The sequence below is a fragment of the Leuresthes tenuis genome, unplaced genomic scaffold (assembly GCF_036924035.1).
Source record: "Leuresthes tenuis unplaced genomic scaffold, fLeuTen1.0.hap1 SCAF_13, whole genome shotgun sequence".
Lineage (NCBI taxonomy): Eukaryota > Metazoa > Chordata > Actinopteri > Atheriniformes > Atherinopsidae > Leuresthes > Leuresthes tenuis.
Genome location: NW_027325367.1, coordinates 30,648,938 through 30,752,956, shown reverse-complemented (window position 1 = coordinate 30,752,956; position 104,019 = coordinate 30,648,938). Strand labels below are relative to the sequence as shown.

Genomic DNA, 104,019 nt, shown 5'->3' with positions numbered 1-104,019 from the left:
CAGCAAACTAGCTGAACACCACAGATTGAAGGAATATAATCAAAATAAAATGGCATTTTGTTCTAAGATACTTTTTTTCATTGAAGACATTTTTACATGCCATGGAGAGATAAACACAAGAGGAATGGATTTTATTATACTCATGTCTTAGTTCCATTAAGTACCACATTAAACTATAACAGTGAGCCAATATGAATAAATGGAAATAAACTGAAATATTATGAATAACCAATTTATTCCAAACAAAAATGTTTGCTATAAAGATAGCTATAATTAAGAGTTCAGACATTAAGTTTTAAGCACATCTTATTCACCATGACTTTAACACGTTATGTAAACTCAATAACTGAGCTGAACTGCTCCAAGCTTGTCATCCCATTGCAATCTGTAACTCTGGAGGATGTGACTCACTGATTTGGTAGTACTTTAGAATTTAATACAAAAACACAACATGATGCAAAAAACAAGTGGTCAGCCACAAAAAGCTTTCGAACCCCTTGATATCTGATAGGCAATCAACTCTGGTGATAGTAGAATTTCAAAATTAATACCACCGTTAACATAGGGTGTGATAGAAAGCTCTTTAATTAATATTAGTCTGTTTGTATTTCTGTACAGCTGACATTAATGAATGAGTGTGAAACAAGCCCAAAGAGGATGTGGAAGTATGACAGCAATATGAGTGATAAATTTAGAGGTACGATTGTTTGTTTTTTTCCATACTGGGAGAAGAACACTCTCTAAAGCCTAATCCACCCAACAGTGACATGTGAGAAGCCTTCTGTATTCATCAACCATCTTGTGAAACTGCAACGCAGCATGCAGACTGGACACCACTCTTTAAAACTCAAAGAAATAAGGCAAAAATGCACACACTCAGCAGTACACACACCAGTAGATTAGGTTAAAAAGGATGTAAGCGCCTGGGAATATCATGCGAGAATAAGTGTCAATTGCGTGTGTATTTTGGATGATCCGGAAGCCACGAATGCCCTTCTTCTTGGTCCCTGTGGACTCGTTGTCCAGTGCAAGATGTACCACCATCCGCTCTTGTTTGTCTGATGCATCCTCAGCTGCCATGGAGGCCCTAGTATACCCTGCCAGGCTGTTTGCATCTGCCTCACTGTACGTTCCATCCATCATCATGGTCTTAGTGTGAGACATGCCACAAGTACAGGAAAGTGTTTGAGACTGGTTGAAAGAGAGGAAAGAAGTTAAGACTGAGTAAAGAGCTTCTATAACCATTTGTAGTTGAAAGTGATTTCTGAATCCTAACATACCTGTTCTCTCACTTTTTCCCTGAGCTTGCGGTCTTTACCATCTCTTACTGTTGTCAGGTAATTGACAGCTGCATATTCAAGCACAGAGAGGAAGACGAAGACAAAACTGACCCAGAGGTAAATGTCCACAGCTTTGATATATGAGACCCTGGGCATAGAGGCGTTGACTCCAGTGATGATGGTGGACATAGTGAGCACTGTGGTTATGCCTGAAGCAAAGGGAACACACAGTACAATCTTGGGTTTGCACAGCAAAAATGTAGCAAGGTGTAAACTAACATAACATCATTTCTAAAATACTGTAACAATTTCATGCATAGGAAGCTTTTAAAAAGCACATTTTAAATGGCCACACTTATGTAGCGCTGTTTAACCTTAGCTAGGCTCTATAAAGCACTTTACAAAGTGTTCCTCATTCAGCATTTCACCCACATACTCATGCAGTGCTTCTTATGCTTTATGTGCAGTGTACCTTACTATCACACTTCTGATTGTATTGGTGGAACACAGAGTTCAGTGTATTGCCCAAAATAACTCAGACATGTGGAAGGGCTGGGGATCAAACAACAAACCTTCTGTTGCTGGATGATCACTCTGATCTACAGCCAGAAATGATTAGATAATCATGTAGATAATTTCATTTATCAGTAGGTTTGGTTGAACCATACTTAATTTAATTCACAACTTAATTCACAGTTTCCATGTCCACTCGTGCATAAGGTCCATGCGACATAAACTGTGTCACCAGCAGCCCACGAAGGTCTACCATTTACATCTGTCATGGACCTTTTGCAGCCCATATATTTGTAACCATGAAGACTAAGGGTCTAAGTGTGTATGCTATAATCAGTTGCAGAGAAAAAAAATAACGAAATAAAAAATAAATAAAAATAAATAAATGACTCAGATTTGGAGGCAAAAATACACTAAAGGAATTGTTATGCTCCTGATATCTCTTTAAGATCACCTATCAAATGGGACCTAATTATCTCATCTGTGATAATCTCTCAGGGTCAGCAACAATATTCACATAGTCTTCATGAAGCACTTGGCTACCCACACCTTGACTCAACCTATTTATCTCATCTCATACCGAAAAAGATCATAAACAAGCCAATTTCCCAAATTTTGAACTTTCTCTTTGACAGGTTGACTCCTTTGATGTTCTCTTGTGTTTTCTGACTTACACTTTATGTCCACTGTGATGTACTTAAGAAATTGTACATCTAATTTGAACAGAAAGAATAATCATGATAATCCTCCTACCTAATGAGACTCTGGCAGGGACAGCCCTGCGGTCAATCCAGAAGGATACCCAGGACAGCATGACCATTAAAGTGGCAGGGAAGTATGTCTGCAGCAGGAAAAAGAAGATGTGACGTCGCAGAGTGAAGTTGATGTACAGACGGTTGTACCAGCCTGGAGACAGGAAAAGTAAAATACAGTGGATGTTTGCTGATTGTTACATGAGTCTATGTAAAACAGAGGAATAATGTGTTAAAATACCAGGATGAATACAGAGGTGAGACAAACAACTAATGGATGGTAGCATTTTTCTTTTCCAAATGCATTCAATAACAGAATTTATAACAGCATAGCAAAGCAATATAGAACACAGGCAAATGTTAGCGCAGGGAGAAAATATGAATTATACTGAAACTGTCCTGTGGTGTGTTCCAGTTCTTAAGCTACAACATCTCTCTGAAGTAGAGCTTTACTCTGCATACAGAGCTGACCCAACTAGCTAAATCAAACTTTACTGATATAATTCAATTAAAACTACCTTTATTTGTTACAATTTCACTTCGTCTATTGTGTTTCTACGAGGAAAGGTCTGCTGAACAGATAATCGTGACACCCACCATTGTACAAGCATTCCATGGGAGTATTTTGGACGTAACATCCTAGATTAATAAACTGTGAACCATGACTGATTTGAGTGAGTTTTAAACTTTAGCTACTGTAAAAGTAATGCAAGGTAACAGTTCTGTTTGTTTTGTTTTTCATAGCAAATACATCCTAAACATCAGTAAATGGAAGTGTTTATCATAAATGGTTCCCAAAGTCTCATTTACAAAAAAATTATTTAATTTATTTGTTATTATACAAACAAAAGAATAATGCCACTTCTCAGAACTCGGCACAAATGTGTTTTCCAAGACCACTTTACTCTAAAACAGGTTCAGTTTCAAGCTGTTTGGAGATTAAATAAAGACAGAGTCCAAACAAAACATTAAAATGCATCTGCAATCTGCTACTGAAGAAGCCTGCTAGGAAAAGCTAACTAGTGATTTTCAAAACCTGTTTAAGAAATGTTGAGCATTCAGTGGGGTTCTTCGACTTGGCTTATTGAGAAGTCAATACGACTACTTCTGACTCTGTAATATCTGGACAGCGGACATTGCCACTAGATCGCAGAGCAGTGTTTTCCAACGATAGAAGGGAATCACACTCCTCAGCCTCCCTTGGAAAGTCTGTCAGGGTGCCAGAAAGAAGACAGTTAAACCTCTGACTCAAGTGGAGAAAAGGGGTTTTCATCAAGATCATGAAACACTGGACCCGCTCTTTACCATTCTAAGTATACTGGTAGATGCTTGTGAAGTTCCCAAATTTCATCTTCATGTGTGGCCACAGTCCTCAGTCTGAAAAGGTTGGATTACACCTTAAGTGGGAATAGGAAGGCGCCAACAGGCAGATTGTGGCAGCATCTGCAGTGATGGGGATGCTGTAATAGTCTGTCATGATGAAGAGTGAGCTGAGCAAAAAGGCAAAACTGTTATTCTACATTCCAACCACTGGTCACAAGCTGGGGGTAGTGACTGACTGAATGAATAGAAGTGCCTGAATTTAGCTTTCTTTAAAGGGTATCTGAGATCACCCTTAGGGATAGGAAAAGGATCTTGATCAGGGAGAGGCTCTGAGTAGAGCTCTGAGTAGTGAAGTATGCAGCTTTTCTGGGTTTCATAGGAACACATATGAGGTAGGTCTTTGGTGGTTGGTAGTTACGCCCCTTGTCAGATTTCCGCTTCTTCATTTCCACTTCTTGTGGCTCCGCCATTTTTAAAAATGCTGTTGCAGCTATGAAGATGACAATGGACAGAGCCACTGATAAATGGATCGTCGAAGAAGTAAAAGCTCTTCTGGCCATCTATGCCTCAGAGGAAATTCAGAGAGGTTTTGAAAGCTCGAAGCGGAATATTAAATTTTTTGCTACGATAAGTTGCCAATTCTCTCCTTACTTTTTCCGGGTTTTGTTTTGTTTTGTTGTTGAATGTGGCGCTAAAGTAACATGTCACTGTCGCAGATGGTTGCGTCACATCAGTCCCTATCAAGGTCCCTGAGTCATGTGCGAAAGCAAAATGATTTGTTCCCCTAGGGAAGGGCAGTTTATAGAACGAAATTCGAGGTGGACAGTTCTTACAACGTCTCTGTCCGGATGTGGCTATTATAACACTTATATTATAACTGGTTTGGGGATGTCTATGCGTCCCTCTGGAAGAGTGGGGGAGGGGGGTAAGTAATGTAATTACCCTGGTTAATTTATGAGCTATCCAGTCATACATAAATCAATTTATAAGTGCACTGTGATTTTGTTTTATTTATCAACCTGTACTGCTGTAGAATGCCAGTCTGGAGGTAGTGTGAAACTTCTGAATGAGGAACTGAGACAAAGAAATCCTGTCATCTGTGCTTAGGGACTCATCACCACTTTTCCAATACAGCATCAAGTCCTCATCTGTGTAAGCATCTGGGGGACAGAAAGCAGAATGAGTACAGAGTGAACTGGTTTGTAGCTGCAACTGGGTCTCCAATTGAACAATTCAACAAATTCTGAGATAAAAGTCAGCAGTATTCAACCAATCGCAAATGAAAGCAAACTAAAGTAAGGCCAGCTACAATAAAATGCTTTTTAAATATTGAGCATGTTATCTTACACCATCTTATACCAGGGACATCAGATACTGCATGTGTTATCGTAGACACCACTCTGTACTAGCATCTCATTTTAACATAAATATGCTTCTATCAATACAGTGAGCAATCACGATCATTCATTAAGTGCATTTCAAAAGTTAGCATCAATAAAGGGGCTGTACGGTGGTGTGGTGGTTAGCACTGTTGCCTCTGATTATTTTGTCATTCTAAATTAACCCTAAGAGTGAGTGTGAACACATGATTGATGGTCTCGTTTGTCTCCAGGTTGGCCCTGTCATGGAGTGGCGACTTGTACAGGATGTACTCTGCCTGTTGCCCAATGGCAGCTGAAATAGGCTCCAGCCCTCCCAGTCTGGGTTAAGTGGATATATAGAAAGATATCAATAATGCTTAGAGCTTGAAGAATAGTTTAAGTTCCAATATCCTTAAAACATATGAATCTCTACAGAAGTGAACACAGGTATTGGGCAAGTAAGAGTGGTTCTACTTGTTATTCAAATTTAAAGCCTACCAGAAATAGAAGAAATAATGTATCTATAGATGCTCGAGGGCAGTTAGAATTATCTTTGTAGTTTGATTTATTGAAGGTAGATTAACAGTCAAAGATACTTGGTTTAATGGGAATGATAAGCAAATAAAACCTGTTTCCATTTGATGGAAGATACTCATGGTGAATATGACATGTAAAGACAGAAATGTTGTATACTAGAATACAGTGAATAAAAGAAAGAGCACTTAATTATCATGAAGTGTACTTATCAGTTATGTAAAATTGTAAAACATGTTAGAACTACATTCATCAGCTTAATCCCTATAAATAAGAAAATTATGTCCTGTGTGTCAGTGTGGTGTAGGTTCAAGCAATAATTAGAAGCACACTTTTTCAAATGTTTCCCCAGAATGTTAGGGTATAGGAATACTTACAGCTCTCCAACTCCAGGGTGCATGTCTGTGAGTCCAGAGGGAAACGACTGAAATCCATGTTGCAAGCAGCAGTAACTGTAACCCTATGAAGATGAAAAGAGAGTAAACTTCACCAGCTCTACTTGGGCCTGCCAAGTTTCAATACTTGTCTGCCCTCACCTCAGGCTGTACAGAACATGACCATCTGGGAAGACTCTCAGCATAATGTTGTCAGTAGTGGTATCGTGGATGAAGGACCTCTTGGAGTGGACAAAAAACACATCAGGCACCCATATTTTTTTCACCAGGCGCCCATCAAAGGTCATGCTCTTGTTGGTGGCGCTTGGGAAGGCCAACCTCTCATCTTTCCAGTAGTGCCTCAAATACAGAGTCATGGTGAAGTCCTAAGGGAGCAGGGGGAGGGGGAACAGAAACAGCCACTGGATTAAGTGTCACTATGGGACACTACTTGCTTGCCTCCTCTGGTTTATTGAATTCCTCTAGGATTACAGCCTTGTGACACGTGGCAGCTGGATTATTTGGTTTGTTTACGAATAAATGTACAAAGTCAACAGAAGTGTTGAACATATGTTAACCAAATGAAACCACAGTTTCCACTGGTCCTAGAATACCCCTGCTTTGTTACCTCATTTCTCCCTGTTGCTACACATGCAGGAGTAGTCCAGCGTCAGCCCTGCTCCCATGCACGATGGATCATCCTCCATCCTATTCTCATCATGACATTACATAAGACTAGATAACTTTGGAATAATGGCTGCAGCAACACATTGTACTCTTGAAACAAAACATAAAAGTACATTTACTGTTGCACAAGAGGAATCCATGTGTATTTCTAAATCCCTCAGATGAGTAATAACTATAACAATTAATACAACTAGTATGCTTACTAATTAAACTTAATTTCAAATGTGGATTTAACGTGTGTTTCTTCAAGTGTTATATTTCATGCTATTTAATACCATCTTATCAGTAAATTCATTATAACTGAATTCTACACAGTTTAAACCTTTGAAAGAATAAATAGCACTGTCAGGATGTTACTAATTCAATTTTAAAATCACTGTGCTCTATTCTCAGACATGTAGTTAGTTCAGTGCTGGTTCAATATGTCCTGTGAGCCTAACCCTATTCCTGTAAGTTAAATGTTTATAGTGTTAGCTCCACCTAAAAAGCTGTGGTAGAGCACCAGCTGTTGTCCATAAGCTATAGCATGCTAGTAGCTTGAATAGCGGTAACTGGACTTCTCTTTTTGGTTTTTGAAAGTATTTAACTTTTCATTTGAAAGTCTTTTTCAGTTCTAATGAATTGGTGGGGAGTTTCAGGCTTTTAAGCTGTGGCTGGGACATCAGGGGAGTTGTTAAAGTCATGCTATAGCAGCTGAGGTCATATAATTTTGAGCCATTTGGCTTTAGTGGTGCAATCCAATAAACCTCTTTAAATCTACAATGGATGTTCAACAGCAAAAAGTAAATCTTCCTGCTTTCATAATGGTAACACTTTACATCTCACTTATGCAAATCAAAAGTTAATGTTGTCAGTTGTGATTTTTTTGCTTTGAAATGGAGAAAAATGTCAAATAATGAAGATTGTCCAGTGCAGCTGGAGTCTGTTCTTTTAATCACTGCTTCTTTGCTATTCTTCTTTTTTTGACACCTCATTTTTGTGTTATTAAACTGGTTGTTGTTGTCACCACATGATCTTGAGCTAATTTGAAGTCAATCTGCATTTGATCAACACAGAGCTTTATCTCTGAAGGCGACATGTTATGTTTTTTTGCATCTGCATTAAAAAATATATACACATATGTGGGGGCTGAAAGTGATGCAGACATATGACAATTATAGGGCCAAACTATTTCTATTTCTCAACATGTTTACGGACTTTGGCAGGCTCAAACATAGTTTTATGAAAATTAAGTTATGTTTCAATAGCTGATTAAGCCATCCGGGGGGAATATGATACAGTCAACCTATTCAAACAGCAGACTGCAGTCATCTGACTTGATTTTGATTTGTATTCATTATCATAGCAAAAATCAAACAAACAGACCTGTGGGATACACATGAGAAATTCTAAGTATGCAACTGTGTTGTTCAAATAAAATGTCTAATTTCATATCTACATTCTGTCTTATCAATATTGGTACCTATGTAAATGATTCATTATCACTATAAGCTTCTGAGTATCACATTGAAGACACTATCTAAATCTAAAGAGATTTTTTACACTGTTCAGGCTCATATTGTATACTGTGTGCCCTGTCACAGCCCCCTGCTTCTCCACAGGCTTTTGAGATGCACTGGCAGTACAGTTAATGCTTGAACTTGATTGTCCTAGCAGTTTAAATGGCTACATATGAGAAGTTGTGATAAAAAGTTAGCTTCGCAGTGTTAGTCAAAAGCCCAGTGCTCTTAATAAAGTATATCCTTGCACTGGCTCATTAGCTATGCTGTTTGAGGAAACACTTCTCCACCATGTATGTAAGCAGTGTTCATTGTAAACTACTTCCAACATGGCTACTCATATCATTGTATTTATAAAGATAACATTACACTACTTCTTACATAAATGTGTCTTTCAGTTAGTGTTGGTTGATATTAAGTTAGACTGACTGAACAATCCATGTTATTCTTGAAGATTTGTGTTTTTAAAAGACCTTTTTTTTTTAAGTTTACTTAATCACTTTATGTTGTTTGTATTTTGTGGCACTTATCACATACAAGCCACTTACCATGTCTACCTCTGATATGCTGTCCAAACTCTCCACCTGAACATCCACACCAACAGGGACAGCAGGACCTGCAGATAAACAGCATTCAAAATGACTGAATGACTGAATGTCTGAACATACATATTCCAACACTGGGTATACAAACTCTAAATTGCAGTAGTACTTCTTGCTTTTACAATATATGCAAAATGAGGTAGTATTTGGTTGTGTTCACGTCTCAGTTTAATCACTTGTTGCAGGGCTTTTCTGTCTTGCATTGCACACATCTAATGTCAGTTTGAGCTTCTTTTTTTTTAGATTCAGATTGTAAGCATTCTAAATTCTGTGGTTTCTTCACCAGTGTGAAGTTGTGAGATCATATCATAACACATTTTCCACATTCTCTTTTACATTGATTCTTGAGAACCTTGAAACATTCACTAGTCCATTTTCCTCCAATCTAAAATAAAATCAATCCTCAATTCCTAAATTTTTTTCTTTTAGCAGCAGGTCTTTTGTGTGACATACTCTGAGATGGATGATGTTTTATTAATGTTTGTAAAGCAGCTGATGATGTTGGTGTCATCAACAAACTTCAAAGTGGAGTTCTTATCATGTTTTGGTATGCATTCAACAGCACCAGCTCCTAATCTCAACCGTCACGAGAGGTTGCTGAGTGAGGTTGCATCTGGTCATCAAAGCCTCATTTTCAGTTTCCACTCATAAGCACATGCAGAACAGAATCACTGTAACATCTTCTATAGTACAAAATGTGAGCTAGAGCGAGAAATACTTTTGAGGTAATGGAATATGTTCATCAGATGAATGTTTGTCTAATATTCACTCTGTTTTAGCTTCATTTTTGGACCTTACAAACTATTTCTTCGCTGATGAATTTTCCACTTTCACATTTGTTTTTTGTCAGTATTGTTTGCTGTAGACAAATAACTGTTGAGAAGTTTTGTGGGAGATTTTTCTCTGAAAACAGCTGCCAATCGTAATCAAAAGGACACTTTGAGAGCTTCAACAGTGAACCAAAACAGTATAGCTCAATTATAAGCTAAGGTCAGTATTGATCGTTGTCATTTCTTCCAAACACTTATTTAACTTTATAACATCTTATTCTTAATGTCATATAGTTCTCATATTAAAATTATTATTGCAACTTTTTTTCACAAAAGAAGTGCTGTTCTATACTGGAAGTGTGCATACCCAAACATGAAGAGAACTCCACAATGAAGAAGTAGTTATCTGTCAATAGGAAGGTTGGTGGTTCAATTCACAAATTCCATAGAACACATATCAAAGTGTCCTTGAGCTAGACACTCTGATGTGTCCATTGTTGTGCTAATATGTGTAATAGAGAAAAAGCAATGGATAGCCTATAACACTATAGACTAAGAAGTGCTGTAAAAGTGTCTGTGTGGGAATGGGGCTTGTAGTGTAAAAAACGCTTTTAGTTGTCAACTGGACTAAGTATAGTCCATCTACCATCTTAAAGATTTGTGACATCAGTTGCAATCAGTGGTATGACCTCCATCCCTGATTGTGAGGATTATATTTAAGAGCTGTTTGGGATTTTCTGAGATATTCCAGTTGCCCGATCAACAGAAAACAAATTGACACACCCTTCTGTCACTTGCTTGTAAAAGTCACATTGGTTGCTATTGAATTGTTAATCTGCAGAGCAGTAAGGGTGCCAGCCTTACATAACTGGTAGCGAAACAAAGCTGGTACCTGGGAGAGGATATATTAACTCCCGCCCAGTTCAAGCTCTTAGCAGTGTCCTTCCTACTCTTACTCTCGCCATATGCCACATTTATCATGCTAGACTCATTAAACCCTGAGATTCTGCTGACATGCCCTGTCACTGGACAAAACATCAGGCACCTGCTAAGAAAATAACAGAAGTGCCTCTGCAGCAGGGTCAGATGTGTTTTTCCTCATGCTTCAATTCTTTAAACAACTGATCTGCACAACTGATCGTCAATTTACGCAACACGGCAAGAACCTTAAAGATTCAAATAATTTGTTATTGTGAAGAAAATAGCAATAATGAAAAAGTAGGAGTCATCCTTTCCTTCAATCACTGTTTCAAGTCTCTTATGGTATGTCTGTATGATCTTGACACATCTACTCACTGGGATGTTTGCACATTCTTCAAAGCAAAACTGCTACTTCGAGTTGGGGTACAGCAATCTTTAAGTTATACCACAGATTCTCAGTTGGATTAAGTTCTAGGCTCTGACTAGGCCATTACAACCAGACTGAAACAGGTTTTTCTCAAGATCCCCACAGCATAATCCTTCCTACACCATGTTTCACTGTGTGGACCTTCTTCCAAATATTTGGAGAATCTTTCGCACACCTTTGGACTCCAACTGTGCTTTCTTCTTTTTCTGTATGTAATGTCTATTTTCTGGCCATTCTTATATAAAGCCCAGCTCTGTAGTTTATGGTGGTTCTATGGAGAAACACCAGTCTCCGCAGTGGAGCATTCCAGCTAGGTAGCCCTCCTATGGTCTCTTTGTTGCCTCTCCAATCAATGCCCGCCTTGCCAGGTCTGTGAGTTTTGATGGACAGCCCTTTTAAGGCAGGTTTATTATAGTGCCGTATTTTTTAAATTTCTATGATGATGTACTGAATGGGGCTTCATTCAATTCAACTTCAAAATTCAATAGTACTGTATTAATCCCAAAAACATGCATGTTAGGTTAATTGGTGTCTCTAAAATTGTTCTTAGGAGTGAGTGTGAGCATGTGTGTGGTTGTTTGTCTCTGTGTGGCCCTTTGATGGACTGGCAACCTGTCCAGGGTGTACCCCACCCGCCTCTTTCTCCATTTTGTTCCTTCTTTGCATTCTAGTTAGCTGCCTCAACTAGTTAAGAACTTTCCTTTCCTGCTTAGTAGAAAATCTGAAGAGGATGCAAAGGAAGACACAGTATGTCGAGAGCACCTGCAGCAGGCTGCCAGCTTCTGGGGCATTGCCATTCTGGAATCATAGCATTCAAAGTTTGGATTCAAAGTGTCAGGTCATTTTTTTACCCTGGATTCAAAGTTTCAGGTGTTCTTCATAATTCAACCTTGATTTTTATTTGTCCACTGCTTTGTCTCTGATCTTCTTGGAGAGCTCTTTGGTCTTCATGGTGTTGCTTGCTTAGTGGTGTCTCTTGATTAGTGGTTGCAGACTCTTGAGTTCTTTATGATAATATAAAAGTCTACCCCATGACATCAGGAAACAGAGAAGAGGAATATCTCACATCAAAGGTCAGTTTCCTAGGTTTTTGCAAGCACTTTTTGTATGCTGCTTCGTTTGAGTCTTCTTTCCTGTTTTCATTGTTGATGATGATGATAATATAATTAAACTTCTAATTCAACTGCAGGTATATAGTCAAATATTCAAATAAAAATCACTAATTATCCCACTGCCACCACTTAAATAGGTCTCAATATTTGCTGAAATTTGATTTAGTAAGGTTTTTGGAACACCATATTACTTAATAGGTATAATTAATAAAGGTATTTGGATCAAAAGATTACATAAGATCCATTACTTTAAGTGTATCATTTTCAGACTGTGATGTTATGGAAAATATATTCAGACAATTTCCATCAAGATAAGTCAGCACAAACCAATTTGCTCATTGGGGACCTGGGTTTTATTTCTTGTTTTGTCTTAACTTAAAGTTTCAGATATGCGATATCTACCTTACCTGGCTGGGGCCTTTCTATGTGCAGTTTGCATGTTCTCCCTATAAATATGTGGGTTCTCTCCGGGCAGTCCAGTCCAATTATTCATCAAAAGCTTTGGAGACAGTCAAATATCTCTGAATACAGCTACCTATTGTAAGGACCCATATTTGCCTATTCCTTCTATTAGACTCAGTTTTCACAGATGAATTATCCTCATATAAATTCTGCAAAAAGTGGAGAAAACACTCACCCATTCCATGCTCCACTGTTCATGTATTAGCAACTGTAAATCCCCTGTTAGAATAGACAGCTAGGACTATGCATTACAGCCACTAAGTGAAGAGGGAAATCCCAATGATTATAGATTTAGTGGATGTTTCTTTTGAATTTCACTCTTCTGTCTCTTCAACATAAATATGACTAATCCATGACAGGTCTGTTAGATATTTTAGATATTTTTTAAACCCAAGACAAACATGGTGGAGGCATTCAATAAAAAGATGTTCCTCGGAAATGTCAAGTTAATATGATGAGAAATATTACATCCAAATAACTATCTTTTCGGTTGTTTGAATTGCCCAGTCACAATGGGGTATCACCTACGAAAGCTGTGCAGGTACTTCAATAAGATGAAACATTATTAATATTCACAGCTCTGCCAGTATACTACTGAGCAATCCAAAGTTTCTCTCTGAGGCATTTTGTAGAGGTAGAGCAATTTGAATAAAAAATGGGCACTTTTTCTATCCAACATATTTGTTCTTTGAGATATTATTTCATAACAAAGCTGTTTTTCTATGCTTTTGGGAAACAAGAACCTTTACAGTCAGGCTTTGATGACTTGGGAATCTCGTCCACTCTTACAAAAGGGTTCCTCTGAATATTGTTAAGTCCACCCACAGAAAGTGGTCATGTATGTGGCTTTCATTAGTAAAACCCCAGTTGCTGCTTTTGAAGCTAGGAGGAGCCAACAGCTGCTGCACACTCACCCTTCTTCCTCAGCCAAATGATCACAAGAAGTCTTATTAGCTGCAGCAGGGTGTTTACACAAGTCAGCTTTTGATGATGTTCCTATAAAAAGATAACATTTTTCCTCTTCTTCTTTTTCCACATGATCCAGCAAACAAGAGCCAAGACAAAAAGGCATCCTTTGTAGGATTTATGCATCCATCTGTGGCTGCAATACCCACAATACCTTTAAGTTGACTTTTTCTTCTATCAACAGATAGCTGAATTGTCCATTTAGGAAAACTACAGCTTCAGACAGGCCAGGCAGCAAAGTAATCTGATTTACAGCCCTGACTCTGAAGCGATTACAGGAGTCACAGAGTTTTACTCCAGGTAATATAGTTTGACATCTGCTCAGCTATATCAACAGTGTGATCAAACTTGGTGGAAAAATTTATAGCTACTTCAAATTTTCTTCTTTACCTTTGACTTATTAGTTCTGCATATCATCAGTTTCTCTCCTCATTAAGATTTTGCAGTCAAGCAGAAACAACTAACTTGCTTTAGCTTTTTTAGTTTGCACAAAAGGTGAATTGTGATGAAGTGCCAATGATAGCAGATTGTTAAACTGATACATCTCAAAGCTCCCAAACACTTCTTTTAACAATTAACATGTTCTTATATTATCCTCAAAATGACTGCTGATTATAGGCAGCTCATAGAACTTACCTCCAAATGCAGGCCTCATGGTGAAGTCCTGTTCATCAATGCGCAAGAGGTGGCTGGTCTTCAGCTTTCGGGATTTGGTACCATCCAGAACTTTCTTTGACAGAGGACTGACAATAGACAGCAGAGAAGGGAGAGTTCTAAAAGACTGAATCACTATCGTTTGAGTCTTTTTTTTAGAAGAAAATAGAAAAGCACCCATGTGAACACTGACACAGTTTTTGCTTAATCTAATTATTCCATACCCCCGAAGGTCTGTCAAAGTTTTTATTTTGACATTTACTGCTTTTTCACAATTTTCAAAATCTTTAAAAATATCAAAGAAACCATTATTGGGGTATGAGGGAGAACCTTGTGTTCTCAGGAATAGTAGAAATATCACTGCCAGTCTCGACAATACAAACTGTTGGTGATATTGTTTTATATTGTTTTCTTTTTCCCTAGGTAGCTGTATTTTCACTTAATTACACAATATTAATGTTCAAATGTATGGCACACAGAGATTTGTACAAAGACAGCACATCTACAACACGCTTACATCCAACACTCATTTCACTAGTCTGACAATGGCCAGACTAAGATTTATTACATGAAATGCGCATGGTGCTGGATCCAGGGAGAAGAGATTAAACATTTACAATCGATTGAAGGATCTGCAGGCAGACGTCGTACTACAGGAGATTTATTCATCACAGATGGCAGCAGATGTTCTCACCACAGCACAGTTACCTCATGTGTACTCAGCCTGTCACTTGTAACTCTAGACAAAGAGGTGTGGACATTTTGATAAGCAGATGTCAGGGCCTCAGGACAGGGTCGGTTCAGATGCAAAGATGTTTATTAAATAAACAAAGCAAGGCAGCACAAGGCAGGATGAGGATCTCCTCACAGAGCAAAAGAACAGGGTTGTGAAAAGCCTAAGCGCTCACCTCAGTAACTATGGCTGAGGACGAGTGCAGCTATGAAAGTTGAACAAAAAACCTCTCCACTCTAGGAGGAAAACAGAAAAGCTATGAAACGATAACCAAATAAACTCACGCTCTCCTATTGAGGCGGATTCAAACAAAAGACGCTCTCTCATAAACTGAGGCACTATGAAACTTTAACTGTAAACTTAAAACTCGCCTTAATCTTTCAAGAACAAAACATAAAACACTCCAAAACGGAGGAACAAAACTGGCTATGAAACTTAAGTAATGAACGCAACACTCCTGTAACGGAGGTATCTATGAAAGGTACAAATCAAAACCACTCCAAGTGGGAGGAACAAAGCAAGGCTATGAAACTTACCGTTGTTAAATACATAAACTATGGCTAGGAATAATTTACAAATAAATATGCTCTGCAGGAGAGTCGCTCGACTGCGGGCTCGAGGCAAGGCTATGGCTGTGAATCATGAGGCAAGTAATGCAGGTAGAAACAGAACGCAACATACTGGCCCAGGACAAAGGGAGACACAGACTATTTGAGAACATGAGGGACCAAGGGGAACAGGTGGAAACACTTGGGGATCAGGGAAGACAATCAGACGCTTGACACAGGAGGAAGGGCAAGATACCTGAAACGAGTGGCAAGTTAACATTTCAAAATAAAAAAGGAAATGACGAGACAAGACATGAACAGAATGTAAATCGTGACAGCAGAAAGGTTATTTTTTCAGTAAACAGCATAGTTATAGACGGCACATTTCCAATTGACTTATCCATTGAAAATGTTAATTTCTGCATTGCTAATATAAATGGCCCAAATGTAGATGACCCCTCATTTTTTCACTTCCCTCTCTGATCACTCATATAACACACTCATCATAGGAGGAACATGGTACTTAACTCAGGAGTAGAAAGGGTCAGTACCACAGGGAGTCAGAGAAGTAAAAACCACAGATTGATCCACCAGACGATAACATTGACCAGTTTCTTAACATCGACCTTCCAAAATCACAACATGAACAGGTCTTGGCTCTCTCTCAACAGGTAAACTCCATGAACCCCTTCAACATAAGCCAAGTAAAAAAGCCCCAGGATGATATGGTTTTCCAGTAGAATTCTACATAGGATTTTGGACAACACTGGTGATGTGATGAAACATTGAAGTTTACTCAGTAAAAGGCTTCTTCAGCTACATTTCACCTACATTTCACAAATGTGAAATGTAGGTGCCATTCTGTGTGGAGTTTGCATGTTCTCCCCGTGTATGCGTGGGTTCTCTCCGGGTTCGCCGGCTTCCTCCCACCATCCAAAAAAAACATGCATGTCAGGTTAATTGGTGACTCCAAATTGTCCGTAGGAGTGAGTGTGACCGTGCATGGTTGTTTGTCTCTATGTGGCCCTGTGATGGACTGGCGACCTGTCCAGGGTGTACCCCACCTTTCGCCCGATGACTGCTGGGATAGGCTCCAGCCCACCCTCCAGCCCACCCGCTACCCGAGTAATGGATTGACGGTATAGGAAATGGATGGATGGATATCACAAATCAAGAAGAATGGCATAATACTCCCAAACATGAACTCTGCTAACATTGCCCTACCTCTGAAACAGTATATCCAGCTACTGCCCAATATCAATAATAAATGAAGACCTCAAAATGATTTGCAAAGTCCTTGCCAGAACATTCTAAAACAATAACCCCTCTCATAATACATCCTGACCAGGTTTTATAAAGGGTAGACATTCTTTAATTAACGCATGCCGGCTAATTGATCTCTTACACTATTCTACCAGAGTTGCAACCATAAAAATGGTGGTCCTGCCCAAAGTAAGTTACTTGTTTTCAATTATTCCTATCAAACCATTCTCTACTGTGTTTAAGTCACTAGATTCATACATATCCAAATTTCTTTGGAAAAACCAACCACCACACTAATTTCAAAACTCTATAGAAGACCAAAGACAGCGGTGGATTAAATTCACCTCGTATCTAGCATATTAGATGAACCGTGGCTGGATGTAGAGCAAGCACTATGTGATAATCTGGAAATCTCTGACCTGTCATTTATTAGCTCAAGTATCAAACATCATAAAAAATGTTAAAGCATTAACATCAGCACCTCTCTGACAGCCTGGTTGGAATGTTTTATAATAACCAAGTCTTCTCTTATCCCATGTAAGCTTACACCTATCTGGAACAACCCTGACATCCTGCAATACAAAAAAAAAATGCTCAACTTGAATCTATGGAATAATAAAGAATTAAAACATTTTGGACATTTAATCCAAAGTAGAAACTTTATATCATTTAACATACTCTCATCACAATATGGGATCAGCAGCAACACATTTTTAGAATATCAACAACTCAAGTAACTATAATAAATAAGAAATATTTCCTCAACCAACTAGACCTACAACTTGCAATTTGGGTGCCGAATTTCTAAACATCTGAACCCCAAAAATTACAATGAAAAATATGTATATGACTATCCAAGACAGATGACTCAATTTAACTATAATGAGAGACAGACTTATTCATCATTTCATATAAAAATTTCTGATTGCAAATATGTTTAAACACTTTCAGAATGTCTAAAAGTCCAAATTTACAACTTACACAATATAAGATTATTCACAGAACGCATTATATCACACAAAGGATGTTAAGGATGGTTCGACAACACATCCTCATACCCTTCTCTCCTCCGGGTCCTTTACCCAACACACACCTGCATGCAGGATTTTGTGGGGTGTGCGTGTCCTGTGGGGTGTGGTGGATGAAGTCATCTAGGTGGCCCCCTTTGTTGCACTGCACAGACACCTGCTCTTCTGTTTTAATTATAACATATCACACACTGACACCACACACATGCACACTAGGCTTTGGGGGGTGGATATGACAAGTATTATCTGGTGGGTGAGACTGACCAGAAGGCCCCGTGATACACAGTTGCCTACCCTTCAATTCTAATGCTCACTTTTGTAGAAGAGCTCCAATGTTTACCAGCAGTGTGAGATTCTGACATTCTTTTTTCTTTGTGGTTGGGGGGGTTGGGTGGTTCTTGGATTTGCGGGGGCTTGGGTAGCACCCTTGACTCATGCTTGGGTAGTCAGAGCCTGGCAGGCAGTGGGCTGTCGCCACTAGTTTCCTGGGGCCTCCATGGCAGCTCTGTCTAGGGCCTTCTTTTGCTGTCTTCTGGGTGGCTGCTCCTGAGTTGGGCTGCTGGTTGCCTGGGTCTTAGGTCCTCTCCACCTGCTTCTGGTCCCTGGGGAGGAGGCATTGTGGCGGCTCTCTGCACCCATTGCTGAACAATGTTCATGTTCAATCTATCATTTTTATCGAAAGTTTTAGAAAAAGTTGTTTTCCTCCAGCTCCAATTGTTTGTGGAAGATAATAACATTCTTGAAAAGCTTCAATGCAGTTTCAGAACTCGCCACAGTACTGAATCAGCACTACTCAAAGTGCGTAATGACATTCTCACTTCCCTCTATGCCAAAAAACCTGTGTTGCTTGTGTTGTTGGACCTGACCGCAGCATTTGATACTATGGACCACTCCATCCTCCTGGCACGTCTGGCCCAACATGTAGGGCTGCAAGGTTCGGTGCTGCAGTGGTTTAGATCCTACCTCAAGTGGGAAGAACCTTCTCCGTGATGACTGGCGACCTCTCCTCCTCATCAGCTCCTCTGTTTTCTGGTCTTGGTCCACTGACACCCTACTGTAATAATGTTTTTAAAAATCCGGGAGTAAAATTTGACTCCAGTCTTAAATTTGACCCACAAATTAATGCAATAGTGAAGGCAAGCTTCTTTCAGCTTTGCCTCCTTGCAAAAGTTAAGCCGTTTCTGAGCCACTGTGACCTGGAAATAGCCATCCATACCTTTAATAGTTCAAGGTTAGATTACTGCAATACACTGTACATTGGACCTAGGCAAACATCTTTCCACCGCCTACAACTGGTACAAAATGCTGCTGCCAGGCTCCTAACTAACACCCATAAACACGACCACATCACACCTGTACTTTACTCCCTCCACTGGCTACCTGTAAAATTTAGGATCCAGTTTAAAACCTGTTATTTGTTTTCAACGCAGTTAATGGCTTTGCACCCCCCTACATAAGTGAAACCCTGAGGCTTCACCAATCTGGCAGAGCTCTCCGCTCTGCTGGGCAACATCTACTGAAGGTTCCCCGGTCCAGGTGTAAGCAGTGGGGTGACCGATATTTCGCAGTGGCATGTCCAAAATCTTGGAATACAATGCCCTCTGATTTATGTACCACCACTGACCTACCTCAGTTCAAAGCCAAATTAAAAACATATTTTTTTAAACTGGCTTTCCACTGAAGCTGTGGCTCACCTTTTTGTTGTTGTCTTGTGTTATATGTAATCTACTTCTGAAATTGAGAAGCACTTTGGTCAATCTCTGGTTGTTGTAAGGTGCTATGTAAATAAATGTTGATTGATTGATTGATGTAAGATCTGCACATGCACACATACACACACAGGCTCATACACATACTCATTCACTCAACAACAATAAGTAAATGAAAAAAATATATGTCTATAGTACCTAAGCATCAAGGGCAGCTTTATATCCATATAGCTTCCTTTGGCAAAGCAAATGTGTTCCGCACAACATGGCATTCAGACCACCATTATGGCCATAATCTAAAACGTTTTTTCTATGCTAATTTGAATGTTGTGCCACTAGAGTGATTTCTGCTGATAATTCTAGGCAACAAGAATGTTGCTTGCATCTGTAAGCTGCTGATTGAGTTTCTCAAAGCCAAAGTAATGCCTGGAATAAGAGGATATGTAGAGAATATAGGATGCAGAGCAGGAAGAAAATGGAGAAAAAAAAGAGGAAGTTGGTACTTTTCATTTGATCATCATGGGAAATGTGAGATCACTAGCTTATAAAATGGACAAGGTTAGAACTCTAACAACATTGCTGGAATATCTAGATATCATTAATTTATTTCACTGACACAAGGCTGAAGAAACTACTTCAACACCTCTCTGTCGGACTGTCTATGGGCAGACAGAGTCAAACAGAGACGTAACAATACAGTAGAATGGAATGACATACTTGTTAAGAACTGATGATCTAGCACACCAGATTTTTTAGAGTTGTTTTCAAACATGAACACTGGAAATGTTCAGGAGATGTGTGGATAATTTGATGGCAATTTCATATCAGGGAACAGGTGCAAGGAAGTGGGTTTCTAGATAGCATTGGATAGTACATGATGAAGAAATTAGCAGTGGGAATCACTGTTTTCTTTACAATACCTTGAGAAGAGCAGATGAGGCTCTCAGATGAGGTATTGTATGTATAAACTGTTTGCATCCACAATAGTGGGGGAGTGAGCAGCATACAGGTAAGCAGAATGGTCACATTCTCACCAGAACTTGCACAGTGACAGCAACTTCTTTGGAATATTTGCTGACATGTTCATACATTGTCTCACATCAGATATTTTAAAAGTGGGCTGGGAGGAAAATCACACCAAATTGTCTAGAGCAAATGTTACGGATATTTATGTTCTCACATGCCACTGATGGAATATCTCAAGAATATTTTTCAGAACATGTGTGATACATGTGTGAAAATGGGCCATGTTGGCTATTTAGAGAGTTCACCTGTGTTAACTGTAAACACTATGTGTAACATCATTAGCTTAGTTGTTGTCATGCTAAAAGCCACCCAAATCCATTTATGACAAACAGCCACAACAATTCAGCAAGACCTCTCTCTCTCTGGTAAATGAAATCTCTTCAAAAGTTTGTCAAATTATTTTTATGTTGTTTCTATTTAAATATTATTCTATTATGCTTTCTGTCTAAAATAGTAACAATTTATACTACAGTAATATAATTTCCATTTGGGCATCAATAAAGTGTTACTGATACTATATCATCCTCTACAGTCAAATTTTAGAGTTATTGCTGTGGACAGCAAGGACCTACTGTAACCTGCTTTCTTGCAACAGAGCTGAAGAAGCCTTTTACTGAGTAAACTTCAATGTTTCATCACTATTTTATTTAGAGGGTATGCAGTATTGTCCTTTATGTTATACAGCTTTTGCAACATTCTTCTTTGCATATTCAGCTCCAGAGCAGTCCCCAGCACAGAGGCCAGCCTTCTGTGGCAAACATAATGATGCCAGATTGTAATAAATCACCTTTAGAAGTTTTGTCAAATCCTGGCTTTGGTGGCTCAAAACTTATTGGCATTTTATTATATTTTACATGAGGGCCAACAGTATATTGCACAAAGGTTGTCACAATGTTTTATCTAATCAGTATATGAGCCTTGAATAAAGTGAATATCCTCTAAAATGACAGTATTTCACTGGACTTCAACTGTATCTTGTCTCTATATGTCTCTTCAGAACACATTTTTGTACAAGGATTATGAATTTCTGGCCCCTATCACTTTACTTGTGTGTATTATGTGTGTTTCATGATGGAAGCGCTTCATATCTGGTGCATACAGGTGGAGCATTGTCAGCTACAAAGCTTTATCCAGTCTTGAAAGGCAACTCCATTCCTGCATATTTTTACACTGTAGCAGGTGCGCAGAAGAGACCAAAGATAATACTGCAGAAGGAAGTAAAGAGGATAAGGTTTACAAGCAGGACACAAGACAACAATAAACATTAGACTGGATGTTACTGCTTCAGAGCTCAGAGAGGAAAAAAATTATGTAAGACAGAGTAATAACTAAGTAATAACTAAACATGTCTCTTCTTGGGTCGCATTTGATTTGCTTAGCTCCATCAGATAAGTTGCTGACATGCAGCTTTAAATTTATGAAGAGAATACATTCATAATAATTTCTTGATCTGCTCTGTGTAGGCTGTAAATCTGAGAAGATTGAAGCAGTGGTTGATTTCTGCAATAAGGAAATACACAACAGCAACCTCTTCAGTTGTATTATGTTATTAATCAGAATTTAAAATGTAAGTGTCGATCAGATTATACACAGTTTCAGTTTAGTTTCAGTTTGTCTGAAACTTCAATTTCAAACATCCATTACAGATAAACCTTTTAGTTATTCTGAAATGGAATTTTTTCTCACATAAAAATGTAAGTGTACATGGCACTGTATACAATGTACATTGCATTGCATATGATTTTACACATACACCACATTCAGATTCTTCAAAAATGTAAATCAGAAAAGAAAACGGTATTACAGATAAACTAGAAATATATTTTTGTCTTTTTTGAGTAGAATTGTTCATCACATAAATCAGAGTATTACTTATTAATAATTTAGATTATAAATTAGGATAGTTTTTGATCCTGTGACATTACCCTTCTCTCTTGACATTTTTAGTGGCTTCTTTCGACAGCTCTAAAGCATGACAACAAATTCAGATTAATTCAGTTTTATTTATAGTGCTAAATCACAATAAATGTCATATCAAGGCTCTTCAAAGATGCACTCCAATTCAAGAATTATAGTCTAAATCATTCTAATTAATGCAATCATAATCCAGTCAAATCAAGTGACGTGATTAGAAGATGGTGGCGGCACGCGTGGAAAATCTGGAGCACTGGAGCCAACACAACAACTGACCCTTAACTCCAAGAAAAAAAAAGGAGCTGATCCTGGACTTCAGAAGACGGGTGCACAAGGACCACCATCACTATTGCATTGGTGGTGAGAGGGAGGAGGTGGTCCAAAGCTTCCAATTTCCTGGGGTCCTAAGCCAGGATCTGTCATGGACTACCAACACATCCACTTCCGACGGAGCCTGAAGAAAGCACAACTCTCACAACAGCTGCTAGTGAACTTCTATAGGTGCACCATAGAGTCTGTGATCTTTACCATAGATATCTATCTATCTATCTATCTATCTATCTATCTATCTATCTATCTATCTATCTATCTATCTATCTATCTATCTATCTATCTATCTATCTATCTATCTATCTATCTATCTATCTATCTGTAAACTTTTCTTCCATTCATTTCCCCTTCCTGAGCATGCAAAAGTGGAAAGAAAAAACTCCCTTTTAACAGGAAGAAACCTCTAGCAGAACCAGACTCAGAAAGGGTGGCCTGCCTTGACCAGTTGGGGATTGAGAGAACAGAAATGTGCTTGATGTGGGGGTTAAAGGACAGATCCTAATAAGAAATAACTCCACGTTTCCTCACTGTAACAGCCAAAGTAATGGCATCTAGAGTAACTATACAGCTAGACAGTGTCTTCCTGAAGCCCTCAGGTCCAAAGACAATAGCCTTAGTTTTGTCTGAATTTGGAAGTAGAAAATTCAGTCACGCAGGTCTTTATGTATTCTATGTGACTTAAACCCGCTTCATTCAGTTTATTTAATCCCAATAATATGTTCAATCCAATAATAGAATGAACTTGTAATATTAATTTGCATGTATAGCTGTGCACATGCAGGGCTCAGACTGAGGTTAGTTTTTACAATAGTGATGTTTCATCCCACAGCAAAGAGCAAAAAAAAAAAAGCCAAATTCTCTACTGATGCTGTCATGGACCATCAGAATATGGTAAATCTAGAGTTATTTCTTGGAATTCTGTGTCAAATCTAACATCAGGTGCACACACTGATATACTGTGAATCGAAATCCTATGTTAGCCCACATACTGTTGGCTTCTCAACACAGCTCAACCCTCTAGCACAGCAGCATTTTAACACTGTTCATTGTGCACATCCCAACTACTCTACCTAGCTGGTAGGATCCATTTTGTGTTTGTGATATAGATTTAATACAATGCAACAACAACCCAACCTGGCAGACATGAGAATTTTTCTTTCTGACTCTATATAATATCATATCCCATTTTCTGCATTTGCGCATGAAATGCAAATCATCATAAACCACTGGATTTATCAAATTTATCCTTTATATGGTTCCACTGACATTGAGTCCTATTGAGGATATGGATCCTTAAAAATACCCCACGAGTTCAGTTTAAAAAAAAAAAAACTCTCTCTCACCATGGTTCTAAACAGAGAAAAAGGCAAAAGTACATTTATTGGGAACTTAGAATAATACCTATTCAGAACCACGATGGTGTATGAAGTACGTTCGTTTCTTTCCATGAGTTCCACACGTTGTTGGAGATCAAATTCACAAGTTTAAATTACAGTTCTTGCAGTTTATTGTTGTTCCTCGTTTACAAAATTGATCTTAAAGTTAAAGAAAGCTGTAAAGTTCCAAATAGTAGTTTGGAAAAGACACAATACTGACACCAAGGAGAAAATAACCAGCCCATGAAAAATGAAATCCCTCCACTTTTCTACCCCCGTTTTGGTCTCTCTTTACCCGAAATCCTGATAAGGAATTTGCATTAAACTGAAATGTGGTGCTGAAGGACAGCCGCGCTCTCGCTGGACGGCTTGGTTTCAGCAACATAACATTTTTTTTGTCTTTTGTCAGAGAACATTAACTTTTGCAGCTCCTTAGCATCAAACTTATGTAAGTGCTAAGCCTGTTTAGTCTATTCCTCAATTCGCGCATGCAGCTTTGAGTTCTTAAAGGTTCAACGGACAGAAGACAAGGGATTTTCCTCGATCTGCTGTTGGATGATTCCCCTGTGGCGATCCCTGGAAGTCAGAATTCACATAACAGTTTAGATGATTGAAAAAACACTTACGTCCCTGCCTTGTGAGTCTCCGCCGGCGCAGACCACCGCTTTCTCCTACTTCTGTGTTTCCGACATTCCCCGATCAGTAGGAAACACAAAAGTACAAGCAGGATTCTGACGAAATACGGCATCATGATTTTAGAACTCCTGTAGCAATTCGACTAGAAACGCCTTCAGTCCTCGTATAGGATGCTCTGAGCCCGGTACCATCTTCGTCTCAGAGGGAAGAGTGCGTCTAAGGACTGTGGTAACAAGTGTGCCGGTTGTTTTGCAGAGAGAGATGGGATGAAGTCTGATAAGCGCTCTGATTGGTCCTCAGACCAGAGAGGCTTTCTCTAACGCCAGAGTGATCAGCTTCAGCACCCATGCAACGCAAAACAAAAAATAATCATCTGTCCCTCCTGACGAGTCATGATGCAGAGACTATTGGAGTGATTCACTGGATGATGTTATATATTCCCGCTGCTTCGAATGACTTTTTTTTCTATTGAATTAATTTAGTTTTAATGTAGACTACTAATGTTTTATTGTTACTACTTAAAACAGCTTACGAGGGTATTGCCAAATTCTTTCAAGAGATTCTTTCGAGAGGATATTAAATGTTTCGTGCCCGCTGCATGGTTTGCGAAACTCATATATGGAACAGTCGTCTAATGTTAGGACACTACTTAAGAAACCATCAAAATAACACGTCTTTTTTTCTGGAGATAAACCAGCTTTAATTTGTCAAATTCAACTTTCTCATTGAGTACACATTGTTTTGCCAGCCCAAACAGCTTTCCCAGACTTTGTGGATGATTAGGCACGTTCTATTCCCCAACAGATTTAATGATGGACAGCTAGATGCCTGGTATGAATCAGATTCAGATTAAAAAAATGTCACTTTTATCAAACATATCTTAAAAAGTGTTGTAAATGTGTAGAATGTGTAAACATATTTAATTTTCCCTATCCTTTGGGATAAATAGAATATTTGCCAATCTCCTGTTTCCTTAGCTGGATAACTTATTATGAATTTGCATGGCATTAAAACTAAATTAAAAGGAATTCTACTGAACTGTCTTAAATTGGATTATAATTGGATTGAACTGGATTACATTTCATTTATTTGTACTGAACTCATTTAATTTCTCTTTAAAGCACCCTTAGATTACTTTTCTTTTTAAATTAATTGGTGCTATATAAATAAATTCAAACTGATTTTACATCGTGCAAAGATCAAATATCCCATCAGTTCAAGGTATGTATGAATCAAAGTAAAAGCTAATGGTCATTTTTGAGAGACAGTTGATTCTGTGACCTTTCCTCTAAGGTTTGCAGTGGAAATTTAGCACTGAATGAATATCTACAAATTTTGATTGGCACTTTAACTCATTTGTAATATACATATAGTTAGCTCACAGGACTAAAGTGGCCACAGGCAGTCTCACACAATTGCTTTCAAGGGTGTGAAAGGAAGAGAAAACAGTTCATTTAAATATCTTAAAGATGTAAACAACTAATTGTCTGTGCTTCGTAGTAGCTATAGAAAGCCACCAGAACCCTGCTGATGTCAGCAGGTGGTTGTGATTATTGGCAGTTACATTTACTATGTTAGAAAATGTGCAATTACCACATCAATTAATCCAGGAAAAAAACCCTACACACACACAGAAACACAGTGTCAAAATGAAGTGATTTATTTTTCTTTATATCCGTGTATACCACCCATGGGAACAATGAATGAAAGGTAGCTATATAAAGATTTCAAGTTTGTGAAAATTCAAGTAATACCTGGATGTGTTACAGGTAATAAACTACTGAGACATACTTGTTCCCCTTAAAAGGTAGACTGCCATGACCACATCAGAGCTATTGATATACTGTCATGTTGCTGTACTTGTTCAAAAGCCATCAGCGACAGTGCAGATAATTAGTTTTAATTGCTTCACTGAGTCTCATTAGACATTTACACTCAGTATATTGAGTGTAAATGTTAGTGTTTGGGTCCATCGATACAATGTGGAAGAAAAAAAAAGAAGGATGAAGACAGTTTTAGGAGATACAAGCCAAACAAGAAACGAATGCAAGGGACATGGTATAAATACCATGAAAGAGCACAGGACACAAAGATAAAGCAGTAAGGGATATACATAATAATAAGATTCAACAAGATATTGCATTCTTGTGGAAACAAAAAACCTGCAACACATAGTTGTAGTGTGGCCTTGTTTACTGATGCAAATGATCTTCAAAACAATGTTACCAGTAAACACTGCATGGCAAGTTGGTTCCAAGCTCTCCGTCCGAATGTAGTCCTTCACTTAAAACAAAATGCACTGGCTTGTTCCAAACAATGTTGGATGCATTGTTGCATTTATCTCTATCAGACAAAAATCTTCTAGCTCCATGTTTTTTTTTATTTCTTCATTATCCTCAACATTTGCAAGTGGATTTCATTAAACTCTTGACCAATAACAAATATCAGGAGGAGCTTGCAACTAAATCTCATGAATATATGTTATCCTAAGTCTGTCATGAAAACCTTGCCTCCACCTTCAATGTGGTGCAGCACACAGCAGAGCTGAAGGTAGACAAGTGAAACTTCGCTATTACGGACGTATTTTTTACACAGGAATTTTTACTCTATGTAGAAACAGTTTGGACAGCAAAATCCAACAGCAACAATGTGTCTTGATTTCTCATTTGAAAAGTTGTCTTTGCACCATTTTTAATTTACCAATGACGAACTAAAGCTTTGCTTATGAGAGTTTTATGGAAAACTAAAAACTGTGAACGAAAATCTATTATATCTCAGCCTTTGAAGCAACTGGAAGCATTAAAACCAACTAAGAGGTCAAATGGGTTTTTTTCCTGAGCACAAACAAAACAAAAACGATGAATCAGGAATAAGTATAACATTATTTCCACTCTAGGAGAAAAGGTGTTGGTGCTGCAGGGCAACAGACACTTGAGAGTTTACCTAGACAACAGAAAGAAGTGGAAATACAACACTCAGGCTGTCCACAAGCAAGGAGGCGTATGTTCCTCAGTGTCATCACCATGATCTTGCATATATATATAGTCTGTGGTGGAGAGAGCAATCTGCTTTTGAGCTGCAGCATTAGAGCCAGTGACTCAAACACACTGATAAATGCCACCCATCCATTGCCTTCCACTTATCCAAAGTCGGGCTGCAGAGGCAACGGGTTCAGGAGAGAAACCCAGACAACCCTCTCCCCAGTGACACTCTCCAGCTCCTTTTGGGGATCCCAATATGTTCTCAGGAAAAAAGAGATATATAATTCCTCCAGCAAGTTGTGGGTATGCCCCGAAGAAACCAGGGAGTATTTAATTAATTGTGGTTTAATCAGCTCATTACACTTTGTGTGTGTGAGATCACAAGCAGCACAGTAGATAGCATTTTGGTGGAAAATGGACCTGCTTTGTTTTTTAAGCAGTCACGACGTCAGTAAGGTGAATGTGTCAATCAATAATCTATCTTTGGCTACTCTTAAAAAAACAGAGAAAAAAAAAACATTCCTAAAATCTTAGTTAAAAGTTATGCATTTAAAACTAACTAAAAAAAGGACATATTCAAATGATTATAGTAGGTGTATTAAGCATGTACACCTGTGTAAATCTATTAAGGGAATCATCTCTACAGCAGGTATACCACAGAAAGTTAAAGGGGAACATTGTATCGACTTAGTTTTTACAACATACTCATATTGTACCTGTCGCTTTGACTTGAATGTCTGGTTTAGCCAAGATCTCTGGCTTTTGTCCAACTGTGGTAAAATAGCCAAAATAAATGATGGTTGCCACAGCTACCGCGTGAAGTATAACCAGCAGAGCACCTCATTTTCCTTTAGAAACCTGCCAAACTTTGCTTTGTTCTTTAACTATAATTCAACCAGAATTCTAGAATTTGGCAAATGTTTACTCTTTGACTCCTCTTAACAACAAAGACATTGTGTATATATATATAAAGATATTAAAGCAAAACTGCATGATGCAGGTTTTGAAAACAAAGTCATGAAGCATGGTATCTCAGCCTCAGAGCAGTCTAGGGCAGTTTCAGGCCAGGAAATGTGCACAATAAATGTATTTTTACTTTTAAGTCACTTCTGCAGTGCTTTAAGAGGCCCTGTCTTAATGTTAACAGGTTTGGTCTTTCAAAAGAGCAGGTTTGAGAACTAAAACTAAATCACAGCACACTGTGACTCACACATGCCTCCTTCTAGAGACACAAAACTTTTGCATTTTATATGGAGTTGCATCCCTGAATATCCTATAAATCGGGAGATGCCCTTTAATGTTTGCCCTCAGGAGGTACCATGGGGTTTCTGTCACACTTTTATGATTTAATAACAGCCACAAAAGGCAGTGATCTAGCAATAGTCTCTAAAAAAAGAGTCAGAGTTGTTCCCCTGTAAGTTGAAACATTGTTTTGTTGTTGGGAAAGCAAAAAAAAGCAAAGTAACTAACAATATTTGTTTTTTTTTTTCTTTTCTTGCAAGTGAATGATCAAGATTAACTGCAAACATTTACGATGTGTGATAACATCCCTACAGTAGAACTTCCGTAAACACACATTACAACGATCAAAGAACGGGGGGCACACAGCAGCAAAGCCATTTTCACACATGAACACTAGAGCTATTCGGGACACAATTTGATCTGTTTTTTCTGAAGTTGCTGTTCACACAAGCCTATCACAGCAGGGGGATTTCTAATGGAGCTGCACTCTCGCTACTGAAAATGCAAGGGTGAGCGGGGAAGGGGCGACGAGCGTGCACAGGAGACAGCACAAGCCGCAGAAATAATGCTCTGGAAAAATCACTGCATTTTCTTTACAACACCTTGACAATACCAGCTGAGTCTCTTTATTGTTTGATATGAATACTTCTTGTATCTGCACAAACCCAAAATAGCAGGGAGCAAGCAGAGAGCAGCATACAGGTTAGCAGAGAGGAGAAACCCCCCAGCACATGTACGCACATGCTGTTGGCACAGTGGCAGCAAATGCTCGGGAATATTTGCAGACACATTTATACATTTCTCACCTGCTGATTTACTGGATATTTTGCAAGAGGGCTGGGTGGAAACGTTGCAGATTTTGCTTTCATGTGTTTTTGCATATGTGGAAGCAGTTAAGTTTCTATAAATGACTATGAGTGACTCTTTTAAAAGCTGTTATCCACAGCTGACCAGGACTACATGAAAAGCTTCAATTTAGTCCATCAAGGCTCTGTATCCATGTCAAGTCAGCTGGACATGCGTTGATAAATCCTCTGCTCCCGATTTAAAAGCTTCTGCCATACACACATACCTCTACATACATCAACCGTTTATAATGCAGGATTCTCTCTACGATTGATGTCAGCTTACTCATTAATCCTCTGCATTGCTGTTTTCTCTCTTAAAAAATCCATTACAATTCCATAATTTACAAGTTGATCTTACAGTAGAATTAAAAATAAACACACTCACTTGCTGGTTGTTTGCCCAATACCATTAAAACAGATCCAAGTTTGTTGTGACTGGCAGGAAATTACTAACACATGAAGACAGTACAGTTCATGCACTCAGTGTAAATCATTTTATGATAAACAGTCTGTGAGAAAAATCCACCATGTTTCCATGTTGTTCACATATTATACTTACAGTTTTAATCAAATAGGGGAACAAGTATGACCATAGGCTAGACAATTATATGGAAGGTGACATGTTGTGTGTGTGTCATCAAAAACAAAAAGGCTTCCAGTTCTTAAAACTGCACACAGCTCTGGGGAGTAAAATTCACATTGTTTAAAAGACAACCTGGAGGTGTTATGATGTGTGGAGTGCCTTCTCTACAGGAATGACAGTTCCCCCTTAGTGGAGGCTGAATCTTTTGTAGCTGAACAGGAAGGGTAGAAAGAAAAGTGTTATCCACTGCCTCAACTCCAGTTCCGCTTCAGCTGATTCCAGGTCTGTCTGTAGCAGGAGCAGTTGATGTCACAAATCATAGTTAAACTTGAACTCATTCACCAAGTAGATCCTGCGGAAGATAAGTACAGCCAAAGCCAGAGTCAGAACTACGATGAGGGCCACAGATCCTGCATGGCTTTGGTCTTGAGCCTGGTGAGGAGCTGGAACAAAAGGAGCTCTGCCAGCTGCTGGTTCTCTGCCATCTCTCTGGCCCTGTTGGCTGTGTTGTTGGGCCCGGCGCTGCCGGGGGCTGAGAGAACAACTGGAGCTGGTGTCACTGGGGGTCTGGGGTTGCTCTACTCCTGGTCCTGGTGCTGGTGCTGGTGATGTCTCTGCCTATGGACGAGAACAGAACTGAGAAAATGACTCAAGCAAAGCTGGGAGAAACAATTCATAATTTCTTTAGATATATTTTATGTCCGTTTGACTTGCTGGTGTGTTTCAGGTCGTCCTACAGCTGTGTTGTGAGACTGCTGCAGCTTGACTGCCGTTTGGAGCCAATATTACATCTGCTTCTGTTATTAATATCCTTTAAAGATAACAGCTGGGAGTTAAATTTCAGCCCCTTCAGTAGATGACATTAAATAATGTTCCAGGTTCTCACAGGGATTACGGCACTCCTGCTCTCATGTATGCAAATTATGAACTCTCTCAGTTGTGAGGAGCCACACAGATGAAAAAAAAAAAAACTACAAAAATTAGTTTTTTGGGGTTGGGCTGCACGGTGGTGTGGTGATTAGCACCATCGCCTCACAGCGAGAGGGCTCCAGGTTCAACACCTTTCTGTGTGGAGTTTGCATGTTCTCCCTGTGAATGCATGGGTTCTCTCTGGGTACTCCAGCTTCCTCCCTCTGTCCAAAAACATGCCCGTTAGGTTAATTGGTGTCTGTAAAACTGTCCTTAGGAGTGAACGTGTGTGTGGTTGTTTGGCTCCGTGATGGACTGGCAACCTGTCCAGTGTCCACCCACTGGAATAAGCTCCAGCCCCCTGCGACTCAACCAACAGATTAAGCGGGTATAGAAAATGGATGGACAGAGTTTTTCTTTGTTTTTGGACACAAACACATTTGCAAACAAACTAATGAACTGCAAAATCAAAGTGGCAAGGTCACGACAAAAAGGGAAAGCAGCCCATGTGTATGATATGCATTGTTCCCACCTGATGACCCCAATGACATGTTGGCCAGCACTGCTCACTAGTCTGTATAGGGATTATAAGGAATTATTCACCGAGTCTGGTCCATTATTTTTTTTTTTAGCACAAATTTCTTGCGTTTACTTTGAATGTAGCTATATTCATATCTCTGAAAACAGAATCATTTAATGTACATATGTTTTGTTAAAATGTGTTGATGTTCATGATGTTAATGAATGTTGACTGATGTTTTGCAATTTTGATAAACAAAATCTTTCATTTCCGTAATTTCCTTAGATAAAATGAACAGCTTTTAAATACGTTCTTAATGATCTTATTGAATATCTTTGAATTTCTGGTTGTACAGAACAAGACCGATAAGCTTTGGGAACAAAATGAGACCCTTATTTCCCTTAGTACTGATATTTTACAGCCCCAACAATTAAATAATTTGCACATTAAAAACCAAAACCATGATTCACTATCGTTCACTTGGTGTTGAGTGCTAGTTTAAGATAAAGATGATAATCTACTGGTTTTAGAAGTATCTTTAGAACCTGATTTGTATTTAGACGGCTTCTGCCCAGTTGATCTCTCTGAGCTAACAACAACAACAATAGTCTCTTCTAAACCATCAACTTGTATTTTAGACTCAATCCAACCATCCGATTGTTCTGGTTGGGTTTAATTGACACTTCCATACTGGCTTTGATCAATCGATCTTTGTTGATAGAATATGTACCTCAGACTTTTAAGGTTGCTGTAATTAAACCTTTACTTAAAAAACCTACTCTTGATTCAGAAGTGTTGGCTAATTATCGACCTATATCCAATCTCCCCTTTTTGTCTAAGGTTCTTGAAAAATAGTTGCAGCTCAACTTTGTGATCATTTACATAGAAATAATCTGTTTGAAGAGTTTCAGTCAGGATTCAGAGTGCATCATAGCACAGAAACAGCACTGGTGAAAGTTACCAATGATCTCCTCTTAGCCTCTGATAGTGGACTTGTTTCTGTGCTTGTCCTGTTGGATCTCAGTGCTGTATTTCATACGATCGATCAAAGCATTCTGTTACAGACACTTGAACATGTTATTGGGATTAAAGGAACTGCATTAGGTTGGTTTAAGTCATATTTATCTGATAGATTCCAGTTTGTTCTAAATGAAGAATAAATGAAGAATCTTTCTCACACACCAGAATAGGTCATGGAGTTCCAAGTCTTTTTACTTTATACATGCTTCCATTAGGTAACATTATTAGACAGCATGGCATAAATTTCCATTGCTATGCTGATGATACTCAGCTATACTTATCTATGAAACCAGGTGAAACCAATAGGTTGGTCAGACCACAAGCCTGTCTTAAAGACATAAAGACCTGGATGAGTCAGAACTGTCTGCTTTTAAATTCAGACAAAACTGAAGTTGTTCTCTTTGGACCTGAACGCTTCAGGGAGAAATTGTCTAGCTATATAGTTACTCTAGATGGTATTTCCTTGGCTTCTAGTTCTACAGTGAGGAACCTTGGAGTTATTTTTGACCTGAATTTATCATTTGACGCACATATAAAACAGGTTTCTAGGACTGCCTTCTTTCACCTTCGTAATATTACCAAAATCAGGAACATCCTGTCTCAGGGTGATGCAAAAAAACTAGTCCATGCATTTGTTACTTCCAGATTGGACTACTGTAGTTCTTTGTTATTGGGCTGTCCCACATATTCTCTCAAAAGCCTCCAGCTGATCCAAAATGCTGCAGCCAGAGTTCTGATGAGAACTAACAGGAGAGATCATGTTTCTCCAGTTTTAGCTTCTCTTCATTGGCTCCCTGTTGAATTCAGAATAGAAATTAAGATTCTTCTCCTCACATATAAAGCTCTTAATGAGCGAGCTCCATCATATCTTAAAGATCTCATTGTAAGATATTTTCCTAACAGAGCACTTCCCTCCCAAACTGCAGGTTTAGTTGTTGTTCCCAGAGTTTCTAAAAGTAGAATGGGAGGTAGAGCCTTCAGTTATCAGGCCCTCTCTTATGGAATAAGCTGCCAGTAAATGTCCGGGAAGCAGACACCCTTTCCACTTTTAAGATTAGGCTTAAAACTTTCCTTTTGATAAAGCTTATAGTAAGGGATGGCTCAGGTAATCCTGAAACATCCCATAGTTAAGCTGCTATAGGCTTAGACTGCTGGGGGACCTCATCTGTCACACCTTTCCTCTCTTTGCTCTCTTTTCCCCCCTGTTTAATTTCTCCATTGATTTTAAATACATGTGACATTATTGTGGTTATTAACTTGTGTTTCCCTGTTCCAACAGGTATCCTTTGAATGGTGTTATGGTGTTTTTTCCCCCTCTTTTCCCGCTTTTCTTTCTTCTCAAACCCTTGGCCACCCTTCCTGGTTCTGGTTCTGCCAGAAGTTTCTTCCTGTTAAAAGGGAGTCGTTCCTTTCCACAGTCGCCTCAGGCACGCCTAGGACAGGAGATTGGACTGAAGACAAGTTTCGGTTCAATCTGTTGGTTTCCTTAGCTAGGATATTGTTTTTGAATTGGCTCTACATGAATTAATTGGATTATTTTGAAATTAATTAATTGGATTTCATTGGATTATGATTACAATGAATTTAATTCCAATTGGCTTGAATTGGACTATATTATTTAAGTGCCTTGAGATGACAATTGTTGTAATTTGGCGCTATATAAATACACTGAATTGAATTGAATTGATTAGGATGCGTCCTGGCACTTGCAACTAAGAGGAGGTGCCGTGGCAGACCCAGAGCACGTTGGAGGGATTACAAATCAAATCTGGTCTGAAAACATCACAGCAACCCCCAGGAGGACTTGGAGTATCGCTGGGGAGAGGGATGTCTGCGTTTCCCTGCTGGATCTGCTGCCTCTGCAATTCAACCTTGGATATGGATGGATACTTATACACGTGACTGAAGACGGCGCATCACTGGCAGATCAACTTCAAGCCTTGCTTTGAATCTGTACTTTCTCACATGACACAATGTGCCATGAAGGCTCATCAGTCCTGGTTTGGAAAGTCATATGTGAAAGAGGCTAATGAAAAAGTCTCTACATAATTTCTTAAATACAAATATACGTTGAAGAAATACATTAACTACTGCAAATGTTTGCTCTCTATACCAGGAACTGACTGGGGGCTATGTGCTGTCCCCTGTGACCCTAGCCAATACCTACCTGTTCAGTCTGGGGCCTTTCAGCAGCTTCCTGGCTCATAGAAGTAAAGGTATTTTCCTGGGTTAGTGTTGAAGGCTCAGGATCTGCACCTCTGCTTGCACTGGCTTGTCTGGGTAAGCTGGATTCCGCCTGCATGGACACAAAGGCAAATACAGTCATCTTAAATATAAATTAGAACCGGTCATTGTACTGGATAATATGATAATATATGGTAGACATTTACCACTGGACAATGAGCCGATAGAATGACTGAAGCTCTGGCTTATTTGAGAACTATCATTCTCCTCAAATAGAATGCGTTGCTAATCAATCTCCAGGATGTGGCCAGTTGAATCAAAGTCAGGTGCTTGTAAAGGTCATTTTAAATAAATCATGTGAGGATGGAATTTAGAATGAGAAACTGTCATGTTATACTCACTATACACTCAGCTATTCAGATGTCCATATGAAGTTTATTTATGTGTTCAATATGTGTTACAGGAAATAATACAAACAAAATCACAGACAGTCTCAGACAGGTGATGTCAGATTAAATGTTCTACGTAAAACTAATGCACTTGCTGGGTGGGGCTGTACAGCTATTAAGGAACCGTTGCAATGACAAGCTGAAGTAACTGTTGCACCTATGAAGATCTGTTTATGTAGGAAACAATGAAAGTATGAGTTGATTGTTGGCAATTTTTGTTTTTCATTTTCTTAAATGTGTTTTCTCTCTGTTCTGCACTCATTGGCAATTTCAGCATTTGGAAACAAAGCCATTGGTGAATGAGCCACAAGCAGCCCTGTCAGCAATCAAGTCTGTGAAACTCGCCGTGTTTCACTGGAAAAACACTTGCTGTGTCTGTCACTAACAAATTCACATGGTATTATCTGAAGTGATGAGTCTTGGCCAGAGACTAAATCTTTTCCAGGCACAGTAATTGTAAATGTGCACAGTAAATGTAACAGTGATGTTACATGGCCATAAACAGCTCTGGTCCCTAAAATGAGATAAATATGACTTTTATTCAGCCTGAGTTTGAACTTGAGTGCAGCATAACAGGTGAAAACAAAATTTAGGATACATTACTGAAAATGTACAAGCCAAACAAGATAAGAGAGGTGGGAAGGCAGCAGTGGGGCAAAGTCAACGGTGTCTGCTCAACAGCTGCCATTCAATACTGATGGAGGCGTTTCCCCATTCTGTCAACAGCTGACCGAGGTAGGACCACAGCAGGTGATGTTTTTGACTGAAAATAATTTAACATTTTTTGTGCAAAAACATATGTGCCTGTTATATTTGACAGCAAATTTCTAATATATAATTACATTTGTAGTTCTGCTTGGTTGCGTTTGTATTTTGATTGTTGTGATTTTTAAGGATTAAGGGTTGATTTTATGATTCTTCTGTGAAGACTTGCATTGCTGCCTTTGTTGCCTTTCAACTAGAAACTGCAACCAAAAGTAAAATAAGGTAGGACTAGGTCTTTTGTCCTATTATTGAAATGATAACTGCTAATTGTGGCCATTTTATGTCATGAATGACCCAGAATGCATTGTGTACATAGAGTGATGAGAGGCACTGTAATTCAAAATGTGCAATAAACACTGAGGATTTTAATCATAATTTAAATATTCCATGTGTTTTTAACAATGCCTTTTAGGAACACAGGGAAATAAGAACATACTAAGCCCTATAAATCGTATCAATCGGTTTCTTTTAATTTAAAAGGCCAACTGAACTGTGAATAAAACATGCTTCACATGAAACGCTGGTGTGTGTACCTTGAAGTTGATTTGCTGAGCCAGTTCTTTAGCCTTGTGATCCTCAGCGCTGGGGTTACTGTTGGGGGTCAGAGCCAGGAGGGCACAGCGCATGGAACAGCCACAAGTTTCACAGCAGAAGTCCTGGGATCTGCCAGACAACAGGTTGGATACAGTGTGGTTATCTTCTTTCAGTTATATAATTCAGATATTCATACACCTTCCTGTATTAACTTTTGATGGTGTTCTGTTTAAATTGAAACAAATCCAGAATCTGGAAAAACAGTAAACCAATTCATGCAGACACTTGGCACAGTACTTTCAGTCAGTGGGTCTACATGATAAGATTAACTGGATTATAGCTATAGTTGGGTTATGCTCCTTATCTGAGCAAGTGTAATTATCCTTGGATATATGGTGGTGAATGAATTGAATCACTGGCACAAAGCATGTCATACCCCGGTACAATAGGTGGCGCTGTACCCATTTCAACTATTGCTAATAGAGCCACTTCTGGTTGACGTCTTCACCACCACCACCAACAAAACTAAGGCATTCAAAAAAGATGGCGAACGAAGAGGATGCTCAGAACGCTCGATCCGATACACTGTCTACATGCACATTCGGTGTACATTTGGTTCGAGTTATCTTGGGGTCTTAATTCGATCGCGAGTAACCGATCCGTTTTTTTTGTCAGATTAAAAGGGAAACTCCGGTATTTTATAAACCTAAACCTTATTTCTGGCATGAAATACGTTCATCTACTCACGAGAACAGTTTGGTGAAAGTCGGCGTCCTTCAGAAGATATTTAGATTCCTCGAGATCCATATAACGTAGTAAACCGGGCATAGACGATGCAGCCTCTAACTAAGGCATTATCTGTCTTTTTTTCACCAATACTTTAAGAAGAATGAATGAATGAACGCGTACTATTACAATATTAGCTTATAGCTTCCATGTTGTTGTCCTCCAGGTGGGCTCAGAGTGCTTTCTACGTAGGCGTCTACTTGGATGATGTCATAGAAATAATGTTAATCTTTCAAAAAGTACCAGCATTAACTCCTTAAATTAAGAGTTATAACTTTATAACATTAAGAGTTGTAACTGATATCTTTCTGTGTCACCATTTCTTCACAAATACAGCATTGAGCTGGCCCAAGTTATTAAACAGTCCAATGAAATGTAGCTGCTGCACATACACAGTCTTTTGCAACTCCTGCTGGAACATTACACTCAAATAGTTTTTCTACTGAGCTCTTATATCCTCTGAAGCTTGAGGTAGATATAAGAGACATGCTCTTAAGTACAGCCTTCAGGAGAACATTTCCACATGAAGATGGCTTCATCAGTCTGGCAGGTTGAATGCGAGTGGGCAGAGTTCATAGGCTGAAGATTAGCAGAGGAGGCAGCATGAACTTGACAAAAGATGCAATTTTAAACTGAAAATCTGAATGGCTCATTAACTGAGATATTTTGAAACCTAGGAGGTCAGGGTAGGGTTTTTTCCGTATTTTGGGGTTGGTAGTGACTTCAGACACCCAAATAAATGCTCTTAAGCAGAAAAAAAAAACAGAAACAGAAAAAGGATATTTTTTCATAATATGTGCCCTTTAAGTAGGATGCCTTTCAGATGATTGGCGGTGCCAGAGCACAACATTTAGAGAGATTAGCCCTGCAGAGTGTCTGTATGCTGGCCTGTCACATGTAAGACTGACTGAGGGTCATGTGCATTTTAACAGATTATTTCAGCTTTGTCACCATCACATTATTAATAATCATCATCAACATTTAGTGTCTGGCTGATCCTCTCCACCTAATAGGAAATTATTTCTGTTTAACATGTCACAGTTTGAGATGGACATGACGAGAACCAGTTTCTTGGTTACTGGGGTGACAATTTCTCCTGACAGGATTGGTTGTGACAACATCAGCAAAAAGTTCAGAGATTTTCAACTTTACATGTTCAATGCAGCCATTTAAAATTGGCAGAGCGCTCTGAAAATATAAGGAGTTGTGTATAGTGCATTTCCTCTAGACTGCTTCATATCCTCTCTACTCATTGAGAACAACTGAGACAAAGATGCTAAGAAAAAGGATATATTTTGCAACCAATTCACGTTTTTGTTTTGTAATCTTTCACTTCAAAAACTTCATTAAGATCTTGAATCGGTACATTGATGTAATGATAATATGGGTACCCTTCAAATAAGGGCCAATCAATTATACCAAGCACATGTGGCAGCTGACACTCAACCCAATTTTGTTCAGTTGAGTGGCAGATTGGAAAAAAAAGCAGCTGGACATCTCAAGAGAACATAAATGTGAGTGAAGAGTATACATGTGCATAATATAACAGACAATTTAATCAAAATCACAATTTTTTTCAAAAAAGGCATATTCTTTATATGTTGCTCCATAATGTGTCTATATTGTAAATTCCCAGATGTGCAAATCATTTGCACTCTTATTTCATAAAGAATTCTGTTTTTTGAACAATGCTCTATTAACAACTCTGGTAGTCATCAAATCATCAATTAATTAACTTTTCAAAATATTAATCTGGTAGTGTAATTCATTATAACAAATTTTATAGAAAAATTGAATTGAATAAAAAAAACAAGTATCCTCACTGGTGATGTAACACTTTGGACCCCAGTGAACGTAAGGCAAGGCAAGGCAAGGCAAGTTTATTTGTACAGCACAATTCAACAACAAGGTGATTCAAAGTGCTTTACAGAGACATTAAAACAGAAGAAATAAAAAGCTTGATTTAAAATTTAAACAAAAGAAGGAAATAAGAACAATAGATCAAATCAGAAAAAATTATATATATGAAAGATAAAATCAATAGTTAAAACATGATTCCGTTTTGAAACTCAAGCTTATTCAAATGCAGCTGAAAATAGATGTCTTCAACCTGGACTTAAATACACTGAGTGTTTCAGCTGATTTGAGGCTTTCTGGGAGTTTGTTCCAGACATGTGGAGCATAGAAACTGAATGCAGCTTCTCCATGCCTGGTTCTGACTCTGGGAACTGATAAAAAAACAGATCCAGATGACCTGAGGGGTCTGGAAGGTTCATAGTGGGTCAGGAGGTTACTGATGTATTTTTGTCCTTGACCATTCAGAGCTTTATAGACCAGCATCAGAACTTTAAAGTTTATCCTCTGATGGACAGGCAGCCAGTAAAAACTTCAGAGCTGGACTGATGTGGTCCACTTTTTTGGTCTTAGTGAGGACTCGAGCAGCTGAGTTCTGGATGAGCTGCAGTTGTGTAACTGACTTTTTAGGCAGACCTGTAAAGATGCTAATAGGAATAACTTGACATTTTTGTATTAATTTACCAGATTTACGGGACCAGATCTTTCAGTGTTTGTCCATTTACGTGACAAGCTGAAAAGAATTTGTCATACATACAAAAAAATATTAACGAGTGCTGTTAACTGAATGTGCTGTTTTGGCGTGATAGGCCAAAATAATCATATTTTCCAATAAGTGATATAAGTGGCTCTATATTTACAGCAACATGTGTAGTCTTGTTTATCATGTCTCCATGTGCTAATGAAACAACCAGCTGACCATGACCCTCATCTCATGTGTTAGTAAAAAAGAGGCTCCGTCTCCAATGTAGAGTGAAATGAAGAGCAACATGCCCATTCATGTACACTCTGGAGAGGATATGCATTGTGGCGATAATGACTTCATCAACTTGATATACTAAGACTGGCTTGGGCATATTCCTTTCACTTTGTGACAAAACAATTATTACCAAGAAGTGTATTCATCAAGACTCCGGTGTTGCTGACATAAACAAACACACTTGCACTGAATTTGCTGTTTTAATGTTATCAAACCAGCATCATGCATCGTATCATTTAAATTATACACAATGTTCCACAGCACTCCACAGATTCAGTTCATTATAATTCTCAATCCATTGCACTACAAATAAAACACATGCTGTGCAGGGAGTAAAGACTGGAAAGATTTTCATCAAGCAACTTACTTTTTGGCGAGGGCCCTTCTCTCTTCTGGCGTATAATCAAGAGATCCAATTGCACCCTCTCCTTTTGTTGGCATGAATCCGATTATAGCGATTAGGGCAGTTCGGACTGTTAGACAGACAAGAGACAAACAAATGGAAAAAAGAAGGAAAAACATTTGAGAAAATAAATAAATAAAAACAGTATCTTTAGCATTGCTTGTTAAAACAGAGATGGTTATAATAGAACAGATTGCACTTGTTCGGCACCCATGTTACATAAAAGACAATGCTGCTTTGTTTTCTGAGAATAAGCTTCCATGAGGACATTCACAATGCATATGTATTCACACATTCTCCGGCTGGAACAGGACTAGTTTTATATGTATATGGGTAGTGTATAGGGTCAGTGGTTTGTCTTTGTTCAGACTGGTTGTATTTTGTCTTCAGTTAATCCTACATACCAAATAAATAATCTGAAAGCCCATTATATGGCTGTGTTTGAAAGATATGCCTACTTTAAAAGGTTATAAAATTATAATTACAAGACATTAAAACTAAAATTATAATTACAAGACATATAAATTCAAGAAAATTTGAATGTGATTTGCATATCTTACTGAACACACACAATAACATAAAAAGGACCTATTTTTTTCTACCACCCTTGTTAATCCTCTCCTGTTGACAATTACAACAAGACCAGGTACTCAACAATCACATCCCATTGGGCAGCTATGGGGTAACAAAATAAGGCCAAAGGCAGATGATTAAAGTTATGTGTAAAGGTTTGGTACAATTAGGATTTATGACCACAATCACCAAAGGTGCCAAAAGTATTCACTCACCCATCCAAATAATTTAATTCAAGTGTACCAATCACGTCCATGGCCACAGGTGTATAAGGTGCTTCTACAAACATTTGTGAAAGAATGGGTCGCTCTCAGGAGCTCAGTGAATTCCAGCGTGGTACCGTGATAGGATGCCACCTGTGCAACAAGTCCAGTTGTGAAATTTCCTCGCTACTAAATATTCCACAGTCAACTGTCAGTGGTATTATAACAAGGTGGAAGCGATTAGGAACGACAGCAACTTAGCCACAAAGTGGTAGGCCACGTAAAATGACAGCAGAGTCAATCACTACAGACCTCCAAACTTCATGTGGCTTTTAGATTAGCTCAAGAACAGTGTGGAGAGAGCTTCAAGGAATGGGTTTCCATTGCAGAGCAGCTGCATCCAAGCCATACGTCACCAACTACAATGCAAATCGTTGGATGCATTGGTGTATAAGCACGCCACCACTGGACTCTACAGCACAAAAAAAAAAAGCTTGTTTTTCATTTATGCACTTCACCTTGCTCTGACAGTTGCCAAGAGGAGTAAGCACTGGTGTTTTGCAGCGCTAGCACAAAGAGAAACTGTAAAGAGACAGAATCTCAATTTTTGGTGACGTGTATGTGCATGTATACCTACTTACAATTTTATGTGAATGTAACATGAATTAATAAAAAATGGAGGCTGAGCAAGATACTTCAGTATTTATGTTCAAATACTGTTGACCATGCAATCTTATTACAAAGGTTAGAAGACTGGGTGGGAATCTCTGGTAGTGCTTTAAACTGGTTCAAGTCCTATCTCGAGGACAGGAAATATTTTGTTGAAATTGGTAACTGTGTCTCAGACCAAATGGCTATGACATGTGGGGTTCCCCAGGGGTCAATCCTGGGACCCCTATTGTTCAATCTATACATGCTCCCATTAAGCCAGCCAATACGCAGCTATAATGTGTCCTACAGTCAGATCTACATGTCACTGACGGCAGAAGAACACGTGCCTGTAGATACATTGTGTCACTGCATCGAACAGATCAGTTTGTGGATGCAAAACAATTTTCTCCAGCTAAACTCAGACAAAACTGAAACCATTGTCTGTGGCCCACAGAAACAAAGAGAAAGTGCTATCAGTCACCTTGAGACTCTCTCTAAAACCTAATATTCAAGTTAGAAAACTAGGGGTAATATTGGACTCAGACCTGAACCTTAACAGCCACATTAAATCAATAACATCAGCAGCTTTTTACCATCTAAAAACATTGCCAGAATCAAAGGAATAGCGTCCAAACCAAACTGAGAACGACTAATCCATTCGTTTGTCTCCAGCAGGGTAGACTACTCTAACAGCCTGCTCACTGGGCTCTCTAAACGGCCTGTAAGACAGCTGCAGTACATCCAGAATGCTTCTGCTTGAGTCCTGACTAGAACAAGGGAATACGACCGTATTAGTCCAGTGCTCAGGTCTCTGCATTGGCTTCCTGTCGCTCAGATAATAGACTTTAAAACAGCTCTGCTTGTGTACAAGTCTCTTCATGGTCTAGTGCCAAAGTACATATCTGACATGTTAGAGCCATACAAATCAACTTGGACTCTAAGGACCTCAGGGAGGGGTCTCCTGCTGGTGCCCAGAGTCAGGACTAAACAAGGTGAGTCTGTGTTTCAGTTTTATGCTCCTAAAATCTGGAACAGTGTTCCAGAAGATGTGAGACAGGCCTCAAGTCTGACCATGTTTAAATCCAGGCTGAAAACAGTTATTTTTGGCTGTGCATATGACAACTGAAAGTATTTAATCTGCACTCTTCGCTTTTAATTTAATCAATTTATGATTATTTTTTAATAATTTTATTTGCCTTCTTGTGATTTTATGTAGCTGTAAAGCACTTTGAATTGCCCTGTGTACGAACTGTGCTCTACAAATAAAGTTGCCTTGCCTACTGTTTTACATACAAACAGACCAGAAAACAGCTTGAGGAAAAATGTGTGAACTATTTGTAAGTGTAGAGAGCTGAATAGATAGGAATATGTGAAATATAAAAATCTAACTCTTGCCTAAAGTGTTATCTGAGAAAACATTTGAATTAGTTTGCAACTCTATTCTTTTTATTTCATTGGCTATTTAATATGCAGGCATAACATATAAACTAAAAAAGCAGTGAACAGTAGGGGGTATTACTCTGGAATCACTACAGCTGGCCTGCCTGTGATGTTCAGCACTCAATTATCAAGCCAGGCCTCCTGCGGTCAAGCCAAACAGGATCAGAGAAAGCTTGTACACAACACTTTAAGAGCCCAGCAGGGGAAGCCAAATCTCAAAGGCATGGCTTGCCATGTGACCTGCAGTACACTAGTAAAAAGAAGTTTAGAGCAGCCTTTGTCTCTGATTTAATTCTGTTATTGATTTAAACCTGTTTTGAGTAATGATAGGAATACAGTTAGGGAAAATGCTTTGAGGAAAATGTATCATCTCCCACTGAGTTCCCTTTGATTAAAGTCCCATGAAGTAACATGAAAGCAAGACTAAGAAAAAATATGTCATACCACTTGAGAACTAAATTGAGTTCTTGGTTTGAATATATCAGTTTTAATTCTTTAGGTGATAAGTAGGTGCGTTTCCATCAGCCTGTTTAGATGCGCATCAAGAAGTATTGCATTGGAAAATTATGAAGGAAACGCCATAATTCGAAATGATTCGCACAAATGAAAATACGCTCGCTATCGCCGGGTTTTAGTTAATTTGAAGGGGATGGAAACAGCTGCCTTCGCATTAAGTCTCATGTAGCACACTTTCACTCCAACTGCTTCTGGTGTTTGCAGGTCACTCACAAGACAACAAACATGGCGGACAATGGAAGGTTTGTGTGGATGGAGGAAGAACTTTTTAACTTTAATTAAGGAGAAACAAATAACCACTATCCTTGACAGTGAACAGCAGAGAAATGCTAACATATATCAAGAGCTCCTCTTTCATACTCTGGAGAGAGGCTTGTATGGATACTCACAAGCCCCCAGCTGAGCGAGAGGGTCGCCTCACTGCGGATGCAAGTTGCAGGTTCTGACTGTTGGCGTATGTACCAAACAGCAACTCAGATTATCCGGATACTTGGAGCTTCTGGGTGGCGTCCTGTAATTGGTTTCACCTAGGGATTCCACTGTTCTTCTAGGGGGACAATGCCCATGTTGGCAATGATAGAGCGATCTGGAGAGGCATGATTAGGAGGATAGGTCTCCATGATCTGAATCTGATGCCTCTTTTCCACCAAATCGGCTCCAGAGCTGGTTCGGGGCCAGTGCTTAGTTTGGAACCGGGTTTTCTGTTTCCACTGAGAAATGTCAAATGTCAGCGGGGGGGCTGAGTAGTTAAGAGCAACAACAATGGCAAGACCGCGAGAGGGCTCATATCTACCGCTGTGGTAGATATGAGTGGCGACTTAAAAATCGCCACTAGGCTAATATATTTGTGAATTTGTGAAGATTCCATCCAGCAGGGACATAACGCCGGCTAACGTTAGGTCATAACAAAGGCTAACATAACCATCTCATATTCAGTGTAAGTCCCAGTAGAGTGCCTGTGTAGAAATCCCTCCGTTAGCGCTCCTATAGCCGCAAGTAGCCACATAACAGCACCAATGAGCTAACAGAGCTATAGTACACGTTCGTTCGTTCATTCATTCTTCTTAAAGTATCCTTCTTAAAGCAGGGCTGCATCATCCCTGCCCCATTAACTCCGTTATATGGATATACGCTGATCGCGAGTTTTCTAAATAGCTTTCGAAATACGCCGACTTTCGCCAAACTGTTCTCGGTGAGTAGATAAACGTATTTCATGCCAGAAATAAGGTCTAGGTTTAAAAATACTGGAGTTCCCCTTTAATACGGTGCCCTCCATAATGTTTGGGATAAAATCCCATTTTTCTTTGAGTTACCCCTCTGCTCCTTAGTGTAAAATTAATTTTTCAAGTCATGTTAAGTACTTTGTTGCATATTCCTTACATGCAATAACTTAAAAGTTGATAGAATCACCAGGTGCTGAATATCTTCTCTGTTGATGCTCTGCCCAGCCACCTTCAACTCCTACTTGTTCCGTGAGTTTATCTCTTCTTCAGTGTATAGAAGAAGAACATGCCGTTCAGTTGGATTTAAATCAGGTGACTGGCTTGGCCATTCAAGAATTTTCCAATTTTTAGGTTTGAGAAATTCTCGTGTTGCCATAGCAGTATGTTTGGGATCATTATCTTGTTGCAGGATGATGTGCCATCCAATGAGTTTGGAAGCATTTACTGGAACTTGAGCAGATCAAATGTTTCTATACACCTCCTAATTCATTGTGCAACTGTCATCAGCAGTTCCATTATCAATTAAGAAAACTGTGCCAGTACCTGCCGAAGCCATAACACCCCCACTACCGTGTTTAACAGATTAGATGGTATCCTTTGGATCTTGGGCAGTTCCTTTTCATCTCCTCACTTTTTTTTTTTAATCTTGCCATTACTCTGACAAAGGTTAATCTTGGTCTTGTCTGTCCATAATACCCGTTTTCCAGAATTCTGCAAGTTCTTAAAGTACTTTTTCGCAAAACTGTAATCTGGCCATCCTGTTTTTGCAGCTAACAAACTAACAAGCTAACAAGTGGTTTGCATCTTGCAGTCAGCCTCCGTATTTCTGTTTATGAAGTCTTCTGTGGATAGTAGTCTCTGACAAAGACACAACTGCCGTTTGAGGATTTTTTTTTTACCATAATGAGGATTGTTCTGTCATCAGCAGTGGACGTCTTTCTTTACCCAGCAGTCCCTTTGCGATTATACAGCTTGCCAGTGCATTTCTTTTTTCTTACTGATATTTCAGCCAGTTGATATTGCTAGGGTTTGACTGATGTCTCTATTGGTTTATTCTTGTTTGGTGTTTGGTGGTTAGTGCCATTGCCAAACAGGAAGAGGGTTCCTGGTTTGAATTCCAGCTGGGACCTTTCTGTGTGGAATTTGCATAGTCTGACATAGTCTGTGCATGTGTAGGTTTTCTCTGGGTACGTTAGCTTCCTCCCGCTGCCCAAAGAAAAGGAAAATAGGAAACTATATACTGTACATACTGTACTGTAAAACTGGCCTAATGTTTATGGCACTTACTACTCCAAGAAGGCTGCCAGGTCTCAGGATGGTGGCCAGAGATGCTCAAACAAATCTTCTTCCCAACTTCAAATCTTCCATTTGGCTGAGAGGAAAGATAATGACAAGCTGGAGGTGATTGTGTGGGTGGAAATTAATCAAAAAATATATGTTCTCAATAGTATCAGATGGAATGAGTTTTATATAGTCGAGAACATGCAACAGATTTAAGAATTTTCAATGAAAAAAAAACAAAAACATGTTTTTCTCAGCTGCTGGCCTGAACTGAAAAATGAAAATGTCAATAATTCAGAGTAATCCAAATTCCACTGTCATCAGAGCAGGTGTCATACAACTACCTTTGTATAAGGCAATCTCCTGTTCTCACAAAATCTGTGTAATTCCCTCTCACAGTGCAACAAAAATCAAGAGCTGAGGGTTAAATTAAATCCATTTTACGCATATAATATAGCTGATGTCTTTCTTTTCTGCTTCAGTAGAAAAATAATCAGAAACAATTGAGACATGGCCTTATCTGTGACTTACTGTGAGTAGGATGATGCTGGGGGGCTTCATGGGGTACTCTGGAGGAAGTACAATCCTGCCGTGGTAAACTCCCCCATCAAAATCCGAATCTGGGGGCCCACGAACGGAAAAGTGCCATTCAAAGAGGTTGTCCTGCAAACAGAAGTTACTGTTACATTGAATAAATATTACACTGTGATTAATTGCCACTGTGCAGTAGTACATTTCAGTTAGATAAACAGTAAAAACTAAAACTATGCAAGTGGGTTTGATATACTTAAACAGTCATGGATATACCTGGAAAATACCTGCCAAAGTATTAAAATTCTGTGGGTAACCCTGCATATGAACTATCCACTGGTTCATTAAACACATACAGAGAATTAAATTATTGGTAGGTTCTACAGGGAGAGTAAGAACAGTAAGAGTAAGAAGAGCTGTATTAGTGTTTGTGTGAATGGGTGAGTGAGAAATATTTCTGTTGAGCCTGTATACGGTTAAAAGGCACTACATAAAAACAGGCTATTTAATATACAATGTACAATTTTCTACAGCACTGTTTATCCTGTGAACTTACCTCCAGTGGCTGGGCATGGTAGTGCTCAGTAGGATCCCTCAATTCAGCAGCTTCTTTCATCAGCCTTTTTACCGCTGGCCATTTGAATTAAACAAAAACATAGAAGAACTAAGGTTAACAAGATCAAATAGTTTAAAATCAAATAGTTTAAGAACTCAGCCTACATGTCGTGTTTACAACACTCCACCAACATTTCCTGTAAACATTTCCACCCAAATATTTGTATACATTTCAACTAAAAATGCAAAGGGTTGCAAATGTACTGCTTATATGGTTGCAAAATTCCAGGAATTTTCAAAGTTGGAAACTTTCCATGGGAATTAACAGGAATTTATGGGAATAAATGAAAATAAACTTTTCTTAAATGGGCTTAAATATAGTTGGTAAAGGCAGTATTCATGTATTAATATTAACTTTAATTCTATATTAGACTCTATTGGATTTTCTCAGTGTTCACAGACCTACTCACTGACTTATGGCATTGAAAGTGAACAGTTAACAGTGTTCCCTCATAACCCTTTCTTAACCTTTGAGTAGTGTTGGTTAGATTATAACGGCGTTATTAACGGCATTCATTTTTTCAGTAACGAGTAATCTAATGAATTACTTTTCCCCCCGTTGCGACGCCATTGCCGTTACTGAGAATTTGAAGTGGCACGTTACAATAATTTGGTTGAATGAAGGGCAAAGTGTTTTTGGCCACACATCAGCTGCCTGGAGAGAGCAGGGGTGGGGATGATGACACTGTTGTAAATGGGATGATGATTGGGTGGATGGGTGGATCATGCCCTGCTCACTGCACACTCTGACTGCACAACAAACAACAAACACAACAAGACGGCGACAATGGTGACGAGCCAGGGAAAAGGTAGCATCCTCAAATTGGAAGTACCGGCACTACTTTTCGCCCATTTTAATCAAAAGGCAAGAATGTTTCTGTAACATGCAGCTATGCCCAGGAAAAAACGACTTTAGCCACGTCGGCCTCAAGCAACTCGAATCTTATGAAGCACCTCACATCAACACATGCTGACATGACACTTTTTGCTGCTGCTGCTAACCCAACCCCGAGCCCAAATATATTAGTGTTCTGTTTATTGTGCAGTCAGCCTAAAATACAGTTACAGAGATTTGCTCTACTTAATGGCCAGATTTTCCTTTGTTTCGTTTTACCCAAGTTTACATGTGTAGTGTAATTCACAGCTGTATGCTTTAAAGCAGACTGCAAGAAAGCCGGAGAGACAATGGTGTTCCTCTAATTTAAAAGAGTTTCAATTAGTCTGGAAAGATTGTCTAGGAACATATAAGAAAGGCCTTAGTAAAGCTAGAACTGCTTACTATTCATTAATTGAAGAGAATAAGAATAATCTCAGGTTTCTTTTCAGCACTGTAGCCAGACTGACAAAGAGTCCGAGCTCTGTTGAGTCATGTATTCCTTTAACTCTCAGCAGTGATGATTTCATGACATTCTTTATCAATAAAATTGTTTCTGTCAGAGAAGATTAATGTAATCCTTCCCACTATTATCACTGATGTATCATCAAGTAGAGCAGCTTTAGAAGTATCTTTAGAACCTGATTTGTATTTAGACGGCTTCTGCCCAGTTGATCTCTCTGAGCTAACAACAGCAATAGTCTCTTCTTGTATTTTAGACCCAATCCCAACCACTGTTCAGGAGGTTTTCCCCTTAAACAATACTTCCACACTGGCTTTGATCAATCTGTCTTTGTTGACAGGATATGATTTTAAGGTTGCTGTAATTAAACCTTTACTTAAAAAAACCTACTCTTGATTCAAATCAAATCAAGTTTATTTGTATAGCCCTTTACAATGCCCAAAAGGTACCCAAAGTACTTTACATGCAAGTCATAAAACAGTAACCGACATAAATATTAAAACAAAGAAATAGTTAATAAAAAAGTACATAAAATGGCACATAAAACCATCCCCAAACATAAAACCAGTATAAGCAAGTGTATTAAATGACCTGAGGAAAGGACTTCTCTAGTTGCCGTTAAAAGCTAGACTAAAAAAGTGGGTCTTCAGCTTAGACTTAAAAAGGTTGAGGTCTGTAGCAGTGCGAATGTCAGGGGGCAGTTTATTCCCCAATCTGGGGGCTGCAACGGCGAAAGAGCAGTCACCCCACTGTTTACATTTAGATCTGAGGACATCCGGTAAAAGCTAGCCTGAGGAGCGTAGGGCCCTGTCAGGGTCCTGGATGGTTAGGATGTCGGACAGATAGGTGGGCGCCAGGCCGTTAATGACCTTAAAAACAAACATCAAAAGGTTAAAATCAATTCTAAAATGGACTGGAAGCCAGTGGAGCGATGAAAGGACAGGGGAGATATGCTCGGGAGATGCTTCGGGAGATAAATCGTGCAGCAGCGTTTTGTACCAGTTGAAAACGTCCAATAGAAGCCAACATACAGGGCATTGCAATGGTCCAGTCTAGATCTGATAAAAGCATGGTCCTGCCGATTAAGAAAAGGCTTCACTTTGGCCAAGAGACGGAGTTGGAAGAAGCTAGTTCTGTTTGTCAAATTTTTAACCTGAAGTCTAACATCACACCAGGATTTTTTATGTGTGTTTTAAAAGAAGGGGCCAGGATGCCCGAGTTTTCAGCAAAAGTGCTAGACAGTGGAGATGTACCGAACAGAATAAATTCTTTGCTAGCCACTGCTTTACGTCATTTAGACTGTCCAGTAACTTGGTGAGTGCGGAGCTTTCGTTGTGTCTCAATGGCAGATATAATTGCACATCATCAGCGTAAAAGTGAAAGGACAGGTAATGTTTTTTTTATAATCGTACTCAAGGGGAGCAAATGCAGGGAGAACAGGATAGGGCCAAGAATCTATCCTCGAGGGACCCCACAGGTAAGGGGAGCTTGAGAAGAGCAGTGGTCACCAAACATCACAGAAAAGGTCCGATTTGTCAGGTATGACCTGAACCACTGGAGGACGGTGCCTCGGACACCAACGTACTACTCCAAGCGGGTAATAAGTACTGCATGGTCGACTGTGTCGAAGGTCCAGGAGCACCAATACAGTGGGACTCCCTGCATCCACAGACAGGGCGATTCAGAAGTTTTAGTTAATAATCAACCTATATCCAATCTCCCTTTTTTTGTCTAAAGTTCTTGAAAAAATTGTTGCAGCTCATTTTTATTATAATATACATATTAAATAAATAAATAATCTGTTTGAAGAATTTCAGTCAGGATTCAGAGTGCATCATAGCACAGAAACAGCACTGGTTAAAATTACCAATGATCTCCTCTTAGCCTCTGACAGTGGACTTGTGTCTGTGCTTGTCCTGTTGGATCTCAGTGCTGCAATAGATATGATGCAAATCATATCTATTTGATAAATTCCAGTTAGTTCTTGTAAATGAAGAATCTTCCTCACACACCAGATTAAGTCATGGAGTTCCACAGGGTTCTGTGCTTGGAATAATTATTTTCACTTTATACATGCTTCCATTAGGTAACATTATTAGACAGCATGGCATAAATTTCCATTGCTATGCTGATGATACTCACCTGTACTGTACTGTACTTATCTATGAAACCAGGTGAAGCCAATCAGTTGGCCAAACTACAAGCATGTCTTAAAGACCCAGATGACTTAGAACTTTCTACTTCTAAATTCAGACAAAACTGAAGTCATTATCTTTGGACCCGAGTGCTTCAGGGAGAAATTGTCTAGCTATATAGTTACTCTAGATGGCATTTCCTTGGCTTCTAGTTCTACAGTGAGGAACCTTGGAGTTATTTTTGACCAGAATTTATCATTTGATGCACATATAAAACTGGTTTCTAGGACTGCCTTCTTTCACCTTCGTAATATTGCTAAAATCAGGAACATCCTGTCTCAGGGTGATGCAGAGAAACTAGTCCATGCATTTGTTACTTCAAGACTGGACTATTGTACTTCTCCATTATTTGGCTGTCCCACATATTCTCTGAAAAGCCTGATCCAAAATGCTGCAGCCAGCGTTCTGATGAGAACTAACAGGAGAGATCATGTTTCTCCAGTCTTAGCTTCACTTCTTTGGCTCCCTGTTAAATTCAGAATAGAATTTAAGATTCTTCTCCTCACATATGAAGCTCTTAATAACCAAGCTCCATCATATCTTAAAGATCTCATTGTAAGATATTTCCCCAACAGAGCACTTCGCTCTCAGACCGCAGGTTTACTTGTGTTTCCCAGAAATTCTAAAAGTAGAATGGGAGGCCTTCAGTTATCAGGCCCCTCTCTTGTGGAACCAGCTGCCAGTATATGTCCAGGAAGAAGACATCCTCTCTAACTTTAAGATTAGGCTTAAAACTTAGTTAGTTAGGGATGGCTCAGGTGATCCTGAACCATACCATAGTTTGGCTGCTATAGGCCTAGACTGCTGGGGGGGAGCTCCTGTGTCACACCTTTCCCACTTTGCTCTCCCTTTTCTCTCCCTCTTTTATTTCCTCTTATGACATAATTTACATTTGGTATTATTGTGGTCATTCACTTCTCTTTCTTTGTATCAATAGGGATCCTTTGAATGGCGTTATGGTGTTTGTTGTCCCTTCTTTTCTGTCCTCTCAAACCCCTGCTAGTCGAGGCAGATGGCCATCTTTCCTGAATCTAGTTCTGCCAGAGGTTTCTTCCTGTTAAAAGGGAGTCGTTTCTCTCCACAGTCGCGTCATGCACACTTGGGGGCTTTCTACACACTCATCTAGTGGGATTACATCATCGTCGTGTGGCACTGCAGCACAGCTTATATACACCGTGCTCTGTGATGGTCGGCTATCTTCACACTGAATTTGCTACTGCTAGTTTTGTGCAACAGGGCAGAATATTTATCAGATTTTGATGACATGGATGACGACTTTGAGTACGATGGACGTCCTTACCATTTCAAGCCAGAGTATACAGATGAGGAGGTGGATGCAGAAGCAGAGAGAGGAACTGAGCTGTGCTGCAGTGGCGTGTGTCGAAGAGGTTATCCAACTAGACGCGTGTATAGAAAGCCTCCGATAAGCCCCCCGATAGCCCCCAATAACAACAACACGGCAGCTAACAATAACAATAGTACGTGTTCATTCATTCATTCGTCTTAAAGTATTGGTAAAATAAAGATAAATAACGTTTTATTTAGAGGCTGTATTGTCTATGCCCCATTCATTCCTGTTATATGTATATAAACGGATCTCGAATTATCTAAATAGCGTCCGAAAGATGCCGACTTTCACCAAACTGTTACTGATGAGTAGATGAACGTATTTTATGCCAGAAATAATGAACAGGTTTAAAAAAATAAAAAACGAACTTACCCTTTAAGTCACAGTTTCAGGTTTCTGCTAACAAAATTGTCTTCTTCAAAATAATAATAATATGAGACCATGGAGAACGATTTCCGGACGGCCTCGAAGAGATTCTGGTCCACCATCCGGCGTCTCAGGGGGGGGAAGCGGCTCACAGTCAACACTGTTTACAGTGGGGACGGGGCTTTGCTGACCTCAACTAGGGATGTTGTGAGTCGGTGGGGGGAGTACTTCGAGGAACTCCTCAATCCTACCAACACGTGCTCGGAAGAGGCAGAGTCGGAGAGCTCGGAGACGGGGCCTCCCATTTCTGGGGCTGAGGTTGCCGAGGTGGTCAAAAAGCTCCTCGGTGGCAAGGCCCCGGGGGTGGATGAGGTCCGTCCTGAGTTTCTCAAGGCTCTGGATGTTGTAGGGCTGTCTTGGCTGACACGCCTCTGCAGCATCGCGTGGACATCGGGGACAGTGCCTCTGGACTGGCAGATTGGGGTGGTGGTCCCCCTCTTTAAAAAGGGGGACCGGAGGGTGTGTTCCAACTATAGGGGTATCACACTCCTCAGCCTCCCTGGTAAGGTCTATTCGGAGGTATTGGAGAGGAGGATCCGTCGGATAATCGAGCCTCGGATTCAGGAGATGCAGTGTGGCTTTCGTCCTGGCCGTGGAACAGTGGACCAGCTCTATACCCTCGGCAGGATCCTGGAGGGTGCATGGGAGTTCGCCCAACCAGTCTACATGTGTTTTGTGGACTTGGAGAAAGCGTTCGACCGTGTCCCTCGTGGAGTCCTGTGGGGGGTGCTCCGGGAATATGGAGTGCCGGACCCCTTGATAGGGTCCGTTCGGTCTCTGTATGACCGGTGCCAGAGTTTGGTCCGCATTGCCGGCAGTAAGTCGGATACGTTTCCGGTGAGAGTTGGACTCCGTCAGGGCTGCCCTTTGTCACCGATTCTGTTCCTAACTTTTATGGACAGAATTTCTAGGCGCAGCCAGGGCGTTGAGGGTGTCCGATTTGGCGACCTCAGAATCGGGTCTCTGCTTTTTGCAGATGATGTGGTTCTGTTAGCGTCGTCAGGCCGTGACCTTCAGCTCTCACTGGAGAGATTCGCAGCCGAGTGTGAAGCGGCTGGGATGAGAATCAGCACCTCCAAATCCGAGACTATGGTTCTCAGCCGGAAAAGGGTGGAATGCTCTCTCCGGGTCGGGAATGAGATCCTTCCCCAAGTGGAGGAGTTCAAGTATCTCGGGGTCTTGTTCACGAGTGAGGGACGAATGGAGCGGGAGATTGACGGGCGGATCGGTGCGGCGTCTGCACCGACCCGTCGTTGTGAAGAGGGAGCTGAGCCAGAAGGCGAAGCTCTCTACTTACTGGTCAATCTACGTTCCCATCCTCACCTATGGTCACGAGTTGTGGGTAGTGACCGAAAGAACAAGATCGCGAATACAAGCGGCCGAAATGGGTTTCCTCCGCAGGGTGTCTGGGCTCTCCCTTAGAGATAGGGTGAGAAGCTCAGTCATCCGGGAGGGGCTCGGAGTAGAACCGCTGCTCCTCCGCATTGAGAGGAGTCAGATGAGGTGGCTCGGGCATCTGGTTAGGATGCCCCCTGGACGCCTCCCTGGGGAGGTGTTCAGGGCCCGTCCCACTGGGAGGAGACCCCGGGGAAGACCCAGGACACGCTGGAGAGACTATGTCTCTCGGCTGGCCTGGGAACGCCTCGGGGTCCCCCCGGAAGAGCTGGAGGAAGTGGCCGGGGACAGAGACGTCTGGGTTTCTCTGCTCAAGCTGCTGCCCCCGCGACCCGACCCCCGGATAAGCGGCAGATGATGGATGGATGGATGGAAAATAACTTTTGAGCTTTCAGACTAACTATAAGCCAACAGCCTGGTGCAAAGAGAGACAGAATAGGGCTGAAAATTAGAAAACAATTACGAAAAGTAAAGTGGAACTAAGGGGTATTCATTGGTAAAAAATTGGCTTGCCAGAAATGCAGAATGTGAAACGAACATAGAAGAAAAAGACAAGGGTCAGTTGTGGGGATAATTGGGAGAGGAAGAATGATGAAGGCAAGGCGAGGTGTGACGATGTGAAAACTGCAAGGAGGAGCAGAGCAGTGGAGCAAAGAGATGGTCTGACACCACATGGTTTTCAGGCACATGTCCCATCTGATTCTGACAGATACTTTTCAGTAAAGATGTGAACTAGCCAGCCCATACTGGACACGCAAGGAGAACAGAATCTGTGTATGTGAGTTTTCAAGGTTTTCTAAACATCCTCCTTTTAGAAGAGTGTACAGGATCATAGAGTGCTTGCAGCCTAAGTCCTGTTTAAATTTATTAAGGCAAGATAGTAGATGACAAACTATCTATATGTAAGAAGGTAGTAAACCTTCATACATCAGTTAACAGTGACATCTTTCTAATCATAATATATAGAATAGAAAATACTTTATTCATCCTCCGTAGGGGAAATTCAAATGGTCATATAGCTCAATTAAAATATTTACAATGACTGCATATTAGAACAAAAATAATAATAAATAAATAAATTTGAGAAGAACATGTTAGCAGTTACAGTTAAAAAGCCTTATGGCTGTGGGGGACAAAGGACCTCGTGAACCTCTCAGGCCTGTAGCGCAGTGAGATAAGCCTCTCTGTAAATCCCCAACATATGTCATGCAAAAATCAGTTAGATGGCTGTCTCCCAGGGTGATAAGCTTAGAAAGTTTATATAGAATATACAAATATACATAGAGAAAACTATTATATACATTTATTTGAGTAACTGCACAACAGACATGAAACTTAACTGTGCACCGATCTGTGAACAGCTTAGCATGCAGCTGCAGAGCTACTACTACAACAAATGGGGAAGCCTGAGAAAGACAGACAATATACACACATATATATATATATACACACACATATATATATATACACACCCACACACATATATATATATATATATACATATAAATGAGAAGATGTGAGTATGTGAACTAATATTTCTCCCTACTATTGCAGAAAAGTACAAATATATGTACTTGTCTTATCTGTTGTTGTCAACGTGTTATAAAGAAAACAGACATTTCCACAATATAATTTCTGCATGATGTGCCGTAGACCCCCACCCCCCAGCAATACCAGCGAGAGCGGATCTTCCTTAAAGATGTGCTTGTGTGAACAGCAACTGCATAACAGATCAGATCAAATTGTTTGCACATTCTCCTGAACATCTCTGGTAGTCATGACTGAAAATGCCTTAAGTGAGTTACAACGTGTAACATTGTGTAAATTAAATAACTGACACACTCCTTCCTGCACTGATACTAACAAATGCTACTGGACTAAGGATTGAATATTGCAGTAATTCCGAAGAAGGCTGAGCTGGAATGCTGAGGGAAAGAAATGGCATTCCAAGTCTCAGCACAACTTCCTCTTTACACCAATGCCTTTACGCATGCCGAAATGCACTACGAGGTCCAGTGCTTCATATCCTTGGCTGCCTTTCATGCCCATTGTTCATGTCTGGCTGGTCCTTAAACTGATAGTAAGCAGAGTGGACAAGGAAAAGCCCTTTTCCGCAAATGTCCCAATGGCCTCTGTTGAGTTTGGAGAGCTATCAGGTCTCTGGCCTAGAGCGATGGGTGATAATCTCTGCATGCCTAATCATCTTATGTAATGCACATTTTGAGTGTCTGCCACAGGGAAGGGTTCATAGCAGGTCCAGAGAGGAAAGAGGAGATAATGTTGCATAATAACAAAGCAACATCAAAGAAATGCAGAGAAGAAGGGAAGAAAATTCCCTTATTAATTGATATTATTAATATTATTATTATTAATATTATTCAAAGCCCCGGAGGTACAAGGGAAGCATAGTTATGACTTGTACACCATCACATTTTGATTACAAGAGACATTGAAATGTAAATAGAATTTTTTCTATCATTATTTTTTGCACAGGACATCCATGTTGTCCATTAAGCCCCCATAATTTACAATTCATCACCTGGAATAATTTTTATTTTTATTTTACAACAGAATAGTTTTCTTTTTATCAAGCAATAGGGTCTACTCACTCACAGCTTCGAGGTTTAAAAGTGATCATGTTCTACTGCGATCTTGTTCTCAGGTATCCTTTTGAGTAATGAACTATGAATTATTCTTCCCTTGATTATGATCAGTCAATAGTGATTTAACATGAGCACCAAACAAAAACTCTTCCTAAATTTTTTTAGATCTGCTCTGAAATTTATGGGAACTGAAAAGAAAAGCACAAACATTCCAACGCAATGGCCTTAAACAAATAATTTCTGTTTATGGGTATTGAGCACCTGCACAAGGACACACTCCTGTGTGTGTGTGTGTGTGTGTTCCCTTCCATTTCTAACTGGAACAAGAGCTGTTCGCCAGAAGAGCAAACACTAAGCACTAAGCTAACACACGAGTGAGTGCTTGGTGATACGTGGCATAAACTCAGTCGTTCAGTATGTTACCAGTGGTTTTATTCTCAGTTTCAGTTCTCTGAGGAAAGCTAACACCGCATGTGAAAGAGGCTTTGAGAAAGACTTAGCCATCAATGTATCTTAATGTAGTGCCCCGTGTAACCTTATTCTAACATAATACAATAATATAAAATGTTAAAACAATCTGGATATTCAAACAGTTGGAACTTGTCATGTCTTTAAGTTCAAACCTCAAATTGCAAAACAGGCTGGTTACTTGATGGAAGACACAAAAAACGTGTAACAAAAATTAAGAAGAGTGCACCCATATGTTTAAATTGTAACTTCTTTGCTACGATTAGTGGCTTAATCCTTCAAAACAAATTAAATTGTAAAATACTTAACTTATCAAAAAAGGAAATTATATAATAAACAAAATTTCAAACAGACTCAAAATAAGTCCACTATCCAAAAAATAAGGATTTGATGGAGTTGTTTGGAAAAAGAAAAGCTCTTTTAGTGTCTAAAATCCACCCACAACTGCTTTCCTAAAAGCCTGTGCTTACCTAAATTACAATAATGATGTCTTATTTGACCATATTAGTCCGGCTTGGATTCCTAGATTAGAATTTTTGACATAGCAGCTTATTTCAAATAGTCTGCCAGACCATCGTTGTGTCCAACAGATTTTCTAACGGCAGCTGCTTTTATGCTACAAAGCCATGTCTATAGGTCACATTCTCCACTCAGTACCCCTTTGCAAAATCACTATTTAAATGACAGTGAGGCCTGAGAGTGCTCTTTCCACTTTACAATAAACTCAACAACCCGGTCCTATGATTCTGTTTACTGAAAAATATTCTAAGTCCTAATAATGCCTCTATCTCATGTGGTACAAGTAAATAGTTTGGATGAATATGTGGCTGCCTCCAAATTTTTGACTGGTTCTGTTTGTTTGTTACAAAAAAAAAAACAACAATCTACTGTACTTCTAAGTACAACCCCAAATCGGTACTTCAACTATCCCATTCGTCTCCCACTTTTTAAATCCTTTTGGTTAAATTCTCCAACTAAAATAAAGAGGAATGCATCAGTCAAAATTGATTCATAACATGTAACAACATGGCAACACGTAGACTATCCAGACATAGAACTGTGCATATGCAGTTTTACAGGGTAAGGCTGGATGTTCTGTTCTGACAAGCAGGTGAAGTTCACAACTCATACAAACGCTAAGAAAACCTGTCAATGGGCTTGTCAGAGTGAGTGCTGTCAATTAATTTAGAGAACGCTGTTAGGAGTTATTGTATGTTAATAGGAAAACGTAGAAAGGTGGTGGGTTTCCGTTCTGTCAGTCGTATTAGTACATTCGTTAATAACTAAAGAACACCTGGACAACATTCGAAAGTCAGCTTACCTGGACTCTTAAGGTTGTACTTATTTTCCATGCTGACAGACTCTGGGTACTATGCTAAATTATCAAGTTTTGTTCAGTCTCTGTTGCTTTCTCGCTTGCTAGCTAATTCACAGCTAACGTTACCCTCTTAACGTTAGCTTAAGCAGCCCGGCTAGCTTACTTCTGTGATCAACTACGCGTATACAACTTGAAACTGAAGGTGTTCTTCCCTCTCTGGTGGTCCAATACGTGGTTGGGTTGGAGGATAAATTAATTTAGTCTTTAGTAAAACACTGGATTGTAGTTTCTGAAGTTATCCGCTGTTTTGGTTTCAAAACAGCTTGTCAAATATTATCTGCGTGACGTCATTTGTGGAACATAAACAGGAAGTGACTGACTACTGGTTGTCCTTCCTCTTTTAATACCAGACACATCATTAAGAGAAACGTTTGCTGCGTTCAAAATATGCTCTCATTCACTGTACGTTTTTCACATGTAGAGGATTCAATAGTGGATGGGGTTAGAGAATTATTAATGTTTTTCCGGTCACTATTTGAATGCAGCGGTACTTCATAATTATGCGCATTTTATTTACAGGTACGTAAACAAATACTGCTAACACGTACACACCAAATCTGAAGTATGCGCTGTATTTTAACATGTTTTAATCGACATCTCTGTAAAGTTTTGACATGAAATAATGACACTAATAAACTTTGCAACTGTAACCTTTATTTGCACTGTATCACAATCACTGACAGCTGCTGTAACAAAAGAAGAATGATAATAAGAATAACTTGCATTTCAACAGACCGTCGCACCGTCTTTGGTGCTCAGGCCTGAAAATATAACACATATTGGATGTAAAAAAGTTTTTGGAGCCAAGGTGAACACAATGTAACCGAATCCGGCAACTGCCATTAGGAGAGAGGGAAACGGTGGAAAACCGTACACACGGATTATTAAACTATGCTCTCGGTTTTGCAATAATAATCCGTGTAGACGGACTGCTAAACCATGAGCACAGTTTAATAATCCGTGTGCCGTTTTCCTTCGGGCCTTTTTTTTATTTTCTCCTGATTACGCTTGTAGAGTAGGATTAGTTGTTCACCACACGTTTTCAATGGGTAAGAAAATCGCAATATTCAGCTGCAAACATCAGCGCCAGCTAGTGTTAGGTAGCTAGCATTAGCACGCTCTGTTTGCTCATTGTTTCATGATGCCTGTTTTTACCTACGTATTGTAGATATTCTGTTCACTACTTTTTTTCTACGTGACGGAGATGTGGTGAACTATATAGTGAAAGAGAAGTAGCTAGCAAAATGGCTAGCTCACCATATAAAAGCTGTTTATTGAACGGGTGGACCATTCGAGCACAGCTGCGCTTTTAGACAGCTTGGCATGTCAGTGGGTACTTCCTGACAGCGTTTTGTTGCTGCATATTGCCATGTTGATACACTTGCGATTTTTCATACACATTCATATATTTTAGTTCACTTTACCAAAATGCGTACACTTTGTGAAGGCATTCAAATTTTCAGATGTTGCAATACATTGCCACAAAGCATGACTTTTTGCGCTAAATATGTATATGGGAATAGTAATTGAGAATACAAATGAAAAAAAGTTACTATCCTTTCGGTACAAGGTATAATTCAGTGTTTTGAGAATCGTATAATTCATATGTGAGGGCCATCATATTATAACTCAAGTGAGCATATTTGAGAGATTTTGGGCATTTATGATAGTTATCTCACATCATCAAAACTGGAAATAGGCTAAATAAAATAAGGGATCTTACAAATTGGAACAATGTTTCCTTCCTTAAGAAGAGTTTTGCAAACTATTGAAAGTCTAAATAACTGATTTCAATTTTGTAAGATCAAGGTATCAAACCAGAACATTTCAGTACATGTAATCCCGGGTTCAGTTTTGTAACTTGAAATCATGTTGAATTCTGATCAGTCCTCTGTTAACTTGTCAAAATATGCTGGGTGGAAAAAGAAAAACCTAATTTCGCTGTATGCTTTGTGTCTCACGAGTGTTTCATTACAAATGGATGGTGCTGAAGATACTTATAGGTGAAAAAGAATAGGAATATGTTGCATGGCCATCATTACTGTCCATCTCATTTCTAATTTCCCATGGCCTTTTAATATGAATGCTGAAACGTCACTCCAAGCGAAGCAGCGAACATTTTGTAGACATTACACCTACACAGAATCATAGGATTTAAAGAGAGTTAATTTATAAAACATTTTAATCTGAAAAAAAATAAGGTAATAATAATTATGATTGTTAATGTCTCTGGATTTAAAAAAAGCACTTGTGTTGGACAAAGTAATCAAGAGAACAGCTCAAAGAAAACACCAATACATACCTGGTGAAATAAATGTGTATTTTTTTAAAACTGCATTTGCCTTGTATAGACTTAAAGTTGTTTTTGGATTTGTTGTAACGCTGTTTTTCTTTTTTTTCTTTTTTTTTGCAGGATCAGAGGTGATATCTCTGTCTTAAATAGGGGAGGGTGTGGTGGATGGAGGAGGGTATTCTGCTTTCCTTCAGTTCCTGTTCCAGTTTGCCAGTGTTGGGGCTCGTTAGGGGGAATGGCTGGCACCTGGCTGGGTGTGGTAATCAATACAAAATGCTGAGTCTGTCCAAGCAGTTGGGGGGCCTGCACTCCACCTGGCTTAGATTTGTTTTTCTTTTCTTTGGTCAGTTGGTTTTTGTGTTAACAGGCATCAGGTGTGTTGTTGGTTACTTTGAGTTTAGGTTGGTTTATTTTGAGTTTTTTAAATAAATTATTTGTTTTGATAATCTTGTGTGTGATCTCCAGTTTTGTCATTTTCTCTGAGCCAGGAATGTTCACTGTAGTGCACAAAACTGGACTATGTTGCTCATCTGAAGGAGAAGGTAATCAGAGGAGGCTGGCTCCTTCATTTAATTCACAGCTGTGTACTTTAAAGGAAACTTCAAGAAAACTGGAAGTGCTTCACTAATTTAGATTAATTTCACCTAACATGGAAAGGAGTCTTAAAACATAGCAGAGCACTTTGCAAAGCTAGAACTAACTAGTATTCGTCACTGATGAAGGACATAACAAGAATAACCCCAGATTTCTTTTCAGCACTGTAGCAAGGCTGATAAAGAGTCATTGCTTTATTGAGCTATGTATTCCTTTAACTATCTGTAGTGATACATTTGCAAGCTTCTTTGAAAAAACAAACATTTTAAAAAGAGAATTCATTGCATCCTTTCCAGTGTTATTTGTGAACGATCAAGTATATTAGCTTTAGAAGTATCTATAGAACCTGATTTATGTTTAGTTTGTTTCTGTCCTGTCAAGCTCTCCGAGCTAACAACAAAAGCTTAATCTAAACCATTAACTTGTATTTTAGATCCTGTCTGTTTAAGGAGGTTTTTACCTTAACATTTTAATATTTGGTTACTGACAGGCTATGCAATGCAATGCTATGCTTGATGTTAGTCTTAATCAATTATAGACCTATATCCAAACTCCCTTTCGAATCTAAAGCTCAGTTTTAGTCAGGATTCCAAGCACATCGTAGCATTGAAACAGCACTATGTAAAGTTGTCAACGAGCTACTCTGTCTCAGATAATGGTTATGTGCCAATAATATTCCTCTTGGATGTCAGTACTGCATTAAATACCATCAATTACAATATAATCATCCTCCTATAGAGGCTTGAACATGCCATTGGGATTAAAGGACCCACATTCAGCTGGCTTAGTCATATTTATCTGATATATATTCCAGTTTGTTCGTATGAGTCTTCTATACATAATAAGTCACGAAGATCTGCAAGGTTCCGTATTTAGACCAGCACCTTTCACCTTGTACATTTGTTCATTAGGTTATATTATTAGACCGCGTGGCATACGTTTCTACTGCTATTAATTTGATAATCAACTATACTTATCCATGAAGTCAGGTGAAACCATTACTACCGTGAGGAATCTTTGAGTTATTTTTGACCAGGATCTATCTTTTGACTCACATAAAGCAGGTCTCAAGGACCACCTTCTTTTACTTACATAATATTGCTAGAAATATCCTGTCCCTGTCTCAGAGTGATAGTGAAAATCTAGTGCATTCATTTTTTACTTTAGAACTGGACAACAGTAATTTCTTATTATTGGACTGGCCCAAAAATTCTCAGAAAAGTCTCTTGCTAATGCAAAATGCTACAAATGCGCTAGAAATCCAGTATAGAATTTAAAATACTTATTTTATGAAGCACATAAATCACTTTATATGTGTTTCCTTTCCACCTTTCCTGCATCTGGTTGTGCTACATGTTTCTTCCTATTAAAAAGGAGTTTTTCTTTCATTCTCTCCTTAAGCTTCAGACAGGAGTTTGAGATGAAGTGACGATTCTGTGCCGTCTGTTGCTTTTCTTAGTTACACATACACATACACATATGGGGTGGCTGTAGCTCAGGAGGAAGAGCACTTATCAGAAGGTCAGTGGTTTGACTCCTGGCTTCCCCATGTGGAAGACAAGATACTGAACCCCATGTTGCCTACCAATGCGTCCATTGATGAATGAATGTGAATGAATGCATTGAAAAAAAAGCACTGACTAAAAGATGCTGTAGTGTGTGAGTGAATGGGTGGATGTGGCATGTAGTGTTAAAGCACTTTGAGTGGTCAACTAGACTAGAAAAGCTATACAAGTACAGTCCGTTTACCATATGTACACACACATACATATATGTGTCAAAAACATGGCAGCATAGGACTGAGAGTTGTAGTGTTACAGACTTACACACTTCTCTGCTGCTTCCCCTGGCCCTTATTCTGATTTTGTGTCTGAAATCAAGTGCAACCGCTTTAGAAGTATCTTTAGAACCTGATTTGTATTTAGATTACTTATGTTCAGTCGATCTCTCTGAGCTAACATCAGCAATAGTCTCTTCTAAACCATCGACTTCTATTCTAGACCCAATCCCAACCAGACAGTTTAAGGAGGTTTTCCCCTTAATTGACACTTCCATATTGGATTTGATCAATCGGTCTTTGTTGACAGGATATGTACCTCAGACTTTTAAGGTTGCTGTAATTAAACCAGGATCCAGGAGTATTAGCTAATATTAACCTATATTCAAACTCTCTTTTATGTCTAAAGTTCTTGAAAAAATAGTTGCAGTTCAACTTTGTGATCATTTACATAGAAATAATCTGTTTGAAAAGTTTCAGTCAGGATTCAGAGTGCATCATAGCACAGAAACAGCACTGGTGAAAGTTACCAATGATCTCCTCTTAGCTTCTGATTGTCGATTTATGTCTGTGCTTGTCTTGTTGGACCTCAGTGCTGCATTTGATACAGTCGATCACAGCATTCTGTTACAGAGACTTGAACCTGTTATTGGGATTAAAGAAACTGCATTAGACTGGTTTAAATCATATTAATCTGATAGATTACATTTTGTTATTGGAAACAAAGAATCTTCCTCGCTATAATACTCAGCTATAACTATCTATGAAACCAGATGAAGCCAATCAGTTGGTTAGACTACAAGCATGTCTTAAAGACATAAAGACATGGACAAGTGGATTACGCTACTAGTTATGCTGCAAGTCTGATTCCGGGTCGCTCTCAGAACCTCAATAAATTCCAGCATGGATGCCACCTGTGCAACAAGTCCAGTTGTGATTAGGAATGACAGCAACTCAGTCACAAAGTGGTAGGCCATGTAAAATGACAGAGCAGGGTCAGTGGATGCTGAGGCGCATAGTGCGCAGAGTTCGCCAACTTTCTGCAGAGTCCATCACTACTGACCTCCAAACTTCATGTGGCCTTCACATTAGCTCAAGAACAGTGCATAGAGCGCTTCATAGAATGGGTTTCCATGGTTGAGCAGCTGCATCCAAACCATCACCAGATGCAGTGATGTAAAGCACGCCTCCACTGGACTCTAGAGCAGTGGAGATGCGTTCTCTGGAGTGACGAATCACGCTTCTCCATCTGGCAATCTGATGGACGAGTCTGGGTTTGACGGTTGTCAGGAAAACGGTACTTGTCTGACTGCATTGTGCCAAGTGTAAAGTTTGGTGTGGGGTTGTTTTTCAGGAGCTGGGCTTGGCCCCTTAGTTCCAGTGAAAGGAACTCTGAATGCTTCAGCATACCAAGAGATTTTATATATATATATATATATATATATATATATATATATATATCTGTGATAGGCAGGGAGCTGGACCGTCTCATAACTGTGGATGAGGAGGAAGTTATATTCTTTGTTGGTGAACAATAAACACCCACCCCCCATAGCAGGACAGAGGAGCAGTTGCAGTAAGAGCTCATCTCACTGCGCTGCAGGACTGAGAGGTTCACCAGGTCCTTTGTCCCCACAGCCATAAGGCTTTTTAATTGTGACTGTTAACATGTACTTCTCACAATTATTTGTTTATTTATTTGGTTAATTAATTATCTAATTTGAGCTACATAACAATTTGAATTTCCTAATTTCCTCCATTGGGGATGAATAAAGTACTTTCTATTCTATTCCATGTATATTCCATTCCTATGTATATATGTCTCTGTCTCTATAAAGGAAAATACAGAAATATGGATGAGAAATTGCAGCAAACTTGAAAATTAGACTGGAATACCCCAGTTGTGTTATAAACATTACCAGATGGCTTAACACAATCTGATTAGGGTTGTGAAGAAATTAATTATATGGTGGAGCAGAAGTACAAAGAAAACTTTGAAGAAAAGTGATTTGGCTCAACGTCAGCATTCTGTCTTGATGTTCTTTTTTACAATAATACCTCCTTCTGTTCCTATCAAGTTCCAACAAATGACCTGATCGTCAGAGGAAAAGGCCACTTAACCACTCTACATTTAATTCCTAGATATACAATTCTTTTTATCTAGTGTAAGTAGGAGTTCCTTTTGTCCGTCTGTCCTCCGTGTGTATATACTGTATTTATATTTATTTGCTATAAATAACTGAACAAATTTAACCTAAGTTTTAGTTTTTATTAAATTGACCTAATTAGAGTTGTGTCCCAATTTTGCAGTTACTTCTTCATTCTTATATTTTGACAAAGAAGGTATATTTTGCTGTTATTTTTGCAACAGTCATCAACTCACATTAACATTCAAGCAGTACCATGTATTCTACAGATACATTATAGTCTATCATACTCAATCACACATTGATGAGCATACAGCAGGCAATGTAGGATGCCAGATATATGGGAAGACAGGGATGAAATAACCAAACTTTCAGTCTGGATGATCAGTCTCAGTCTCAAGTTCTCAGTTTTGTGCTTCTGATAACAGGTTTGAACACCTCATTCATCCCCCGTGGGGGAAATTCAAAAGTATTTCTTCAAGTTTTCAAAGTATGTAATAACAAGTTTGTATCTTTAGGGTGTTTGATTTTTTTTATGTCTGTACCATACAACTGGCTAACAGTTGGTTTGTGTAAAAATGAACCTCTAATGAAGACAGATGAGCAGGAAAAAAGCTTTATGTAATACCATGAATTTGGCTCTCTATCAAGTACAGCAATCTTCCATCGACCATATCCAGATTAATTTTGTTTGTGTGTGAGTGTGTGTGGGATTCCATTGACATGGTTGACATGCTTATCTGTCAACTGTGAAAAGTTGCTGTAGAATTTATAATCCAGAACATTTCTCTTGACTATGGCACCCTAGGATTTTAGTATTTGCTGCCCTCCACAGTTCAAATAATGAAGATACATACTGAATACCATACAAATATGTTAGTATACTCATATACATACTGTATATGTGTGAATATATATATATATATAACAAACAACATCTTATGTGTTTTGTATATACTATTTGGTTGTGAGACTGGTATAGTTCTGTTAAGATCAGATCATCAGATGTGCAGGTGGAAAAGTGACATTTCAGTACAATTCAGGAGTTGGTAGTGTGAATATATGTATGTATTTGACAGTTCAGTTCAGTTCAGTTCAGTTCATTTACTGTGAGTGGTACCTGTGGGTGGATGGATTTCGCTGCCCGAGGTTGCAAGAGGTGGAGGAGGTACAACAACCACGAGGAAATAGGAGAAGCCAGGACAATTGTGCAAAGGAGATTTATCTTAATTACTGCTGGTCCAACCAAGCCACTGGAGTACTGCATTTGAAAAGGTAAAAATTTAGGATCATCAAGCTCTGCTTCAGGGATCAGTTCAGATCAGATCAGGGATCAAAATATATTCTGAAACTAGATTAAAATGTTTTACTCATCTTTTTCTTTGGCTGCTCTTACTCCTCTATCTGGTACTGCTCCAGATTGCCTTTGATTGTTCCTCTCTCCTGCTGTCCACATGTGTGATAGATTAATTATCTTCCCTCTCTCATTTCAGTCCACGCAGTACAGGACTAAGCTATGCATTACATGTGTATCTTTTTCTTTTATACTGGATATGTCTCCCCAGTAATTTCTTGGACAGCTGAGTATATTGCAAGACTGAACTCTTGGAGATATTAATCCCATTTGCTATAATTGTCATTCACATTAGAGGCCATCATACTTTTTAGTATTTGAAGTATCTTATTTAAATGCAACTTTCCCAAGTTCTCTCACGTGAGAAAGAAGAACTGTGTACAATTAAGATAGTTTCCCAGTCTTTGTTGTAGCTGCATTTTCTTTTCTTAGTTGTACGAGTTGTTTCCGAGCATATCTTCCGCTGCACGCTGGTGCCGTTCTGACCTGATTTGCATTGATTTTTGTTGGTGGGTGCCCTTAACCTGCGTCCATGCTCCCGTTTGATTAACATGATCAAACAGCCCGCCCCACCGCCTGATGACAGCCCTCACTGCTTTCTCCACACAGTCATTTCATAAATGCCAGATGATAAAACACGCATTTCAAAACTGGAGTTTTGAAATTTGTGGGACATGTGAAAATGAAAATGATAATGAAAATGCGTGACTGTCCCGCACAAAGCGTGACATCTGGTCACCCTAATCGTGAACTGGTTTTGCTGGTCTTTGTTCCTCATCTTGAACACATGCTACTGTGGGCTGTACCAAAAACAATAAAACACGCAATCAAGATTAGCTCTGTCACGTCTCTCTCCCTACACACACCCGAAAAAGCAAGGATTCGGCTGTAACCCCTGAAACACACACACAGCCACACACCCCTGAATTGCAGAGCAACGCGTTCCCTCGACGCAGAACTTCGAATGCTCAATGACGGTGTCACGTACTACACCGTTGACGTGACGCAGAAGCATAAATTTGACTTAAGGGTCTATCAGGATGTTAGCACAGCACTTGCCAAAAAGAGAGCCGCGTTTATTGGCATCAAGCAAGCCCTGTATCAGAAGAACGTCAGATTCCCCCTGTTCTATCCGACCTGGCTACGAGTGACGTACGGAGACAACATGTTCACCTTCGACTCGCCTGATGAAGCCCAGAAGTTTCTCGACTGGAGGCTCGACAAAGAATAGGACTATGAGCCATGGTTTGGACTGTACATCCTGCCGATGATTAATCACTTGAGCTTGACAGTGTGTAAGTTCAACTTTTTGGCATTCGATAGCAACCTGCGGTCCGCACGCCGAGGTATGTAAACTTAGTGATGTTATTACTGGACTTATCAATGTTATGTTGTATGGTATCTTGAGTTCCTCCTTTATACGAACCAACTTTTTTGCCTTTTAATGTTGAGGTTATATATGCTTCCATATATATGCGTGTGCCCACTTGACAGTTATAATGCTGCTCAGCCATCTTATATTTGTTTCCACCTCCGTGCTAAAAAATTATATTATATCTTATCATAGGAACTGGGAGCCTTCCTGAGCAGAAATGTTGAGAAAATGTGCTACCAGAAGTTTTTTTAAACAGTGTTTAGCCTGCAGCTTGCCCCAGAGAGAGCGACAGGTGTAGGCTTAGTTTTAGTTCTAGTTTTGTTTTTCTCTTTGGACAAAGTTAGGGGAAGGGACACCACCATATTTTTGCAACATATACTCGCCTTTATTTGTGTAAGAGAAGGAATGAACCAAACTGTGCACTCTAACATGATCATTGCTTTACCTTTTTATTACTTGCTTTTTCCTGTTTCATTTTCTTTAGTTAAATATAGTGAATGGTATTGATGCAAAAATGGCTGCTATGCGATTCATTAGTTGGAATGTGATGGGTTTAAATGGGCCTGTGAAAAGAGCCAGGATATTCAATCATTTTAAGTACCGTGAATTCCGGACTATAAGCCGTTACTTTTTCCCCAGGCTTTGAGCACCGTGGCTTATAATACGGGGCGGCTAATGTGTTGTTTTTTTTCTTTTCATGTCGCCAAAAACTTTTTGCCTCGTAACATTAGACCAATAAAATTAAGGAATAGTTCACTGTGAAATTGTACGTTAAATCAAACACACTTACACTGCTAAATTATTGTAAATTGGTCATTTGTACTCGCCCTGAACATGGAAAACAAACGAAGAAATGCATATAATGCAGCTTTTAAATTAAAGGCGATCAATCTGAGATGAGATTGTGAGAGTGACAGCAAAGAGACTGAAGTGAGTGAAGTTCTGAGGCTGTTCAATTCAAGTACCCCTGACTGCAGCCCGCAGATCGGGGCGTGGCTCAACGTTGAGCTCCGCCCTCATTGCGCCACGCCCACTTAGGGCCCCGATTGACTCCTTTTTTGACGCCATCTGGTGGCGGAGACCATGCAGCACATTCCCAAACGGCAATGTATGAAACAATTGTAATTATATGTATTAGATAGATCTTTTTTTCTTCCTGTCCATAATTTCATCCATTCTGCCTATATTTAAAACAAAGATTTTATAGATTTTCCCGAGAACAGAAACAAAAACACACCTCTGTATAGAAACCTACTGTATATGATTGTACCAGAGATAGTCTGTACATCTCATAAACCATATATATGTCAGGAATTGCAGAGAATTGGACCCAAATGCAGACGCTGGTAGAGACAGGTAGGTGAACAATAAACTTTATTTTTAAACTGAACTCACAGACAACAGGAGGAACACAGGAACACCAGCCAGGGGAACAGGCTACAACACAGGACAAAACACAGGCACAGAACACACAGGAAGAAAGGACACTGAACTTGAAAACAGGAGCACAATAGGGAACAGAAGACACAGACCTAGACAGGATATTATTAGGGGTTAGGGTTCAAAGGCAGCAAACACCTGCTTTTGCCTTTTGTCCATAAGTTCTTGGCAAAATGCCTCATAATCATCCTGAAAATTAAAATGGAACACGAACGGTTCCCTCAGCTCCTCATTCTCCTCTGGATCCAGGCAATCGGACAGACGGAGGAGTTCCCCTGCCCTTAAGCGATCCTTCCTGTCCATGGAGAGGACTCGAGGAAGGGAAAGTTTCCCCTTAAAAGTTGTGGTTCCACACCACCTTGCTGCCTCCATGGTGTCTTGAAGCAGAGTACCCTAATCAAAAATAAAGAAAACAATTATTAAAGTAAGGGTTGGATAAGGCAGAAACAATGAAATAATAAAAGCCCATAGCAGGCAACATATCCCGTTTTCTGTTCCCAGTCCTGGCGTGTTCTCAGCTTCCTCTGGAAAGGAAACAGATTATGGTTCGTACAATAACAATGCAAGATGTAAAAAGAAACATCAGTGGCTGATTTTAAATATACTGGTTTAATGAAAATGGAGAAATGACTGTAAAACAAACTGACATCCCACCTCTACAACCTTGATGGACATGTTTACAACAATGCTGCTTTGAATAATACCTGATGCTTCAGAGACAGCTTCTGAACGCCTGAACATTTTAAAAGGGACGTCTTCCATATCCTGAAATAAGTGGAGGGGTTAGGCTTTCATCTTCAAGCAATGGTTTGACTACATAATAATTCATCAAATGACATGTAGTCCTTTTTGATCACGTCGCCTTTTTCTTTCCCGCAATCTGTCTTCTTCTGACCTTGATGATTTAATGAAAACATACAATTATGATGAAAACATTCATGTTAGTCAGTTGACAGTGAATACAGTAAAACAAGTGATTTTAAAAGTATCTGATGTTGATCTTGATGATATTGAGGACACTTACGGCATGGGGAAGTTCTGCAGCAGAACAAGACACCACCATCTCCTAATTTGCAGCATGTTTTCCTTAAAGAAGGAAATGCAAGAAGATTCAAATATGTTTAAAAAAATAATACCTTGTATACTAACCGTAAGCTGTCACAATTTACACATACCTCTCTGAAATCACACTTGGCCCCGATTACAATGTACAAAGCGTACTGTAAGTCAAGAGGTACTAGTGAATGAAATATCATGCATATTCCCCAGGATACAAATTTACAATACAAACAGTGTGTTTTGAATGTAGCAAGCAAATATTTTACAGATAACAGCAACAATATAACATCATAATATATAATATAACAACTGAATAGGTCTTACCATCAAAACAAAGACGCCACAGTTGTTGGAGCACCCTGGCTTTGTTAGGCCCTGGGGAGTGAGCAAGGTATTTTAATAAAAGAATTGAAAGAAAATAGTAAAGGTTAGCAAACACAATGAAGTAATGTCTCACCTGAACATCATTCACACCAAGCTTCCTCCAGGGGCCAGGAGATAGGCTTTCAGCAATGTGTCTGAACAAAGAGTAAGCCCAAGTAAATAAAAGTACCATCAACTTTTTAAAAGCATGCATAAACACTTGGAACAAGAGTGGGGTTCACAGAGTGCTGAGTGGGGGCCACTGGGTTCTGTGTGGGGGCCTTTGTTTTTTCTTTGGGGCTGCAGCATGCTCCTCCTCCTGGTGTATTTCTAAATGTCTTATAAACTGTGATCGGTTGATTATTGTTGCTGCACAATAGCAGCAATGAAAATGTGTTGCTGTCTGACAACTTAAGCCACACTTAATCATTGTGAATTCTGAAAGAGAGGACAAGACAGATCTCAGAGCCCACATTTGAAATTCAGTATCAAAGTAAGCAGTTTTTTTTGGACAAGATATAGTCACACAATACAAAAGGGTATTCTTTTGAGGGCACAAACAACAGAAATACTTTATTAATCCCTGTGGGGGGAGCAAAGGACAAAACCTGACTTGAGTATGAGCGTATGGGATGGAAAAGGCTTGTCCAAACTATTCCACAAAGGGATGTGTGGCTGCAGGTTTTTGTTCTAACCATTTAAAAGCACACAGTTTGACCAATCAACTGTCTGAGATCAGTTGATTAATTGAGTCAAGTCTGGTGTACTGTTGCTTGGTTGGGACGAAAACCTGCAGGCCCTTTGTGGAATAGTTTGGACATGCCTGCTCTCTACGGACAAGACGAACTGGCACAAAACAAATGGGAATGCAGAATACAACTGGCACATACACTGCCTTAATCATACCCTTGATCTTGTGCTGACTTATGGCAGTCAGAGTGAACAGTTAACAGTGTTCCCTGTCTTGTCTGTCCATTTTTTGATAACTTTTAAATTTACAGAAACAATCAGGGCAGGGAAGACAATTAGACCAGCAGGGGAACACAAGAGGAATGGGCAAGAGGAGAGATACATTTAAAAATAAAACAGGGATCCACAAGACAACATAGACAAAACAAAAATTCCCTGGTTAGTAATAAAGGAAATACCTGTGAAAAAATACTGATAATTAAAATATGAGTAATATGTGTGACGCACCTCTGCATTTTACTGAAGAATGGTCTTTTAGATGGTTGTCCATCATTGCTTTTGCAGCCTTGTATCTGCAGAAGGGACAGTGAAATAGTCCACTGTTGGTGCACTTACTCACTGTTGGTGTGTCACCATCCAGCAGTATACTGACGTGTCTCTATATATCAGAGGGGGAATGAATACACATAAAAGTAATAATTAGAAATCCAAAAGAAAACAAATGTTGATTCATGTCATATCATGGTTGCTGAAGAGCATAGATGAAGAACAGCTGACTGTTTGCTAACATGACAAAGGCAAAATTTGATTTACACTCATTGTTACCCAATAGGTCACATGACCTGGAAGCTGTCGAGCTAAAATGCTTATATTTATTAAAAAATTAGTGTAGGAGCATAGTACTACACTTGTTTTATGAGACACACATTAGAGGGCTGCATTTTGATTTTGTAGCCTATTTGTGTTGTCATTAATGTTTCTTATTCAATCACCTTAATCACTGCGTGATTATATAAAGGTAGTAAAATAAATAAAATACAGAGGAGGAGATTAGAATATGAAACAGCCTTTACTTAATTAAAAATTAAATGAAAACAATGAAATAGGAGTGTTATTCCTGACCAGTGCGTCAAAAAACATGCTGGCCAGGAACGAAACAAACAACCCCATGAATCTCTTTATTAATAGCCTATAAAATGACGTGTTTTCCCGCGCAGGGCTATAACACCCATCTCTTTTTTTTTTTAAATAAAATTTTAACAGTCCTCGTTCATTTTGAAATCCGTAGTTTCCACACGCTGTTGTAAGTTAGCGCTGACGTCCTCAGTTGTCTCCGTCTATTTTCCGCGCATTTGAAATGTTTAAGCGGCTGGCTTGACTGCTGTCTCGACTGCTGTTTCATACTGGCCCAAAAGTCACAAATATTGCAAAATAAACACAAAAGAAAAACCTTGCTTACTTCCATTCTGCAAATTGTAACCTTCTTCTTAACAACATTCACTTTTCACGATTCACCAGTAATACACCGCTCTTCTTCTTCTCTTGCACAGATTCTTGCCTTGCGGGGCTCAACGTGGGTGGAGCTCAACAGTCAGGGCTTACTCGTTCAATTTGGACACTGAAGGAGATGACTTTGATGGTTTTAGTGCACAGGAGGAAGATGAAGAAGGCGATTAATGACATTTCCTAGTAGGCTACTGTCTTTTTTTTTTTTACCAGCCATGTTACAGGCACTGTTCGAAAAAAAAAGCATTTGTGCCACATATGTGTGCGTTACCGATAGGTATTTAAGTTAAAACCATCGGTGTTACAGGCACTGTTCGAAAAAAAAAGCATTTGTGCCACATATGAGTGCATTACCGATAGGTATTTAAGTTAAAACCATCTGTGTTACAGGCACTGTTCGGAAAAAAAAATATTTATGCCACATATGTGTGCGTTACCGATAGGTATTTAAGTTAAAACCATCTGTGTTACAGGCACTGTTCGAAAAAAAAATATTTATGCCACATATGTGTGCGTTACCGATAGGTATTTAAGTTAAAACCATCTGTGTTACAGGCACTGTTCGAAAAAAAAATATTTATGCCACATATGTGTGCGTTACCGATAGGTATTTAAGTTAAAACCATCTGTGTTACAGGCACTGTTCGGAAAAAAAAGCATTTGTGCCACATATGTGTGCGTTACCGATAGGTATTTAAGTTAAAACCATCGGTGTTACAGGCACTGTTCGGAAAAAAAAGCATTTGTGCCACATATGAGTGCATTACCGATAGGTATTTAAGTTAAAACCATCTGTGTTACAGGCACTGTTCGAAAAAAAAATATTTATGCCACATATGTGTGCGTTACCGATAGGTATTTAAGTTAAAACCATCTGTGTTACAGGCACTGTTCGAAAAAAAAATATTTATGCCACATATGTGTGCGTTACCGATAGGTATTTAAGTTAAAACCATCTGTGTTACAGGCACTGTTCGGAAAAAAAAGCATTTGTGCCACATATGTGTGCGTTACCGATAGGTATTTAAGTTAAAACCATCGGTGTTACAGGCACTGTTCGGAAAAAAAAGCATTTATGCCACATATGTGTGCATTACCGATAGGTATTTAAGTTAAAACCATCTGTGTTACAGGCACTGTTCGGAAAAAAAAATATTTATGCCACATATGTGTGCGTTACCGATAGGTATTTAAGTTAAAACCATCTGTGTTACAGGCACTGTTCGAAAAAAAAATATTTATGCCACATATGTGTGCGTTACCGATAGGTATTTAAGTTAAAACCATCTGTGTTACAGGCACTGTTCGAAAAAAAAATATTTATGCCACATATGTGTGCGTTACCGATAGGTATTTAAGTTAAAACCATCTGTGTTACAGGCACTGTTCGAAAAAAAAATATTTATGCCACATATGTGTGCGTTACCGATAGGTATTTAAGTTAAAACCATCTGTGTTACAGGCACTGTTCGGAAAAAAAAGCATTTGTGCCACATATGTGTGCGTTACCGATAGGTATTTAAGTTAAAACCATCGGTGTTACAGGCACTGTTCGGAAAAAAAAGCATTTGTGCCACATATGAGTGCATTACCGATAGGTATTTAAGTTAAAACCATCTGTGTTACAGGCACTGTTCGAAAAAAAAATATTTATGCCACATATGTGTGCGTTACCGATAGGTATTTAAGTTAAAACCATCTGTGTTACAGGCACTGTTCGAAAAAAAAATATTTATGCCACATATGTGTGCGTTACCGATAGGTATTTAAGTTAAAACCATCTGTGTTACAGGCACTGTTCGAAAAAAAAGCATTTGTGCCACATATGTGTGCGTTACCGATAGGTATTTAAGTTACAACCATCGGTGTTACAGGCACTGTTCGGAAAAAAAAGCATTTGTGCCACATATGAGTGCATTACCGATAGGTATTTAAGTTAAAACCATCGGTGTTACAGGCACTGTTGCCATTCACATTTAATTAAAAGTTTAAAAATCATCACATGTAACTATCTTTGTAAATATCTCATATTACAATTTCTTTTTAAAATTAGAGGGTGCAGCTTATATTCAGGTACGCTCTATAGTCCGGAATTTACGGTACTTAAAATGTGATATTGCATTTCTCCAGGAAACTCATGCTGCTAAAAGATCAGACTTAAAAAAGGATGGGTGGGGAATGTATTCCATTCCAACCTTAATTCTAAAACTTGTGGAACAGTCATATTGATACATAAAAGAATTCAGTTCAATGCAACCACTGCTATCTCAGATCTGCAGGGACGATTCGTGATGGTTTTAGGGCTACTCTACCACAAGCCTGTGTTTCTGGTTAATATCTATGCCCCGAATTGGGATGATGATTTATTGGCAAAATTATGTCATTAATTCCAGATCTGAATTCATAAAATTTTTGATGGATGACTTAAACTGCCTGATGAATCCAAGCACTTGACCGCTCCAATCCTAAACCTACAAATCTTTCGAAAAAAGCCAAACTATCATGAGTTTTTATGGACCGGATAGGAAGCGTTGAACCCTGGCGTTTTTTGTTTCCACAGAGTAAATTTTTCTCTTTTTTTACAATGTACATCACTCATATAGTAGAATAGACTATTATTTCCTTTATTGACCAGAAACTTCTCCCCTTTGTCAAAAAAGTTGAATACTCATCTATTACAGAGTCAGATCATGCCCCTGTAATTCTGGATCTTATGTTTCCTCTTTGCCAATTAGAACTTCCCTTCTGGAAATTAGACAAATCTCCTGGCCGATGAGAGCTTTTGTGAAATTATATCACAGAAAATAGATGACTTTAGGAATTCTAAACTTAAACATAGTGTAATACTCTGATAAATATCATTGGTATTTAATTTATTATTTTCATGGGAAGATGTTAAAATGTATAAATAATTTATGTTTAAAATGAGTGATTTAAAAATATAATTTAATTCATAGAAATTGTTCGGTTACATGCGTCAGTTCATGACCTTAAGAGTTTTTTTACACTTCCGGGAGAGAGCCCCGAAAAGACGAGAAAAAAAAAAAGCACCACAAGGAGACGAGCTGAGACTCCTGAACTGTGTGCGTCGTCAGGGTGGAGTGTTGTCGGTGGCGGACTGTGAACTTGGAAGTGTGATTGACCAACGTGTTCGGAGGGTCTGTGAGTTGGACTCCACACCACTATTTTGTGTTGGTGAGACACAAAGCAAGTTCAAGTTCGGGAGCTAGGCTAGCGCTGCGGTCGCTGCTGCTGGAGAGCGTGGGGTTGCTGCTGTGGGACGGAGGTTGGTCGTTGCCAGTTGCTGTGGTCGGAGACGACTGCGGGGGATCCTTAAACTGCGGCCTGGCCCGGCTGTTTTCCCAGACACCCGGAGGTACGTCAAAATAAAGGTTTCACTATGAGCTCCAACTGAAGCGCGCCAACGTTCATAGACCAAGAGTACACTCAAAGCGGAAAGAAAGTTTCACATGTGTTTCTGTGGTTGATAATATACATTGTAAACTGAGATCCTGTGTTGATTTTATTGATTTGTGACTTATTCTTAAAGGATTATATAAATGTTACAGGTCAAGTGTATCCTCTATAGTTTCCGACTGTTCATTTAAAAGTGAGGATCATACCGTACCCTAGACCCAAGGTATCTTTAAATAAAGTAAACATACCTTGTGTGCCACAGACTGCTCCCAAACACAAGGGGGCAAATAATACCTCTAAAACACTTAAGTTGGCTTTATTAAATGTTAGGTCTTTAGCTGGGAAAACATTCTTAATTAATGATTTTATCACTGAGCACACACTGGATTTTATGTTTTTAACTGAAACTTGGTTGGAACAAAATAACAGTGCTGCTGTTCTTATTGAGTCAACCCCTCCTGGTTACAGTTTTATCAGCGAGGCCAGAGTGAGCAGGAGAGGAGGAGGGGTCGCAGTCTTATTCAATGAATCATTTCAATGTAAGCAGTTATCTCCTGGAAGTTTTCAGTCCTTTGATTATATGGCTATACAGCTGAAGGCCTCACCCAGAGTCCTGTTTCTGAATATTTACAGGCCCCCGAAATACTGTGCAGATTTTTCTGAAGACCTCAGTGAACTGCTGTCTATGATCTGTGTTGATTTTGACTGTATAATTATTGTTGGTGATTTTAACATCCATATGGACAATCCTCAGGACAGAGGGACTAAAGACCTGAGTAACACTCTGGACAACTTTGGGCTGACTCAGCAGAGCCCACGCACAATAGGGGGCACACTCTAGACTTAGTGATCTCCAAGGGTCTAAGCATTTCAAAGATTACTGTGTCTGATGTGGGCCTGTCTGACCATTCGTGTGTTTTCTTTGAGAGTACGATTTCAGTGCACACAAATGTCTCAACAGCAGTGATCTCAAAACGGTGTATAACTGAAAACAGTAGTAAGATCTTTAACCAGGTTTTCTCTTTAACACCTGCCCTGTCCGGGGGTTCAGTCAGCGAGCTTGTCAGTAGCTTCAATACTAAAATGTTAAATGTTATGGATACTATTGCTCCCATTAAGGTGAAAGTTATCTCTGGAAGGAAGAAGTCTCCATGGCGAAATTCCACACTGGTGAAAAATGGGAAAAGAGAGTGTCGGAAAGCTGAGCGCAGATGGAGAAAAACAAATCTCCAGGTTCATTATGACATCTATAAAGAGAAACTTCACTCTTATAATTTACAACTGAGGAATGCAAGGAAATCCTACTTCTCTGACATCATCACCAAAAACAGTCATAATGCTCGGGCCTTATTTGCTACAGTTGACAGGCTAACAAACCCTCCTGTGTCAGTGGCAAATGAACTCCATTCCACCATGGCCTGCAATGACTTTGCCAAATTCTTCATAGACAAAGTCCAAAATATTAGACAAGCAGTTGGTACATCAGCAGCAGGTTCAGCATATGTACTGTGTCCACCGAAAACCGGGTTTAAACACCATGACACTATTTCAACCCATTAACAGTAAAGACCTGGAGGACATCTTACGTCACCTGAAGTCCTCCTCTTGCTGTTTAGACATCCTACCAACAGGTTTTTTCAAAGGGGTCTCAAAGACTTTGGAGTCAGACCTGTTACTGATTGTGAACTTGTCCTTAACGTCAGGTGTGTTTCCAGAGCCACTAAAAACAGCTGTAATTAAACCTCTGCTGAAAAAGGACAATCTTGACAAGACGCAAATGAACAACTACAGGCCCATCTCAAATCTCCCATTTATAAGTAAGATGTAAGTAAGTAAGACATTGAAAAAGCGGTTTTTCAACAGCTTAATTACTTTTTAACACAAAATAACTGCTATGATACCTTCCAGTCAGGCTTTAGACAGCACCACAGCACTGAGACTGCTCTGACCAAAGTGTTTAATGACATATGTCTGAATACAGACAGTGGAAAAATGTCAGTCTTAGTTTTACTGGATCTCAGTGCTGCCTTTGATACAGTTGACCACAATATATTACTCAAACAACTGGAGAACTGGGCTGGTCTTTCCGGAACTGTACTAAACTGGTTCAAAACATACTTAGAGAACAGGAAGTACTTTGTGTCAATAGGTAACTTTACATCTGAGCAGACAAGAATCACATGTGGAGTTCCCCAAGGTTCCATCCTGGGACCTCTTCTGTTTAACATCTACATGCTCCCACTGGCACAGATTATAAAAAACAACCAAATAAACTACCATAGCTATGCAGATAACACACAGATGTATATAACAATGTCACCAGGAGACAGAGGGCCTGTACGGGCCCTTGGAAAATGCATTGAGGAGATTAATGACTGGATGTGCCACAACTTCCTCCAGCTAAACAAAAACAAAACTGAGGTAATTGTCTTTGGAGCCAAAGATAAACGATTGAAAGTCACCACAGAGCTTCAATCTATAAATCTAAAAACGACCAACCAGGCCAGAAATCTGGGTGTAGTGATGGACTCAGACCTAAATTTGGACAAACACATTAAGGCAATAACAAAGTCAGCCTACTATCACCTTAAGAATATATCAAGGCTAAAAGATCTGATGTCTCAGCAGGACCTGGAAAAACTAGTCCATGCATTCATCTTTAGTAGGCTTGATTATTGTAATAGCATCTTTACAGGTCTGCCTAAAAAGTCAGTTAGACAACTGCAGCTCATCCAGAACTCAGCTGCTCGAGTCCTGGAGCACATCAGTCCAGCTCTGAAGTCTTTACACTGGCTGCCTGTCCATCAGAGGATAGACTTTAAAGTTCTGATGCTGGTCTATAAAGCTCTGAATGGTCAAGGACCAAAATACATCAGTGACCTCCTGACCCACTATGAACCTTCCAGACCCCTCAGGTCATCTGGATCCAGTTTTTTATCAGTTCCCAGAGTCAAAACCAGACATGGAGAAGCTGCATTCAGCTTCTATGCTCCACATGTCTGGAACAAACTCCCAGAAAGCCTCAGATCAGCTGAAACACTCAGTGTATTTAAGTCCAGGTTGAAGACACGCCTATTTTCAGCTGCATTTGAATAAGCTTGAGTTTCAAAACGGAATCATGTTTTAACTATTGATTTTATCTTTCATATATATAATTTTTTTCTGATTTTATCTATTGTTCTTATTTCCTTCTTTTGTTTAAATTTTAAATCATGCTTTTTATTTTTTCTGTTTTAATGTCTCTGTGAAGCACTTTGAATCACCTTGTTGTTGAATTGTGCTATACAAATAAACTTGCCTTGCCTTGCCTAGACCGACAATTTGAGATGTGACTTTTACCACAAGACGTTGGATAGGAGTTAAGCTTCATCTTTAAGCATAAGGTGGGTTTTAACACACGAGCCGGTGGTAAAAGGGTTACAATAGCATTTCCCTTTCTCTCCTGTGGGAAACACTAAAGGCTGTAATTAGGAGTGAGATTATATTGTATTCAGCTAGAATGAATAGAATGAAAAGAATTAAGCAAGAGGAGCTCATTAAAGCCTATCTACGGTGGATGCTCAGTACTCTGTTTATCCTTCCTCTGAACTCGACAAAAGGAAGCTGGACCTCCAAACACAATATAATTTGCTATCAACCAAAAAAACAGAATGTCTCCTATTAAAGTCATGGGGGTATATCTATGAGTACGGCGTCAAAGCCAGCCGTTTATTAGCACACCAACTCAAATGCCGCTCAGCCTCTCAACAAATTTCACAAATACGGAAAGATGATGGTGAACTAACTATTGACCCAGAAGTAGTACAGGGGAGTACAGAATATCCCTATACACAGATGATTTGTTAATATATGTATCTTATGTATATATATTATCTATGTCCTGAGGAGTTTTTGTGCTCTTTCTGGGTACAAATTTAACTTCAGTAAAAGTGAATGTTATCCTGTTAACAATGTGGCTCTTCAAATACAAGATTGTGCTCTGTTGTTCAAAATATATAAAGATATATATAAAGATTTAAATGGCTTTAAATATTTGGGCAATAATTTTACGAGGGGCTTGCAAAAGTTTTACCAAGAAAACTTTTGTCCGCTATTTGAGAGGTTTATGCTTTCAGGCTTTGCAACTTTGCGGTAAGACGTATTGCATCACTTCACCTGTTACCTTGTGTGTGTTCTGTGGAATTTCTTGCTCCTCTTGGACTACTAATAATCACCTTATGTCTCCTTATAATTGACATATTTTGCATAGTTAACTCTATCACATACTTGTTATATTCTAACACTCACTCTTACGATTCTTTAGTCTTTATTTTTCACTTTTTAGTGGTGTGTCGGATCCTGAGGGGATCCTAAGCTAGAGAGCTTAGCATAGCATGGCTTAGCATGGCTACCAGCTCTCTTCCTCCATCTCCTGCTTTCACCCGCTCCGTGTGTCAGATGTTTAGTTACTCCTCTGTCTCCTTTATAGGCCGGGAGCCAGGTCCACCCCTCAGGATGTTTTTTGCTACCTTTTTTTCACTATTATCTCCTGTTATCCCATACATTGGGCCATCACAAGTTGATAACCTCCAACCCCAACTTGGGGCTGTTTGGCCTCAGGGGCCAAAAAAAAACCCTTCTGGGAAAAGCTTCTTCAAAATTATGTAATTGCATATATTAGGGTACTACAACTGTATAAATTTTGAATGGTGTATCCTGACACATAAGGGAAACTATCTGAATAATATTCTGTGGCTTACTGCCTTTCTATTTTCAAATATAACCCTCAGTTCATACTAAAAGACAAAAAAATGTGTGTCTGCCTGACAAATTGTCATCAAAGGTGATCATTATCAATCATTTTGTTATCACTGCCTTACATGGATGTGGAAAAACCCCCCACATTTCTAAGCTTTAATTTAAGTCCAAGATGACCTTTCTATCTAGACGATTACACCTGCTATGACCAAAGTTCTCCAGTGTACCTAAAATCGGAGAAAACTGAACTTTCAGCATTACCCTTCCAAATGGGATTAAGCATGTTTTCTTGCATATAAACAATATCTTAAACAAGAATTGAGACTTGAGTTACATACTGCTATACTTTCTGAAGTGAATTACATGAAAAGTGAATAATGTTACACCCCTTAGTGGACCAAAAATTATAACCAATTTACACACACCAACCGACACTATCCAACCGACACTAACCAATAGACAACCGACACACTAACCAACCAACCAAAGTCACGTCCCACCTGAAGTTAATCAGCAAGGACTGTTTGGAGGTAAGTTGATCTATTTTTCTGGCTATAGAAGGGGATTCAGTCTATTGAGAGATTGGTGTCTTGTATTTATCTTAAGGTAGCAACTCTACTTCTAGAGTGATAACATTAGCTAATGGCAGTTAGTTTGTATATTGTGAGCTAGCATAGCCAGCGACATGTAACTAGTAATAGCAGGAGTGGGAGACTAGGTAATGCGGGCAGAAGTGGAAATTATTTTATATTTTTTTATTATTATATGACATTATTATTAAATTATAATTATTAGCAACTCTACTTGTAGAGTGAAAACATTAGCTAGTTAGTTTGTGGATTATTAATTAGCATAGCCAGCCCAATGTTGCTTGCTAGTGGGAGCAGAAGTGGGAGATAATTTATGATGTGTGTGTGTACAATATTTCACTGTTGTATGAATATACTGATTTTCTGATGCTTGCAATGCTAAGGTATAGTCAAGGTGCCAAACAGACGCCAGAGTGCTTCAAAGGAGAACAATCAGCCACTGTCAATAAAAATATTTACTCCGTCTGAAATAGCTACAAAGAACGCACTGATCAGTAAAGCTTTCACTCGGGTGCATGACCATATAAAAACGGAAGTTATCCAAAAGGGCCAGGTTATCAGATTTGCTTATCTCACAATCTTGTACAATGACACCTTGACAGAATTCGGAGAAGCAGCTGTTGCTGAGATCACAAGCCATAACCTGAGACAAATAATAGAATACTGCCCTGATCTCTAGTCATATATACTATGCAACATCAATTAATATGACAGACAAAAAAATTACAAGACTATTGATATTGCATATCGGTTCTATAGTGTAATGGTTAGCACTCTCGACTCTGAATCCAACAATCTGAGTTCAAATCTCAGTAGGACCTTAGTTTTCATCGCTCCTATAACACCTATTAGGGAAGTATAAATAGTGCAAGTCAGAGTCAGTGTCTTTCGCTCTGACTGTTGTTATGTGAGGCATTTTGGTTTGCATGTAATGCATGTAAATGATCATCCTCACATCTGTTTCTTCATGTTTTGAACAGATCTCAGGTAGAAGCTCTTTGGACATCACAAGGCTTGACTAGCCTCTATGAAAATAACACGTCTTCGGAGGATGTCTTTCATGTTTATGTTTATGTATTTAGCAGACGCTTTTATCCAAAGCGACTTTCATCATATCTTGAGAACTCCAGTGATCCAGAGGAGGAGGAGTGGCAGCCAACTTCAGATCAGGGTTATTAATCAGTCCAAGACCCAAGATTAGCTTTAGCTATTTTGAATCTCTGATTCTCAGTTTTTCCCACCCAAAGTGGAAATCACAAAAACCTCTTGTGTTTGTTGCTGTGTATCGTCCACCTGGCCCTTATTCTGAGTTTCTGTCTGAATTCTCAGAGTTTTTATCCCAGTTAGTGCTGAGTACAGATAAAGTCATTGTAGTGGGTGACTTTAATATTCATGTAGATGTTGAAAATGACAGCCTAAATATTAACTTTAATTCTATATTAGACTCTATTGGATGTTCACAGACCTACTCACTGCCTTAATCATACCCTTGACCTTGTGCTGACTTGTGAACAGTGTTCACTCAAAATCCTGTCTTGTCTGACCATTTTTTGAAAACTTTTGAATTTACATTACTTGACAATGCAGCTTCTGAGAATAATTTTACATATAGAAGGTCTATCAGAGAATGCTGTAACCAGATTTAAAGAGTTGATTTCATCATCCTTTTCTTCACTGCCATGTGCAGATATGACAGAGGACGGCTACCTAAATTTTACTCCAGTAAAACTTGACTCTCTTGTTGACAGCACTATAGCTTCAATGCGTACAACACTGGACAATGTTGCCCCTCTGAAAAGGAAGGTAATCAGTCAGAAGAGGTTGGCTCCTTGGTATAATTCACAGCTGCGTGTGTTAAAGCAGACTGCAAGAAAGCTGGAGAGACAGTGGGGTTCCTCTAATTTAGAAGAGTCTCAATTAGTCTGGAAAGATTAATAATGTATAAGAAAGCTCTTCATAAAGCTAGAACTGCTTATTATTCATCATTGATAGAAGAGAATAAGAATAATCCCAGGTTTCTTTTCAGCACTGTTGCCAGGTTGACAGAGTCCAAGCTCTGTTGAGCCATGTATTCCTTTAACTCTCAGCAGTGATGATTTCATGAGATTCTTTATCAATAAATTTTTTTCTATCAGAGAGAAGATTAATGGAATCCTTCCCACTATCATCACTGATGTATCATCAAGTAGAGCAGCTTTAGAAGTATCTTTCGAAACTGATTTCTATTTAGATGGCTTCTGCCCAGTAGATCTTTCTGAGCTAACAACTGCAATAGTCTCTTCTAAACCATCAACTTGTATTTTAGATAGTGCTGTCAAGAGATAAAAAAAAAATTTGATTAATTAATTATGATCTGTAATTAATTGATCTAATTAATCTTTTTTAATCTCACCTAAAAAAATGCTGAGAAAAGCCTTCAGCTTGAGGTATTTCCATTTAAATTCATTACATTATTGCAGCAGATCAAAAGATTGATAAATAACAAAAAAAGCAGCTTTATGAAGTCATTTATTGTTTTTAACAGATGCTGTCCGAGCCATTTACATTCCGCTGTATTTGAGACTAGTCCCAAGTACTGCCTGCAACCTTTAGTTTCGACCTTTTTTCATTCTCCAAATAATTAGAAAATAAAAATAAAATAAAACATCAGATCCATATAAATTGCTGTAAGTTAACACATCAAAAAACAGTAAGAACACTTTTCTGATCAATACAAGTATTGAACACTGAACTTGTTGCTTTTCCTCTGCTTCAGATAATATAAAATAAATAAAACAGACCCAGCAATCACAGTGCTGTTGGCACATCAAAAATAACATTGTTAATCATCACAAAATAAAGTGCTGAAATAACATCAAGCAATCACTTCTAGTAGGGTAGAGATGACATGGCAGCTATGCTGACCTCACGCTTTTTATTTCTTTTTCTTCAGCCAGTCGCTGAGACAGACCAGCTGGGTCACATTTTCTGGGAGCAAGGCTGCTCTTTTCTTTTGTACTATGTGGCCTGCGAGGCTAAACAGTCTCTCACAAGGTACAGCGGTTGCCGGGGAGGCCAGGTACTTACCACCACTGCAGGGAACAGCCTTGCTGCCAGGTCCCTCTGGAAGGAACTGATTTCCAATTGAATTGCCCTTAGAAGTACTACCTAATGTTCATTCAATTTTGGATGACACATGTGACAGTAGTTTATTTCATTAAAATGGACAGGTGTTTATTAGGGCTTACCTGCATGGTTCAAGTGTAACCATGCCAGCCCTTGGTACTGGCAGGTTCAGTTCTCTTTAATGATACCCTGCGTTGTGTTTTGTTAGTAATTGAGACTTTTTGGTTTCGCCTGCACCAGCCGTTTATTCTCTCCTGTATAACACACGCGAGAATGCTGGTCAGGCACGGTTAACTCACACAAGCTCGGATGCATCCGTCCCAATACTCACATATACACAATGAACAAAATACACATTTACCTGTATAACACACGCGAGAATGCTGGTCAGGCACGGTTAACTCACACAAGCTGCAGAGGAATGGAAATACTTAATAAAGGAATTTAAAAATAACTAGCATACAAACTGCTAACAAGGAACCAACTTACCTCGGACGCATCCGTCCCAATACTGACGTCCATCAGATGCAACTAATGACGTAACCACGCCAGCATTAAGGAGGACACGCCCAAGAGCCAACACACCACACACAACAACAATAAACGCAAGTGGAATGACAACCATTCACTCCGTTACATTCCCCTCTGCCAAATTCCACTTGCCGATTAACACTCAAACAAAAAATGACCAGCACTCTCTTACAAAACAAGTACAGGAAATAAGCACAAAAAAAAACAAAAAACAGTAAATTTGCACACTATTACACCGCTTAGGTAACCACACTAATGGACACAGAAACTCAGTCAACAAGACTACTCCCAAGGAGTCAGTATGAAGAAAAAGGTTGGCCAAACCTCAATTCACACACAGAGCAAAATATGCCAGTTACATATAATACACACCATGTCCCATTAAGTACCTCAGAATAATCAGACAGACAGTATGCAAATAGACCCCTCAAAAAAAATGGAAATCAACATGGCACTAAAATGCTAAAGCACTTTTAAGTCTTTGACTCAAAAAAGGAAGAAAAAAATTTTTTATGACGCCATCTCGATCCTCTGGTGCATCATTTCTATCAAACGATTCACGGGCTTAAACAACCGTCCAGCCCGAGACATGACACGACTCCTGGTGTCCTGAACAGGCACGGTACCCACAACCATAGCCGTTACCATCCTCGGAGGACCCAGATCCTCCACTCCCGATCCACATGATGGATCTTCTGCGGGCCCAACTGGCCCAGAATCCGCAATGGTATCTAAACCATCCAACACAGAAGCAGGAGAAGACTGGGGTGCAACATCACCATCCAGCGCAGCTGAATCCTCATCCATCACTGAGACTGAATCCTCAACATCAGTCCCTCCAGTCAACGCTGATGGCAAACCGGACACCCACACTCTGGTCCTATAGTCTGACGAGCCCTCCGACACATCCACTGATGCTCCTTCCACATCCAAATCATCCGATTCCGACAGGGATGAAACCTCCACCTCATCTCCAGAAGCTGGATCACACAATGGGAGAAAATTCACTGGCATAATCAGGTTGCGGTGAACCACTTTCTCCTGACCTGTGGAAGGGTTCTGGATCCTGAAGGTGTGACTGCCTTCATGTATCCCAGTCACCACGTAGACCACATTCTCCCAATGGTCAGCGAGCTTCCTCTTCCCACGTTCTCCTTTGTTTACCAGCAACACCCTGTCTCCCATCTCCACAGGTGCACCTCTCACTTTCTTATTATATAGCACAGCATGACGGTGTAACTGTTTTGCTGCCACAGTCTTCACCACATCAATGGCCTCCTTCAGATCGGTCGTAATCGGTGACCTCCGGGACGTCCAGGACAGTGCCAAAGATTAGGTCCACAGGCAGCCTCGGGACACGGCCGAACATCAGCAGGAATGGCGGGTAGCCAGTTGTCTTGTGAACCGTACAATTGTTGGCAAACGTGAGAGACTTCAATGATGTGGGCCACTTCTGCTTAGCCTTCGGTGGTAAGGCTTGAATCATGTTCCCCAGAGTCCTATTCATTCTCTCACAGGAACCATTGCCCATGGGGTGGTAAGGAGTGGTGTGCGATTTCTGGGCCCCGGAAGCCTCCAACAGCTCAGCGATTAAGGCACTCTCAAAATTGGCCCCCTGATCTGAGTGTATTCTCTTGGGGAAACCATAGATGGAAAAATAGTTGTGCCAAAGTTGATGTGCCACAGCTTTCGCCGACTGGTTGGGACACAAGAACGCGTGGGCCATCTTAGTAAAATGATCCGTTACCACTAAGACGTCCAGCGACCTGTTGGAAGTCTACACACACCAGCTCCAGGGGTTCAGACGTCCTAATGTTTTCCAGCGGTGCCCTCGCCTCAGGATCTGGTGACTTCGCCACGACACACCGCCTACAGCGCCGCACATAATCCACCACATCCTTGCTCAGCCCGAGCCAATAGAATCTCTGTCTCACCAGGTACAGCGTCCTTAGCTCCTTAGCCCGCTCTCTCCGGGAGGGTCTCCGTCCCCTCTCCGCGTAAAAGAGCACCCTGCACAGCACAGTGTCAGCACATTGCTTCTCCAGCAGTTCCTCATGAGAAATGATCTTCAGGCCGGAGTAATCTGGGGGCTGCACCGTCTGCGGGAAGTGTGGCAGAAGGAAGGCTTGGTGACACAGCTTGGGCTCCGTTCGCTCGTGCGCCTGAAGAACTGCTGAAACTTCATCTGCTGTCAGAGATCCAGCCATTGCTGCAGCTGAGCCCTCTGAAGTCACTGACTTGCACCCATCCACAGCCTTGTCTCCGGGGTGAGCAGAGCAGCAAAAAGCGTCCTGCACACCATATGCACACACGGCTGTTGCTTCCGCCAGGAGATCTCCGTAAGCCACTCTGGTCAACCTATGAGACACCGTACTCTCTACGAACGGCTCCCGGCTCAGGGCATCAGCCACGATGTTCTGCGGCCCTGGTATATACCTGATGCCAAACATGAAGGACGCCAGCTTTGCGATCCATCGCTGGTCACAGGCATCCAGACGCGGCTTAGATAAAATGTAAGTCAGAGGCTTGTTATCCGTCCAGACCGTAAACATGTGTCCTCTCAGCCAATGATGGAATTTATCACACACAGCCCACTTCAGCGCGAAAAACTCCAGTCTGTGCGCTGGATATTTGGACTGTGCATGACTGAGGGACTTGCTAGCGAATGCAATTGGTCTAGCGGTCGATTCTCCCTCTGGAACCTGTGACAGCACGGCCCCGAGACCATTTGTCGATGCATCCACAGACAAAAAGAAGGGCTTCTCGAAGTCCGGGTGAGCCAGGATGACTTGATCCAGCAGAGCCTGCTTCAGTTGAGTAAAGGACCGGCTGCACTCCTCAGTCCAGTCCTCCGCCCTCAGCACTCTCCGCGTTTTGAGGCGCTTCCTACCCTTTCCACGGGGACCCTTCACGTTTGATGCCAGCCCGAACAGCGGCTTAGCTAATGACGAACATCCTTCAATAAACTGCTGGTAGAACACTACCATTCCTAGGAATGACCGGATCTTTCGCGGGGACGGGACATCTGACTGGTCTTCCATCAGATCCGCTTCAGTCAGTGATGTAATGGCGGCTACTTTCTCCGGGTCTGAGCTGATGCCATCACCTGTCACAATGTGCCCCAGGAATTTCACTGATCTCCTTAGAAAATGGCATTTCTTTGGGGTCAGCTTTAAGTTGTTACCACTGAGCCGCTTGAAAACCATTTCTAACCTCTCCAGAGCCAGGGCCTCCGTAGGGGCAAACACCAACACGTCGTCTAGGTAACACAGAAGACTGAGGAAGTTCTGATCACCGAACACACTCAACATCATCCTCATGAACGTTGCCGGGCTGTTGCACAGTCCCTGCGGCATCCGATTGTATTCATAAAGCCCAAAAGGAGATGTGAATGCAGTGTACTTCCGGTCAGCCTCGTGCACTTTGACATTATAATACCCCGACGTGAGGTCCATTGTTGAAAAGAAGGTGTTGCCACCCAGCGCCCCCAAGGCATCTGAAAGGTGTGGGAGTGGGTGTTAATCTTTGACCGTCCTGGCATTGAGCCAACGAAAGTCATTGCAGATCCTCAGATCTCCAGTTTTTTCCAGACCAGTACGAGCGGCGACGCAAACTCACTGCTGGACTTTCGGATGATATCCTTCTCCTCCATCTCGTCCAGCACCTGACGCAGCTTTTCATACTGAGTGGGCGGGACACGCCTGCACGGTAGGCGAAATGGCTTTTCATCGACCACTCGAATCCGATGAAGACAGCCGGTCGCCCTCCCACAGTCCAGCTTGTCCCTGGAGAAGATCGACTGAAATTCTGTGATGAGGTCGACCAGTTTCTCCTTTCCAGCTTGCGACACCTCACACGAGTCGATGTCAATATCTGATAGGCCCAACCTGTGCAATGATGCTTGCAGTGCGTCAGCGTGACTGTCCAGTCTCCCAGGACGGTGGAGATCTGGGAGGCTGGAGACATCAGTAACCAGGCTGCGGTCATCTGCACCCACACCTGAGCTCACAACATTTGACATTTGAACGCTCTGTCTGATATCAGTGCTCTTCTCATTGGACAGTTCTGGTTCACACAACCTCTCCAATGCTGCACATGCATACACATCAGCTAGTCTGGCATTTCTCTGGCAATGGATTAATAACTTTAATAGGCAACCACCCATCGTCTCTCAGTACTGCGACAGTTCTGCCCACTATTACCGACCTGGGACCCGACCCAGCACTGGTTGGTTCCATCATCACTGTACTGCCAGCGGGCATGTCACTTGACCGCTACAATTTACCCCATACCAGGTGCTCGGTCAGCAGCTCCAGCGCAATAGCTCTTTTTGTCTTAACAGTACCTACTTTGTCTGGCAGATCCTCAGTGCACTTCTCCACCCCAGCAAACAGGCTAAACAGCTTTCTCTCAGGGCTGCTCCCATCTGTAGGAGTGGAGGAGCCCCCAGTCTTCTCACTCTGTTTTGACTTTAACTGGTGAACCAAGCAGCGCAGGATATTACTGCCCAAAATAATGTCATCACTCTGGCCATCAACTACCAGAGTTGGGACGATCATTCTGCAGCCGTAAATCCCCACCTCTAGCTCACACATACCAGATGGAACCGTTTTGGAACCACCACAACCCACTAGGACTACATCAGTGGGGTCCAAAACGTTTCCTTTCAGTACATTACATTCACACAGTCGTGGGATTACCGCGGAGCTCAATGTACAGACCATTGAACCACTCATGGCTCTCACCGGTAGTTTACCACCCAACATAACAGTCTCATAAAACAGGTCATCATGTGATTTTAATCTCTGAGTGTATTGGTGAACCGGTCTACGTCCCAGGTCTCTCTCCTCACATACACTCCTGTAGACCGACTCCAAATCATCGTCATTCTCAGTACACACAGGGGGCTCATTCTCTGGCCACACATTTTCCCCCTCTGAACGTAGGCCATCTAGTTTCCCATCAGCCGAGCTGCTGCGCTTGTGCCCGTCTGGCTGCTGGGTGGGGCTCCGGGACAGGCCACACGCGTATGGTCAGGTGAGTAGCAGCCGAAACACAACCGGTTCACCCTGCAATGGTAGTGTGTCGTGTGTTCCCCATCACCACAGATGACACAGGGAGCCACGGTTCTCCTCCTCGGCGCCTGACTCTGGCGAGCCTGAGATCCCACTCCTCCCCACATCTCACTTCTACGAGGACGCTGGTCCAGCACCTGCTCCAACATGCTCACGATGCGGTCGAGCCGGTCTGAGTCAGCAGAGCGTCCTACTTCAGGCAGCTGCACCGAAACCACAGCCTGTGGTACCTGCTGCACACATGATTTCACTTCCTGCTGCTGCTGATGTGTGGGTGCTGGGGTGAGCATTCTGACTCGAGGCATCCGTGCACTGTCCCCACAGTGCTCCACAAGCCGCTCATGCACCTCTGTGACAGACCACCGGGACAGGGGTTTACATTTGAAAATCAGTGAGAGTTCTGGGTCAGGGCAGTGTCTAACGAACATGGCCGTCAAGTCACGGGGCAAACACTCGAACGACTTACTCTGTCTCTTAAGACAGTCCTCTGTTACGTCCATTGCTCTGTTTAGTCGTAGCCAGTAAACAAAGGGATCCTCACCCTCCTTCGGTAATGTGGCATAAAAATCAGCCAGAGGCATTCCAGAAGAAACTGTGTCGCTGAAGTGCTGCTTCAGAATCTCAAAGATGGGTTCTGGGCCTCCAGACAGGGATACTTGCGGCCTACTACGAACGCCCACTCTAACGACGTCCCGTGCCCTCCCACTGAGCTTATTCAGCACCTCCTCAGCCTGTTCAGCAGCTGGAACCCCCTTCTTCTTCAGGTACTCCATCATCATTTCCTCCCACTCCTGAACAGTGTGTCCATCACGACCATCACCTTTAAACCCAACAGGCTCTTTAGCCTCAGATCTTATCACTACATTTAATAATGATGGATCTATAACAGTGTTACCAGCAGGACCCACAGAGCTATTCCCCAGCCCATTACCCAAACGAGACTCCAGGCATGTAGCGATGGTCTCACCTATGGAGAGGCCAATCTGCGTGGCCACACCAGCCAGGTAATTGCTCGATGCTTCCCCCCCTGGCGGAACTGGCGCTTGCCATCCGTCATGCTTCAAGTCCCCAGAAGCACCATCAGCCCCTCCCAGGTTCCTGAAACTGAATCCTGGAGTAGATGCCCCTGGAGAGAGCAAGAATGTAGCTCTGCCCCTGCCGACCCAAGGAAGTGGGGTAGATGTCACTGAACCCCTCCCTCTTCCAAAAAACATGTTATTGTCCATCATGTACACACAATACAGTAGCCCTTCAAATATACACAGTCAATGATCAATAAAAAAAACTAAAAAAACTTTTCTTTTTTTTTTTTTTTTATATTCACACTAAGTCAAACGACTCTGAATATATCAACAATGTTCATTAACAACCTGGACTGCTTAACCATACAGTCATCAGTAGGATACACCACCATTTAAAAAGTCAGAGCTGCTGGAGATCTCTGCATCCAGAATGACAGCCACACACACCTCAAAGCAGCTGCGAACTGCAGCACGCACCACTCCCTCCCCACATGGTGTAATGTGTGACTACACCTGACGCAGACAGTTGACGTAGACTTGACCAATGATCATGGGGCTCCGTACCCGCCGCCGATTCTCTAGCAGTCTTTGATCTCGCCGCAGCGCGCTCAACTGCACGGCCTGGCTCTGCCCGCAGCAACAGCTCCAAGGAATAGACGGACCCCGCCTCAACTCGACGAAGAAAGAAGCTGAACGGGTCACGGCACCAGTGTAACCATGCCAGCCCTTGGTACTGGCAGGTTCAGTCTTTAATGATACCCTGCGTTGTGTTTTGTTAGTAATTGAGACTTTTTGGTTTCGCCTGCACCAGCCGTTTATTCTCTCCTGTATAACACACGCGAGAATGCTGGTCAGGCACGGTTAACTCACACAAGCTCGGACGCATCCGTCCTAATACTCACATATACACAATGAACAAAATACACATTTACCTGTATAACACACGCGATAATGCTGGTCAGGCATGGTTAACTCACACAAGCTGCAGAGGAATGGAAATACTTAATAAAGGAATTTAAAAATAACTAGCATACAAACTGCTAACAAGGAACCGACTTACCTCGGACGCATCCGTCCCAATACTGACGTCCATCAGATGCAACTGATGACGTAACCACGCCAGCATTAAGGAGGACACGCCCAAGAGCCAACACACCACACACAACAACAATAAACGCAAGTGGAATGACAACCATTCACTCCGTTACACAAGCAGGACCTCCAGCCACTGCAGTTTCCCCCTCTCAGCTTCGGTTAGCATAACCAATCTGTGGTTGTTCTGTTGGTCCAACGTAGCCTGGACAGCCTCTCGGTTGCATAGGAGGCGTGAGACCATTGCGAGTGTCGAATTCCACCTGGTTGGTACATCTTGTATAAGTTGCTCGCTTTTTTTTCCAAGTTCAACTTGTTGCTGGTTAAGTTCTGTGGTACTCGTTGGGCTTTGTTTTAAATGGCCAACAGTCTTGCGGCACTTTGCTAGTACACCGGCAAACTCACTGCCATTGAGGAAGACTGTGATGATCCTCTGGAGAATGTGAGCATTGCAGGCGATGTGCTCGTATGGAAGGGCTCTCATAGCAGCCAGCATGTTTGCTGCGCTCTCTGTACCGATGGTGGATATCTTATTTTCAATTCCCCAGTCATTTGTCACATTGAGGAACTGTTCGGCGCATTTATCAGCAAAGTGCCTGGTTTCTGTTTTCATGACGGTCAGCACAAACGAGTTGAGGTTCCACTCACCATCAATAAAGTGTCCAGTCACCCCTAAATAGCTGTGGTTGCCAGCTGAGGCCCAGTGATCTCCGGTTATAGCAACAAAGTTGGGCGAATCCTCCACCAAAATCTCAAGTTTGTTTTTCGTTTTCGCCGTCGTACATCTTACTGATTTTGGTTGTCACTGTAGTCCTGCACGATGGCTTATATGATGGGTCATTGGACGCAGTTTGCAACACCTCTGTTAACCCCTCGTCTTCCCCTATGTTTATCGGCTTGCAGTTCATCGCTATCCACTTGGCAAGAACATTCGTCAGCCTGTCGCTCGCAGACTTGCTCATACGTGGGGTGTTCTCCTCGAGTTTAGTTTGACGAAGAGCTTTGCTATAGCTCGCTAAATTGCTAACGTTAGCTGTGGCTGCACTCGCGACTGGGTGCTTTGCATTGATGTGGTAGGCTAAACTTGAGCTGCTTCGGTGGTAAGCAAATTCCTTCTTACAAAGAAGGCAGATCACTTTTATCAATGGTGCCGTCGAGGTGTTTGTGAAATGTAAATTTTCCATTCATTGGACCGACAACTCTTGCATGCTCCTCCATTTTCAAGTCTCCTCACCTTGCCCTCCCAACTCAACCCAGTCTCACGGCTGTTCGTGAAACTGTCACGAAATTAAACTTTCAAATTCGTGCTCCCTTTCACGATTTAACTATAGGTTTTTGTGCTGCTCAGCACGACTTTAAAATGAATGCATTTCAATAGCAAGCATCTTTCGTGTTGGCACCACATATTTTACAGCTGTGCGGTGGTGGTTCTGATGATCGCATTTATGTGTTTTTAATGTCTTGATTGGCGTTTAAAATTCAGTCTTGTCTTTCTGTAATTATTAGATAATTAATAGGTCCTGGAAGCGCAATGTTTTCATGCGTCGGCGGCACATATGACAGAAAATAAGAGCGTTTTCACGGTTCTTTCGGGTCAAAATAAAATACAAATATACTCCTGATAATTAACGGTACTCTAGAGACGTGTAGTGGCCATTGCTAAGAAATATTTTTGCTTGTTTTCCAAGAAAAATCGTAATTTCCTTGGTTTGTTTCGTCAATTTACACTACAGTTCCCATAAAGTCTCAGCGGCGGTTGCTATGGTGATCATAATTTGTACATTTTATTTGCAGCTTTTAAAGCCAGCACAGGTAGAAATTAAAGTTTTTATATTTAGGAGAAGCTGTAAAGAGCGTTTTCACGGTTCTTTCGGGTCAAAATAAAATACAAATATACTCCTGATTATTTTACTTCGCACGCGGTTTCAGCAGTTTCCCGCGAGGATCCACCCATTGCGATCAGACTACTACCCAGGTAGGTTGTGTGCTCATAATGTTCTGCTGCCTGTGTGACTGAAATGTCATTAATGATGCCGTTTTTTGCCATGACACTCATATACATATATACATACATTTGGCCAATGATTCAAAGACTGGTAGTTTGGACTTTGTCAGCAACATAAATGTGACAGTTTTTTTTCTGGTGAAATTAGGCTTGCTGGCTAGCTAGCATTTAACAGGTTACATGCTGCCATTCCGACATCTCGCCATTCCGACATTGGCCTCCAATGGCGACACTTAATTTTTTATTAAACGTCCCGCCATTCCGACACTTTTTTCCTCCTATGGTCGGAATGGCGGTATGTTTTTTTTTTTAACATACCGCCATTCCGACAGTTCCTTTTAATAGCCTATATTTTACCCAAAACATTTTACACTAATGAAGGCTGATATGCCGGCGCGCGTATTTGCGCCGGCATATCAGCCTCGCAAACAAACTTTAATAATCTATTATCAAAATCCCCTGAAATGTCAAATATAAAAATACAGATATTAATGTAACTCTGGTGAGACTGAAACTGATTAAGCAGAAATACAGTGTCAGTGAGCTGTCACAGCAGCCAGCTGGAGCGGAGCTCTCCACGGAGCCCATGCGTCTTTTGCCCGCTGTCATAATATGCAAAAGTAATAATTGCAATTACAGATCACGGCTACTGCACAGGACACAGTTGCGAGCACTCTGCCTTGCCTTGCCAATAGGAGAGGAGAGAAATGACAGCATAGAACGTATAAAACACAACAAAATGCAGTAAAAACGTTTATTCATGTAATTCACGTGATTTATGAGTACTTATGGGAAGTGCGGATGGGCTTTGCGCATTTGGCACAAACACACAGCCGTTGCGCAAGGCTTTATACAGCCTGTTGATATCTTAAGGACCTAACTGGTCACACCTGGGAGTAAATGTCATGTAGAGATTGTTTTTACATGACATTACAGCTGAACATATAGCTTTCATCCACAAACCAACGAGGGAGAGCCCGAAGACGCATGTGCCAGACGCACATAGGCATGTGTAAAACCAATTTTGACCACTTCATGCTGCGTATTTGCTTTCTTTTAGTTAACTTTCGTTTCTTTTGGATTCTTGTGCGTATTATGGAGCCGTTTCGGTCCATATTTGTAAGCCTTTTCTTCCTGGATTAAATTTTCGGAAGTTGAAACAAGTGGCATTGGAGTGTGTGATTAAAAACCACCACGGTCTGCTTCTCCTCCTCCAGTTGCCGAGACTTTGTGTTTTTAATAACGCTTATCTGTAAACATGTGTTAAACATATAAATTGCATGAACAGAAAGAAGGGACTCGCCTGTTGAGTAACACACATTTCCTTAAACTGAAAGCCTTGTCGGAATGGTGGGACGTTTGAATGTCGGAATAGCGGGATGTCGGAATGGTGGGATGTCGGAATGGTGGGACGTTTGCATGTCGGAATGGTGGGATGTCGGAATGGCGGGATGTCGGAATAGCGGTATGTCGGAATGGCGGTATTTCGGAATGGGTGTTGCCACCCCATTTAACATAAGCTAGCGCAATGCTTCATTTCCATCAGGTGAAAGGTAGCATCCATAAAAAGCATCAACCTTTTTAAAGTCTGGATGAATTGCTCTTTCTTTAAAATTTGAGCGACCGTGGAGCAATTTCACCGGAGCGAATAGTTTTTATTTTCGGTGAGCGGAGAACGGAACTGAGTGGAGCGTTTTGGTGGGAGCAAAGAAGAGCAGATTTTTTCCTGCTCAGCTCCTTTCACATACCGTATTTTCATGACCATAAGGCGCACATAAAAGTTTTAGATTTTCTTCAAAATGTGCAGCGCGCCTTATAGTGCAGTGCGCCCTGTGTGTTGTTGTAAGGCGGACGTAGTAGAGAACACCATGAGAACGTTAAAGGGTGAAGTGGGAGCGTTGATTGTACCGGTATATAAAAGAACAGGGGTGTGCGTTATGCAGAACATCTCTGTTTTAACAACCCTGAAAATGGCAAAGAGGCACGCTTATGAAGCACAGTTTAAACTGAAGGCCATCAGCTACGCGGAGGAACATGGGAATCGAGCAGCCGCGAGAGAATTTAAGATCAACGAATCAATGGTTCGCAAGTGGAGGAAGCTGGAAAACGAGCTCCGACAGGTGAAGAAGACGCAGCTGAGTTTCCGAGGAAATAAGGGGAGGTGGCCCAAGTTGGAGGAAAGACTTGAGCAGTGGATCATCGAGCAAAGAACGAGTGGGAGAAGTGTTTTGACGGTCACCATTCGACTTAAAGCGGCAATGCTAGCTGAAGAAATTAAAATCGAACATTTCCAAGGAGGTCCGTCTTGGTGCTTTCGTTTCATGAAACGGTGCCATTTTTCCATCCGGACCAGGACTACAGTAGCGCAGCAACTTCCAGCGGATTATAATGACAAGCTGGCCAGCTTCCGCTCCTACTGCTTTAAACATATCACCGATAAACACATCCAGCCCAGCCACATCACTAATATGGATGAGGTGCCGCTCACTTTCGACATCCCGGTGAGTCACACTGTGGAGAAGACGGGGACCAGCACGATAGCGATACGCACAACGGGGTACGAGAAGTCTTCTTTTACTGTTGTGCTAGGCTGCCATGCTAATGGACAGAAACTGCCGCCTATGGTGATTTTTAAGAGAAAGACTTTGCCTAAAGAGAAGTTTCCAGCTGGAGTTATCATAAAGGCAAATGAAAAGGGCTGGATGGATGAGGAAATGATGAAAGAGTGGCTGCGGGAGGTGTATGTAAGAAGACCAGGTGGTTTTTTCCACGCATCGCCATCGCTGTTGATCTGTGACTCTATGCGTGCCCATCTCACAGCCGATGTGAAAACACAAGTTAAGCAAACGAACTCTGAGCTTGCTATCATTCCGGGAGGCCTGACAAAGGAACTCCAACCGCTGGACATCGGTGTGAATCGGCCGTTCAAAGTCAGACTGCGAGCGGCGTAGGAGCAATGGATGACTGATGGAGATCATAGTTTCACTAAGGGTGGAAGGCAACGCCGGGCAAGTTACGCCACAGCTTGTGAGTGGATTGTAGATGCTTGGGCCAATGTGTCTGCAAGCACTGTTGTTCGAGCTTTCGCAAAAGCCGGCATCATTTCCGAGGAGCCACACGGCTTTTACAGTGAAGACAGTGAACCTGACATGTTTGATGGAGATTTAGCACAGCTGTTCAATGCAGAAACAGAAGATGAAGACTTCGATGGGTTTGAGTTATGACGCACACTTGCTTGTTCAACCGTGTGTTTTAAATAAAGCACAAACAAACTCAGTTTTGCTCCCGATCTATTTTTAAATACAAAAACTTGTATGCTTGTGTGGATTGTATATAAAACTCGCGCCCTATAATTAGGTGCGCCTTATGTGTGTTACAAACACAGTAACGGCACACATAACTGAGACTGCGCCTTTTAGTATGGTGCGCCGTATTGGCCGTGAAAATACGGTACTCTGCTCCCAGCCTGCATGAATGTACCTGTAATGACAATATTGATTTGGCCTGTCCAGCCTGCTGTGCAGGCCATTTAAATCTCAGTGAGGAAACCCTCAACGCTATTACGCGCTTTTAACAGTGTTACAGGAAGTGGACAAACCTGAACTTCCTGTGTTTTACTGTAATTACTGAAGACGCAACGGAAAATTTAAATTCCTTCATTCGGATAAACATTTCAAACCTTTCACTATTAATATAGACACGACTGTGTAGTAAATGATTGCGTCTAGGTTAATCAGAATTACATTATCAGATTACAAAAGAGCAGTAACTAGAATCAGCGTTACATATTTGATAGCATCTTTTTTTCTCCACTCAGCAGTGGTCCTGGTAAGAGAAAAAATTTATTTATTTTGAATTATATGTATTTATTTATTTATTTTGTAACTACATTAACTTTCTCTGTTCTCTCTGCAGCTACATTCAACACACGATACACGACAACACACAACTTATACTACACCCACACTACGAAACCAACGGCACTTTTAAGAGCCAATCTCTACCTGTTTCTCTGTGTATATTTTCAACCATCTCTTTATCTTTACCTCTGTCTATCTCTCAACCTGTTTGTCTATCTAGCCTTGTCTGTCTCTGTCTTCTTTCCAGAATCAGTCTGTCTGTTTGTACATTTGTATTACTCGTCTGTCTCTCTGTCGGTATCTGTCTGTGTTGCAATGGCCTACAGACATACCTCTGACCCAAATAATCCCCACTACAAAGAGGGGAGACTTATGGCTGTGGAAATTGATTTTGACCACACTTTAGCTGAAGCCCAGGTAAGTATTTTATATTTCTCATTCATTGTGTAGTTGAACAGATGGGTGACAAAGTGGGGCACGAGGGCTCATTGAATGGTTTAATCGTGAATGATGTGAATAATATACTATGACCTTCACAATCACCCCATATAAACACCCTGTCCATCACGATCATTAAAACACAAAATGAGGGAATATCTTTTTATAGAATGTTGTTCGTCCCTTGAGACATGTACAGTCAAAGCCATTTTGCATTGAACCTATTCAATTTCGAAGTGACACACTATGTTTGGGTTTCCTTTCATGTGTCACCTCTCTGTTGGTTTCAGTATCTTTAACATCAGTCTTACACAATTTTTCATTTCAACACACAGAGAGCATCTGAGGAGCGAAAACGAGCACGCTCTGAAAGAGGCCCTCCACAGACCTCTAAAAGGGACTGTGCAGGACGAGGCAAGCCCAGGGGGAGGCGTCGAGGGCGACGCCGTGCCTCAGCCTCAGGTTGATATAGGGATTTGTATTCATTTTGAATTGTATTAATTAAATAGACTAGATCAAATCAGAACTTATTGTTGAGAGTTTGAAATACTCCCATCTATAAGAATACATATTGAAATTAGAATAAAATTGTGCAGTGGCATTACAGTCACATTACATTAGCAAGTACTTAACATATTATATCTGTTTTTATGGATAAAATTAATCAATAAATTAATCAATATTTAGGTTGAAAGAAATATTAATGCAATGATAATCTAACCTCTTCTTGTTCTTCTATGCACTGTTTTACATTCACATGCCCAGCTTGGTGCTTCCTGTCAGCCAGTGTGGTTCCATGTACTGAACCCTCAGCACAACTAAATCCTCAAGAGGAGTTTGGTAAGTCACAGTGATGAATTTAAGTGTAAGTCTAAATTACATGTCTAATTACAGTTATCAATGACACAGAAAAATCACAACAGATGGTACCATGCATGGATTAATAAATTGAAATTTGGGTCAGTTCCATATTGAACCATAAAATTATGTGTTTATTTAACATATTGATCAGTTGGCTTTTAATGGATCTCATGTAGATCATTGTTTATAGCTGAAGTTCGTATTTTCATCACAGAAAAAAATATGGAGAGGCTCCGTACTTTTTTAGCCTCATGTCCCTCTGCTGACCCTCAAAGGAGCTCCGCGTCATCGTGGTCTTTCCGGCAGCAGAAAGCCTCAGAGCGCTGGAAAGAAGCAAGACCGAACCACCAAACATGCCTTATTGATAATGAAGCTGTTGGTCAACCCTTGTGTGGCATCTGCCACGAGCCTGCTGTCATCAGGTTGGATCTCAATAATATTATATCAAACTTATTATTAATCTATTTAGCCAGGGTTGGCTTGTTGAGCATTAATGCTCAGTGCCCTGCTGTGTATTGTTAGCTAACCTGCATGTCTTTTGGAGTGGGAGAAAAGATGGATACCAGGAAGAAACCTACAGGAATAAGAAAAGTTAATCTCAGACCATGGGCCTGTGAGATGATGCGGAACACTGTCACCATGCTACCACGCAATAAAATCAAACCTTGTAATCAACTTAATTCAAAATATCTTTAGTTGAATGTATAGTGCTGTATGAGTTATTCACCTGAAAATGCTAATCATTGTATTAACATAATTTTGTATTTCCTACTGAGGTGCAGAGAATGTCGACCTGAGGAGTGGTTCTGTGGGGACTGTGATGTACTGCATCACAAAAAACAGCCTCTCCACAACAGGGAAGCTGTGATTGATGTTTTTTTTAAAGCCATTCCTCCAACCACAGGCATCATGAGAGGGGAGGGTGGATATAGCACCCATAAGCAAGGTGTGTTCTCATAAAAACCCTGATGTTGCTGTTCACGTGTCTGCAGCCAGGTAAAGATAATGTACACAAGTGTTTTTCTTTCTTTTTGCCAGCATGCATTTTGCCAGCTGTGAAGGTGCAAAGCTGCTCGTGTGAAAGCACATAACTTCACTGTGTCTCCAGGCAAACCAGTGATTTTAATCACCATCAATGGGAAAAACAATTTACTGTTTAAGTTTCTGTTGTAGATTTGATTTTTGTTTAGATTTTTTGGCATTTGGCGGAATGCAGTGTGACTCTAGTGAAATGTGTAATAATTATATTCTTTATTTGTTTTTTGCTTCAAGGGCGTTATGACTTGCATCAGCCACTATATGTATGTGAATCGTGTCAGCAGCAGTGGACTCCCAATCTAAAGGACCTCCTTAGGAGTGGATATTGGCCGGCGACTGTCAACACGTGCACACTGTACACGTTGGACCTCCTTAGCTCCTTTCAGGAGCTCAAGGTTATCTCTCCGGGATTCTCCAGACAGGCTTTTGCTAAACTGCTGGAGCATCGCACAAAGTGTGGAGGAAGAGTAAGTGTAATTGTTTTTCACTATGTTAATACATTTCTTTTCCATAAGCAGACAAAATCACAAAAAAACTATTTAATTCTATGTCTTCCAGTCTGGACGTATCAGCGGCGATGCACTCCAGCGTAGCTTCTTGGAGTTTTCTTTTTGCTTCATTTGAGGAAGCCCAGCTCTGCTGTGGGGAACCTTTTACCTGCCCTGCATGCACACCAGAAATGCTGGCTGTTGCGGCAGATGGGAACAGGAAGCTGTATCGCTTTCGCCAAAGTGGAAGGTGCTCTTTCTTCCAGTGATTTTATTTATTTATCTGTGTACTTTTTGTAATTCCTCAGCTCTGATGACCCTGCATTTTTAAGGGGCTCTTTGTGGCTAAAGACAGTGTAGTGTCTGAATTTGTGGACACTGTACGGAGATCAGTGAAAAATGCAAGTTCTTATATCCTTCCCACTGCAACTACTTATGCCTACCAACTACTCCAAAATGAAATTTAGAGAATAACTGGCATATATTATATGACATCATTGCTTTAATTTGATTTGTTATGCGTATCATTTCATAGACACATGGAAGAGGCACATGTGGGGACTCGCAGTGGACAGCACCAAGGGAAACCTCAAGGAGAGCTTCCAAACTGGATGAAGAGGGGATGGAAGTTGCTATTTGTACAGGGGGGGAGATATTTGCTTACCCTCTGTATCTTCAGAAGGAGCTCTTGCCAGCCAAGGCACAGTTCTTTGCCATGGATGTGGCCTGCAAATACTGGCCATACCTGGATAAAGCTACCAGTGTCCTTCCTGCTCTCTAGGAGCTGACAAAAATGAAACCCTTCCTGAGTGTTATGCATGCTTGTGCTCATGCTACTAAGTGTGAGGTATGTTTAATATTTTTTGGATCATATGTGCATTTCTAATGATCACAACCACATTAAGGATATAAAATTGCTGTCTTTTTGCATGACTATTGCACCAACCCTTTGCTAACAGATTAAATGGAGTGGCAGGAACCAGGAAGGAGCAGGGACAGCTGCCGGTGAGGAGGTGGAGCAGGTCAACAGCGACCTCTCCCGTTGTGCCCTAACAACAAAATACATGTCTAAAGCAGGTGATTAGAGTCTTCCTTATTGGCTATCAGGCTTATTGCATACCTTCTTATATTGTATATATTATAACCTCATTAATTGCTTTCAACAGCACGGGTGGACATGCTTACATTGCATGCACTGGGGTGGAACCACAAAAAAAATGGCGCTCTACATCGGGCCCTTTCCACAAGATATGTGAAGGTAGGTCTCATGTGTCTTCCTTTAATAGTTCTGTGTACACTTGGCCTGTTGTCAGTGATACAAAGTTTTAATTCAGACCGTTGTGTGACACTTTATCAGACCTGCCAGAGACTCATTGATGAGACTGCAAGGCTAGCTGAACTCCAAACACAGCTACAGTGCTCAGATCAGACCGTGTCACAGTGGACCTCAGATGTGAAGGAATGGGCAGCTGATGGCAAGCATGACCAAATAACAGAAAACAATATATATCCTTTTCTTATACTATTGACTAACTGAATTCTATGGCTGAAATCTATGGATTTAAACAGATGGTGACATCACCTGCCACCAGCCAACAGCATGTCACTGTTAGATCTGATGTATATTAGAGAAATAAAAGGACACCTTCGATCAAACTCATTTTGACAGGTGACCTCTGACCTCTTATCGATCAATCAAATTAATATGACAGGTGACCTTTGTTTGACATCCGTTTGCTGACATCTGGGGATATGACTTTTGACCTCTTATCGATCGATCAAGCTATTTTGACGTGTGACCTTTGTTTGACATAGATTAGCCATCTGTTGAAGAGATCTAAGGAAGGAAGGGGGAGTTTATGGCTAGGGTTAAGAATGATTACAGCTAAAGTCAGGAGGTTGTGAGAAATATATTAGTTGAATGTTTAAATAAGAGAAAGGGTTAGGGTTAATAGAAAAGGTTAAGTTGTAGAAGCGGTCAGCATTTTAACAGCGTCAAAGACCGGTCCCTGTAAGGTAAAGATGGGAAAATAATTAGATGTGTGGGGTGGTTGTCTCTGGCTGCACCATACTGTGACACTGAATGGAGGATGGGTTGTTTATAGCAAATAGAGGTAGGTTT

The 104,019-nt window shown here is 40.4% G+C and overlaps 2 protein-coding genes across 3 annotated transcripts; both read right to left on the bottom strand.

Moving 5' to 3' along the window:
* Positions 1–266: 266 nt before the first annotated feature.
* On the bottom strand, positions 267–25,015 carry LOC140266888 (gamma-aminobutyric acid receptor subunit rho-2-like). The gene is made up of 9 exons (XM_072362013.1): positions 24,791–25,015; positions 14,220–14,326; positions 8,872–8,939; positions 6,300–6,523; positions 6,141–6,223; positions 4,888–5,028; positions 2,547–2,699; positions 1,281–1,489; positions 267–1,191 (listed from the first exon to the last, which is right to left on the bottom strand). Exons 1-9 carry the CDS (start codon positions 24,913–24,915, stop codon positions 877–879), a joined length of 1,425 nt encoding a protein of 474 aa, XP_072218114.1. The 5' UTR covers positions 24,916–25,015; the 3' UTR covers positions 267–876.
* A 4,611-nt stretch (positions 25,016–29,626) lies between these two features.
* ube2j1 (ubiquitin-conjugating enzyme E2, J1) lies at positions 29,627–59,322 on the bottom strand. Of its 2 annotated transcripts, none has more exons than XM_072362721.1 (8): positions 58,984–59,322; positions 47,832–47,905; positions 47,276–47,407; positions 46,751–46,835; positions 40,822–40,927; positions 36,835–36,964; positions 35,071–35,199; positions 29,627–31,072 (listed from the first exon to the last, which is right to left on the bottom strand). In XM_072362721.1, exons 1-8 carry the CDS (start codon positions 59,012–59,014, stop codon positions 30,764–30,766), a joined length of 996 nt encoding a protein of 331 aa, XP_072218822.1. In that variant the 5' UTR covers positions 59,015–59,322; the 3' UTR covers positions 29,627–30,763. The 2 variants fall into 2 exon arrangements, with proteins under 2 accessions (XP_072218822.1, XP_072218823.1); XM_072362722.1 differs by having other exon boundaries at positions 29,627–31,066; positions 58,984–59,320.
* Between the last annotated feature and the right edge of the window lie 44,697 nt (positions 59,323–104,019).

Coding starts and splice junctions, on each gene's coding strand:
- LOC140266888 (XM_072362013.1), bottom strand. CDS start 24,915: ATGATGCCGTATTTCGTCAGAATCCTGCTTGTACTTTTGTGTTTCCTA. Junction 14,327..24,790: donor GAGACTCACAAGGCAGGGAC/GTAAGTGTTTTT, acceptor GTCTATTGTCAG/TCCTCTGTCAAAGAAAGTTC. Junction 1,192..1,280: donor GGGAAAAAGTGAGAGAACAG/GTATGTTAGGAT, acceptor TCTTTCAACCAG/TCTCAAACACTTTCCTGTAC.
- ube2j1 (XM_072362721.1), bottom strand. CDS start 59,014: ATGGAAAATAAGTACAACCTTAAGAGTCCAG. Junction 47,408..47,831: donor ACCATGCCCAGCCACTGGAG/GTAAGTTCACAG, acceptor TTCTGTTTGCAG/GACAACCTCTTTGAATGGCA. Junction 31,073..35,070: donor AAAGGCCCCAGACTGAACAG/GTAGGTATTGGC, acceptor TCTCGTCCATAG/GCAGAGACATCACCAGCACC.